The sequence below is a fragment of the Vanacampus margaritifer genome, chromosome 2, assembly GCF_051991255.1.
Source record: "Vanacampus margaritifer isolate UIUO_Vmar chromosome 2, RoL_Vmar_1.0, whole genome shotgun sequence".
In the NCBI taxonomy this organism is placed as follows: Eukaryota; Metazoa; Chordata; class Actinopteri; order Syngnathiformes; family Syngnathidae; genus Vanacampus; species Vanacampus margaritifer.
In genome coordinates, this window is record NC_135433.1 from 47,628,080 (window position 1) to 47,772,258 (window position 144,179).

Sequence of the window (144,179 nt, forward strand, 5' to 3'; positions counted from 1 at the left end):
CATGCTGCATTCGTGGATGGTCGGAAGTCGGATGTATCCCACTTGGCTTTTCCCATTTTCCAGAGGCAAAAGTAAAGAATCAAAATGGCGGACAGTGCGAAATTGTTTTTTTTTTAAATTTTGGTCCTCGAAACACATTTTGACCTCAAGCAAACTTGCCTTCTCTCAATTTTGCTTCATTTATTGTATTTATTTTATTTTGTAAGCATTCCATACAGTTCAGTTGTTCACCGTAGAATTTCATGCAGGAAGTGTCATGTTTGGGTTCTGTTTTTCCTTGTGTGTCTCCCTTGGTCTTGTTAAACGTAATCCTGCCCTTCCTCGTGTCAACCAATCAGTGCCCTCAGCCACTTGTGTCTTGCCCCAAGTGTGTCTTGTTGTGTCGTTAGAGTGTGTGTATTTTGTCTCCTGTTTCCCCTCTGTCTGTGTCGGTTCATTGTCATTTCCCTCCCACCATGCTACCAGTTTTTGCCTTGTTGTCCTCCCCACGTTTTGGAGTTCGCTTTTGTTTTGTAGTAATTAAAGTCCTTTTTTGTACATCACCTTCGCCTCCTTGCCCTGCTTTCCTGCGACTGGGTCTTCCACCAAACTTTGCCTTCCTGACAGGAAGATAGCGACGTCGGTCGGTGAAGTCGGGGTATTCCCCCGCCTCCGACTTCAAGGAGACGTTCCCGTACACACTTCCTGGTTTGAAGTCGGAAAAGTCCGACTTCCCACTTTCCTCGAATGCAGCATCAGTTAACAACTAATCTCCGCTCATCTGGCGAACATCACATGAACTAACTCAGAAAACAGGTGAGCCGTGATTGGCCGCTACCTTAGCAGTTGCGATGTCATTTTCAGTTGACAGAAGGTAGCAAAATGGCTGCCCCTTGAGATGAAAATAAACGTGTGGATTTTGCTGCTTAATTCATATTCCACAAACACAAAATTAATCAAAATGCTGTGTTTAGACTAGTGAGGGTGCATAAAACATATTATTATAATAAAGAACATTTTTGACCTGGCTTTCCCCCCACTAAAAAACGCTTATGTTTTAACTTTATGATAACAGCAATACAGTAATTAAATTAAATGTAAAGAATCTGAGTTTGTTCATCATTCAAGCGCCTGGTGTGCATCACTTGGCCACCAGGGGGCAGTATAATACAGTCAACAGACAACTTACCCGTTGTTGGGGCAACATGTGACATGTTCACTCCCTCTATTTGATGGCTGCACTGACACCAAGTATGAAAATGACATGAATACAAAAAATATACCTAACACTGGTCTTTCATCCGGTATCCATTTTGTTTATATATGATGTATTGATTCCAGTATAAAAAGTGATACAACTAGCCCCGATCTCCCCTATATGGTTGTTTTAAGCTTTTTCCTATTGAATTTTCCCAGATTCACTTACAGTAACACTACGATTCAGTCCAATTACAATATGATTCACTACGATCATAATACAATGTGAGGGTGAAGTGTATCATAACCCGAGTGTATCATGTTGTATCGTAATTGTACTGTCAACGGACGTACTGCTAATACAACCACTAATAATGATACTGCCAAGGTTATTGAAATCTTAATGCAAGCCACTTCACACTGCAGTGCAATGTACATTATATGCGGCATATCGGCTACACACCGGTTTCGAGAGCACACACAGTAAATGGATGCTTCTCTCCTCAGGCTGTGTTTGGACACAAGGGACGCCGGGGTACTTAAATGGACACTGCCGTTTCAATGACAAAGTATGATGCGAGCGCACATCAACCTAAAGACCTTGTGTGATGTAACACGGGGCTATTTTCAGGCTCCTGCTGCAGTCCACATAAGGAGGAGGAAGCCAAGGCACGCTCGCTACTCATTATTGCTCTTTGTGAAAATAACCTCCCAGCTAACTCTTTGACTGCCAGACGTTTTCAGAAAAGGGATGCCGTGGGTGCCAGCCGATTTAAGCATTTTTGACTGATCTTTCAAGGTCCACAGAAAATTATGTGTTTGGACTATGGAAACACACATACTACCAAATGAAAGATTGGACTCTCATCTTTCATCAGAAAAAAAGTTTGTTTCTACCTTATTCCGTTTTTCAGTAATCAACAATAGAAAATGGTTAGTTTCACCTCTGTTTTGAAAAAAAAACGTCTTTTAACGTCTTTGGCACTCCTCCATAGGATTTTACTAAACGTTATTTAACGTTTTTGGCAGTCAAAGAGTTTAACTGGCAAACCTTTTTTTTTTAAATGACTAACTGGAGAATTCTGAGGCTTCAATAATATTTGTGTTTTGTTAACTTTGCACTTGTTTTCTTATTTCAAAGAATAGTACAAACTTTAAAGGGAATGAACTATATTTTATTATCATTATTTTACCTATTTCACTTATATTTTATTTTAACATGCGTTAAAACGGACATTACACGATACTATAAAGGTTAGGAACAATTAGGGAGTGAAATTGGTTGGTTTTCATGTACATTTTAGTAAATGTATTGTTTTTGTTATGAAAATGTAATTTTAACATTTTATAGTATTTTTGTGAATGTAATATTATTGTTGTGCATTTTATTTTTATTTTACTAGGGTGACATTTACCATCTGTCTCGGGACTGCAGATGAAAAATAGCCTTTTGGTTTTTAATGTTTATTAATATGCACTGTTCTTGATACGAAAACAATACTTTATCATTTTTAAGGGGAAAATCATTGTTCTCTTTGTCATTATTCAAATTAAAATGTAAGAAATATTTTAATTATGATTTTTTGACAGGAAAAATAACACAAATACAAAAACATTTTACAATGTATGTTAATGTTAGGCAAATGCAGGAACAATTATTAGGGAGCAAAATTTATAGAAAGAAAAGAGTATTGAGATTTTTTTGGGGGGGGTTGCAAAAACAATACTTTATTACATTTACTTACATTAGTGGATAGATTCAAACATCTTGTCATGCCTCAGACACTGCTCTGTTTTAAGATAACTTTAAAGTAGAGCAAGAATTAACCAACATGGTAGTTTGGGGCAACTTGTCTCAGTCATTTTGGGGTTTGTTGTCACATATACAAAGGGGTGCAAAAACAATACTTTATCATTTTAAAGGCGAAAATCATTATTTGGATTGTCATATAATTATTAAACCATTGTAGAAAAAATGTTTCTACTGGAGATAAGGGGGAATGTCCTAATTAATTTTCCCATCATGCACTGCCTTCGGTGTCAATTGTGAGGAACTACCTCCAATATAAGAGAGACTGATATCTGGAATATAGGGAAAGGCAGCAGAAAGCAGACAAATGGATAGAGATTCTCGAACCGTTTATTAAACAGCTCATATTACACTCATCGTTGATCATGTGCATATACTAGTCAATACACGAGACACTTTTGTTTTCAATTCTTATTGCTGCACATTTTCATGGGACGGAAAATGACATTACAGAAGCACCTGGCATCTTATGGAGTGTTGTCATGCATTCCTTTATGGAAGTAGTAGCACAGATGTAGTGGGGTACTTTGGTGAATTAGTTTCACTGACAAAAAATAAATAAAGAGAAATGACTGTAGATGACCGCAACATATCGCACCTGGCATCTTAAGGAGTTTCGTCACAAATTCCTTCTATGAAAGTACAGATGGAGTATGGAGTGCAGCTGCTCTACCTAGCAGGGAAGTTGGGGGATTGCAGTTTAATTGATACAAAACAAAAGCGCATGGCTGTAGATAACCCCAACATATTGCACTTGGCATCTTAAGGAGTTTTGTCACAAATTAATTCTATCAAAGTCCAGTTGGAGCAGAGTATAGTTGTTCTACCTAGCGGGGAAGTTGGGAAATTGCAGTTTAATTGATGAACATGAACACATGACTGTGGATGACCACAACATATCACACCTGCCATCTTAAGGAGATTTCTCACACATTCCTTGTGTAGCACAGCATAGCTGTTGAGAAGTTATGGAATTGCAGTTTTACTGACGAAAAATAAATAAAATAGATGAATGGCTGTCGATGACCACAACATATCACGCCTGGCGTCTTAAGGAGATTTCTCACACATTCCTTCTACTAAAGTCTAGCTGGAGCAGAGTATAGCTACTCTACCAAGTGGTGAAATTGATGAATTGCAGTTTTTCCAATTAGTGGAAAATAAAAGCACATAGTTGTAGATAACCCCAACATATTGCACCTGGCATCTTAAGGAGTTTTGTCACAAATTCATTCTATCAAAGTCCAGTTGGCGCAAAGTATAGTTGTTCTACCTAGTGGGGAAGTTGGGAAATTGCAGTTTAATTGATGAACATGAACACATGACTGTGGATGACCACAACATATCACACCTGGAATCTTAAGGAATTTTGTCAAACAATCCTTCATGAAAATGGATGACACGACATCTGCATGTGGTGGTAAAGGTGTTTTGCCTAGTGGTGAAGTTGGAGAGTTACAGTTTCATTGACAAAAAAAATCATTAAATTAAATTGATGTTATTACATTATTTTTAATCGACTTCATATTTATATAACAAAAATAAAAAAGGATAAAAATCAGCAAATATTTTTAGAAATGTATCATATACAGTAAGTATTTACTTCATTTGACTGGCTTATTGGGCAATTTAATAAGTCTATTCAATATGGTATGTTTGAATTTGTAACATACTTTTTTTTTTAACCATCAAAACTTTCAGTGTGAAAAACACAATCAGTGTCTGAAACTCCATATATATATTTTTTTTCAATTATTTGCATGAATCTAATTGGTTAAAACACCAACTTTTTCAAACTAAATAAATAAACCAACATCTACATTTATGATTTACATTTTAAGACTCATGAAAACATGTTTTATTTTTTACTAATCAATGATAGACCAATTATCAGCTGAGCCAAGCCAAGTGCCGATATTCAACATTTTGGCATCAAATTCTAAAACAAAGATGTCTATTGTCTAAAAATCTAAATTTTGCAAATCAAAATACAATATATATATATATATATATATATATATATTACATAATACAAATATGAACTAGAATAAATGAATTTCCATTTCAATTTATTTTAGTATTTCTTTTAAAGTGACTATAGTTTTTTTTTTTTTTTTTACAGTGGCACAATAATAAAATGCATAAAAATCTGCATAAGTACATCAAAGTACACATTCGATGAATTTGTGCAAAGTTGCCAGCATGCATGGAAATGGAGTTAAGCTTTGTGTAGTCAGGGGAGGGGTGGGGGTGGGGGATGTTGGTTCGGGGGTGGGTGGGGGCAATCTCACTTGTGTTTTTAGCTTTCGCTTTGGGGAAAAAAATCCTAAAAAGGTCAAACTAGTCCCTTCAAAATAAAGCTGTGACTCTAAAATAATCCCCGGAGACAGACAAACAAACAACCAACCAACCAAACAAACAAATCCCTGAGGGCTAACATCCTACTGATGAATGCGTAAAGGACATATTGTCATGTTTAACATTGTTCTAAACATTTCCGCTTGTTTTCAATGCCACAATTGGAGGAATAAATCAATCAAATGACTGCAGCCAATAGGACGTGCCCTTTGAAACCACAACAATGTTGTTGTTGTTTTGCTTGTGGCGGGATAAAGAAATGGATGGATGGATGAGGAAGATAAAAAGCAGGTCGATGGAGGGATTGAAACGGACTGGAAGGATGGACGGAATGCAGCAAGGACGGAGGGGAGAGGACGAGGGGGCCCGTTTTAGGAGAGGTCTTTGAGTCGGCCGCCCTGCTCGATGACGGCGCGGGCGAACTGGTGGAAGACGCGGTCCATGTAGGTGCTCCGCCTCGGCCACAGGCCCTCCAGAAAACCAATATGGCCGCCGTGGCAGGTAATGAGCATGGCCAGGTTAGGGTTCTGCTTCACCGCCTCCACGGGAATGGCTGACAAACACAACAACAACAACAAAATCAATGAAATGAATTAAAATGGGTAACTGAATGAAAATGAGAATACATTTATTGAATGACAAATTAATTAATTAATTAATTGAAATAAAATAAATGTAATGTATTTTGGTCTACATTTGAAAATGCAATGTAATCATTTCAAAACTTTTGTCAACATTAATGTAGCCAACATCATGCAAAAAAACAAACAAACCTGAATTGTTTTTGAGAAGGGAAGTAAAAATAAAAATGTGGTTGTAAAAGTGTGCACACTCTCCGAAAATGCAAATGTGGCTGTTTTCACAATTAACTAATCACACTTAAACTTGTGGTAAATGGGAGTCAGCACACCTGTCACTTTTTAAAGTGCCTCTGATTCACTTCAAATAAATGTTCTGATGTTTTAGTATGCTTTTCCTGCCATTTTTGTATGTACAGTCACGCACAAAAATATATTATAAAAAAATAAATGTTAACTCTTTTACTGCCAAAGACGTTAAATGACGTTCTGCAAAAACCTATGGAGGAGCGCCAAGGACGTTAAAAGACGTTCTCCAATTATTTTTTTGGGGGGGGGGAAACGGGTGGAGTAAAGCCTTGCCCAGCTGTGGTGAAAGTTTCAAGCAGGTCTAGTGAGCCTAATGACTATTTTTGGCCCCTAGATGGCAGCAATGACTCTCTTTTGACAAGATTGGGTAGGCGTCAGTAGAAGACGTGAGGCGGAGCTAGAGGGGACAATGGCTGGGGAAGGGAAGAAAACATGGCGACCGGTTAAGCAGCTCACGGTCGAGCAGTTTTTTTCAAAGACGAAAAGCATCGACCAACGCTAAAGAGCACATTGATGACGACGATGATCATCATCGATGATGATGATGGTGACTCCGAGGTTGACGCTGAAGTTGCAAGCGTTGACGCGGCGGCTATGACGACGTCATAAAGGTTCACCGGCTAGCGATGCTAACACCGGAAAACGCGGAGCACAACCGAGCACGCTCAGGCGGACGTTCAATCGGACGACGAAGAGTGCCCCGAGTCCAATGCATATTCATCGGAGGAGTGTGTACAGTCTGCTACTTGCTATTCCCCGGAAAAAAAGGCCGTCAAGAAAGTGTAACGTCTGCACGCGAAAGGAGCCATCGCAAGTGAAACTAATCTGTTGTGCAAATCCTGCTGCGTCTCCTTGCACGCATGGGAGCGTTACAAAAAGAAAAACTGTATTTGAAACATCCAAATAATTTTAAATAGTACCACAGTTGCACACATTTGTAAATAGTTTGCGAAATTGTTTTGTCAAATTGTTACACTGTTGAATGGAAATAAACGTATTTTGCAACCAAAAAACACTTTTTCATTGTTGGTGATAGCGTTTTACAGAAGTAAAGCACCATTTAGGTGTTTGTGGCATCATTCATGGACAAAAAGAAGTGTAGAATTCACTAGAGTGCATGAAATAACATCGTTTCACAAAAAGCTCTTTTTCTCTGCTTTTTGTTTCAAAACAGAGCATTTCGGTGAAACTAACCATTTTCTATTGTTGATTACTGAAGAACGGAATAAGGTAGAAACAAACTTTTTTTCTGGAAAGATGAGAGTTCAAGCTTTCATTTGGTAGTATGTGTGTTTCCATAGTCCAAACACAACATTTTCTGTGGACCTTGAAAGATCAGTCAAAATGCTTAAATCGGCTGGCACTGGCGGCATCCCGTTTCTGAAAACGTCTGTCAGTCAAAGAGTTAAATATGTTTTAAATAATGATTATTACAAAAATTATTAATAATTTAACAATTTTGGTTATTTGACTCATTGAGTTAATTTTATTTTTTTTAAGCATTTCATTGATTGATTGATATGCACTATTCACAAAAAGTAAGTAGTAGTAGCAAATTGAAAAGCTCTTTTTACAAAATAAAAAAAACCTAAATGTTCAATGAAAATCAACTGTAATATTTTAAACTAATAGATAAAATCACACAGACCGCAGCATGAAAACACTTTGCCGCCTCTTACCGTGAGACGGGGAAAAGACGTCATCGGCAGCGTTGAGGCACAGCATGGGCACCTGCACGGACTTCAACCTGTGGACAGGACTGGCGTCGTGGTAGTAGTCGTCGTTGGTGGCGTAGCCGAACATGATGGACGTGAACCTCTCGTCGAACTCTCGGATGGTCCTTGCCTGTGATGGAAACGGGGTCGGTGAGCCTCTTTCATCATAACATACAGCCATAATCCAGCGTTTCACTGAATTTACTCCCACTGTGTGCACTTTAACCCAACAGTAAGGAAAGTTAGAGCCAAAACACCCTCATTGGACTGCCCCGAACACCCTGGCCAATTATGCAGAACAGCGACACGGGGACAAAATGTCAAAATGCCTTTTTCTTTCTTTTTTCTCTTTTTTGACAGTTAGTGTGAAAGTGTCTAAACTCGAGTGACAATAATCACCTACCTTCATCACGTGGTCGATGTCGTAACACTTTTCAAGCACAGGCCTGTGTCTGGTAGGCAGATAAACAGACACACATAATGTTCAACATTATTAATGAAATATGGAGTGTTTATAATATATGTAATTGATGTGACCATACCATTGATTGGGATTATTAATACATATGAGTATTAATATTAGAGCTGTCAAACGATTACATTTTTTAAAACAGATTAATCACATCTTAGAATTTTGATTAATCGTGATTAATCACTTAATAAAAAAGGCTTTTTTTATCAAGACATTTTCCCGCCAAATTTGAAGAGCGCCGGTTATGTGTTAATTCTTTTGACATTTAATGTTATGAGGACGTCTTCAACATTTTTTGATCCACTGCACATGCTCATCCTCCTCTTTTTCTAATCAGTTAATTGCTTGCATAATTTAAAATGGAGAAAAAAAAATGACCCCAATATTTTGACATGAACAAATATTCTAAATGTAATAAGCAAACATTCATTAAATGCTTTACTTTAATGCATGTAATTATGTTTATTGCTCCAACACAACCTGTGCTACCTTAAACGTAGCCATCCGCTGTCACGCTAAAGGATAATCTATGATCAAAAATAATTAATCTGCGTTAATTCATGGTTAATGTGATATTTTTTCGCGATTAATTAATCAGTTAATGGTTTAACTTTGACAGCACTAGTTAATATATGACTTAAAATTACAATATTCAAATAAAACACTGATGTATGTCAATAGTATTTATTTGGGAAACTATAGATATTAATATTACTATTAACAATTATATTAATAATATAATAAATTATTAACAAGTCACCCACGAACGAGAGTGAACGCTTTTAAATCAGGTTAAAAAGTTGCTTTACTCCCATAAAAAAAAACACCTATACGTTTGATGAAGGTCTTTTAAACAGTTTTATATATTTTTATTTTAAATTGTAATTTTAGAAGCCTTCTTTCATTTCTTTACTTTAAAATGTTTTTAAAATTTTCTGTTAATGTGTTAAAATGTTGTTTAATATACGTTAATATATGTTTTTTTGTTTGTTAGATTTTTTTTTAGCAATTTTGCTGTTGTGTTTTTCAATGCTTTTAGCATTTCTTTTCGTGAAGCACATTCAGTTTGTATGTGTATGAAATTTGCTAAATGAATAATGTAGTTCATTATTAATATATCAATAATTAAGCAATTATTAAAATATGACTCCTTCTGTCATGAATTCTAAGAAACGTCAAAAGCAAAAAAAATTAATATGATGATGATGAATGCATTTCCAATCTAATCTCCAGACTACTAAAGCCCCACAAACCTCCCTTATAGCATTAGCAGTGAGCTAGTGGCCGCGCTAATCCCACTTTGGCCCGGCGGCTGACCTGTGCACCGAGGCTTGCAGGCAGCTGGTGAGGTAGGAGTTGAAGAGGAAGCGGTCCAGCGGCTTTTCCAGCGACGCCGTGCACTCGAACACGTCCCAGCCGGCCGAGAACACCACCACCCCTCTCAGGCACGTCTCCTGGCCCTTGCGCCCCAAGTAGTTAGCCAGCATCATCCTGAAGGAACAAAGAAAACATTGAAAAAAAGTACACAAATAAAACTAAAATAATGTAAAATTAAAATTAGATAGTGACAAATATCTGTTGTCAAGCTTCTCTGGCACCTTTTTATACTAGCCATTAGCTATATGCTATTTATGTTAGCATCTGCTTGGTAAAATGAATTTGTCTATGCAATTAAAACATGCTCTATACTGTACTTTGGAGGTTCCACTGTACTTGATGGAACCTTAACTTAACTACTTAGCATGGTTAGCCCAAAAGCTCCGTTCTTGATGATTTGCAGGAAGGTTGGCAGTTAGCATCATGCTAGCAGAAATAAACGGTCAACTTGCAATACGATGACGAAACTGTTTCAGCTCTAAATGTGCTGAATGTGTTTTTTTTTCCTTTCTTATCCTCAGCAGGGAAAGATCTAGTGACCATTCCTAAAACCATCTACTTGTAACAAAACTGAGAAGGCGTTAGTGTAGCCTACATCAAAATGACCAAGTCCGCTGTATATTAGCGAGTAGCAAAGTCAAACTTGACAAAGGGTCATTTTGGTAAAAAGTGAGTAACCATAGACAGGGAAGGTGGCTATTCGGCAAGGAGGAATTTATTTTTCCATTAACTCATTTGCTCCCAAAAACGTATAAATACGTTCTATTTTAAATATTACCGGTGTCCCAAAGACGTATTTATACTTTTTTTAAAATGTTTTTTTTTATGCTAGAGCATACAGAAGGCTTTGATGCAGCCTCTGAACTGAAAAGAACGGCTGAAGCAATGGTACTTATTACAAAAACGGCCAGCAGGTGGCAGCAGAGTATAAGAAATCACCCAGGGCCATGTTGAAAACAAGCAATTTTAAAAAGATTTGTGAATAATGATGAAACTTAACTATATTCTAATGCTAATTGCTGCAAAACGGAAACAGATAGAAATATACTTTTTTTCCCTGATTAATGAAGAGACTCTAGGTAGGTCCATATTTCTGTAGCAATAAAACACAATATTCTGTGGGCCTGGCAAAATCAGTCAAAATCCAGTAAAACAGCTTGGAGCGGAGGGGGTTGCTTCAGTGAAAATGGCTGGGAATGAATTAAAAAGTTAATTAACTAATAAACAACGAAAATGCATTTGAAAAACTAAAACTAATTGAAGCTTAAGTTTTTTTAAACTAACAAAAAGTTTGTATGATTATAGCATAAATGTCATTCGCTTTCATCTATGTAAGTTAATATCATACTGTATATGAGCTTTTAGGCTTTATTTTAATTATTTTTGTTATGTACATGTAGCTACAGAAGAAGGAAAGTCAGTTGTTAAGGAACTGTAGTTTTCTTTATTACACAATACCTAGTTTTCTTGATTGCACAATACCTAGTGACCTTTTTTTCAATCATCTTGGACTCGAACACATACTAAAAAATAAATATTTTTAACTAAAACTAATAAAAACGAAATAAATTTAAAAAAAAAAACAGCAAACTTGCTCTAAAAATGAAACAAACTTAATTTAAAAGTAAAAAATAATAATAACTAGTGTCATGAGTCGACAGGATTTTTTCTGTGTGAGTGGAGGGAAAATCCACTCCCGTGTCACCCTCTAATCAGCACAGAACAAAAATGTCACTGTCGACTGAAATAAAAAAAAAAATAATGATCTGTCTCAATTTGTTCAGTGTCAACACTTAAGTATTATTCTGTTGTATGAATGGCAACAAGTTGATTAATTGTAGTTCTTGCTATTAAGTCATTCACTCCCAGCCATTTTCACCGAAGCAACCCCCTTCGCTTCTGTTTTACTGGATTTTGACTCATTTTGCAAGGCCTACAGAATATTGTAGTCTCTTCTTTCATCGGGGAAAAAAAAAGTATGTGTGTATCTGTTTCCATTTTTCAGCAAATAGCATTAGAATATAACTAAGTATCATCGATATTCACATTCCTAATGAAAACACTGTCAAAAAGAGCTTTTTGCAACATGGCCCTGGTTGAGCTCTTATACTCTGCTGCCACCTGCTGGTCGTTTTTTGTAATAACTACCTTTGCTTTAAATCACTTCTTCATGTCGTAAGCTGCATCAAAGCCATCTGTAAACGTATAAATAAGTTTTTGGGAGTGAAGGACAAAGTATTTTTTTTAAAAACAACGTTTTGGGGTTTGAATGAGTCTATATACGTTCCTGGTTTGGATAGAAAACCATTTGTAGTAAATCAATAATACTGAAGTCAGTGTATTTTTCAGTAAAATGTGATTCTTACGGCACACCTTATTTCTCACAGGACAATGGTCAGGAATCACTCAAATAAGGGCCCCTATTTTTGTACCTAGTTGGATTTCCTTCTCATGTCTCGGATTTAGCCAAAGCGGATGACGAGCTGGACAAAATTAATAAACGTGAGTGATCCGTGTGTACTGGATTTCTGTTGTGTCAAGGTATTAATGTTAATCTCTTTATAATCCCCACCCCATCCGATCGCCACTTTCAGTGGCGTTTGTCAACATTTGTCAGCAAATACAGCAAGTGGCTTCATTACCCGCCCATGGACACTCCCGCCGCCATGATAGGCGCCGTATGGAAGCTGGTGTTTATGTGCTCGATGACGGTCTCCAGGTCCTCTGTGTTGGCGGCGCAGTAGGTCCGGGGCGTCTAGGACAGAGTGGCACGACAATTTCAACATCTCTTGTATGACAATAACATTGCAGAAAATAAAAAATTATTTTCCAAAACATAGTAAGTAGTTTTCTCTTTAATAAACCGTTGAAGAGTGCATTGGTGACTGCAACTGTCCTTTCCAACATGTAAGGGGCATAAAAGTAAAAGTGTCTGACTTGATGATTCTCTGTTTTAAACCTCATGTCAATTATCTTTACAAAATGATATTTTAGAAGTCTTGCTTGTGGTATCTGCTCAATTTGTAACCGTATCTGATTATGGTGACCTTTTATTTGCAAATGCATCAGCACATTAGACTCACTATATCACAGTGCCCTTTGGTTTATCACAAATTCTAAAAACATGACCAATCGGTGAATCGCTAATATATATATTTTAATAATAATTATATACCAAGGCTGTCTGTCCATTTCTTGCTGTGCAAAGGCTAAATCACTGGTGCCTATTAATCTACAAGGCTATCCTATGATTCCATCTTACAAATGCTTTATTTTTTTTTATTTTTTTATTTTTTTTTTCTTCTGGAGAGCTCAGTATTGATCATTCGGTAATTTTACCGATTTAACATGTCATCATCATTGCTCTCCTTTTTTTTTTTTTTATATATATATATTTTTTTGTATTTGTATATTTTTTTTGCTTTCTGATTGCACAAAGATCTATTCGTTATTGTTGGCTAAGATTTCAAGTGGTGATGCTGTCCAAGTTTTAGGACTGAGCATAGGAAAAAAAACGCCTTTGTCATGCTCCGCTCTCCCTTAGAATAGCTTTCTTTATTTTATTTACCTTATATGTAATGTTTTTATGTTATTTTAATGTTGTTCTTGTCTTTTATAAAGGAGGCTTCTGATTTCATAGATGTGATGGCGTATTAGGGACACGTTTTGTTTTTTCACGGGGGTGGGGGTTGGTTTATTATTCTGAGAAAAAAAACTCGTAAATTTGCAAGTGGAAAATTTATAAAATGGAAATTTGCAAGAAAAAAACGGACGACGAAAACATGCAGCGTAGCTTTAGTCTAATGTAAGTATTCGTTGGTGGTTAATGGGACACTGTATAAAATGAAAAGGCAGGATGGAGACGGATTCATTATTAATTTAAACTTTACTTACTTTATACAGTGCAGCTAGAGCGACAACACTTCCTGATCCTCTATCAGCTGACTAAACACTAACCAATCAGAAGCTATCAAACTTGAGGTAAATGCAAGTGAATGACGGAGAGCAGCAGATTCGACACATCAACTTAGCTACTTGTACAAAAAAATTCATGAATGTGTAAATAATAATTCTGGAAATATAAAAGTACAAGTAAATATTTATTTTAAGAAATTAACTTAAATGCTTGATCCTCAGGATGTGGACCTTCGGAAAGCGTTTGCTTTAAATGGCTATAACCTTATCATGTTGAGCATTCACACTTTAAATGCTTCAAAGTGTGAATGCTTAACATGATATGGTTAAAGCCATTACTATCTCATTATTTGAAAACCCGACCGAAAAGTATTGGCACAAACATCCAAATAGTACACCACGTGTATTTTTCATAAGTTTCTGAATTTTTTTCTCGCAAATCTGCCACTTTAGAAAGTTGGCAAATTTGTCATTTTATAAAGTCGCATATTTTCCACTTTATAAAGATGCTATTTTTTTCCCCTCAAAATATTGCCCCCACCCTCTAAAGAAATATATATATATACGTGGCCCTAATACGCCGTCAAGGTTAAATAAAGGTTAAACAAAAATAATGAGTAATATAGCGGGGCTATGGTAGGCTACACTGCACTCATAAACTTGTCGAACCTCCTATTCCTGACGAGTGAAGAGGGTCTTCTGCCCAGATTTAGTCGTAACTGTTTTAATTTATTTATTTCCTCAGTAGAACTTTTATCTGTGGATGTGTCTTTGTGAGTGATGTCGCAATTTCTGCCAAGTGTCTGTAATCAATGATGTTTTTAAAGTCTTATCGTCATGACTGGGACCTAATCTATTCCCACAACAATGGGCCATTGTCTGTGGTTGAAGTGTCTGTAATCAATGATGTTTTTAAAGTCTTATCTCATTGGTGGGGGCTTTGTGGTACCGCCCCTTCAAGATAGTATAAGAATGTTGTGAGTCCGCTGTAACTTCGCACTTGCGAGAGGCTGCCACCATTGCTGGGAGCTCGCTTGTGCCCGGAATATTCTGTAGAAATAAAACCTTCGAAGGAACTGTTCACCGATCTCCAGCCTGTATTCAGATAACCAACATTCTCACTACCCGAAAGAAAACGAACACGCGAAGAAAAAGATTCATTTCTTCAACACGAGTCACAGTCATTCAAGTGAATTTCTTTGGCCTATAATGTATAGGGCAGGTATGACTTTGCCCTATGAATGCTGCCTGGCTACAAAATGAAAAGGCAAACGCGACTAACCTGGTCTTCTCCTGGGTCATAGTGCTTTCAGCTACTAAGTAGTCAGTCAGAAAGTCTAACAGGCGTGCCTAGAATGTGCCAATATTTTACTTGGCCAGTTGTGCAACTTTAACTGAGCCCTATGAATTTTGCCCGTCAACCAGTGGGAACCCAAACTCATAATGTGCAGAATCATTTTGTGTTTTTTTGCGCACATGATCAAGTGAAAGGATGGTTAAAAAGAAACATATGTCACATAACTGAAACAGTTTTATCGTGTTCCCTAAAACCTACAGACTACCTGACCCATTGAGCCATTTTCAGCAGTAAAAAGTTAATATTCAAGAATTTATTTGATAACTTCATTATTTTTCATGTACAATTAATAAAAAACAAACAAATTTTGTGACATCACTTGTGGTGAAGAAATAGGTAACGACCAATCACGGCTCAACAGTTTTCTGTGTTTGCCATGATTAGTCGTTACTCATTTCCTCAGCACAGGTGATGTCATCTTCAGTTGACAGCAGGTGGCAAAATGTATTTTTAAAGGTATTAATTCTCCATTAAAAACAATGAAAAAAATTAATAATAATAAAATTAAAATAAAAACTATAGACAAAATATTATCTTCTTACTGTTGGACATAGCTCAATGAGTCAAGTATCCCTTTAATGCAGAGTGAGTTTGATTATAATGCCAGCAGAGTCGATGCAGGGGTTGTTCGCTTTGTCAAGACAGCGCAGGTTACGTTACATTGTAAAACATTCATTCTTTCCCTTCTGCAGGCAGGACGCTTATGTGTTCCATTTCTTCTGATGCTGCTGACTCGCCAGGTTCTCAGGGCCCGTCAGTAAAATTCAAGTAGAAACTCCGGCTAACCACGAAATTCATGTTTACTTCTCCCCTTGTGTGCTTCCTCCACAAGTCTGAAGAAGTATATTTGTTTGGTAATATTGGAGTGAAAAGGCACAACTGGCTATGTTGTTTTGGTACACACTCTCTTCAATATTGTAGAAAGCTCCCATTTTCCATCAAGGGAAAAAATGGGTCATTACTGCAATTCAGTTCATACAGCAAACACTGTTGTTCACATACTGACAGAGTTAACCGCTGAACTCATTTGAACTCTGTTGCTAGGCAAAATCAGCATCACCTACCGAGACACTTAAGCATAACAGGCAGTCTAAGAACAACAACATGACATCAACTATGGGAAGCTGAGCTACATACGATAAAAATTCAATCTGCAAACTTCCGGTGGAACTCTCAAAATAAAAAATAAAAAACCTTTATGTGAATTAACTCCCTAGTGGTTCGTCAAAGGTACAAGCGCTCAAAATGGCTAACTGGAACCAAAATGGCAGAAGTCCTGTTTAATTTTGTCATGTTTGGGTTCTGTTTTTCCTTGTGTCTCCCCCTTGGTCCTGTTAAGCGTAATCCTGCCCTTCCTCGTGTCAACCAATCAGTGCCCTCAGCCACTTGTGTCTTGCCCCAAGTGTGTCTTGTTGTGTCATTAGCGTGTGTGTGTTTAGTCTCCTGTCTCCCCTCTGTCTGTGTCGATTCGTTGTCATTTCTCTCCCGTCATGCTACCAGTTTTTGCCTTGTTGTCCTCCCCACGTTTTGTTTTCTCTTGCCATTTGGAGTTCGCTTTTGTTTTATAGTAATTAAAGTCCTTTTTTGTACATCACCTTCACCTCCTTGCCCTGCTTCCCTGCGACTGGGTCCTCCACCAAACTTTGCCTTCTTGACAAATTTTGGGGTTCTTGAGACTTTTTTTTCCCCCCGTGTATCCTGTTATGATGATAGACATGTCCACCCAATTTCGTTTCAGTTGGAGATACTGCTATCGGGGGCTAGTTTTGTCATGGTAAACACGCACTCCCAATTTCGCGTTGTCCAGTGAAACTGTTATTAGGGGTTAATTGGTTCTAACTACCACTAGTTCATTGCAATGCAAAGGCTTAAAAGGTCTTGAAATAGGCCCCGTTGGCACACAGTGGGGTCATTCTAAAAGCTGGCCCATTGAAACAATGCACAATGGCGCTTACACTAGCACAGAAAACAAACACAAGAGCGGATAAATGCAAAATCATGTGCGCAGAACGTGGCACAATTCCCAATTGATACGAGGGACAAAGACCCCCACTCTGGCCGACTGACACAGTGCCAAGCAAGGCTACACACAATAAAATGGACTGAACTTCATGAACCCTGGCTTCAATGTGACTTTTCAAGCAGTACTGGCTGGTAATTGCTCGTGTAGTCAAAAAGAACAGCAATGTACCACCACAGACTGTGATGTTATGCTAAATATACGGTAGTATGAGAGAATTAAGCCACGTGTCAGGACGGCTCAAGCTCACATATTTTTGGGGAATAGTGTTTAAAAAAATAAATAAAAAATCTGGAATAGTCCTTGCCAGTTGCCAGTTGTAACAACAACAGTACAATCCATATGAGCTCACAGTGCTACCAAATTTAACATAATTGAAAATATTATCATTATTTTTTATTTAAAAATCATAAATCTATATTAAAAGAAGCTACTCCCTCAACTAACTGTGTGCCATGTGAATACTTTTCTAGTGATGGTCAACTGACTTTAGTGAGCAAAACTGGGACTGCCGCAAATGCTAATGCTAGTTCAAGTTCGTATGTGAAAAGAGCAACGCAGAGGAGGAAGGGAATATGGCTCCTTCGACCTAACCTTGAAAATATGGACCCTACAAACTCATTAGCTCACTGTTATGTAATAAAATTAAAGTAAAATTAGTCAAAGAACACACGCAGATTTTCAGTATAGTCATGCTAGTTAGGGATAGCTGACCATATTTTTGGCTACATGCTATTGCATTGATTTGTTTACGTAATTGATGCTTAATTACTCAGAACAGCCAGATTATCATTAAACTTTGTCTCCTTTGCTCCATCTATATTACTGTGAGTGAGGTTAATCCCACAAATGCTCACAGAGTGGAAGTCTCTTGACATTTGCTAACATGATGATGGTTTGAGATTTCACATTTGTTTGACTTGTTTTTAAAATAGAAAATGTTTGTTTTGACCTGCTTGGTTTTCAATGTAAACTGTGACCCAGATTTGGATTCTTACCAGAAGAGTTTCCCCCGACACCCCCCTGTTGTTGAAAACCACGGCTCTGAAACACACAAAACAGACACATGTACAATTGTTAATTCACCAATGTCATGTCGCAGTGAGGTGGTCTTGGGTTTTTCGTCATTTCTGGTTTTATTTTGAAAGTCAAACTCTCCTCTCGTTTCAGGTCACTTGCCCTTCCTCATGTGGTGTCTGTCTGCCCCATTCCTTGATTGTGTCCACCTGTTCCCAACCACCCTCATGTGGCTCAGCTCAGTGGCCTTGTGGTAGAGTGTCTGCTCTGAGACTGGGAGGTTGTGGGTTCAATCCCTGGCCGGGTCATACCAAAGACTATAAAAATGGGACCCATGTCACTCCCTGCTTGACACATTAAGGGTTGGAATTGGAGGGTTAGATCAGCAAATGATTCCCAAGAGCGGCATGTGCTGCTGATCACCGCTCCCTCAGGGGATGGGTCAAATGCGGAAAATGAATTTTGCCCGTCTTAGTTGGGTGTGCCAATCAGTGGTATTTTAACTTAACTTAATGTGTTTTTCCCTCAGTCAAGAGGTGACTTGTGTTGATTAAACTGCAGCCATTGAGGCCAACCAAATCCCTGCGCTTGTGTCCTCCCTGCCTCGCCTTGTCAGTACACTTCGGCCAGCATGGACCCAGCAGGGAAATTGGAAGCCACGCTGCAGGCGGTCGTCGCCTGTCACATCAAGAAGAGTTCCAGCGCGCCATCGCCACCCAGCTAGACGAGATCTCCGGACAGGTACAGGAGCTGGTGAGCCATCTGCGTAGCTCCATCGCACCTCCTGCACGGCCGGACCCCATCATTTGCCGGGCTGGGCATGAAACTGGCCGCCCTTGAACGCTACTCGGGAGATCCTGGACAGTGTAAGGCCTTCCTCGCTGACTGTGATATCCATTTTGAACATTCTCCACAGGCCTTCCTAACCGACCGATCCCGGGTAGCATTTATTATCTCACACCCGACTGGGCCAGAGCCTGAACCACCGCTGATTGGCCACGGGATTCCCCAAGAGCTGTTGACGCTCATAGACTTGACGCCCAATCTGGACTTTCTTATTGTTCTTGCCATCCGCACCAACCATCGGTGGTGGGAGCTCGTCCCGGCTGGTGGGGATCCTCCTGCGACCACAATCAACGGAGGCGCCACCGTCTCCTCCTTCCCCAGCACCTAACTTGCATGCTTTTCGAGGACAAACCCATGCAGCTGGGCAGAGTCCGACTTTCTCCCGAGGAATGACAGTGCTGCTTCCAGGACGGCCGGTGTTACTACTGCGGAGAACCCGGACATCTCGCTGCCTCATGCCTTGCTAAGCAAGCTACCCCGGTGAGTCCACGCTCTGCTTCGGGAACCGAAGCACGCAAACTCACACCTGTTATCATCAACCACAACGTCACCACCACTGCATTGCGGGTACTCATAGACTCAAAGGCTGATGAAAGTTTAATGGACTGGGGACTAGTGAGATGTTTAAAGGCACAAACCACACCACTGAACACTCATTAAAGCCAGGGTATTCAATGGCAGGGAACTGTTTGTGGTATCTCATGTCACAAAACCACTCGAAATGTCCATAGGGAGGCATAAAGAATACCTTCGATTCCACGTGTTCCAGTCACCATCTCACAACCTGGTTTTGGGTCATCCCTGGTTGTGCAAGCACAACCTGCATATAGACTGGCACTCAGGAGAGACTATGAACCGCATTGACCACGGGGTGGGCCAGCCGGCTGACAGTATGAACTCTGCTGCTATTAACCTTGTGTCCATCCATCTCTTCACAGACAATGAATACCTGGACTTGTACTCGGTTCCATCATGCTATCATTACTTCCGCGAGGTCTTCAGCAAAACCAAAGCCCTGTCTCTTCCACCACATCGGGACTATGATTGTGGCATTGACCTGATCCCAGGGTCCACTATTCCCAAAGGTCAGTTGTACTCTGTTAAGGAGACCGAACACAAAGCTCTGAATGACTATATAGACACATCCTTGAAGGCCGGAATTATTCGGACCTCCTCGTCTCTGACTGCGGCTGGATTTTTCTTTGTTGACAAGAAGGACGGATCACTAAGACCATGAGTGGACTACTGGCATCACAGTAAAAAAACATTACCCCCTTCCCTTGATGTCATCCGTGTTCGATCAGCTGCAACAAGCAAAAGTATTCACCAAACTAGACCTTCAAAGCGCTTACCACCTAGTCAAGATCAGGGAAGGGGACGAGTGGAAAACAGGCTTCAACACTCCTCGTGGACACTATGAATACCTGGTTATGCCCTTCGGTCTCACCAATCCACCCACAGTTTTTCATGATCAACGACATGCTAAAAGACTTCATTGACTATTTCGTGCATGAATATCTAGATGACATCCTGATATACTCACCTGATTTAGCCACTCACCAGAATCATGTCACTCAAGTACTCCAACGGCTAATAGACCACCAGCTGAATGTCAAGGCCGAAAAAAGTCTTTTTTTTCCGCTAACACCATCTCCTTTCTGGGGTTCGTGGCTGTGAAGGTGGCCTTGGAGGAGTGAAGACACTGGCTCGAGAGAGCAGAGCAACCCTTCGTGGTCTGGACTGATCATCAGAATTTGGAATACCTACGCAAAGCTAAAAGACTCAACTCATGATAGGCCAGATGGTTTTCTTTTACTCTCACCTACAGGCCGTGGTGCCATAACACCAAGGCGGACTCCCTATCTTGTCTCTACGACCCCGAGCCTGCAAAGGAGACAGAGCCCATTCTGCCACGGAACAGACACAACGTGTGGTGGGAGCTGTCAGATGGCAGATCGAGGATGATGTTAAAAAGTCCAACAAAGTCTCTTCTCATCCGGATGAATGCCCACCACGTCGCCTCTATGCTACTGAGTCTCTGCGCCCTCAGGTGATCCATTGGGCACAATGTCATGTCGCAGTGAGGTGGTCTTGTTTTTTTTTGTCATGTCTTGTCATTTTCAGTTTTATTTTGAAAGTCTAACTCTCCTCTCGTTTCAGGTCACTTGCCCTTCCTCATGTGGTGTCTGCGTCCGTCCCATTCCTTGATTGTGTCCATCTGTGCCCAATCACCCTCATATGTTAAATAGTCTGCATCTCCCTTGTCTTGTTGCCGAAGTGTCACGTCCTGTGCATGGAAGCGTTCCCACAGTTAAAATCCACAGACCTTGTCTAGTCTCGCTCTCGTGCTTTTTTTTGCATCCTGGTTGGAGCGCCCTTTGTTACCCTTTTCCTCCAGTTTGGAGCATTTTTTTTTGTTCAGCATTTTTTCCTTAAGTCAAGAGGTGATTTGTGTTGATTAAACTGCAGCCGTTGAGGCTAACCAAATCCCTGCGCCTGAGCCCGCCGGGCCTCGCCTTGTCAACCAATTATTTTTACTGTATGAATGGCAGGTACAACCAGCACAGAAACAATCATATCTGAGCTTCACGGAATTATTGGAGAGTACATTTAATGTCATCTTCAATTTCATGTAATCCATCCTTCCCTTTTCTATAATGCGTATCCAGTTCATTCTTCATGCTTATCGTATATGTGACAATGAAGGCTTGGCAGGCAATTTGACATACCGGTAATATATTCTTTTTAAGATGTGCAGACCAGTTAGGTTAGGTTTGGGTATACCTTTTTTTTCTTGAATACATTTTTATCAAATTGAATTTTCTTACAATCAAGACATTTGTTCCACAAACACGAACATTTGATATACTTATTAATCGAAATGTTTCTTGTTTGCTTGGCTGGTGCATATGCAGCATCAGCATCGTCCCTGGCTTGTCTTCTATTATGTGAAGGACCTGTGTAAAAGTAACTCAGCAGCAGGGGTGGGGCTTGTAGACTAGAGCAAAGAGGTGGGGGCAGTGGGGGGGCGGGGTTTGCTTTAAAAAAAAAAACTTACTGCAGCATGCACTCTGAAGCTGCGCCGGGCTTAGCTGCAAAGCTTGTGGCAGGATAAGCTGCAAGTCATTAAGTGAAACACACACACACACACACATGCGTACACACAGGGGTGAGGGGCGCAAGATGCTGAGATCACCAAGCTTCCCAAATGTGGCAAAATCAGCTCTTAATTTGTGCCTGTCACCAAAAATAACCCAAGGCCGTTTCATATCGTGACACTACAAAATAGCTGTAACAGGGTCTTGCAAAAACTTGCCTTTGCTTTTTACAAAGAATCTACTGAGGTGAGATATTGTGATAGTCACACAAAAAAGTTAGAAACAAATCCTCTTCATTCAAATAACCCCAAATCCCGAGTCTCATCTGGAGAACCTGCAAAATAGCTGTATCCAAGGCCCCTGCAATAAGATACTTTTACACAGAGCCCGGTGAGGCAGGACATTGTTTACGTTTGCACAATAATGTAGAATCATTTTGTACCTCACACAGACGCTGGAACTGATGTCATCAAATTATCTGATCAACATCGCACTTCGTTGGGTTCTGTGTGAAAGGCGAAGGTTATTCTGAAATTTTGTGGGATGTCTTTGTGAAAAGAACTTATGGTCATTCAAAGTTTTCTGTGTCACAGTGTGGAATCTCACACACTTTATCTTCTGTTAAGGCTTCAATATGGTTATTTTGCACACTCTAAAAACAGTTGGGGCAAAACTAACCCAATTATGGATCAAAAATGGACCGATCCACGTTATGGGTCAATTGGACCCAACTTTCTGGGTTGTTTTATACAAAAGGACCAATTATTTTGACCCAAGTAAAGGACATGACCAATATTTATAAGTTACACTAAAAGACCCATTTATTGACTCATAGTTGGGTCAAATAGACCCAAGTGGTCCATTTTTGACCGAGGGTTGGGTTATTTTTGACCCAACTGTTTTTAGAGTGCAGGCTTTCTATATGAAAGACACTAGAGATTAAAGGTTATTTCAATAACTGCAAGTGACAAAATGGCATATCCTCTGCTATGGCAATTCTGTAGGGTCCGTGTGAAGGTCAAACGTGGATTAATGCCATCTTAACTGTCAATTACAACTCCAATATGCCAATTTTACTGGATGTCCGTGTAAAAGAGACTATTTGAATAACCAGGTCTTTTTCATGTCACTCTCTGACATCTCACAGTATGCGGCAAAATCTGTTGTGGCTCTGATGTGGTAATTTAACAGGGTTTCTATGTGAAAAGGGTTACTGAAAGATTCATTCAGGTGTACTCTGGACAGAACATCTGCATCCTAAATAAATAAAAAGAAGCCTAGCATGTCTCCTTTTTGCCATTAAGTGCACTTCCCTCTTGCAAATTAGGCCAAGATCACCCACCTATAGCCCAGATCCCGGCTCTGCTCGACCATGTGCAGGATGTAGGACTCTCGGCTGGTGCCGGTCAGCCCGGGGAGGAGGAGGATGGTGGGTCTGGAGGCGGGGTCAGGATGAGCTAGGCTGTCATCGTTGTCGAACCAATCCAAGGAGATCTGTCCTCCATCTGCCGCCTTAATAAGCTCACTGCGGAGAGAAGCGGCGCAGCAGTCAGCATTGCGCATCTTTATGCTCTTTACCTTGATCGCCTTCAGATTCCACACTGTGAAAAATTACCAGCATTTCACAATACACTGTAAAGAATTGACTGTAGAATTTACAGTAAATTATTGGCAAAAAGTTGCCAGCTAATCATTGTAAAATTTCAGTTAATTACTGTAAAAAAATCTATTACAGTATAGTTTACTGTAAATTTGTCACAATAGTTTTTTACTGTATATAAATTAGTTGCTTACTGTATTCTATTATACAGTACACAGTAAATTTTGTAGAATAAATTTTACTCTAAAAAGACTATATTAGCTCCCAGTTTAAAAAGTGTAAAGTTTACACTTGGAAGAGAGTAAAATACTAAAAAAAAAATCACTCAAGGGTTGAGGAACGATTCTGCAACCTTCAGGTTGGTAAACGGCCAATCTACCCGTGAGCCATGCCACTCCCACTTTGGGGCACACTGGTGTCAGGTGGAATCCTCGTACATCCAAGACCATTTTTGGTCTCCTTTTGGACAGCAGCAATTTATTAACAAAGCGTGTAAGCGTAGCATATCTCACGTGGTAGAGTGTAATTAACAGTATTATTTTACAGTAATTATTTGTAATGAAGTTGTCATTGCAATATCTCAATGAATACCTGTACAAATTACAGCACTCTTTGATGTTACAGCATTTACCTGTTATTTTACAGGAAAATCATGCAATAAAAAAAAAAAAAAATAATAATTAATTAATTAATAAAATATAAATCAACGACAAAGCCACTTCTGGAAATCCAATCAATGAAATACAAATATTTCCTTAATGAATTTAAAACATGTTTTTTTTAGTTGAAGAAAGTCATACTTTGTGGTAAAAGTGTTGAGTTAAAAGGTTATGCAAAAAAACGTCATTAGTAAAACTGTGTGACATCATGTCTTTTGCTTGCTTCCTGCAGCTTGGAGAGACTGCAACCTGGCGCAAAGAACGGCACGGCTCAGTGGTAGAGTGTTCGGCTCCCAAATGGGAGGTTGTGGGTTTGATCCTCACCCCTTGTGACCATGTTGAAGTGTCCTTGAGCAGGACAGTGAACCCTAATTTGATCCCAGTGGACCTGGCAGCACCCTGCATGACAGCAGCCGGCCACTGAAGAGTTCTTCATTATGATGGGCACTGTTAGATATTATTAACATTTAAATTCTTTATTTCCATATATTAACCATTGTTATACATTATTAACAATTTAATTCTTTATATTAACCATGTTAAAATGTTTTGTAGATGTGAGGTAGTGTTGAACTCAGTATAATTTGACCTTAACCTAAGCTGGTATATTGTTTAGTCTAAAAAAGTTCCTTCTCAGCGTTCTGTGTGAAAACACATTTGGTCCTTGAGAACAGAATCTGCTTCGAACACACACACCCCTGCTCATGGAAAAGTACCCAGAGAGTATGTTTTGTCTACAAATTAAAGAGAGGCGGTCGGTTTAACTATAAGAAGCCATTTTACACGTGGAAGAGACACATTTGGCACTCTGAAATTCCACCTGTTATGTGATGTTTGGAGCCTGTCACGATGTCCAGAGATCTCTATTAGATTAAATCATTTTTGCAAAGGTGTTTTTTCTTACATTAAATCTGTCTTGATATTTTTGGAACACGCAAAGAGGACAAAATATATTTTATTCCTCTTCAAATGGTGACCCCGACTAAGAGCGACGTTTTACAGCGGGGCGTTCACAGACGAATAGAATTTCCCGGCCACATTAATCACGGTAAGTGGACACTTTATCCACGTTTTAGGAATTCTGTCTGTTTGAGAACGCTGCGGCTGGTAAATTCGTCTTGCAAAATTATATTGAAGATGGAATTTATGTAAGAAAAATAGTGATAAATTTTGAAGTCGTTTGGTTGGACGCGAAGTCCCAGATTTCGGATTTTACCACGGTATTTGAAGTATACACATGTGGTGATGTAGCATTATTTATAAAATGCTGTCACGTTGAATTGTACGCGATTGTTTTGTAGTCAGTTTTGAGAAACATTTCTATGTTTTTACAAGACGAGAGATACTTGGATGATTGACATAAATTCCTTGTATAAAATAGAAGCTGAAGAGGAAAACAGTCTTGTTCACGCAGACGAGAGGCACTTAGATAATTTGTTCTTAAAGGTCTTTGTGCAAGGAAGCAGTTTGTTAAACGCAAACGAGAGGTTCTTGGATAAAATTTCGGAAATACTACGACTAACACAGAGATAGTACTGCTCTGTAGGGACATCGTTAAGATCCTTGAACATTTATTCAGCTTTGGTAGTCAGGTTGACATAAAATGGATTTAATACGCCGCTTTAAGATCAATCGGGAGGTCCTTGGATGATTGGATATGGATATTCATGGACAAGTCTGTTCAGCTGAAAGACAACAGAAATACGAATGCGCAGATGAGGATATATTACCAGAGATTGGTACGTAACGTTACGAGGGATTTCTGCACAATTGAATCGAATAATTGTGAACAGACAGGCTATATTAGTCGAGAGACTGATTCGTAATTGACTTAAAGCAGTATTTATTATTTTAAAGAGGAGATCATGATATTTGTTTGTGTGTATTCTATGTTTTGTCTTGTGATACAAAAATCTGACGTCACTGTTATTCTTAAAGGGACCGCGATGAGATATGTTTTTGACTAATTCTGTTATAAGTGAGACGTCACTTCATTTATAAATGTTAATACGACTTAACTACAATATAATATAATATAATATAATAAGTTATAAGATACGGGAGTCAATAATTAATAGAAATTAAGGACGCTCTTTTTGAACGCGAAACAGAATTGTTTGACCCAAATGAGCTTCCGTTAAGCGAGAACATGATGACGCTATGAAAAAGTTGAGAGCGCATGCGCAGTTGCTATCGGAGTTTTGCCCACTAAAACAGACCCGTGAATTGAAAGACTAAATAAAAATGGATGCACGATTGCAGTGGAATAAATCTTTTGGCGCCGTTATAATCTACGGTAAATTAATTAAATTGATGAAAAACGTTAAAACTTGCATCGCCAGGCGTTCGACGTAAAATACGAGATAGAACCGGTAATTTCTTCGAGTGAAACAAAAGCGAGGCATAATCGTGGATTGTGTATGAAATGATGAATAATGCTAGAATGCTAGCTTTAGGTATTTTTGTGAAGTTATAACCATTTATATAACTTTAATAAAGTAATAATGTTAAATATTCTGAAGGACTGAATGGCTTGACCTAATAGTACTTCCGCTAGACGGAACTAAACCTTCCGGGTTAGATATTACCGTTAAATAATGATATAAAATGTATTTAATATTGAACGACGGGACTTGAATTTATTGTGAAAAAGGTTAGTTTATTCTAATAAGATATGTCATTTGTTCGATGGTTTTAAAGGCGGCAGTTTAACTTTGAATGTGCGTAGATGACGACCGCTCGTTAAAAATGTTATAAATATATGTATTTTTATATAAAAGAAAATCCCGGACGTAACTTTAAGGAAAGTGTATTAAATAATGATTAATGCTGAAATGTTGCTTTGCAAATAAAACAGCTATATAATACAAATTTACGTAATAAAATAAATGAAACCGTATAATAAACGCTGAACGGGATAAATTGATTGAGAAATTACTAATAACATTTTTAATGCTAAAACCGCGAGCATCAGGGTCTGCGTTAAATAATTAAACGACGTTACATAAATTATTAACGTAGCTAAATTTCTAAGTCCTTATATAAATCTCCTAACCACTAATGGTGAATACTTAATCTGGCTTCACGAGTACAAATACGTCATATTTAAAATTATGTTTAATACAAAACAAATGAATATTAATACGCAAATAACATAGATATAACATATAGTGTTAAAATATTGTAAAATTTCGATGCATATCTTACGCTTATTGAACATAAATAACTGTAAGACTGATTGTAGTTGCTATGACTCTAGCTGACCGCCAGGTGTCACCCTTTTATAAATTAATGACGCGAGACAGTTGGAAATTATAGTTGTTGTGACTAATTCTGACCGCCAGATGTCACCATTTTTCCAAATTAAAATTGATAACAGCCTTAAAACCTTTACAAATAGAGAATACAATTGTTTCTATAAAAGACAAGTTGTTAAATGTGTCATTGTTGCTTTTGTATGTGTGTTAATTAAATTTGCTTTTGAAGTTTAATGAGAAAATATATATTTACCTTTTTTGGATTGTTTTTAGATGAAATAGTTTAGTCTCTACTCTCCGTATTTTAATAATAATAATAACTAAAAACGAATAATTTGGATAGCAACTAATGTGGAATATTTTGTTATAAGATGATTGTTTTTCCCTTATAATTATTCTTGTGCGCGAGAACATTATTTAACCTTGAAATATCTTTTCAGAAGCGGCTGTCAGCCATTATGAGGAGGAGACGACAAGTTCCTTATCTCCCATCCTGGGGATGAAGTAATGTGTTAATTATAATTTAAAAAGGTTTTTTTTCCCCATGCTTATAAGTAGAAAATAATTTTAATCTCTCCTGAATATATTTAACCTTTGAATTCGACATTTGAAGTCCCATTTCAGAGTTTGGAGCAGGCCTTGCGAGTCCTGGAAGACTGGATTCCATGGGAGAAGCCGTCTGAGAGGATCACATTTTGACATAATTTGAGGTGCTATGTAATTAAAAAATCATTTCTGCTTTGATGTTTGACCAAAAGCTGACTAGGCGTTTCTTGAAACATATTAATTGAAAACTACACACTTATTAATTGATTATTTATGAAGGTATGCAAAACATATTAAATTAAATATTGTAAACCTTAACAAATATTGAAATATAATTAGCAATTATTTAAAATTGTAAACTTTCATTGTTTTAGTCATTTTTATTTTTATTTTTAATTAATAAATTATTTTTATTTTTATATTTTTTATTTTTTAATTTAAAAAAAAATATATATATTTTTTTTAATTTTTTGAAATAAAGGAGGATTTTGTTCTGATTATTTACTGACATGTTATAACCTAATACTGTTGGGGCAGATTTTAACTCTTTCACTGCCAGACGTTTTCAGAAACGGGTTGTCCCCACTGCCAGCCGATTTAAGCATTTTGAGTGATCTTTCAAGGTCCAAAGAAAATGTTGTGTTTGGACTATGGAAACACACATACTACCAAATGAAAGATTGGACTCTCAGCTTTCATCTACCTCATTCTGTTCTTCAGTAATCAACAATAGAAAATGGTTACTTTCACCGAAATTCTCTGTTTTGAAACAAAAAATGGAGAAAAAGAGCTTTTTGTGAAACGATGTTATTTCATGCACTCTAGTGAATTGTACACTTCTTTTTGTCCATGAATGATGCCACAAACACCTAAATAGTGCTTTACTTCTGTAAAACGCTTTCACCAACAATGAAAAAGTGTTTTTTGATTGCAAAATACGTTTATTTCCATTCAACAGTGTAACAATTTGACAAAACAATTTCGCAAACTATTTACAAATGTGTGCAACTGTGGTACTACTTACAATTATGTGGATGTTTCAAATACAGTTTTTCCTTTTGTAACGCTCTCCTGCGTGCAAGGAGACGCCAGGACTCGCACAACAGTTTACTTTCACTTTCGCATTGGTCCGTTTTGCGTGCAAACGTTACACTTTCTTGACGGTCTTTTTTTCCGGGGAATAAAAAGCAAGTAGCAGACTGTACACACTTCCTCCGATGAATATGCATTGGACTCGGGGCACTCTCCGTCGTCCGATCGAACGTCCGCCTGTGCGTGCTCGGTTGCGCTCCGCGTTACGACACCGTCATAGCCGCCGCGTCAGCGGTTCCAATTTCGCCGTCAAGCTCGGATTCACCTTCATCATCATCGATGATGATCATCGTCGTCATCAATGTACTATTTTAGCGTTGGTCGATGCCTTTCGTCTTGTAAGTGTAGAGCTGCTTGCAAACGCTCGCCATTGCCCGTTCCCTCCTCCATCTAGCTCCATCTAACGTCTTCTACTGCCGCGTCAATGCTTCCCAACCACGGAGTCACCACCCTCATCTTCATCATCGATGATGATCATCGTCGTCAACAATGTGCTCTTTCAGCGATGCTTTTGGTCTTTGAAAAAAACGTCTCGGGCGTGAGCTCCTCGCGACCGGCCGCCATTTTTCCTTTGTCTTCCATTCTCATCTCCTGCTCGACGCTCTAGCTCCGCCTCTACTGACGCCCACCCGATCTTGTCAAAAGAGAGTCATCGCTGCCCTCTAGGGGCCAAAAATAGTCATTAGGCACAACAGACAGGCTGGAAACTTTCACCAGACATGCGGAAGGGTTTCCTCTACCCGTTTCAAAAAAAAAATAAAAATCATTGGATGACGTCTTTTGACGTCATTGGCAGTGCTCGGTAGGTTTTTACTTGACGTCTTTAAACGTCAGTGGCAGTGAAAGAGTTAATGTTTTCAGTCGAGTGAGGGTCATTTGTCGGGGTCATTATTTCAAAATAAGGTCAACTGGACCGATGCAAGCAAAGAGACCACAGCTGCTACCACCTGCAGAGGGGCATGGTGTGGCCATCCCCTGATCAGCACTCCACCTGCTGTGCCTGCCACCAACTGATGGACAGCAGAGGTTCCTGGCGCCACCTGGTGGAAAGTTTCCACAATGACTGCACCCTGAACTCACATGCAAAAGTCTTAAATGAAAAACTGCTTCAATGCACACAATGCTCTGCACAAGCTTCCTTAAAGCATTCCTACGTCCCGAACTGTTCTGTGAAAAAACTGCTCCACTACGCTGGTGACTCCGCCCCCACCAACAATGTTTCCTTGAGTTAGTGATACCAGACCATATGATGTGATACTGACTGTTTACACTGCACTCTATATTTTTGACAGATATAAGGTGATAACATTTACAGTAAAACATTTCGTAAATATAACGAACTGATTGACAACACTCTATACACACAGATTTATTATATTTTAAAACTTTTGATGTTTATTTTGATTTGATCTGATTTGTTTATCTCTGTCTATTTTAAAACAGTCAGCTTTTTGGACAAATATCAACAAAAGGGGGACTAGCAAGCTTAATAATGACATGTTAAAACTAAGGGTAACTTTATGTATTAATAATAATTGCTACAATATTTCCATTTCTATAGTACAAAATATAATACTGGTAGATTTTGTGTGGTTGTGGAAATTAAAAATTCACTTATATGAATAAGGACAGGATCAAATTTATTTCAATCTTAATTATATTTTCCGTTATTTGACGCTTGTTAAATTTGGTCTTCTAATATTTTCCGAAATTCTCTTTTGAAATTTAAATAAATTGCTTGGGGCACATCGAATTTACTGGTTAAATGTAAAATTTTCCCCTCTTTTTAAACAAAAAAACAAGCAAAATTGATTTACTGCTGTAGTTCTACTATCAGTCTGAAAAATTCTCTAAGTCGATTTTTTTCAGATGGGGGAATTATTGGTCGGTCTGGGTATGTCGTCGCGAAGGACACAAACAGTCCATGTTGAATTAAATAAATATAAAATTAAAAGTTAGTCTTAATGTGATAATTATAGATAGTCTGTGAGAATGAATGAAATTTGCAGGACGACAATTGGGGATTTCCTTGACCATGGAGAAGGAGTAAGTTTTGGCAGGGACGGCGAAAATAAGGTGAATATATTCCATTTCTATTTTTCCCTGGGGCCCTGGGGTCAGATGTTATTTTTTGATTTTATTTGTTGGCGAAAGTTGCATTTATTTAATGGCTGGAAGCACATTATATCATACCATATCTATAACAGTAAATATTATAATAAAACATTCCAATAATCATTACACTCTGTAAACAAAATTGGCCTCGTCAGATTTGAATTGGCTAAGATTTGCATTTTTGCATTAATGAATGTGCTTAGGTCATTAAAGTCAGCCAAAGGCTGGATTCTAATTGAATGTCACAACAAACAGAATTTTTTCCCACAGGACAGGCCTACAGAACTTTACTAATATTTACTAACTCCAAACTAATAAAACTACCAGATGCTCTTTCAAAAATAAGGGATGTGAATATGTATATTATTAGTGACTAATTGAAAATATTCTGCACCCAGATGAGGTGATGAAAAGGTCAATATGGTCCAGTCCACGGGGGGCACCTGGTTCCACATCTTGCCTATCAGACCTGCCGGGTCCGCCTTCTACTCAACCCCCACCTTCAGGAGCGAGCCACCAGACGAACCAACCGAGAAACCATTCAACTGTTTCTCGGAGCCACCTGACGAGCTGAAGACATCACTCAATGGAGATTGAGTTTCGCTGAGGACATCCCTCACTGGAGATAGGAGGAACGTATCCCTTTTCCGGGGCGTTCCACAAAGAATGAGTCACACCTTGGGAAAACAAACCCCGGTGATCAATCCCTGCATCTATGGCAGTTGATGTGGGTTCTAAAAGAGCTGAAGGATCCATCAATCCATTTTCTTGACCGCTTGTCCTCACAAGGATTGTGAGGGTACTGGAGCCTATCCCAACTGGCTTCGGGCAGTAGGCGGGGTGCAACCTGAACAGGTTGCCAGCCAATCGCAGAGCTGAAGGACTCTGTTTGAAAAAAAAAAAAACGCAAGAACGAAAACGGAACTGACAAACGTTAACAAAAATTTCCATAGCCCAAACGACAACAAGTCTTCAATTGCGTACATAATGACACTCTTTCTCATACTGACTGTCATGCCAATTTGCTATTTCTGGGATCCCCCACCACAATTTTGAACATAATCACAACACATTGTCTTCATATATGATATGCTTATTTTACTGAAAAAATCTTTTAATGAATCACATTGTTTTTGACATATGACTGACCTCCTCTCCTGCTAAAAAGAATGTTTTCATTTTTTCCTTTCTTGCACCTGCCATTGCGATGATGAAGATCCCGCTGGAATCTTTGTGTAAAGATGTTTAAATGTTTAGTTATTGGGCTGTATTTTAAATAAGCCCAAAGGGCGGACTGTTAGATATTATTAACATTTAAATTCTTTATTTCCATATATTAACCATTGTTATACATTATTAACAATTTAATTCTTTATATTAACCATGTCGAAATGTTTTGTAGATGTGAGGTAGTGTTGAACTCAGTATAATTTGACCTTAACCTAAGCTGGCATATTGTTTATGTCATGTTTTACTTTCAGTCTTGTTTACTCCCTGTCATGTTTTCCCCTTGTCTTGTCATTTCCTGTTTTAGTGTGAAAAGTCTGACTCCTCTCGTTTCTGGTCACTTGCCCTTCCTCGTGTGGTGTCTGTGTCAACCTTGATTGTGTCCACCTTTCCCCATTCCCCTCATGTGTCATCCAATCAGTGCCCTCAGCCAGGTGTGTCTTGTCATGTCATTAGTGTTGGTGTATTTAGTCGGTTGTCTCCCCCCTGTCTGTGTCGGTTCATTTTTTGCTGTTGCCACGTTCGTAAGTCTTTCGCCACGTCACGCTGACCTCTTTGCCTTATCCGGATCCATGTCATGTTGTTAGTCTCGCCTTAGTTGTTTTTTCATGTTTTGCTTCAGGTTTTGTTAGTTCCATTTGTTTTGTACTTTGAAGTTAGCTTTTTTTGATTTGAAATTAAAACCTCTTTTGGACTGCACCTCTGCCTCCTTGCTCTGCCTTCCCGCATCTGGGTCCTAAAGCCCCACCTTATTGACAGAATGAACCGACACAGACAGACCCAGCGGGAAGCTTCCGTAAGCGACCGGCTCGTCGTCGGTCGACACGGAAGCACCATCAGCCTGCCATCCAATCCCATTCCATCCAAGTAAGCTCCTTTTCACGGTATTTGTCTTCTCTTCCCCTTTCACACGATCAGCAAAACGCACTCAAGTCTCTGCCCTACGACACCATTTTGTCGCCTCAATGTTTTTTAGACTCTGACATCTCCGATGATGAAGATGAAGGTCCCTTTCCCATTAATGCACTTACGGATTACAGTTCCGAATCTGACTCCGAATTGGACTTTTTCACCAGCTTAGTTCCCCACATGTTTTCTTCACAGTTTTCATTTAGGGATTATTTTGACACCGGGTCATGTCACCCCTCCTCACCTGGGTCTCCGCCGTGTTCACCACACCGGTCCCCATCGCGTGCACCTCATAGCCCACCGTTACCGCCACGTCATGACATAGTTTCCCCTTTACCTGGTTCCTTACCCACTCCCATTAGTTTACGTCACGATCCTTCACTCTCGGTATCCTCGGGTTATAGTCTCCCTATTGCTCCTCACTCCCCATGGTGGCAGGCTGATGAGGCTCCGGCTCCGCAGCCTCAAGTCCCTATCGTACCACGTCGGCCGAAGTCCAAAGTCCCCGAACCACGTCGGCCGAAGTCCAAAGTCCCCGAACCACGTCGGCCGAAGTCCAAAGTCCCCGAACCACGTCGGCCGAAGTCCAAAGTCCCCGAACCACGTCGGCCGAAGTCCAAAGTCCCCGAACCACGTCGGCCGAAGTCCAAAGTCCCCGAGCCACGTCGGCCGAAGTCCAAAGTCCCCGAGCCACGTCGGCCGAAGTCCAAAGTCCCCGAGCCACGTCGTCCGAAGTCCCCGAGCCACGTCGTCCAAAGTCCCCGAGCCACGTCGTCCAAAGTCCCCGAGCCACGTCGTCCAAAGTCCCCGAGCCACGTCGTCCAAAGTCCCCGAGCCACGTCGTCCAAAGTCCCCGAGCCACGTCGTCCAAAGTCCCCGAGCCACGTCGTCCAAAGTCCCCGAGCCACGTCGGCCGAAGTCCAAAGTCCCCGAGCCACGTCGGCCGAAGTCCAAAGTCCCCGAGCCACGTCGGCCGTCGGGGCCCCAGGTCCCCGAGCCACGTCGGCCGTCGGGGCCCCAGGTCCCCGAGCCACGTCGGCCGTCGGGGCCCCAGGTCCCCGAGCCGGCTTCGCGGCAGCCCCCGGACTCCGTGCCGGCTCCGCGTCAGCTCCAGGTTCCCGTGACGTTTTCACTTCAGCCCCAAGATCCCGTATCAGCTCCGCGTCAGGCCCAGGTTTCCGTCCCGGTTTCGCGGCAGCCCCAAGATCCCGTATCAGCTCCGCGTCAGGCCCAGGTTTCCGTCCCGTTTTCGCGGCAGCCCCAAGATCCCGTATCAGCTCCGCGTCAGGCCCAGGTTTCCGTCCCGTTTTCGCGGCAGCCCCAAGATCCCGTATCAGCTCCGCGTCAGGCCCAGGTTTCCGTCCCGTTTTCGCGGCAGCCCCAAGATCCCGTATCAGCTCCGCGTCAGGCCCAGGTTTCCGTCCCGTTTTCGCGGCAGCCCCAAGATCCCGTATCAGCTCCACAGCAGGCCCCGGACTCCGCGTCAGCTCAAAGTTCCCATATCAGCTCCACAGCAGGCCCCGGACTCCGCGTCAGCTCAAAGTTCCCATATCAGCTCCACAGCAGGCCCCGGACTCCGCGTCAGCTCAAAGTTCCCATATCAGCTCCACAGCAGGCCCCGGACTCCGCGTCAGCTCAAAGTTCCCATATCAGCTCCACAGCAGGCCCCGGACTCCGCGTCAGCTCAAAGTTCCCATATCAGCTCCACAGCAGCCCCCGGACTCCGTGCCGGCTCCGCGACAGCCCCCGGACTCCGTGCCGGCTCCGCGACAGCCCCCGGACTCCGTGCCGCCTCCACGGCAGCCTCAAGTCTTCGCGCCTCGTCGGCCGCCTCCACGGCAGCCTCAAGTCTTCGCGCCTCGTCGGCCGCCTCCACGGCAGCCTCAAGTCTTCGCGCCTCCACGGCAGCCTCAAGTCTTCGCGCCTCGTCGGCCGCCTCCACGGCAGCCTCAAGTCTTCGCGCCTCGTCGGCCGCCTCCACGGCAGCCTCAAGTCTTCGCGCCTCGTCGGCCGCCTCCACGGCAGCCTCAAGTCTTCGCGCCTCGTCGGCCGCCTCCACGGCAGCCTCAAGTCTTCGCGCCTCGTCGGCCGCCTCCACGGCAGCCTCAAGTCTTCGCGCCTCGTCGGCCGCCTCCACGGCAGCCTCAAGTCATCGCGCCTCGTCGGCCGCCTCCACGGCAGCCTCAAGTCATCGCGCCTCGTCGGCCGCCTCCACGGCAGCCTCAAGTCATCGCGCCTCGTCGGCCGCCTCCACGGCAGCCTCAAGTCATCGCGCCTCGTCGGCCGCCTCCACGGCAGCCTCAAGTCATCGCGCCTCGTCGGCCGCCTCCACGGCAGCCTCAAGTCATCGCGCCTCGTCGGCCGCCTCCACGGCAGCCTCAAGTCATCGCGCCTCGTCGGCCGCCTCCACGGCAGCCTCAAGTCATCGCGCCTCGTCGGCCGCCTCCACGGCAGCCTCAAGTCATCGCGCCTCGTCGGCCGCCTCCACGGCAGCCTCAAGTCATCGCGCCTCGTCGGCCGCCTCAAGTCTTCGCGCCTCGTCGGCCGCCTCAAGTCTTCGCGCCTCGTCGGCCGCCTCAAGTCTTCGCGCCTCGTCGGCCGCCTCAAGTCTTCGCGCCTCGTCGGCCGCCTCAAGTCTTCGCGCCTCGTCGGCCGCCTCAAGTCTTCGCGCCTCGTCGGCCGCCTCAAGTCTTCGCGCCTCGTCGGCCGCCTCAAGTCTTCGCGCCTCGTCGGCCGCCTCAAGTCCTCGCGCCTCCACAGCAGCTTCAGGATCCCGGGCGTCCTCACCCTCTGCAGCCCCGGGCCTCCTGGCTTCGGCCGCTCTCGAGCGGGGTCTCTTCGCTTCTTCCATGGCGGTGTCAGGCCCATGGGGAAGGACAGGAGATGTTCATCCCACGGCCGTCCTATTCCGGTGTGGCGTCCGGGGCGCCCTCCAGATCGGCGCCGCCGGGCTCCCCTCGTCTGGCGTCCGGGACGTCCCACGGACTAGACTGGAGGGATGTGTCAGGTTCCCGCCTCCGCGCCCCCTCCGCCCGCCCTGTTTTTGAACTTTTTAAGGGACGTCTGGAAGCCGTCCCTCGACGGAGGGGTTCTGTCATGTTTTCCCCTTGTCTTGTCATTTCCTGTTTTAGTGTGAAAAGTCTGACTCCTCTCGTTTCTGGTCACTTGCCCTTCCTCGTGTGGTGTCTGTGTCAACCTTGATTGTGTCCACCTTTCCCCATTCCCCTCATGTGTCATCCAATCAGTGCCCTCAGCCAGGTGTGTCTTGTCATGTCATTAGTGTTGGTGTATTTAGTCGGTTGTCTCCCCCCTGTCTGTGTCGGTTCATTTTTTGCTGTTGCCACGTCACGCTGACCTCTTTGCCTTATCCGGATCCATGTCCTGTTGTTAGTCTCGCCTTAGTTGTTTTTTCATGTTTTGCTTCAGGTTTTGTTAGTTCCATTTGTTTTGTACTTTGAAGTTAGCTTTTTTTGATTTGAAATTAAAACCTCTTTTGGACTGCACCTCTGCCTTCCCGCATCTGGGTCCTAAAGCCCCACCTTATTGACAGTTTAGTCTAAGAAAGTTCCTTCTCAGCGTTCTGTGTGAAAACACATTTGGTCCTTGAGAACAGAATCTGCTTCGAACACACACACCCCTGCTCATGGAAAAGTACTCAGAGTATGTTTTGTCTACAAATGAAAGAGAGGCGGTCGATTTAACTATAAGAAGCCATTTTACACGCGGAAGAGACACATTCGGCACTCTGAAATTCCACCTGTTATGTGATGTTTGGAGCCTGTCACGATGTCCAGAGATCTCTGTTAGATTAAATCATTTTTGCAAAGGTGTTTTTTCTTACATTAAATCTGTCTTGATATTTTTGGAACATGCAAAGAGGACAAAATATATTTTATTCCTCTTCAGCACCAATTATTATATGCAGATTTTCACTATTCACGGGCTGGCCCGGTCCCCATGAATATCAATTGGTCTAAAGGAAGTATAGTGGTACCTTGTTTCGAATACGCCGGCACTATGTGTAAAGGAAAAAGGAGTATTTTAAGGGGGAATTTACTACTCCTACCACCCCCACCCCACCCCCCTAAATGTTTTTTTTCTTTCATCATTTTGGACAAAACCGTCATTATGACTTGACTGTAATACGCAAGGAAAATGATGATGGGCCCATCATGTACCTCTATTTTAATTTTTAAGAAACCATTGCGACTGAGGAGAAACTACCAATCAGACTGTTAGAGTAGGCCTCTTTGGGACATAAATAGATGAGTTGAGCAAGGAGCTACAAATTGTCACATGGGCTTGGCACTGTGTGGGGGGTGGCCAAGACAGAATAAGAGTACAAACCGTTTTGGACAGATTAGACCTTCTTCCGCATCTGGAAGAAAAAGGGCTCCGCGGCCGTGTGTCAAACTTTCTGGAATCCATTAAATACTATAACTGAGACTATAAAGTCTTCTGGTAGCTGCTATTAGCGGGCATACAAGAAGTGGAACCTTTCAATTGGTGCTGTGACCTGGACAGAAGGCGTGAGTGACTATAATATATACCACCAGGTCGTTGTGTGAATTTCTATAAGGCAACAATGAGGCGCTCTAAAGCAGCCATGCCAGCAAAAAGCCCTAATCTTGGGGTTGAGTTTTTGTTTAATTTTGGGTGTTCATGTTCTTTGTTGCCAGTGTTCAGTGTTTTTGTTGTGCGTTCCTAGTCTCTCCCCTTGTCTCGTTATGTCTGACCTTGTCCACCTGTGTGTTTCTTTACTTCCCAGTGTGTGTGACCAATCAGTGCCCTCAGCCTCTTGTGTTTCCCCAGCTGTGTCTCATTAGTGTTGGTGTATATTGTCTGTTGTGTTTGTCCAGTCGGTGTGGAAGCATTTCCTCTGTTACGTGTGAAAGTTTGTGCGTCTAGTCTTTGTATTAGCCAAGTCTTCTTCGTCCTCACCGCCAAAAAGCCTTCGTCTTCACCGCCAACCAGCCTTCGTCATCACCGCTAAGTAGCCTTCGTCACCTCCAAATCACCATATCGTCACAGTCAAGTTGACCTCGTCACAGTCAATTCGTCCTCGTTACAGTCAAGTCGCCCTCGTTACAGTCAAGTCTCCCTCGTCACTGCCAAGTCGCCCACGTTCTGCCAGTCTTCTTACATCCTGCCTAGTCATGGCGACCACTCAACTCTCGTTCTGTCCAGTCATGGCGACCACTCGACACTCGTCCAGTCTCGTCATGGCGACCACTCTACTCATCCCGTCCAGTCATGGCGACCACTCTACTCTCGTGATGTCCAGTCATGGTGACCACTCTACTCTCGTCCAGTCTAGTCATGGCGACCACTCTACTCTCATCCAGTCTAGTCATGGTGACCACTCTACTTTGGTCCCGTCCAGTCATGGCGACCACTCTACTCTTGTCGCGTCATCATGGTGACCACTATACTCTCGTCCCGTCCAGTCATGGCGACCACTCTACTCTTGTCCTGTCCCATCATGGCGACCACTTTACTCTCCTCCAGTTATGGCGACCACTCTACTATCATCCCGTCCAGTCATGGCGACCACTCTACTCTCGTCCCGTCCAGTCATGGCGACCACTCTACTCTCGTAACGTCCAGTCATGGCGACCACTCTACTCTCATCCAGTCTAGTCATGGTGACCACTCTACTTTGGTCCCGTCCAGTCATGGCGACCACTCTACTCTCGTCCAGTCATGGCGACCACTCTACTCTTGTCGCGTCCAGTCATGGTGACCACTCTACTCTCGTCCCGTCCAGTCATGGTGCCCACTCTACTCTCGTAACGTCCAGTCATGGCGACCACTCTACTCTTGTCCTGTCCAGTCATGGCGATCACTCTACTCTCCTCCAATTATGGCGACCACTCTACTATCGTCCCGTCCAGTCATGGCGACCACTCTACTCTCGTCCCGTCCAGTCATGGCGACCACTCTACACTCATCCCGTCCAGTCATGGCGACCACTCTACTCTCCTCCAGTTATGGCGACCACTCTACTACCGTACCGTCCAGTCATGGCGACCACTCTACACTCGTCCCGTCCAGTCATGGCGACCACTCTACTCTCCTCCAGTTATGGCGACCACTCTACTCTCGTCCCGTCCAGTCATGGTGACCACTCCACTCACTGTCTACTTACCCTGCTCTCTATGTTTCAATACAGATCCTCACATTGCCCTTCTTTCCTGTCTCCCTGCCGTGTTTCCCCGCATTTGGGTCCACCATCCTTCTACCAGTCACGTACAATATGACAGATCTACAGTACATGGTCTCAAGGCTGACTTCTTAAATTTTAAAAAATCTCTTAAATTGTACTTCCGCATCTGCATGCCATGCACACACTCGCAGCCAAGAACGAGGCGCTCTTAACCAGCCACACTATGGCAAAGCCCAATCTACACACTGGCTGTGAATTCATGCCACAAACATGTTAGTAATGAACCTGAGAGGTGTTTTAAATTATCTACAATCTGTTTTGTCTTTAAAAGCAGTTCTGGTGGATGGAAAGTGATTACTCGGGCGTATTGATCGCGGCGCAGCCAAATGGAGGAATTGGATGAGGGAGCAGAACCTTTGCTGACAGCTGGCTCATTTCCCCAGTGATCATACAGTCACTAGTGTGCTTTGTAAAGTATAAAAGGGGGACAGAAAGCACTATGCTAGCAGCCGATGCTTATATGCACCATCAATTCCCACTCTGGTCCACCTTGGCCCGAGTACATTACACCTTTAGCACAAGGAGCATGAAATTACAGAAGCTTTGTGAAATATGCACCTGGCCAAACAGAGGAAGTGGGAGGGTGCTCATCCCCAGCTCAGCCGAAGACAAAACACTTTGGTCACCATCTTTGTCCTCGGGTTAACCCTTAACAACTTCATTATGTTGGGGGGGTTCAATGTGTGGGTGTCCTGTGCCATTCCTAGACATAGCTCTAGCAAATGTGGCTGTCACTTTTAATAACAGCACTGGGATGGAAACAATGTACATTACCGCCGCAAATATCCTTGTAATATGACCAATGATGATACTAAGAGGACAATTTGTACATGGATCACTATAAAAACCTTTAGCTGAGGTTACTCTATATTGTCTTTTTACAAGGTTCATTTAATTCTAACATTATGAATTTATGATGCTACATTAGTCTCATGATTACAATTATTACATTTTGTTAAAACTATTTGTGGGATAGAGGCAATTTTGGTTTTCTCCCTACAAGGGTAAGCATTTTTTGCAGCGGTACAAATGGCCTCTTTTGTCCTTTGAGCTTTGCAGTGTTGCTTAAGAACAACACTCAGATTAGTTGTGAAACAGAATAAAGGAAGAATGTGTGAGTATAACACAACTCGACTCTGTTCAGTCTTAAAAGAAATCTGTGAACCATTTCTTGTGTTCGATTCACCGTTCGGTTAGGACTCACTTCCTGTAGGCCACCCCGGGCTTGGCCGTGACAAAGGGTCTGAGCAGCGTCTGGATGCGACTCTCCCAGCACCAAAAGGTGGGGTAGTAGGTCTCCGACACGATGGGGCATTGCTCGCGCAGGAACTGGTAGAACTTCTTGCCTCCGGAAATGAGCTGCGGCTTCTGGAAAAAGACACAAGCAAAAATGTTCAATATACATGTTTAATGTGGTGAAGCCCGTAACATTTTGGCTACTTCCTGTAAGCCTTCCGGGTGCAATGAAAATAGTTTAAACTGAAGTACATGATAAATACAAGCACAATAGATTGGTAGTGCTAAATCCTAAACAAAAACTGATGTGAAGTCTTTTAAAACAATGTGGTTTATTTTTTTATTTTTACATCTTATAATGACTTTACATGTCTCATTTTATTATTACTTTTTTAGACAAATATATAATATAAATGCTAGAGACGTTTGATACCACTTTTTTTTTCAAAACATGACCAGTGTGAGTATTCAAGTCACCAATATCAACACCAAGTACCAATACCACTAGTACTTTTTATAAATAAAATTTCCCCCAAAAAAACAATGACATATCATTCTAATTCTAAGACTTGTACATCCCAATATAGCATTTTCCTTTAAAATTATATGAAATTAATGGCAATTTTCAATTATTCTAATTTATATTGATCAAAAATGTGATATTTCCGATTCATTATAAAATATCACTAAATATTTTATTATTATTATTATTATTATTAAAACCTGATGTGCTACAGAAAAACGAGAGCAGATTGTGAATCAGCACAAGGAATTTTTTTTTACTTGCATCTCTGATTTTTTTTTTTTTTTAAAGTTGTATTTTGTTGACCAGTGTAATGGTTGGAATTGTGAAACACTACATAATGGATTAATAATAATTACATAATAACACCAATGATAATAATAAAATAAAAGTTAAAGAAGACGTAGGGGGCGCACTCGAGCACCTCTCGGTTTACAGCATTGAGACATCCGGTGAACTGTAACTGCCTTGACATTGATTGCATGAATGTGTGCGCGCGCCTGTGTGTGTTATATGTGTGCGCGTGTTTCACACGTGAGTGTATATATCATGTATTTTCGGAATAGGATCATCAAATGTATGTGTGCAATAATGTCGTTAAAAAATGCAGACGCTCGTTTTACCGGCAGACAGCTCGTCGAGCGTCATTCCGACCACACGGAGGTGGTGGTGGGGATGCTGCTGCTGCTGCTCGCCGGTGAAACCAAACATCACATTCACGTGTGAATAAACCATAATCATCCACAAGAATATACACACAGCGCGGTTTTACCTTGGCCACCGAGATGAGGTAGTAGCAGGTGTACGCCGCGCTGAAGCCGAGCACCAGAGACAATCCCACTCCCGAGCCTAGCAGACCAACTTTCACTTGGTTTTCCAGATAATGAGACAGGTCCCGCGTCAAAACGTCCAAATTGAGCGGCGGCGAGATCATTGCAAGGCGCCTCGATTCTTGTAACGTTGGGCTGCGAGGGGCCGGCTCGCTAGTCAGACACAGTCAGTGTGCGCGTGTGCGTGTGTGTGTGTGTGTGCTGCCTGCACTAAAGGAGACAGTCAAGGGGACCTGATGTGGGTGGAGGGGAGGGCATGAAATGCCGGGTGCACGTGCAAAGCTCACCGGGGGATGGCGCTGTTTGGCCGGATAAGGTTGACCCGTTGATGCCCCTGCTACTGTGTTGAGTTCGCATGAGAGGGAACTCCTCTCCTCTGCAGTCTTGTATTCATTTTGGTTTGGTTGGTTTATTGAACATATAAACATAGAAAAACATAAAACACATTACAAGTACAAAATATAAATTGAAGTAAAATAAGAAAAAGAAAGAAAAGAGTTTACATGTTCAAAAGGGAGTAGGAAGACGTTAAAAACTCTAAAAAAAAATCTAGTCCTACCCCTTATGTTTTGACTTATTTCAATAGATACAATAAGAGGTTAATATATTTCAATGAAAAAAATGTATAAATATGTTCGTCTGACTTAAATAGTTTTCCTGAACTTTGGTTTTAAACAGTTTTTTAAAACTCAGCAAGTGTTTTGTATCTTTTCAGGTCAGTACAAAAATTACTCCACAAACTGACACCTCTTACAGAAACACACTTTGCTCAATATTTGTTTTTGTTTTGATTTTTTTTGTAGACACTTGTGTCATAAGAACTCGTTCTAATTTCATGTAGCTTCTGAGTGCTATGGCGGACTAGACTGTTGTATACTTTATACATTATTTGTGTTATTTTAAACTCAACTAAGTCATAAAATGTTATTGTATTTAATTTAATAAATAGCGAATGTGTTGGTTCTGCATATTTTGATCGATTAACAATTCTTATGGCTCTTTTTTGTAGTTTGAAAACCAGGTCAGGATTTGTTTTATATGCGTTTCCCCAGATTTCCACACAATAAGTTAGTTATGGTAATAATAATGAACAATATAATGTGTATAATGATTTCTTATTCAGGACATCCTTTGTTTCAGAGACTATCCCTATGATTTTTGACATTTTCCTTTTGACATTTGCTATGTGTGACTTCCAACATAATTTATTGTCAATAACTACTCCAAGAAATTTATTTTCATGCACCCTTTCTATTTCAAGCTTCGAGTGTGTAATTTTGATTTGATGAGCGTTTTGTCTAGTGCCAAAAAATATTAACTTGGTTTTGTTTAAGTTTAATGTTTAAGTTTAATAATTTATTTAAGTCAAACCAGTTTTTTGATGTGTTCAATTTGCTCTCCACAGTAGTCAGAATCTGCTTCAGGTTCTCTCCTGAACAGTAGAAAGTTGTGTCATTAACAAATAAGACACTTTTGAATATTCTTGAGACACAACAGATATCATTTATATACAATATCAATAGCCTCGGGCCTAGCACAGACCCTTGGTGAACTCCATGAGTGCTCTTCAAGTGTTTTGATTGTATATTGTTTAACTGTAAGTACTGATATACATTGTCCAAATAACTTTTCATCCATTTATATGCTAAACCTCTTATGTCATGTCTCTCTAATTTATTATAATACAGAATGATGTATGGTATCAAATGCTTTTTGCTTTTCAGATCTATAAAAATCCCAACAGTATTTTTTTTTATTATCTATTTTATCTATTTTTCTTTTGCACTTGTCCTTATTAGGGTAGCGAAAGCATTTTGGGTTGTGGTTAGTTGTGTTTTTGTGCAATATGAACAAAGCTGCAACATCCACCTGTTATTAGCCATCTTATTTTGCCACGTGCTGTTGATTGAAATTACATCACAATTGCTTAGGAGGTAACGACCAATCACGGCCCAGCTCGCACACGTCACATGACCAAACTCAGAAAACAACTCAACAATCGATAAATATCAATTACGTGGACAGTAGACACAACGAGGAGTCGGAGATGTTAAAATGAAAGCATGTTTGAAAGCGTTATTACCTGTCTGTCTCAGTTTACTTTATTATTTTTTATAAGAAAGTAATTAAGATGTCTTTACACCTGTATGACAAGGAGGAATGCTTTAATGTTACTTCAAACACATAAGCTTACATATAAATATACTTTATGTGTTGCTTGAAACTGATTAGGCACCATGTGTGTCATGTAAAAACAACCTCAAGGGGGGCGAGCTATGGAACCAACACATTACCCAAGGGCTGTACCAACCAACACGTGGCAATTAGTGTGTGTTAATTAAATTAACAGGCATACTGTACACACCAGGGCAGGGGTCAACAACCTTTTTGAAAGTAAGAGCTACATCTTGGGGACAGATTCATGCGAAAGGCTACCAGTTTGATACACACTAAGACAATTATATCGATAGCCTACATACATTTAAAAATAATACACAGGTAGCGTACACATTACAAATTTACATTTTATAAATGCACTTTTTTTTTTAAATATATATTTCAAATAATAGTGCATACAGTGAATAAAAATAGGAAATTATTATTTGACTATGGCACAGTGGTTGACTGGTTAGCATGTCCGCCTCCCAGCGCAGAGGATGTGGGATTGAGTCCGGGCTTCAGCCTTCCTAGTTAGGTGGAGTTTGCATGTTCTCCCCGTGCCTGCATGGATTTCCTCCCACATTCCAAAGACATGCACGGCAGGTTAATTGAACACTAAATTGTCACTGGGTGTGATTGTGAGTGTGAATGGTTGTTTGTCCATGTGTGGTCTGGATTAGGTGGCAACCAGTTCAGGGTGTACCCCGCCTACTGCCCAAAGCCAGCTGGGATGGGCTCCAGCACCCCGCGACCCTTGTGAGGTAAGCGGTTCCGAAAATTGATGGATGGATGGATGTTGGACTATGGTAGATTCTACAGGATGTCCTTATGAACAAATCTGATCTTTTTATACCGTGGGAAAAAACAGAATAACTAGTTTAGGCTAGTCGACAGGAGTTTACATTGAACATTTGCATGACTCAGGATTCTTGCCAGTCAACATTCTAATTGAACAAAGACTTTAAAATAATGTGTACCATTTTTCTATAGAAAGTAGTGTAAAGTCAACGACATCATCATAAAAACTTTAAAGATTTTTTTTTGTCATTCAAATGTAAAATTAAGTTAACCACTGCATAAAAACTTAGCTTGCTCATGTCATATTGTGCAGTTAGACCCTTTCCTATATGCGGCAGTCAGGCTACTTTTTGTTGTTGTTGTTTTTTTTAAAACATTTGGCACACCTTTAAATAATAATCTAAATCTATGTGTGACGTCACGTCGCATGCTGCTGGACGGTACCAATGCGGCTGCACGAGTACGCTGTGCGTGCTCGTGGTCGTGCACGAAACGCTCGTGTCTCCTTCGTGTTTTTCCGTGCATCTCCGTCAAGCTAGTTGTTGTTGCTCGTCTGGCCACTCGGAGGGAGCGATGATGATTGACAATAATGGCGGCGGGTTTATTCTGACTTGACTCCAGCAGGGGGGGTAGGGAGAGGAGAAGAGAAGACGGAGAACCATCTCCGGGCCGACAAAGCGAACACCTCTAGGTGAATGTTATGCGACCGCACTGTGCAACTGGGATCCCCGAAAGGAGCGAGTATAACCGCAAAGACTTGGCTTGAGCAAGGAGGGGTTTGTCCATGCTAGCTTAGCTTAGCATTGAGGCTCGCTTAGCTTGCTAAGTTTGAGAGGTTAGCATTCTTGAGGCGACGAGGGTCAGCAAAGCAAACAATGTCGCCGCTTCGCCAGCTTTTCGCGTAATTGCTTTCCCAATTTCCAGTGGCTCGACGAATGCAGCGTTTGTTTGCCAAAGAAGACCCGATCTCCTCAAGCGACTAGCTTTCGCGGGGCTGTGCGCCTTCTGTTGCGGACTTGCATTCAAAGACTGCCCGCCGCCTTGTTGCTAGCTCGCTAACTTAAAAAGATCCGTTGGTGGATCTTTCTTCGTTTCGTAAATGACCACCGGCAGGAACAACCGGGCCATGATGGAAGGAGTCGGCGCGAGAGTGGTTCGCGGACCCGACTGGAAGTGGGGCAAGCAGGACGGCGGAGAGGGACATGTCGGCACCGTCAGGAGTTTTGAAAGTCCGGAGGAGGTGGTGGTCGTCTGGGATAACGGCACCGCTGCGAACTACCGTTGCTCTGGAGCATACGACGTGAGAATATTAGACAGTGCTCCGACAGGTATGTTTCTCTTAACTGCAGAAAACATCCACCATTTTCAATGACGTTGGATACAATAAAAACAAATTGTGCGAGGGGTTGTTTTGTTTACCGGGCCTAGATGGATGCAGACGGTCGACTGGCTGCCACACAATAAACTCAATGGAATGTTTTCACTTTTGTTTTGTAGTTGGACAATTTTCTTTGTGTATTCAGCACACAGGCAAATGAAACTCAGATTAATTTTCGTTACTTTTTGTTCAAACTCATAAACGCAAGTGTAACACATTTAAAATAGTTTACAAAATATATATATATATTTTTTAAATCATCACTTTTTATGAAATATTACTAACAACCAATGAGCTGAGTGGAACAAATCTGAACAGGTGTTTCATCCATGAATCAACTAATAAATTCCCAACACCATCCACGCCTTTCTGTGACTCTATCAGTCTCTGTTGCAACCTGCTGATAACAGTCAGTAAGATCAGAAGGCACTTCGTTCTGAGAACATCCTGTTTGATGCTTGGCATTAGCGGGGTTTGTTGATCAAGGTGGTGACTTGATCCCAGAGATTTTGGGTTCAAACCCATGCCATTGTGACCACATTGAAGTATCTTTGAGCAAAATACTGAACCCCCAATTGCCCCTAATGCTGCGTCATCAGTAGATGAATAAAAGTCAAATGTAAAGCGCTTTGAATGCCTTATAAGGTGGAAAAGCGCTATATAAATGACATAATATTTACCCTTACCAATTTTTATTAAAGCAGCAAATTTATTGGTCGATTTATTTATTAAACACCTGTTGTGAATTTTGTTGTTCAGCTTGTTTGATTACATAAAAATACAGAAAGATTTGGACAAGTGAATTCAAAATATTAGAGAAGATAAAATAAAGTTAACCATTAAAGATTGTAGTACATTTTAGGTTCAGCATTTCCCTCTGAGGTCCATTTAATTTTGGTTCATTAGTTTCAGGGTACAAACTGTTGCTTTAATGATGAAACCTTTATTAACTGTCAAGACAGGTCTACATCATTATTCAGTTCTTGTCAAATACGGTCCAAATACATGATACAGAAGAAGATCCAAATCAAAGTCCTTTGCTCACATAAAGCTGATCAAACTGGCTACACTAACAGGCAATAACAAATGTACAAAGTAAAATCAACATGCAATAAAGCACCACACTAATGATTAAACAAAAAGCTTTACCTTTTAATTCTGGCTGACCTTTGATCTAGTGAGTAAGGCTGCAGCTATCAATTTTTATTATTAATATATTTTTTATTGAATACTTGAGTATTTGGATAACATTTTTTTGCTTGATTAAAGAATAATTATGATTACACAAGATATATATATTTTTTAACTTAATGAACGTCCGTTGTTTTTTATTTGGAGATAATTCTTTTTTTCTTTTTATTTAAATTTAAAGTTTGCTTAGCAGCAAACCTCACCGCAATTCTTTCTTTTCTTTTTTCTTTTTTTTTTTTAAAGCATCCTTACTTAGTTATTGAACATGATTTCTGGTTGATATTTGTGGTAGCAGTCACAATATAAACTGGCACTAACTTACATCAGGAAGACGAGTCAAGGCAACCGTCATGCCATCACGCACTGCCGGGAACAATTTCAAAATAAAAGCCTACCAAGGCATTGATGTCCATTTATTTTTTGGTTAGCTATTTGGAAGGTGGCCTTCTCGCCGCATAACATGAGCAAGTGTTACTGCTGCTGGCATGACTGTCTTCCTAACATGCACACATAAATGGGTACTTGAGGCAGAAACATTTCCTTGAGCATTTCTTTTAATATCGAGGTAATCAATGACTCACATCATCCCTACTAGTAAAATGCCCTGCTAATTTGACATCCTGAGATTTGTCATCTTTTTTTTGGGGGTGTGAAAGGTATTTTCCGGGATATTCATGTGCAGCGACTTGCACCCACTTAACTCACCAACACTCCTCCTTGCCCCACAGGCATCAAGCATGATGGAACAATGTGTGACACTTGCCGTCAGCAGCCCATCATCGGCATTCGCTGGAAATGCGCTGAGTGCACCAATTATGACCTCTGCACAACTTGTTACCATGGCGACAAACATCACCTGAGACACCGCTTCTACAGGATCACCACCCCAGGCAGCGAGAGGTTAGTTCAGCTGACTGCGCTTAAAAAAACACACACAGACACTTAAGACTGGGTTACAATGCAATGTCTTTGGTCTGTCCCTTCCATTCTTCCTTCTCTTATTGGTGCGTCTGTGTTTATGTGATATTTGAGAATCTTTTGAGTGCGCCGCAGACACAATCTATCTGGGTGCTCCCAGCCCCTAGTTGCCAGGCAACAAACTCGCCTCGCTGCAATCTTTTTGGACGTAATATTAAGGTGGCAATTCCCATATATGGTGCATATGCCATAGCGGAAATAGTGACGTTGGATGACTTCCAAGTCCTTCTAATTTCAAAACAATGTTTTCCATGGGAAGTAATTGAAATGCAACGTTTTCCCCCCACAATTTTTAATTGTAAGATTACTTCACTGAAATGAGCCTGTTTTGAGGGGCCACACCCTGTGCGATGCTTCTAAGTGACCACATACCGCTGGGCCAATGAAGAGTCTAGCTTCTGTTACCATGACAACTTGGAGCAAAGCCCTAACTACAGCAACATCTACTTGCCATGAGCACAGTCAAGAATGTGTGTGTGTGTGTGGGGGGGGGGGGGAGTGAGCGGCCATAAAACAACAAAAGCATTTGAACTTGCGAAGGTAGCACTACATCATGTGTAACACAAATCCGCCACCTCCGAGTGGTCACTTTCCCAATCAGTTATTTGCTGTTTATCAGAAAGCTAAACTGTGCTACAACTCAGTGCAGCTCTGCTTTCCGTTTAGATTTGATGTAATGGGTCTTATATGTTAGGCTTACGGTAAAATATTGGCAAATGAACCATGAACTAAAGACCATTCATTTATCTACTTCAATTTGTTGTTAGCGTACTACTAAACACTTTGAATCACCACTACAACTCCACAAAATACTAAATTCTGGGTCAGTAAGCCGTAAATCAGATTACAACAGCAATGCAAACAAATCTGTGTCTTTATCATTTCAATCAGTAGACATCTGGGATAGGCTCCAGCACGCCCGTGACCCTCGTGAGGATAAGCGGTTTGCAAATTGGATGGATGGGTGATATGCACAGTAAATATGTGGACAGTACTTCTTAAATGGGAAGTCAAGTCAAAAATTGTCGTTACAATAATATTTTCTATACTTCTCCACTAGTTTAAATGTGGCATTGTGATTTAATGCTGCGTTTATGGAATACAAATTACGGTACTGGGCAAAATCCACCCATTTTTATTCATCTCAGGGTGGCCATTTTGCCCCTTGCTGTCGACTGAAATTGACATCACAGTGTCAAATGCTGCATTCGAGGATGGTCGGAAGTTGTATGTATCAGAGTTGTTTTTTCCCAGTTCCGACCTGAAGGCGTTTGAGGCGAAAGTAAACAACCAAAATGGCGGATAGTGATAAATTGTTTTATTTATTTTAGTCCTCAAAACTCATTTTGACCTCCAGCAAACTTGCCTTCTCACAATTTTGCTTCATTTCTTGTCTTTATCTTATTTTTATAAGCATTCCATACAGTTCAGTAGTTCACCGTATAATTTTATGCAGGGAGATAGCGGCATACTGTCACGAACGTTGTGCTACATCAAGTTATGTCGAATATTTATGAATAAAGAAAGCTATCTAGTTTTATACTCGAGTAAATTGTGTTGTACCATTCACGTTGTGTGTCTCCAAAGGGGTCGCCATTGTAGAGTGACGTCACTTGTAGTCTGTCGGTGAAGTCGGGGTCCTTTTTTGCCCCGCGACTTCGCAAGTGGAATTTCCGAGTTCAAGGGGGCGTTCCCGCATACACTTTCTGGTTTGAACTCTCAAAAGTCCGACATTCGACCATCCTCAAATGCAGCACACGGGCTCAGGTAACGAGCAATGACGATTCACTTGTTTTCTGAGTTTGGTCATGTGATGTTCCTTGTGAGACCTTCGACACTCAGATCTGATGCCATTTTCAGTCGACAGTAAGTAGCAGTATAAAGCAAAATGAGCACCCTGAGATGGATAAAAACAAGTGGATTTTGCTGCTTAATTCAAATTCTACAAACACAATTGTGGTTAGTGGGGCCACATAGAAAATATTGTTAAGGAAAGTTTTGACCTGACTTCCCCTTTAAGTACTGAACTTGACTGGATGCTACATAGATACATGTATAAAATATATACTACATACAATGGATGGATGAGCATACTGTATATATAAAACAAACAAAAAACATTTTTTTAATCCAAATTGCTGCTGTTGACACTTGAAATTGTGTTCACTACATTGCTATGTGAATTTGATTAGCTGAGCCTTTTTTCTGCAGGATAGCGTTTCAGTGGTTATCATTACATTTTCCCTCTTTGCCATTATCTTTGGTACTCATCTGTTGTGAAATCACAGAATACACAGTATGATGCACAAGATATGCTGACATCTAACATGTTTATTCCTGGAAATAGTATGCTCCTTCTATTTTATTTATTATTTTTAAAGACGATTGGTACTCTCTGTGGTTGAGTAGGTTTACTTGCCTGAGATTATGTTTTAAGCACACCAAGGCCTTTTTTAAAAATTTTTATCTCAAGCCAGCATCCCAACACAGAGGAACACATGGCCCAACAGACGGCGGTCTTTTCAAGCGAATACAACTTCATTTCCCCCTCGAGACAGACGGTGCACAGCACAATGGCTGCAGCGGTCGCACCCCCCCCCCCCCCCCCAGATCACACTAGTCTGCCAACGAGATGGGGTGGTGGGCCGTGGAGGGTTGTTCCACCATATTAGATTCTTTCAGTTCATTCTGAGGAGGGAGTGGTTCACGGTGGTGGATTGCCACTGTCCAGCTGCCATACAATGTTTGAAGTTGTATTGCTTTACTTTTTGAAAAATGCGCTGTGGCTACTTTTCACTTTTGTTTCCTTGATTATTCCTTCAAAATTATTTCATATATTGACCAACATCATGTTGCCATAAATGAGCATTTTGCGAGTCGTCTAGTAACCAATTTCAGTTCCAATTTCGGATTGTATGGAAATTGCAGCACATCACACCAGCAAGCAGCTTCTCTTATATAAAAATCATAAACATCATACAGCTTGAATTATTTGAGGTATGTGCAAAATAAAGATGACGACGATGGTACGTTCAACAGTGGTTATATTAGCCGCCTTTACCAGCAATCCCGACATTTTTATAAATGATTATTTGTACAACATATTGCAACATAAAGGAAATACTGTGGCCTAAACTTTTTTTTGTTTGTTAGCTATACATGTTTATTTTAAAATATAAAAACTATACAAAATGTATACTATAATAAATACCAAAATGAGGGGAAAAAAATGCTTAAAGATTAGTCGGAACATACCAGTACTTTCTTTTAGCACTCTGCTGATACTCAAAAGCAATGACTTGACTTGTATTCAGGTGCAAAAAAAAAAAGTGATTGGTACATTCCTAGTGAAGTCTAGTTTAGTACACTGATATTTCCACATATTGGCATACTATGATATGAATTTTAAAATCTGTCCTACTCGGGACAAACTTCATAAGAAACCCAAGTGACTCAATGGGCTGTTTTTTTTGGTGTGGGCAGAGTGCTCCTGGAGTCGAGACGCAAATCAAAGAAAATCACCGCCAGAGGCATCTTTACTGGAGGCCGGGTGGTGCGTGGCGTGGACTGGCAGTGGGAAGATCAGGATGGAGGCAACGGAAGGCGAGGAAAGGTAATGGCCAATTATACACCTCCAAAACACACGTGACGCTACGTAGCTTTTATTATATCAGTTTAAAGTGTGCACATACCTAAAGTATGACTTTGTATTTTTCAAATGTGGAAGGCTACGAATACACGTTGAAAGGAAGCCATCCTTTTATATTATGTTTTGGTGTTCGATAACAATGCCTTTCCTCTTGCTGATTGATATTAATCCTGACTAATGCTGCGCATAAAAGTCATTATGAAGTAATTCCGTTGACAGATGGGGTTGCACTTGTTGTCCACTATCTGTACTACACACTGACATTGACTCGGCTCCAGTCCCGAGCATATTTTAAGAGCCCCTCACGGCAATTTGAGACTTCATTTTGCTATGTTATTTAATGGCATTTCTCATCACTATTTTATGATGCCGGCAGCAGTTATCGCGCCCCACCCAAAAAAACATTATCGTGTGTCCTAATGCTTCGATGTACTTTTAGTGTAGCCCAAATATGAACTAAACCCATTAATCAATTACCTCTGCGAGGGGCTGAAAATAAATAGGCTACTGCATTTACTTAGGGCACATGTTTTAATGAATAAATTAATTTACTCCGGTGCTCTTCATCTCATGGCACTTTATTTACCTTATCATAGGTCTAGTGCCACAATCCATCCACATCCATCCATGACCTTGGATTTGGTCAACTTTCAATAACAAAAATTTACCATTGACATCATTCATCACATATTTAAACTAATGGCTATCGGCATTCTAAAACTTGTTTTAGCTGTAGGTAATATTGAACCTTTTTGTTTCTTTGTAAAACCAAAATCCTTTATAAGTCAAAAAATTATTAAGACATGCAAAATAATACTCTCATAAATAAGTAGGATGAAAACTATCAAAGAAAAAAAAAAGACCAACAGAAGAAATGTATCCTAATTTAAGTATTTTTCCCAAATGTCTTTTTAAAATTGAATTAAAACTGGTCAAACTTATAAAGGTGTTTTCAGTAGCATTAATTAATGCCCAACAAGTCAACCACCATTGTTGGAAGCTAAAACATAATGCTTGACTTTTTGATGACAAATAACAAGCATACCCGTTGTGTTTTCGTACCCCAAAAATCTTCATATATGTTCTGTCGTTAAGAAAAATGATTCATAATAAAATACAAACACAAAAATTAGGAAAGTACACAAATACGCATTTCTATTTGCATTATGCTGGCATCAGGCAGAATTCTCGTACCTCCACAATCATTTATAAAAAATGTACCTGTTTTTTTAACCATTAACATTGCATCGTCAAAGAGAGCAAGTCATTGTCAATACTTTAGATTGGTTAATAATTTGTAATAATAGCACACTTGTGTAGCATAGATTTAAGAAATATATAAAATGTATGAAATTGTAACACATGGGTTTTGGCCTAATTACAAAAAAATATTTTCTATATTTTTAAACTTTAAAATGGGTCAGTTAGACCCACAACTTAACTATAGGGTACAATTACTCCCGACCCAAAAAACAAAACAACAAACAATGACACTATTTGAATGCAAATTGTTAAAAGGTAATACCAAGTAGACCATTTAAGTATGTGGCCCCTAGTCTCTGAACTAAGCGTTCAACCCCTACCTCAGTACGTGTGTATCCCATAAACACTGAGTCATCTTTAAATGAGTTTGCCTCCTTCCTGCCAACACCATTCCTAAGCACTCACGTCGAGTTAATCCTTTGATGTTGGCATAGGTGAAATTATTTGTGGTGCACATTACAAACGTACAAAAATGAGTGCATCCAATAGTTACAGTTCTTCTTTTTCCTTAACAGGTGACTGAGATTCAAGACTGGAGCGCAGCCAGCCCTCATAGTGCCGCCTACGTTTTATGGGACAATGGGGCCAAGAACTTGTACCGTGTCGGTTTTGAGGGAATGGTGAGCACACAGACTGATACACACGCACAGACACACACACAGTGTCCTTCATACATCAGCTGTCAGGTGGCTTTTGTATTTGGCCGCAGGGTGGAGGCTCGTTTTTTTTTTCTCCCTCAGAGGCCTTTGTGAGAGCCACGCTGGGCTTAGCCACCATTGTATGTACAAGCAGCTGGAGGTGGAATCCATCTGCATGATAAAGGCAATCTGCTTTTTGAGGGTGGGGGGGGGAGTGAACATGGAGGTCAACCTTCAGGTGGGGAGGGGTATTGCGTGTGCATCTACACACGCGTCTCTGATTAAAAGCACGCGTCTTCTCATTGGTGGAGTTTGACTTCGTTTAGTGAAAGAAGGCGACCGGGTTTTCTGGTTGCATAACCGATTTGTTTTGTTATTCTAATGCAGTGGAACCTCTGAGACTGACCACTATCTATTCTAATTAGTAATACGGGGAATATAAATAATGTTTTTCAGGGCCATACTCCCTCCATTGTTAAGCCTTTATTAAAAACAATTGGAATAAATGCCCCCAAAAAGCCAAAGAAAAAGCAAAACACACACTTATTCCTTGCTTCCTGAACTGCTGTTCTAAACTAATGCTGCTTGTGACTTAGTCTTGTTTTGACAATATAGCTAACGTCTCTGTTGTTCACACAATCAAAAGATAAAATGTGTGCTATTGACTTGATACAGTAGAACATTCTCATGAGAGGAATGCGTCTTCTTCCCTTGAACTCCACACATCCATCCACACAGTGCCGCAACATAGCGCTTGCTGTCTCACCTCGTCGCCATGTTTGCTGATATTGTTGCACTGAGCAAGCAAACTCTCGCAGGCAGCAGCAGCTTTAGTGTCTGCGTTCCGTGTTTTTATTATTCATGCTTATGCCCTTGTGCGAGCTCCCACGGGCCACTGACTTACAGAGCCTTTGCTTCCTGTCTCTCGCAGTCGGACCTGAAATGTGTTCAGGACGCCAAAGGAGGTTCCTTTTACAGAGACCACTGTCCTGTGTTGGGTAAGTAAGCCAGCTGGCCTTGTTCTTTGGCATTATCAGGCCAATTCTCGCCTATTGCTGTGCCGCAGCAATCCAAGGGCAGCAGAGGTTCTGATGTAGTTAAGCATGTATGGCCACTAGGTGGTAGCACCACATTGTTGCTTGGTGTAAGTGCTGTTTCCCAAGGATTGATTTTTTTCCCCTCCCTCATGTCATACTAGCCTAAATTATATGACCTTAAAGTTAAATGGTGCCATTAATGCGTGTAATGTTTCTGTTCATGCAGTAAATATTACATTTATTATTTTTGGCCCCAGGTAGTTTATGGTTTATAACTACATTTCACACCAAGTTGTGTATGAATTGTTATTCTGATGGCTGGAAATATATATTTTTTGTTTCTTTTAGGTGAACAAAATGGCAACAGGAACCCCGGCGGTCTTCAGATCGGAGACCTGGTCAACATCGACTTGGACCTGGAGATTGTCCAATCACTGCAGCACGGCCACGGCGGCTGGACCGACGGCATGTTCGAGACGCTCACCACCACCGGCACGGTGTGCGGCATCGACGAAGACCACGACATCGTTGTGCAGTATCCCAGTGGGAACAGGTACGTTTTCCGATTCTGGTATTGAAAGTGAAATCAAATGGGATGTGTCAATGAAGCAAGTACATTTCACTGTCCACAGGTGGACGTTCAACCCCGCTGTGCTAACTAAAGCCAACGTGGTGCGCAGCGGTGAAGTGGCGGCTGGGGCGGAGGGAGGCACTTCACAGTTCCTGGTGGGCGACCTGGTTCAGATTTGCTACGACATCGACCGCATCAAGCTGCTACAAAAAGGCCACGGCGAGTGGGCTGAGGCCATGCTGCCTGTAAGTCTTTTGGGGGGATATGCATAGCGATTTTATTTGAACCTATTTCTGTCAAAATTAAGAGGCCCCGCCAAAAATCACCGTGTGTGGGGTACTTGAGATGACCACCATAACACAACACGACACCACACGCATAGCGACATCTGTCGCCATGAGAAGAAGACTAATCTGTTAAGTGCTGCATGGGAAATATAAAGAGAAAGTAGTAGAAGAACAAGTAATAGAAGAAGCTAGGCTAACTGTTAGCTGTCTGGGAACCGCATTGCGGTAACAAACTCATCTCCTTGTTGTTTTTGTTATGATTGCAAATTGCCCCATTTGTGGGACATTTAGAAGATGGTCAATTAAAAAGACTATTATTAAGATATTTTTGGCAAGTTTTGACATTAAGCAGCTCAAATGACGTTGGACATGTTATACAAACCATCAACTGTAATTGTACTTTTGTCCACCAACAGCGCAAGTTCCTAATTAGTTATTAATCTGCGTAATGTCACAATCTTGGAGTCTGTAGCTCGGCTAAATCATACAAGTTTTTTTGTGATCAGAAAAAAAATCACTCTCAAGTCTTAACATAACATAACACAAACCACAAGATAATCATACTAGATAATATTTTAGAGACGGCACCAATGTTATAGTATTTCTAAAAACCTAGAGATGGTGCTGTGCTTTTTCTCTCTCTCGCTATTTAAAGGTTTTATGGTGTCTTAATAAAATGTCTGACCTTCTTCTGTCAGAATACACAAAGGGTAAAGAATAAAAAAAACTTGTATATCCACTTGGTTCTTGAAATTGCTAATTTGTATGTAATGTACTAACCAGCTGAATCTGTTTTGATGTGTTTATTTTTTATTTTTTTTTAAATGTATTTTGGTTTGGCCGCAATGGAAATGACAATTTTTGAGGAATACAATTACCATTTGCCCCTTGGCACTGTCGCTCATTAGATAGCCTCTCATCAAAACAGACCTTTTTTTTTTGTTAAACTAATATATTTTTCCTTTAACGATCAGTCACGTCCTTTATCGCAAAGCATCATTGCCATCCAGAATCTTTGATGCAGCTTAATAGCAATTTATCTACTCCAAGATGCCACCTGTCTCTACCTAATGAGCCAGAGCAGTCTTTGTTATTGATGACCAGCACACACAAAGCTTGACAAACTCCACAAAGTGTCTCTTGTAATCTGGATTGAGACATTGTAAAACAATGTCTCTGTCGTGGCTTTGCTACACAAATGATGAATAGCTACCAACGTTTTGAGATGTATCGCGCTTTCTTTATATCCTTGACTAAAATGCATTGTCATCTTAATAATATAATGAGGTGATGTTTTATTGTGTTATTTGTCGTGTTTTATTTGCTGTGAGCTTTGTTTCATTTTCACGCCTCCCTCCCTTATTTTTACCTTATCTCACCATTCTTTTATTCACCCCCCCCCCCCCCCTGTGAATGTGTATATATCACATAGCCCTAAGACAACTATTTTAATGAGTTTTGTCGCAACATTCATCAACAGACCCTGGGGAAGGTGGGCCGTGTGCAGCAGATCTACTCTGACAGCGACCTGAAGGTGGAGGTGTGCGGGACATCGTGGACATACAATCCCGCCGCCGTCACCAAAATCGCGCCCTCGGGCTCCGCCGTTAGCAACGCCTCCGGAGGTTTGTGTCAACGGCACCTGTGTGCCATGACTTTGACACAGAAACTCTTTATGATGTTTTTTTTTTCACCTTCACTTTTTGTTTGTCCAGAGCGTCTCTCCCAGCTGCTGAAGAAACTGTTTGAGACACAGGAGTCCGGCGACATCAACGAGGAGCTGGTTAAGGCGGCAGCCAATGGAGATCTGGCCAAGGTGGAAGACATTTTGAAGAGACCCGATGTTGACGTAAGTGCCATTTTGCAACCACCCGGGGGCGCATATCGTCTTGGACCAGCCTAAACAGGCTGCTATAGAAATTAAACGTTGGCATTTTGGGACCCATTTTTTTACTCATCTCCAGCTGTACATGCTCATATTATATTTCTCAATAATAACCACGAGGCATTTCATTTTGTTACAGCTGGCTTGTGCATTTTAATGTGTCGAGGTTTAACCCGCAGCTTCGGGCTTTAGATATAATTTCTTCTTGAAATGACGATTTAATTGTGGAAAAATACAATTGTTTTGGTTTTTCGGAAATATTACTCATTCCGCTCGTTGGCCTTTGGATTGAGGTTGGCGAGCACGCGGGAGGCGCAGCTGGCTGCTGAAGGGCAAAAGTTTATGGTCTCCAAATTCAAGGCTGTATTTTTTTAGCACTCAGAGGTGCAGGAAATGAATAAGACAAGGACCCAGCTGGATTTTGGATGCTGTTTTTTTATTGTCACTTTTGACGTTGAGGACGCCACAAATACAGCGTAAACACTAGACTATATAATAGTGTTGCACCGAATATTTGGCCACCGAAAATGGCTATTTTTTGCCATTTTCGGCATTTGGCCGAAAGAATATAGCCGAAATAGGTTGTGATGACGCAAGCAAAAAAACGCTGCAAGTAAGCGTCTGTTTAAAGTAAACAGCGAACGCGGGGGTGATTGTCCGCCTCGGTATTCGCTGGCTTTTCACCGTGTGAGTTTGCACCGGTGTTTTTTTTTAAAATATATATATATAAGAGCCCCTCGAACGCTTCCACCAGCATCCCGGTGGCCGTGCTAAATACTTTAGCTAATGCTGGCACTATTGTTACAGTTTTAAACGGAAACACTTACCGCTATCTCCTGGTGGCGACAGACCTGTACAGGACGCTGTGTGTGACTTTGCAGTCCGTTCCCAAAGCCGATTAGCTGGTGTGAACAAATGTATTTATTTATTTTCAAAAGTTGGTGAATATGTGAATGTGACGATTTTAAGTGCGCCGCACCTTGTCTCACCGCACGCATCCGTGCTTGCCTGTGCGAACTACACTGACTATAAAGTGCAATCGCACCGACAGAAAATGCTCAACCCTCGTTTGGTGTTTAATATACCATTAGCCAACATGTCTGCGGTGTGGGCACATTTCAATTTATGTTGTGTGTGGGCACATTTCAATTTATGTTGTGATTTGTTAAAATGCCAGTGCTAAATAAATATTTAATAATAATATTATAATTTAATTAATTATAATAAATGCAGTGATAGTAAAAATTGGCATACATTTTTTTCGGGTTTTCGGACAAACATTCTAATTTCGGTGCATCCCTACTATATAATGCACGTCAGCAATATTTCATCTCCTGAGGTAGTATCGGAGCTAGGATGAAATGGTCATTGTGAGTGACTTCGCAATAGCCTTCCTCCTGGCTCCTTTCTTGTCGTACGGAAAATTGAAAAAGTCTGAACTAGAGTTAAACACGCTTAGGGCTTTATCAAATACTTGATAAGAGAGGTCATAAAAGTCACTAACATGGTCACACTAACTGTGCTTTTGTAAAGTAGCTCTGTGTTTGCAGCCATTTTTTTATGCATGCAGTGCATGTCAGCACGGCCGCTCTTTGAACTTAGACCTGGCAGTTTTTCACATTCGGTTGTCGTACCTCAGGTGGGATGTTTTGACACATGAATGCTCACTGCTCACATCTTGTTGGGTTGAAAGTAAAGAGCCATAACAATAAAATATGTAATTTATTCATAATTTATTTATTATTGTTATCATTGTTATTGTTTTTTATTTATGTATGTATTTATTTATTTATTTCGTCAACTAAACAAAGTAAAGCACCATCGTACAGCATCCAAAAATTAAATTTTTTGCATAACCATAGCTCTCTTTTATACTGCCTGTAAAAGCCAGCATTTTTCCGTTTTACACAAAAGCGGAGTGTTGCAACAATTGCATGAAAGCCTGGGGACGAACCTGAGGAGTGTCTAACGCCCATTTAATTATTTGATTCAAAGAGGATTCTGTCTCCGTGTGAAAGTGCACACAGCGTTGTGGCAATATCCTGTTTTAAAGATGCTTGTGATTGGCACGCGAATGCTCCCGACTGCGTCACGCCGTTACTGCCGCGTATTGGGGCTGAGCGTCTCTGAGGAGAACACTGAGATCCTCCTATCTGTGCGTCCTTCTCAATCTGAGAAGCATTACTGCAGGGTTCCAAGGAGGCATGATGCGCACTGGTGTGCACTGCAGCACAAACCTGATGCGTAGACACGTGCGTGTGTGTCGTTTCAAGCCTGGCTCAGCCCGCAACCCAGAGGAAACTTCTCTTTGACGCACAGAAGAAGCCTACGTAGACTGTTACTAGTTACATTTAGTTTGCGCTGTTGACTTTATTCAAATAGTCATAACTAACATAACTCGAGTTATGTTAGTTAAAAATTGGTCGTATGCTCTACTGCCGCTCATTGGAATTATTTGTTTAAAGCTGAGCACACAAAGCCTGACCGTGATCTGCCTGCCAGGACAAGCAAGGGGTGTCCCGAGACTCTCAAATGAGTCCACATGAATATTTATTTATACTTGTTCAGTTTTTAGTTGTGTGCTCATGAAGCATGGCTGCAAGTGCAGTCTCTAGCACCTCTCACGCAGCTTGTAAAATATGACGTTTTTCCCGTGTTCCCGTTCTGTATAAACATCACTGACATGGAATAGAGACGACACCCATGTGTAAGGGAATTCCGTAGATGGGTTTGAAGTTTACCTAGTACAGGGGATCGTCGCATAATAAAAACTGAGGTTTTGAGGTTGCATGCAATGAACTAGTTGTTGGGGGGGCTCAGAAGGAGTCGAAGAGTTACCAGCACACTTACTAGTTTGCATTTGTTTTTTTTAATATTTATGACCATATACAATTGATTGTCATTGCTACTGTCACCATAGTTTATTATTGGGCTACTGTATCTTCCGACATACAAATTCGGGTTAGGTTGCCACCCTAGAAACTACTTTTTCGTAAACCGAGGACTCCTATATTCAGGCTTTTTTTTTTTTTTTTTACACATAATAGAACATGATGCATCATTAATTATTGAGCATTCGGCTCAAATATATTTTTGCCTGGTTAAAGAGCAATTACGAATACTCTACACGAGAAAATTGACATTTCACTTAATGTTGAACATTCAATTGGTTTTCATTTAAGATAACGTTTTTTCCCCCTTAAATTCATATTGTTCATACCAGCAAACTTCTTTTCTAGAAACATTTCCTGTGAGGCAATTTTACACCCAAACAAAATAAAATAAAACAAAAATGTGAATGCATTTCAGTTAAAGCTTAGCATTTCTTGTATCAAAAACCATATACAGACGCTCCCCACCTTACGAACGAGTTACGTTCCGGACGATCGTTCGTGAGGTGAATTTGTTCGTAAGTTGCTTCAGTGCTATATTTTGTATTATAATTTATGTTTAAAGCCTATATAAGTATATTGAAGGTTTATATAAGTATGTTTAAGGCTTGTACAAGTAACCTGCATTGGTTTGTACTGAAAAAAACTTAATAAAATGGAGAGAATACGTACAGTACTGTACTGTACTACGTATGTTAGAGAGAGAGAGCGAGACACATACACACAGTATGTACATGTACGTAATTAGATAAATAAAATGAAGTTTAACTTACTTTTGGAAGATGTACTCGATGCTTAATGAGATGATGGAGGAGGAGGAAGAGGAGGATTTTATATCATGAGAGATTCTTCGTCGTCGCTGGAATCGGCTTCAAAAGTTATTTCCTGCTTCATGGGGACAGGCGTTTCTTCCTCCTCCTCGCCACGTTGCTCAGCCTCCAATGAGCTCTCACAGCGCCAATCGTCGGTATTAGCGGCGGAAAGAAGCACTACGCGCAATACAAAATCTAACTTACAGCATTTCTTTCCGAACATTTTTCGACATACTGTACGCGCAGAAATGTTCGTATGTACCGTTGTTCGCAACTCGAATGTTCGTAAGTAGGGGAGCGTCTGTATTCAGTGTTTCCCACACCATGTTAATACTTGGGCCGGCCACCCAAGTAAACTGGCCACCACCCAAGTAGATTTCAAGACATTTTTTATAAAAAATATATATATATAAAATAACAAAAAAATGTGTCACGACCAGATATACCGAATATAACATTTGTTCGCCGTCACTTACTTGTGAATCATGAGGTTCAAGGAGACGCAAGTAGCAGGATTAACACAAGCATCCCCCCTTCCTTTCCCCAAGTAGATTTCAGATCTGTGGGGAACAACAACAACAAAAGGAATAAACAACCTTTCATTTTCATCTACTTAACGCCACAGTACAGCGCAGCACTCAAATTACTGGATGACTCGTTTCAGTCCTTATGATTGTGCTTGTTTGTTACAGGTGAACGGGCAGTGTGCTGGACACACTGCGATGCAGGCAGCGAGTCAGAATGGTCACGTGGACGTTCTCAAACTTCTGCTTAAACACAACGTTGATCTCGAGGCAGAGGTTGGGATCACTGAAGATTTTTTCCCCCCCTTTCCCACCTCAAGCTGCACTCCATCTTACCACTGGTGTTTTACTGTACTCAGGACAAAGACGGGGATCGGGCGGTGCACCATGCAGCCTTCGGTGACGAGGGCTCAGTCATTGAGGTGTTGCAGAGGGGCGGCGCCGACTTGAACGCCAGGAACAAACGCAGGCAGACACCATTGCACATAGCTGTCAACAAGGGACACCTGCAGGTGGTCAAAACGCTGCTGGACTTTGGCTGCCACCCCAGCCTCCAGGTATCCATCCACACTTTTTATTTGCGTTCATAATTCAAATTACATCAATCATCTTATAGCGGACCTAATAGGAACTTTTTCACAATTTAAAACATTTCCCAGGTGTTTTAATAACATGTCTGTAACACAGTAAACGGCTGCTATTCGCCAGGGATGTTGATTGACCCCAGCCCCATGAATAGTAGAAAACCTGTTGTTGATGTTCCACAAATGTTCATATCTGCCCATTTCAATGGTTTACTTCAAACATTAATAATGCCACAAACTATGATCCCAAAACTTTAATGAAACTTGAAACTCATTCTAAAATATTTACCTTAAAATAAAAGGCTTACAGGTGATTGATCATGATTGATTTTTAATAGCCCCTTAGTAGACCCAAAACACACTAATCTGGCAAAGACTTCCCATGACCTAACTCCTCTCCAGCATACAAAAATATCTTCTCTCAGTGGACGTATCACCTCTTCAACATTCCTGCTTGACTCAAATGACCGCTTTCCTCTAGAGTCAAGGCTTTGGCACCATCTTATGACAGCATAGGGCATTACAGATGTGAATAGACAGTTTTTCACTGTACATTCTACAACCCATTGTTTAAGTCTCCCTGAACTTAGCCTCTTTTTGAGGGGTTGATCCTGTCTCATAAAATTGAGCAGCTGATCACCCCTGCCCCTTTGCTACCAAATACAGATCGACCATACAGATTGAGGCCGATTTGGAGCAGCATTTTGAGTAAAAGGGAAAAAAAACATTGCATCAACAGTTTTATCTTAGACCATAGACATCTTTGTTTTAATATTCTAACAGAAAGTTTAGGGTCATCAGCATGGCTTAAAATATTATAAAACGAAAACTCACAACTAAATACCATAACTCCCTATAGTTTTCTACTGTAAAAACTTTCCCCCAAATTTCTAAATAACTGAAATGTTAAACTTTCACATATCAAATCAAACCAAAACAAAAGATAAGAAAGTTCCCAGGGTCAGCAGCATCTCTTTTAAACTTAACCGAATAGTTCTCCTGAGGTTAACACAGTTTTAAATTAATATTTTATTGGGTGATCGGATTTAATTAAATAAAAATGCTGATACCAAAATTTGTCAAAATACCGAATATTGTCACAGATGATCGGTCTATCCCTATTACTATTTTCAGCTTTTTGCTTCCATGATGAGTAGGCACGTCAGTTACCCCAGAGACCAAAGCCTTTGTATCCAAGTTATTCAAAAAGTCAATATTCCCTATATCCCCTTTCACACAACGCTTCCAATCTGTCCAGGACTCTGAGGGTGACACACCCCTGCACGATGCCATCAGCAAGAAGCGGGATGATATGCTGTCCGTGCTGCTAGAGGCGGGCGCTGACGTCACCATCACCAACAACAACGGCTTCAACGCTTTGCACCACGCCGCTCTGCGAGGAAACCCCAGGTACGAGACCCACATGCGCCGCCAACCTTCACTTGTCGTCTGCAAGGGGGTGCGAGCAAATCTTCCCACGTCACATTCTCTCTTTAATTTGAACTTTTTTCTTTTCTTTTCTTTTTTTTTTTACTAAGGCACAAATTACACGAAGCGTGAAGCCTTGTACATTTATTGTGTTTACAAACCAAACGCTTAGATAAATAACAGAGGTGGGAAAAGTAATTACCTCTGGGATCCTTTATGATTTGATTCAGTATTGCTGACAAAGTCTTTAATTGGAATTGAACGCCAACTGCTCAGTGTGCATTTCACATCGCAACGTGTTTGATTTTAGAGCACACTCTTTTATGGTTGAACGCTGGTTTTTTTGTCCTCATTTTAAAACACCATAGGAGATAAACTGTCACCACCAAAACACCTTTATTAACTCTAGAGGCAGTGTTTTAATTCTTAACTGTCTACGGGTTAATCACCATAAAATATACCTAAATTGCATAAAAAACACTCACGCTTTGCAGACAATGGACTACTTTTGAAACATATTTTCACTGCAGTGTTTGGTTGATATCCAAATTATACCACTTGCACTTTGGAGGTTCCACCATTTTCTTCTGCTACTCAATTTTTTTGGGCTTTCTTCTGACCTCAATGTCATTCCTCAATGGTGTATACTCTTGCTCCATCTCGCTAACAGACTGTGAAAAAGCATTTGCTCTATTGTTGTGTACTCAGTGGTGCTCAAGGCCTAAAGCGTCTATCCTAGGCATTAGCAGGTGTCCTTGACCGTGGTTATTTCTGTGCATTGCCCCCCCTCCAAACCCACGAGTACATTAAGGGACCCCCGTCGTTATCAGATTTATCATCTGGAGTTCTTGATGTCCAGTATAGGTTGAAGTTCTTGCTGCATGTATGAGTGTGTTTGCAGCCTCACCCTGAACAGCGTTTCCCTCTTCCTTCCTTGGCATCATTTTAATTGGCGCGAGGAGCTGCAGAACGTCTGCCTCAAGCCAACCGAATAGATTGTCAACACTCGCTTCTCCCTCTGCGTCGGACTCATCAACCGGGCACATAAAAATATCTAAAAAGACATTGCACATTAAAGTTAAAAGTATGGAGAGTTTAATCCTGATTGTAAAAAAGCTGTTTAAAGACAATTGCTTCGTTTTTCTGTCCTAAAAAGAAAATGACTAATAAAAGAATAGGTACATAAATGGCGGTTGGAGAACTAGGAGGCTATCGTGTCGCTTTTATTTGCAGTCTTTTCCGTCATGTATATATTCTAACTTTTAACTCTGTGTACTTTTCAACTAGCCTGTCCAGAAGTGTTGTGATGAGGTGCTGATAAATCGCTCTCTGCCCCTTGACTCCCTTGGAAAGCAATTCAATGAACATACCTTGCAGCCTTAAAAAAAAGTGTACTGTATTTATTTAAAGAAGGTCTAAGGCTGGCAGTGGTGCACTTGAAATTGCTTGCTTGCATAAAGCGTAAACAGTTTGTTGTGGTTTATGTTTGTACAGCAGGATTCTGATTGTAAAGGAGGGAGAGCGAGATTGGGGGGTGGAGGTGGGGGCGGCTCCAGTGGAGGACTCTCTGGACTTGGAAATGAAAAATGCTGGAGTGCAGCACGACTGTCAGGGCCCCTCTTGTGTGAGCGTGTGTATGTGTGTGAGCGTGTAGATTTGTGTGTGTGTGTGTGTTGTCCACTTGCTTTAATACACTTTCTGTACCCCGCTCACCTCACAGACAAGAAGATATACGTCCCCTTCTATAGTTTGCCCATTTACTTTTATTTCACGCTCCAGCTCCTCCAATATCAGTGAGCCTGGCCGGCCACAAGTCCTAAAGCCCTCTAAAATCTCTCCCCTCAGGCTGAGGCTAAACTACCCACCTGGTGTGCTTTTTAGTGGCAAAAGCGGTTGTTTCAATTGAATGCTTATTTTTTTTAAAAAGCACGTTTGATGTGTTTTGGGTGGAAAAAGTGCTTGGAGATTGCTGGGTGATATGAGGCCCTTCAGATTATGGATATGATAAAGAACCCCGGTGTGCGCAGATTAAACAAGTGTAATTTATCCCCTCTGCAGAAATACTTCAAAATAGCTGCATCAGAGCATTTTATACAGTACCCAGTGAAACAACTGGGACATTTATAAGCTGGTGGAAAATTGACGTGTTGATTTCATCCCCCGGCGCCATCCGTGTCGTTTATGCGCACCAGTGACTTGCTTATCATCGAATTTGCCTTGCCCACCAATGTTTCTCTTAGAAAGTCATTTAAAAGAAAAAATAATTAGTTCCAGAGTCAAACTGTTAATCATAAAACCTTTATTAACTGAACAGACAGCATTTTAAGTCATTTTTTTGGCATTCTTAACTGACAAGTGTAAGATTATGTTCACACTGCAGGGCATGATGCGCCATTCAGATTTTTAAGTCAGATCTTTTTATTTGCAGTTTGCATGACAAAAACTACTACTACTACTACTAATAATAATACATCAACTTTGCGACTTCTAATGTGAATGGAATGTGTCCGTGACACGCATGTGCTCAAAACACGACAGCATGTGGCGCAATGTTTACAGAAGTAAATATGGCTCCGCCTCTCTTTCTCGTCACTGACACACTATTGGTGATTTCAATGAGTTTGTGCTTGAAGTGATGGTCCCTCTCCCATTTACATTTACTGTATTTATCAGTCTAAAGCATCTTCTTTTTGCCGCTGACTGTTGTCTGCTGCTTCATCTGCAAATTATTTTTGTGTCGTCTCTTTTGTTGAACAATAGTGATATTTGTCACCTTTTATTGACATATAGGTTGCATCGAGTGCGACCTGAGTGTCCAGACTGAAGTTGCATCATATAGCTAAACAATGTATTGATTATCACAAAAAAAAAAGCTGTCCATTGTTGCACCTCCACTTTTGTGTGTGACATTTAAAGCCCTTTTGGTTCAATTAATGATTGTAGAACCGACTTTTTTTGTCTGTCTAGTTATGTAGGTCACATGCTTTGATTTTATTTGACAAATTCACAGTGACCATGTAGTTTCATCTTGTTCCATACTGACACACCTCCTCTCAGTGTCTCGATGCACGGCGCTGTCTTGTTTTACAGTTGCCAGTAACCATATGGGAACTTTATACTGTATACGTTGCAGCAGTGTGTTTTTGGACGGGAGATTTCTCTCCACCTTGTATGTTTACTGCCATCTCAGCCTGGCTCATCTCTGTGTCTTTTCCCTCGGGCTGCTGGAAGCCAGTACCTGCTCGAAAACTGTAAACAGTTTACAGATTAATAGCCCATGACTCATAAACGTTGGGATGAGCGGGGGATCCAAACAAGCCCGGCAGTGGTCGCTCTGTACCATTTGAACGCGTCACCTCCCTGTAATGTTTGTGCTCGCACTGCAATGTTCGCCATTTCTTTTAATATGGCGACTCGCATGCGGTAGGCCCGACCACATATGGCAATTACTCTGCTCCCTCTGTGGGAGCTAATGGCTGTCAAGTTAGTGCCGTGATGGTCGTGTAATAACAAGGATCACAAACTGAAACAGGTGTTGTGATACTATTCATTGATGGTGTTTGGATTTGTCAGGTTCCCTCTTGTACATTTTATAATAGGCCAGTCTGATGATGGTGATGCCCAATGGGAGAAGCATTTAAACTCATGTTACAATCACACATAGTGATGCTAATTGCCGTAATTCGGGGCGTGGAGGAATCATAGGAAGTATTGTAAATTGAATCAATTTGTTCAGGTTCTATCTTCCCATCCCATTTTTATTTTTGCATTTTTTTGGAGGGGTGTGGTTGAATTCCAAATTGTTACTTACTATGTTTGCATTGTGGGGTATGTTTTAGTTTCCTTTGACAACTTTTGCGAACTCTTAACTAGTAACATTTTATTATTCTTTACTGCCATGCGAGTACAAAGAGAAGTGAACCACTACAAGTAAAACTGCTCACCCTTGGATAGGCACGTCGTGGGGAGAGAACAGGAAATGTGTTTGCAGAGTGATACTGTCACCTACCGGTAGATTTATCGGCATTGCTGGAAGGAGTGTGCGGAGCAGACCCAGACCCCTTTACCGTCCTGCAATTTTTTCCATTTCTGGTCCTATGGTTGTCTTGACACTAGTTCTCTTTAAACTGAAGATCGAGATTTGTAGTTGACACCTCATACATGTATAACATTTAAGAATAATAATAAAGTCACGGTTCAAATACGTACCTTAGTGTTAAGGTCATGGTTTTGTTCATATTTGATACCACAATAGAAAACAAACTGTTTATTAATTGTGTAAGCACAAAAAGATATTATGACATTTAAAATGACCATAAACATCAATCTTTTCTTATTAAGAAAGTGCGACATGGAAATGACATCTGCAGCCGAGTACAAAAGTAACATTTTGAGGAGCCTGAATTATCCCATAAATCGGTAGTGAGTTTAAATGCTGTTGGAAATTGTTTGTACTGTGCTTCCAAAGAGGAAAAAAAGGCTAGTCAGAAGCTTAGCTGGGCTGTGCTTATGTGCTGGGCTTGTGGCTGGAGCGTGAAGTAGTTGCTGTACACTTCTTGTCTCTTATCTACTATGTTCTGTGAGGGACGACATATTACGTATCGCTCCTACATTTTTTTTATTTATAGCTTTTTGTAGGCTATGCAAAATTACTGTACATGGGGGGCTGAATACCCTGTGGGCCTTTAGTTTGCTTTAGATGCTCACTGAGCTCAAGTCTCATGACAAAGATTTTGCTCTCATTCAAAATTGTACCACTTTTTGTGTGTTTGTCATAAGACGTTATCTTATTATGGATATGCATTTGTAGATACGTGTCTATTTTCTTCTCGGCTCAGCACACGTTCCAGCATCTCTACGCTTCAGACACATTTGCAGGGCCGTTTAGCTTGTTTTACATTACCGTCACACCCCTGCTGAGTCGTATTAACTGCCAGCTCCCCGCCCAGCGCGTAATCGGCCGTTAGCGTCCGGCGACAGTCATTTAAGGAGGCGTCTCAGCCGTCCATCCGCACAGTGCCAGTGAGAGTGGCGGGCTCCTGAAATAGCCCAGGCTGCACGTCTGGCCCTGCTATTTTTGAGAACTGACCACCGATGGCGTGCTCGGAATACCAAAAAAGGGGACCAGGGCAAAAAGTTTGATGCAGTGACTTTATTGTTCTTTTCAAATGAGACATTCAGTATTGAACATAGCAATCACAGCGGGGTCGTTTCAAGAGCAACACCTCAGTCGTCCCCGCAGTCATCAAAGCATAGCTACAGCTGGTTGAAGGGGACCAAATCCATTCAAGAGCTGATTTGGTTCCATTTTACCAGCTTTAGCAAAGCATTGTGGGATATCTCTCTCTTCAGACCTTCAAAGTGATTTCCTTGTCAAACCAGCCTTTTCCCCCTAAAACACTCGTAACACATTCAGTCCATCAGCGCAACCACTGCTTTGTCATTCAGCCTCTATATCTTTCTATACTTGTCCTGACACACAGATTGTAACTGCTTTCTGGGGGTGAAAAAAAGGATAATAATAATCTGTAGCACTCGAGTCAAATGTCCTGCAGTCATGAAGCAATTACAACCCGTGACAGATGGGCCCTGCTGCAAGTGTGCGGCCGCTCTGGTCACTCAGACGGACACGTCCACGTGTGTCAAGCCACAACATTAATTTAAGTCGCTCGGTTGTCTATGTCCCGCAGAATGATTTGCAGTGCGGAATATATGGTTTGAATGGCAGCAGTACGGTTTTCCGAGCTTTACACTCGTACCGTATTACATTCACATTACGCCTCCCACAACTTCATTTTGTTGATTTTTCTCGGAGTCTTTACCCCTGCCAGTCAATTATCCCGCTGCGGCTTAAAGTTATATATATATATATATATATATATATATATATATATATATATATATAAACGTGGGGGGAACTTTCCTTTAGAAGTTACACAAATGATCGATTATTTAATTAAGTCTTTTATTAGATTTAATTTAGTTTTTTAGAACACTCAGCCTTCTTTTAAAGGTCCCTTTGGAGCTTGAACCTTCCACTTGTATGTTAGCAAATGCTTTTAATAGTTTATATTTCCCTGTCTTTAGTTTATGAAGGGAAAAAAATCATTTAATCATAATTTGTGCCTACAAAAACAATAAAAAATATGTTCAACCTCTAAAAGGTTATTGCACAGGCATGCATTCATATATTGGCAGGTGCTTTTTAGTAGTAATTTTTAAGGTCCCCATCTTCCGTGTTAAACATAATAAATATTTCCCTGACATTATTGTGTCGGCTGGAAATGTCAGGAGCACAGTTGGCCGTTTATAATTATTGACGTTCGTTCCCTCTGCCAAAGCACGAGCCAGCGTCTCAAAGTGGGCGCGCGACAGCTGAGGCGTACGCAGCGTGCCGCGTGGAGACAAGATGGAGGTCAGCGTCAGGCCGGCTTGACAGCACACGCAGTTCTATTTGTAACATACACATGCACAACCGACGGTGGTAAAGAGTCAGGTGGCCGGGCCGCCCACCTCGGCGAAGGGCCCATAACAGGGCAAAAAAAGCAGGGCGAGGGCGAGGGCCGCCAGGCCTACTGGGCTTTTGATAATGTCAGCATCTGCTGTGTGTGTCACTCAGACAGCAGGTCGTTGGTGATGAAGGCCTTGGACAAAGGCGTAGTGCTCAGAAACTGGGCAGTAGTGTGTTCAAGTTGAATTTATCTTGGCATACCTGTGAAGACGTTGTTCTCATCAGGCTATTTTTTAGTTACTTCAGTGCTCATACAAAATGAATAAACATATTGAACAAATTGTTATTACATTTTGTGAGCACTTGTGGGTTTATTGTCGCTCTTCTTAGAATTGCATCTCGCCGTAGATTGTCCACCCTTTCATTCATTCATTTTAATTATTCGCCTGTTGGTTTTCAAATGATGCATTCACTTTTGAAGCCTCTGAAATTTGACATTACTGAAATGACCTTCTGAAAACATTGCATTTACTTTTAAAGGTTAATTAGTTTGCCTAATTGGAATTTGTATTTATTTATTTATTTTTAATTTCATTCATTCATTTTAATTATTCAACTGTTGGTTTTCAAATGATGCATTCATTTTAGGAAAACAGTTGCATTCACTTTTGAAGCCTCTGAAATTAGACATTATTACTGAAATGACCTTCTGAAAACATTGCATTTACTTTTAAAGGTTAATTAGTTTGCCCCATTGGAATTTGTATTTATTTATTTATTTATTTTTAAAGCTTTGCATTTCCAATTTATTTATTGCTCTCAAATTTTAGACTTAACTTTAGAATTCATTAAAGTTTTAATATCAGTGAATGTTAACGAATAGCTTGCTGAACTAACTCTGTGTCCGTATTGTGTTTTGCCCGAGTCCACCCACAGTTTAGAAACAGCTGACAGGCCAGAGTTGATCCTGCATTGTCACTTTTTTTCTCCCTGATGCTCTAATCTGACTGCCACGCGGCCCGGCAAAAGCATTTGGCAAGCGTTGCAAACATGAACAATGAGAGTGGAAGGGAGTTTAGGGGGGGGTGGGTTAGCTACGTCGGCGTGTGTTTGGGGGGCCTACGGATAAAGGGAGGCCGGTCATGGTTAAACACAAACGAACGCGGAAGCTGTACCATACAAGCGTTGCGTACTGCTTCCTCAGCAACTATTATTGCACAATGGCAGCGTTTTGGCGCACTTAACCACATATTTCCTCACGAAAAGATTGCGGTATTAAGGCCCTCGGTGAAGTGTTGGAAGGTAACTGATTTTTTGGCTGCGGCATGAAACATTGTCACTATATTTTAACAGTATTCTCCATAATTGCCCAATGAACTGTCGTCATATCTTGGATGAGAGATTTTTATTGGCCAAGTCAGCCAGTTTGCTGGAGCTGTGAGCTCCCCTACAGCGCTGAGTGCTGCAGTGAGACTGCCCAGAGACAGTATAGCTAATGCATGAGCCTTACATCCCACTCTCTCTCTCTCTCTCTCTCTCTCTCTCTGTGCTCTCACACAATTATCACAGGGACATTAAGACAGAACACATTTCTTCCTAGAGCGAAGACTGGCACCTCACCCAGAATACATACTTCTTTACATTCCATAGCTGTCATATGTTCATATGGGTACATAAAGAAGTATGTGCACCGAGGAGGTTATGTTGAGATATGAAATTCTTACTCTCTCTCTGGTTCTCTCACCTTTCGGGCCAAGATGGAGAAGTTACGAGCGGAACAATTTCCTCCGCTGCTTTCCCTCCCAAGTATGGTAGTCTGCACCGTAAGGTGACTTTGAGTGTAAATTCACTTCAACGCTCGAGGCTTTCCTCTGGTTGCCATGTAAGGCTGAACGGGATGCCCCCTCCCTCCGCTTCGCCGCCCCTGAATGTAACTCTCACAGTCCATACCATAGTCGAACATCCCAGTGACCCGCTTACTGTCCTCCAGACGAGTACCTCCCATTTGTACGGCAATAAAAAAAGAAGAAAAGAAAAAAAGAAGTCCTCTTGATGAATTGGTTCAAGGTGGTTTCCTCCTGTTCTGCTGGAAGGTTCCTCCGTGTGCACCTTGTCTTATATGACGGCCTGCGCTGCGTCCACGGTGCTGGGTTTCAATGACCATACTTAACATTTTCACTTCTGCCCTCCCACTTTGCTCGCCCCCCACCCCCTCTATACGGGCACCCCTGCTTCTCTTGTGTCAGCGACACCCCCAGTGGCTGGCCGCGTTTGCTGATGTTTGAAAACAAGGGTGATCCAAGTGGAACAGGAAGCTATTGTGAGGAGGATTTGGGCTTTAGGCGCACCAAGGCAGGGCATAGGTCACATGAAGGCGCTAATGCCCACTCAGCACTTGTGGATCGGTGGCCCCTCTCCCCTTTTCACTGCTGATCTCTTGCCACGCGTACAGCCCCCACTAGCCCCTTTCACACGGAGATGCCGCCATAGATTTAGTGATGTATCATGTCAATTTCCATGCAGAGGCTGTGACAAGATACTTAGCCGCGTCTTTCACACGCCGATCCTGCAAAAATACCTCATCAGAGAGCCATAACAGAAAGTATGGCTTTTTATCTGTCTTTTCCTTTCACACAGTGCGCAGCCTAGAGCGGTATTGCCATGTGCTTGAAAGCAGACTTTTTTTTCTGTGTGAAAGCTTGAGGATTGAAAGAAAGGTAGAATCTGATGCAGGTGTGAAAGGAAATTGGGGAAATCCGTGGATGTGCTATTACGTTTAACATTCAAGAGTAATTTCTCCCACCCTGTTGTGTTGAAAGCGATTACCAATACTCTCTGGTCACATGTTCAATTATGTTGAATTCTCTTCCAATTCTGCACAAACTGTGTGTAAAGGGGCTAGGTTAAAAGATGACGTCAGCGCCAGCCAGCGTCGAGTGTGATGTATAAAAAAAAAAATGTCGGCAGTTGCTTTTAATACAACAGGACGGGAGAGGTGACTGTCAGGCGTTAAACTTTACACCCCTGTCCTGGCATTGTGGAACTCCCTTGCAGAAAGGCGTCATCCCAACTTCGATACAATCAGAAAATTGCCGGCTGGGGGGGAAATGACGTCTTTTAAAGACAGTGTTTAAGGGGCTTGTGTATTTATGGGCAAAGCAGCTGCTGGTCTGCAGGAGGGGGTGGCGCAGATCAGCAGATCAATAACCATTTGCACCACAGTGAGAAATGTTCAGTAGGCCTCTAATGAATATTTGCCCCTGACCAACACATTCCACAAGTTGACACTAATCTCACTGGCAGGCTTGAACGCTCAGGCGGGCAAAAATGAAACTATTGTTTTTTTCCCTCCACCCTAAATAAACAGTAGGAAGTGGTGCAACGTGGTTAGCAAGAAGAATAGCAATGAGGCAGAGGTGACAAAGGCATGTGCATGAGTCCTGAAGGTGTGACGTGTCCTCGGACGGAGGTGGCGGGGAGCGGTGGATTAACCTCCACTGTCTGTTCCGGTTCGGGCCGTTGCACTGCAGCACTGTGCCTTGCCCTGCCTTTGCCCCATAACAGCAGCCCGTTCACTTAGATGGCGATTATACTGGGTTAGCAGTCTTTAGTGATGAGGCGGGTTCAGCCGGTGACACACATCCATCCCGTCATCCGTCCTCACCCCACCACATCTGTGTTAATACACTTCTCACAGCTGCGTGTGCCGTCAATCCTCTCTCCCTACCCCCTCGTTCATAACTCCTGACCTGCGTGCTTGTCATTATTCCGATGCCTCATCATGCCAGTTCCGTTCCGTGTCCTCCAACTTACCGTGACCTCTCGCTTTAATGAAAAAAGTGGGGGGAGAAATGTTTGCCCAAAAAAAAAAAAGCTGATTCAAAGTCCCGGTAATTTGAGTATCCATGGATGATCTACCAGACGAATTGAAGCAGGTGCAAGTTAACAAGTCCGTCGCTAAGATAGCGGGCGAGAACAATACTTAATGAGCCAGAGGAGCCGTGCTGCGGCGGCAGCAGCAGCATGTCCGGTCAGTACCAGAACAGACAGAGCGAGGGGGGAGAGCGAGCAAGGCTATGGAGCGAGGGAGGGAGGGAGGGAGGGGAGTGAGTGAAGGAGAAAGATGAGAGAGATAGTGTGGACAGTGCAGAAAAGGGCTTAAATCCATGTGGACTGGAGCAAGTCCCTGTTCCAGCGCATCCTGCATCCTCTCTGTACTGCTCTTTATGGCTTCTAAGAAAGGGAGAAACAAGGTGGAAAACGTGTGTGGTTAAGTTGCTGCAGAACAGTAGATGCCACCCCCACTTTCCCGATCACCACTCCAGCACGCACCTTCCTTTTGACGATGCGGGTTCTAACCTGTCAGGGTTCAACTCCATCCAAATATGACCTGTCAGATCAGTTTCTCACCCCCCCCCCGCGCCCTACTCCTCCCCACCAGTGAAAAGAGCCGTAATGACCTCGAGAGCGCTCCAGCTGCTGCAGCCACGGTTGTGTGTGTGCGTGTGTATCTGACTCGCTGAATCAGCTTCTATGATTGGGGTGGAGGACGAGGAGGGAGGCAGGCAGGCAGGCAGGCAGGCAGGCAGATGAGTGCCAGAGTCGGTGAAAGGCGGGGTGGGAGTTGGGTGGCGGACATTCCCACACACACACGCCCACAAAAAAAAAAAGTGGTACACCTTTTTCTGAGATTCGCTGAGGGGTGGTTTGAAGAAAAAAAAAAAAATCTGCCGCACTCTCCTCTCCATCACGTGCAGGCTTAAAAAAGAGAAGTGGGGAGGATGCCCTCGACGATTGAACGGGCTTAAAAGTGTACAGAGCAACCTCCCACTCTACCTTTTTCATATTCCACACACACACACGCACAAACACTCGGCACTACAGCTTTATCTGGTTCGTAAAATGCACTTTTGTCAACTCGAGCGAGGGAGTTTGTTGAATATTTGACAAGCAAATTTTTAGAGCGATATTTAAAACGGATGTCATAGGAGGCGGTTTCTTTGTGCAAATCTTATATCAAAACATTTGCTTGATTTTAGGTTACCTTTTTATTGCTCTTTGTGTATAGTAGCATACAAAAATACTTTCATTTACTCATTTCTCATTTTCTTGTAACTCTGAAGTGTATGAACCAAGGAAAAACCCATTGCTACCTATAATTTGTTGCTGATCCATCCATATTATATTTGGGAATCTAGTCCTTTAGTGTTCTATTCCAAAATCACTATTGTTCAGCCATGCTTGAGCATCTTAAAAGGAAACGTGTTTTGGATATTTTTCCTCCCTACATTTAATATAGATGATTGGCGAGTACCGATACAAGGCATAGTTCTCAGACCGATACCAGCCTTATTTCCAGGTATCGGTACTCACGACGGCAGTTGATACCAGTATCGGCCCCTCCTCTTATGGCCGTTTTACAATCAGGAACTAAAATTTAGAAGAATATAACATTTTATGGGAATTTAGGGATATATATATATATATATATAGGTAGGGCTGCTCGGTTATGAAGAAAATATTAATCACAATTAATTTGGTAATAATTGCAATCATGATTAGGACAATCATTTGTTTTTTGGTACTAAACAAAGAAAATCTTTAAACATGTAAAATATATTAAGACTAATTTATTTGAAACGGTACAATTATGCAAGTTCCTTTTGGACCAAACACAAATTATTAAATTAAGCCATTTTAAAATAAAAAAGATTGCACAACGATACATTTAAACAACTCAATATTAGTATTAACAATCTTTTATTTTTTACGATTATGCCGATTTGGTAATATTGGAGTGTAATAATTGAAATTGTGATAGAATTTCAATTAATTGCACAGCCCTATACATAGGCCTTTTTTTTTATTGTCATTGTTTAGTTTTCGTTCTCTTTGTAATTATATGTATCTAAAGTACTCGTATCGGTACTTGGTGTTAGTTTTGGTGTTAGTTTTGGTGTCTACTCGAGTTGCATACTTGTACTTGCACTTAAACATTATTTTGTCCACATTGAGATGAGGCTGTTTTGAACAGCTGGTCCTGTCTCGTGCAAATGAGCCACTTCTCACCCAGTCAGGACCATTGCGCAATGCTTTTCTTGCTGTGATGACGAGGTGCGGAGCTCGGGAAAGCATTCACCCAGCTATGAAATTACTGTGCGGATCCCTGTATGTGGCACATGCAGAGGGCACATCGCAAACTTAAATTTCGACTTCTTACGAGCCCAGTTGGGCCATCGTGCGGAGCTAGGTATTGGCCCAACACAGTATTGCACTGGCCACGGGCCACTGTTAATGTCGAACCCTGTAATTAAAACTTGAAACGATCTGCAATGTTTATCACATTAAAGCATTTCATCCCTACAAGACAAACTAATTAACTAATTACAACAAATATAAATCTGCCAAGAAAATGTTTGCCTGCTCCATGATCAATAAAAGAGCTTTCAGCATTTTACTCTGACAATTGGCAAGGCGCATGTTGGGCCCTGAACCCAAAGTTTGTGAAAGCTATTCTAGTTGAAGAGCCGAGTCTCTGCAGTGGTCCAGACAGGGCATGTAGAAGACAGTGGCAGCTAATAAGGGCCAAGGGGCCAACATGGCATAGCAGCTTGAGCGTTTAGCACATTGTGTGAAGCCAAGCAGTGGAAGCATGCCTGAGTGCTTGTTGCCGGGCTGCTCCTGTGTCTTGTCCCGCCACCCTCCCTGACCATATTTAGTCACGCCGTGCAAAAAATAGTTCCCGCTTTGCTCCACGCCGCACACCTTCTCCCCCCCATATCCCTCACTTTTCCATATCCCGTCCTCCCCCTCCTCTGCAACTGTTGGCTGCAGACTCCGGGAAGCGTCGCTCCGGCTGCCTGCCTATCGATTCCAGCGGCCTGGAAGCAGAGAGGAGCGTCGGACCGGTTTAGCCTCTGCTACCATTTGCTGCTCTATTTTTAGCGGCCGCCAAATAAAGTGGTCTCTCATGCCTCCACTTGTGTGTTCTTGAATTTGTACCCCCTCCCCTGTTTTACATCCTTCACCACCACCTCCGCTGATATAAGCGCCCCTCACTCTCCGTGTCCTCTTGACCTCCCCCCCCCCCACCTGCAGTCGCCACCATTCTCCTTTTAAAATAGTCCAGGACACTCTCCTTATGGTTGTCTTACGCTCACCCCTATATTTAGAATAAAGGCGTGTTGGCGTAACGGACCTGAGAGTGAGGTTCAATGGAGGCCAACACTGAGCATTGAAAGACAGTCAGAGAAACAAATAATGCGGTTTTCCCATTCATTTAGTGTATGGTCAGTAGACTTTGAACCGAAAGGTCAACAGGACGTCAACTTTTCCACTCCACAATTGCGTGTTTTGGCATGAACAACATGGATGCTTCACTTAAATCAACTGATGTTGGGTTTACGCAGCAGACTAGCAGTGGGACTTTTGGAAATATTTCACTACACATTTTATTTATTTTGTAGCATGGTCATTTGCAAAATACAGTTTTGGTGTCAGCTGTCAGTGAATGCACCCACGCTGTAACAGTAAAAAACATCTGCTTAGATGATAAGACATAAGACTAGCACTGGCTGATCAATAACCTCTTTAGTGTAAACCTGAACGTTTGGTGTTGCAAAAAAATGAAATAAATAAACTTCTTGGGTTTCTCTCAACTGTCTTCATCCGACAGACACTCTGCAGCCGCAGTCCTTCTAATGGAACCCCCCCCCCCCCCCCACTCACTCATCACTCGTCACAAATCAAAGACACCTTCATGGTCTCCAACCACCAGTCCATGGCCTGGTATCTGTCGAATTTAGCATTGCCTAGCTGTCTTGTTTTCCTGTTTTCAAACTAGAAGTGTGATCATACATAATTTGCAGAGAAACTTTATCTTTACAAACCTAAAATGACAGATAAACAACACAATGGTAGGCTTCCTGTGTCTTTTCAGGCATGGACTCTTGAGCTTTTTCGTCGCTCTTCTCCTGACGTACATGTCTACCAAACTTCAATGTTGTAGGCATGTTGTCTTAATTAGTTTTGGCAGTTAAGAGTTTAAAACACGATACTGAAATCCAAGACTTGCTGTAAGTGGAATAGCAATGACCCTATTGTACAGTGTGAGAACTTTTTTATACATTCTGAGTTGAGCACTTGATATTATACCTCCATGACAGCATATGTTACGTACTTATTTCACTCGTTCATTGTGGAATACTTGATAATACACTGTGATCATATGGAAGCCAATTCTCGTAAATGATATCATGCGATCAATTAGCAATGTGTGTTTTTATGACGGAAAATACCATTAAATCATCAATGCATAAGTTGATAAGAGTCCCTGGCAAGCTTTTTTTTTTTCAGAATGGCGATCATTTGCCATAGATTTAACTGTGCAATTTAATTAATGTTTCCTCGTCACAATTTATAGGCTTTCAATTACTGTATCTTCACGGCCGTTGCATAATTGAACGTTCAAACGGGGGAAATTGATTCTGAGCTAATGTATCTTCTTAAAACACGACCTTACTCAGCCAACCAAAGCATTCCAGTAGCGCAAGTGGCAAATGTGAATGTTGCACCTGTTTGCACCCTGCTGTAGCATCCATTTTGTCATCTAATTTTAGACAATACGTAAGATATGAGCTAGAGTTAAAATTGTGTGGGAAGAGAAAGGTTAGCTGCTTGTTGAGCTTTTATCCCAGCTGCATTGTGTACCAAGAGGCTCCAAAAATGTTTGTCAATTAGTTTAAATTTAAACTAGGTTCCATCTAGTGGACATTGATGGGTATAAAACAATTGTTTTATTTTTTTTATTTCAAATTCATGGGAACCTTACAGTTTTTGATGGCTCCTAGTTGTTGTGTAATTACGTCTCGAAGCCATAATTTAGGCTCCTCTAGTAGAGATTGACACAGGGAGTAAAACAGGAAGTTTGTTGTGTCTTCTGTATTACAATTCTGTAAACAGATTGGAAAGTGCATTGAGGTACGCTACATATGCACCACCTTTCTGATCAAAGTCAGTAAAGACCCGATTATCAACAGAAATGGGCGCGTCAATGGATTTTGAGCGTTCGTCATCCGGCAATTGTCAACAGTCGGACACACTTTGATCAACGTCATTCCGTCAATATTTCAAGCCGGACTGTCAATCTGTCATTTGTCGATTGCGCAGCAAAATGAGCGTCAATGTTTCCGTCATTGGAGGTGGGCATCCGTTAATTTTCCAACACTCGTCATTCTTCAATCCGTCACCAAAATGGGACAGCCGTCATTGACGGATTGCTGAATCTATTGACTGACTGATGATTACATTGACGGATGAAAATCCACTTCTTCTGTCCATGATAAATTCAATTTTTTTTTAGAACTTTTCCATTAATCGTCAACGAAATGGGCGTCTGTTGTTGACGGATCGTCGGACCTTCTGTCGGATCTGTCAATAGTGACGGAATGCCCACCTCTGATTATCAAATGTCTCAAAGATTATTCTGTGTTTTTGTGATCTGCACGGAAAATGGTAAGGGCCAGCAATCAGAAACATTGTGTGTGTGTGGTCAAAGGCATGGTTGGCGGAGCCATGGACTACGTGTTTGAGACGTGGAACGGAACAGCTAGCCACTTATAAAACATCTTGAATCTTGCACTGTTTGTCTCTCATTCAAGTGAACGGGACCTAGCAAGCGGTGCGTGCACTCGAGAAGATTTTTGGCCTGGCGGTTTCTAATAAGTGTGGTGTCATTTTCTTCCAATATCAGGTTGATTATTATCAGTCCAATAATTACTGTGCAATGTGCATCCCTAATGTCAATTCTTATTTTGTATGTCACACTAGCATGTACTCGACCTCCAACTAGTTCAATCTGTTTTACGTTCACCCCCTTTACATGCCCTACGTCATTCCCACTATAATCAATGTTCTCTTCGTGAATGTTGCGCTGAGCAGTTCATCGATCCGTAGGAATAAGACAAGGGTCATCTAATTGATGGGCTTTGTCAGAATAAAGGGCCGGGCCAGGTTGTTCTTCCTCCGTCTCATTGAAATGGAGAAAAAAATAGCACAAGTGTTTTTGCAAAGCAACGTTTAATTAGCTGATTCATTTTCTCTGTGCAACAAAGCATCGTGGATGGATGTAATTAGTATTTTAAATTAGGTGAGAACACAACACATTGTTTAAAAAGGCGTTTGGTCTTTAAAACAGTTGTTAATTAAATTGGAGGCATTCCCAAGATTTTAGATCGCTGCTTTGTATTACAGTATACTGATTTTTTCCCCCCCCTTCCATCATTCCACTTTAATTGCCATTCTTTGGTGCAGTCTACTTCCAACTCCCCGGAAGTCTTTCTGCTGCTTTTACCCTGCCCACCTGTCAACATCACCCGTGCTCCTATGGAGTGCGATTTGTGCTTCATGTATGCATCTTCATCCTCCCTCCATCAGCCTTCTTATCCTTCCCAGCTCACCCACGCCCCTCCTCCCCACTCTGTCGCCCGTCCCTCCTCATCCCTTTCCACCGTGCATCATTTGAAGAGGCAAGGCTGCTGAGCGCCGGGGAGGAATAAAAGTGATTTATGAATGGGCCACCCTTTACCTGGGAAAGCCAGTGGCAGCAGAGCGCTCTCTCTCTCTCTCTCTCTCTCTCTCTGATCTAGCATTCCATTGTTCCCCGCAGCCACACTGCAGGAGAAGCTCCTCTGCTTCCGCTCCTGCGTCTGATCTTTTTATCGTGCTTTATGGCCACCACGTTGCCGTTAAGTGACTGGCCGACTGCACGGATGCCTAACGGTGTGTAGTGCCGGGCTGCTGATGTTTGCAAAGCTGTATAATGCCAGTTCATTTAAATGCAGTTAGCAATTGTGTGGGTTTTTATTTTCTGGAAAATCTGATTTAGAGCTGTTTGTAGCAAAGGAGAATGTATCTACAAAAAGTGCAGTAAAATTAATGAATGGGAATGGTCAGTCAACTCTATTTTAACTATTTTTCAGATAAATTTCGGAAAAAAAATGTTGCAATCAATTAATAATTTTTTTTAATCAAATTATGCGGTAGTATGTGTTGCACAAATAAAGATTTTTTTTTTTGTTAACACTATTTTGATAGTCCTAAGTAGTTGATTAGTTGAAGACATGATTTAATTTTTGTCAGCACAGTACAGTGGCCCCAGATTCTCCAACCAATTTTGCATCACAGACTGGTTTCATGTAAAGGTATATATTTTGATGGACCGGCATAGAAACAAAATTAGAAAAGATAATTAAAAATACTAAGCGTTACACTGAATGTAGTTGTTATATTTAGTGGGAGTCTTGTGCATGTTTCTTTTCAAGTTGGTCTTAATCTTGTTTTCCAACATTGTAGCTAGGTTAAAAAAAATAAAAAAAAATAAAAAAAACTTGCACTTTATTGTATTTGAGGACATACTTGCGTATTTTTGTAAGTGATCGTGTCACCGGTCTCATTACTGGTATTATATTTCTCCATGCTAGTTGCATAGTGTGACCATATACCATAATGCACAAATGTTATGACAGTGTCTTGAAGTGACACAAGTCTCATGATGTTGCAGCCTGTTCTATCGTACCACTTCGGTGATGAATGAAGTTCTCGTTAACACAGGGTCGTCGTGCACGCATAATTGGACATAAAATTTTGGCAACAAAAATGGCACCACTTTGTGGCGTCGTTCTCGTTTCTGCAATGAACCTTTTAAGAGTAACGGCAGACTTGCTGAAGCTAGTGACGTGAGGTCACCGCAATGCTCATACGCAGATGTATGGCAGATGTATGGCTGTACTTGTTGCACCAGAGAGCATCGTAGTCCAGCGATTGAGGCAAAAGTCCTCTGTAAATTGACCAAATTTTGCTATCATTTGACTTCAAACTTAAAGTTGGCTAAAGTTGACAAGTCGGTTCAACCCCTTCTGTAGTCTTATCACGAACCTACACTAATTCAAAGTTATTATTACAGTAAGTATGTGAATGAAAAACACTTTTAGACCATACATATAAAACAAAAAAAATCCCCAAAATAGTAAGCACAAGTGGGTTTTGGGGGTGGGGGGGGGGTTGTGGGTGATGATATTTTTAAAAAAATGTAAAAAAAAAAAATAATAATAATAATAATGTTTTTACTAGAATGAAATTGCAACCTCTGTCACTTGCTGAAGTTTATTCATCCAGTGATATAAGAGATCTTCCTCAAAAACTTAATACATCATGTATTGGCTTACTACTGCTCGTAAAGAATACAGATATTTGATTATTACACTAAACACGACCCTAATGAGGTTTAACAGTACGGATGGATGAATGAACCAAACAGCGTTTCTCCACAGGACACTTTTGCCTCCGTTCCTAAATTTCACAAACATTGTTCGAGCCATATGCAGGTAAATCCATGTCATTAAAAATGTACAGTGCAGAGACTCATTCAGTCTGGTTACCCCCCGCGTGCATGCATTGTGACTTAATTGCAAACCTCCGCCCACCCCAATTGCTCAAAGTACCGTAGGTGTCCATCTATCTACGTGAGCGGCCAGATAGATTGAGCCTAAGGACAGGCCAACACAAGCGCCATTCCCCGTGTGACCTATAGGAACACCCACACATCCGGCCAAGACTGGGCTGACGGTGGCCCTGAGCCAATAGATTAGCTCAGCGGTGCTATAGCGCTCTGTCCTGTGGCGTGTTGAAGTCACTGACAGCTACGTTGCTGTAGCTTTTGTGGGCAGAGGGAGTGGTCTGTACAGTACATTACAGAGGGTACTCAAGGACGTATGTAGCTACTGGGAAAGCGACTGTAGCACGTATAGAAAGGCGCTGCCATTGTGCTTTGGTATTTATTTGTGCCATTTAAAGGGCCTCAGCCAATGCAGCTAATAAATACTATAGAGCAAAGTGATATACTCCTGACCGCAAAGCTGTCAGACATCTTTAATACTTCTTAGCCTAGTTAAAAACAAATGCACTTCATATATTCATTTTATGCACTGGAATAAGTAATTGGATTTATTCGTGCATATGCTTTGCCTTTTAACCATGTGCTTCGCAGTCCATCAGGAGGTGATAAACATCCATAAAATCATAGCAGTATGTCTATTATATGGTTAACACAACAACCAAGCATAAATCTTTCTTTTTGTATACCTTTCTGGGTGTTACTTTGATACTATACATTTTATTGCACAATTTTGACAGAAAAATGTCATCTGTATTGATATTAAAACACTTGGAAATTCAAAATTTCAAACATTAAGTTTTATATTTTCATTACCTTTTTTTGCTGATTGGCTGAGAAAAGTCACACGGTTCTACTGCACAGCTTCCATTTCTACTCAAGATCTAGTAACCGCATATTGATGGGACAAAATATCAATAGCGTTTTCTCTGAAGTGTACAGTATCCATAGACCAGCATTAAATATTGATACCTAACCTCAGTGTGTTCAGTTCAAAAAATAATGAAGCTAAATTCTCATCCAAGCACTTTTTTTTGTCACACCTGAATTTTTTTCTTTTTTATTCAGCTGTTTAAATTATGAGAGAAACTTTTAATTTTTTTTTTTTACAATTATGTATTTGGATGGTTAAATTTCAAGAACGCTGTTTTCTGTACAAATTTCTCTTTTCGTTATATATCCTAATGTCATCAGGCTGTTACAACACATGTATTGTAATGTGGCGTGAAGAGAACATTTTTATTTATTTTTTAACTCATTCACTCCCAGCCATTTTCACTAAAACAATCCCCTTCACTGCCGGCTGTTCTACTGGATTTTGACAGATTTTGGAAGGCTGTTTCCGTTTTGCAGCAATTAGCATTAGAATATAGCTAAGTTTCATCATTATTCACAAATCTATTTAGAATTCTGATTAATCGAGGGTTTTTTCAACATGGTCCTGGTTCATTTTGTATGCTCTGCTGCCACCTGCTGGCCGTTTGTGTAATAACTACAATTTCTTCAACCATTCTTGGCAGTTGAAAGGCTGCTTCAAAGCCTTCTGTATACTCTAGCATAAAAAACTAACCAAAAACGTATAAATACGTCTTTGGGACACTCAAAACATTTAAAATAGAACGTATTAATACGTTTTTTGGGAGCAAATGAGTTAACGGTCTTGGCCAATGTGCAACAACCCATGTGGTGATATTTCCAACGCCTGACAGCCATGTAAGGTTTTAGTAATCCTAATGTACACAGAGGGACACGTACAGTCTGATGTTCCTATCGCAAACAAAAGCTAAACTGATGAATAATGCAGGCCGTGTTACCTCGGTAACTCATATGGACGCCAAAGTCAGCGCGGGTCCCATCTAAATGCAGTCTGACAGGTCAGACAGGCTGAGAATATTTGCATGATTTGTCCCAGTCAGACAGGTATTAATGTAGAATTTGTTAGAGAAAAACTTTCATCACGCCCTCTGTAGGTCATGCGTATTTGTGGAATGCGTTTAAATTTCTTTGGCGGCTTATCTACACAATGCATTTATTCTGCTTCCATTTCACTCTCACAGTTAACAAGTCAGCTGCTTGGCATTTTGTGCGTGAGACCCGCCGCCGCTTCAGTGTTTTTCTTTTTTTTGGGGTGAGGGGTTTCTGATAGAAGACCCTTTGATCCCTATTATTTCCCAGTGGGAACAAAATATTTTAATTACTAAGCTGCTTCTGCCACAGTGTCTTCCTCTGCATATACAGAAGCAGCCTTATTTTTCCTGCCAACTTAAATTTAGCACCTTGTCGTGTCACTTTAGATATCTACTTTTAATTTAGTACCTCCCACCTCAACAATTTCGGGTTGGCTTCCCGCTCGCAAAGAAAAAAATTCAACATGCGTGAAATCATTTCATAGGGAGTCTAATTTTCATCAACGTTTCATAGGGAGTCCAACAAATTTTTAGGGGCATAGCTGTCTGCCCATGTGGTGACATCGTGAGGGGCTGTCGATGGAAGGACCTTGAGGGCGACCGAATGCACCGTTGCAATGCAAAGTTCACTCACAGCTATTTAGCACACAGGTACACACACACACACTCACACACATTGATTTTTAACATCAGAATTTTTTTGTAATTAATTAATTATATTATTATTTATTAAATGGTTTTATATTATTTCTTTATTTTAAATAAAAATCTGAGACACCCCACACATACACTTACTGCTCTTACAAGATGACCAACAAGCACAGCACAACCATATACTGTAGATGGCTTCACCAACAATCGTTTGTCTCCTCCCTCAAACTAGAAGTCTGTAATATTAACACGACTGACCTGAGAGAGGCAGCATCGTACCGTGGGGCGTCCATGCTGGATAATTCAAAGATGAAGAAAAAGTAGTATAAGAGGAAAGTGAAGAAGCTAAGATAAATGTTATCTTATCTTATCTGGATTTCCCCCTTATCCCTTTCTGAGCAGGTGCCAGGTGGAGAGAAAAAAATAAATCACCCTTACATTTCCCACACCACATGATAATAGCTCAGAATAATCTTTCAGAGACATCCAAAAGTCAGTCTTTTTTTCTTTTTTTTTTAAGTTATGTAAAATTTCACCGGGATGGACAGTTGTGTGGAAAAGACCTCAAAATTTGATTTATCTGGCCAAAGAATAATAACAATAAAGAAGCTTGAAACTTTCACACCACATGCCCAGGACCTAATTACGTGCTGGCACACCACAAAGAATGCTGACGACCGCCTCCACTAGATGCTGGCTGGACAAAATGGGGATTAGTGTTGAAATTTCAGTATTTTCCATCAGTCATCCCGAGGCTAAGGAAGTACAGCTTTCACCAAAAGCATGTTTTCACCTCTTAATTAAGATTAATTAAGAGAGAGGAATGCAAATGCATAGAATTTGCCACGCTGCCCAAGAAGCTTGCGTTTGAGCTCTCATTGCCATGTTCACATCCGCTAAGGCTGTAACATCCGACTCTTCAGTTTCATTCCCGTATAGTAATGAGCTCAGGTTTCTAAGCAGAACTAGGAACGTGGAATACCCACCAATAGCACACTATTCTGTCGACACACTCCCCATCTGAGAGGCATCAGAGATACTCTAACATAACAGAGCACAATGTGTGCATATTGACCAGAGAGACTCGGTTTCATGAATGCAAATGCTTTTTATTGCAGCAAGAGTTGAAAGCAGCTTTCTTGAGCATGCTGTGTTGTAGTATGTCATGGAGGGCTCCTTGTGTAATAGTCAAGGGAGAGTATTGCTTGATCTTTTGTCAAATATATTTCGTTCACTCTATCCCCATGTCAGGAATATGAAACAGAAATAAATGTATATTTCATGACAATGATTGATGAAATTGAGCATCACTGTCCTATGATAACCTTGTATCGCCACCGTATGACTGACTGTTTTTATGTTGCCTTGCGTTCGATCCCTAAAGTGAAAGAAAATGAGGAAAACTGAACAAAAATTGTGGAAAGTAGTTATATATATCCAATATATCTAAAAAATAAGTTTTCATCAAGCTTTCATCGATATCTTCTTTTACTTCTTATATAATGTATTTAGAAACAAATCTTTAAAATGACACACCCTGAAATGACACAATCAAAACATGTTTACTATATTTATTTTGGTAAACTGACACTTTTGCAATTAAGACGCCATATAACAAATGTCCACACTGTGTATATATACAGTACCTGTATGTGTAAAAAATAACGGTGATGTTATGAACCGTATTGCCAACTGTAGTCTTGGCGGTGGAAAGATCTTTGTAAATTAAATGGAAGCAGGATACTACACTTAGAAAAAAGCTTAAATTTGGCAACCATAAACCACTTTTTAACAATTAGTTCATTCTTATGTTCTCCTTCATCTGCTGTTTAAATGTACTCAAGAACCAATGAAAATATAGAACTTCATAATGTCATGTTTATAATCTCCATAATAAATTTCCCCAGCGAAACTATGAATTGTATCACAAATATTTGTTCGTAACGTACTTTACACATTTAGAAATTAATGCTGGTGCAGAAATGAAATTGAAGCTGTGGAGTGTAAAGTGAACTAAGACAAGTACGCGGTAGCATGAGAAAGTAATTGGGCCATCCTGAACCAATGGGATATTAACACGCCATTGGGCCTCTCTGACTTCCCACCTCCGCCTTCATAAATGAATCAGGACGTCCCATAGCACCAGGTGATTTAAGGCTAATTAAAGCTTAGCCTTTCCATACCCCCACCTACTTGTACCAGGGATGTCAGGCCATTTTATTTGGCCGCTTGCAAACAACCTTCAAGGTACGGACAATAGAGTGATAACCAAGACGTCACAAGAACGCACCCGTCACATCTCCTCCCTCCCGCTTCTTAGGTTTATGCAAATAATCCCTAATAAAAGCACACCAACCCGGAGCCTCAGGTACAAGCGGCAGGGGAAGGTCACATTGTAGGGGGAAATTATTCTCTTCACAGCATGGCAATGAAAAGTCTTTTACAGAGCAGAGCCCGTCAAGTTCTTGTCTCCCAGCTCCTGTGCTGCACCGGTGACTCGAATGCGACCCGCCTTGATTTACTCCATCCAAAGCGGTGCAGACAATGGCTATGTGGGATGGCCCTGATGAAGTGAGGCGCTATATCTAATTGGCTGCATGGGATGGGGGTCATGGTCAAGGTGCATTTTAAGTGTTTGAATTAGAACCGGCCATATTAGCACTTGTCGTATGTTTTGAAAAATGCATGGATTACACAAACACTTTGGACATTCAGGGGCCATATTGGCAAGGGCGTATTTTTTAGAGCTTAAAAGTGCTGAAGTTTTTAAAAATAATAGCGATGCCTTTAACATCTAAATGCCAAAACAGATAATTTGTCAAAACGTATGTGGATGTGTAAATGATCAAAATTAGGGATATTCGATACCACTTTTTTCAGACCAATACCGATACTCAACTCTTGAGTAGTCACCTATACCATTACTACATAAAATTCCCCCCAAAATGACAATAATGTATCACCAGGAAAAAGTGAGGGGACAATGTACTGTTTTTCATCTCAATATTATTTTCATGGCCTGGAAATGTACTTAGCAAAGTCTAAAGCGCCAAAATCTAGGTTCTTTATTCTGACCTTTTTGAGCATGTTTCCATCTGAATGCTGAAAACGTTAGTCTGCTAAAACAGAAATATCTCACGATCAAAACAGTAGTGGCAGATCATATAAAATCCAGCAGTACTTAATTATTTACCAAACAATCTTCATTCACGTATCCCACACACCAAGACAAAGAATAAAAAGAAAAAGTTTTGCCATCCCCTTCTACTGGTTGGGCATACGTATTGAAGTGTTTTCTGTTGTTTTTGCAGGTTTGTGTGATTGGCTATTGTTCTGAAATGTTATTTTCCCACAAAAAAAGTGAATAGTTTTATCCTTGTTCTGTAAACATACTCCTCTACAACTCATTGAAAGCTTATCCAAAACAGCAATTTTCATTTGAGGGATCTCTGGAAGAATTATATTGACAGTCCAACTTGGCGCGCTAAGGCAGTCCCAATTAAGCTCAGCAAATGTAAATATTTCCGACATAACAATCTCCCAAAGTCCACTTCACAGCTCAGTGAAGGATGTCAACTTGTCTTGGATATTATTTACTACCAGCAAGGTCAACTATAAACTTGGCGTTCCATTTATTTCCGTTTGATTAAGGTTTTGATAGATCTGATCCCCTGTAATCGCAAGATTGCATTTATTTAAATGTAATTATACACTTTATCACCCATTTTGCTTTGCCTAAGCAGGTGGCAGTGAGCTGCAAGTAATTTTCTGACGTTGCTCCTGAGCGTGAGGACATAGCTAATGACTGAAAGTATGCCAAACACGTCTCTTACATCAGAGCAGCCATATGTTTTCACGCCGACATTAATCTCCGTCGTGGATGTTGACTGTGCCCGTCCTGCCCACATTGTCACTCTTCACTTCCTTTTCTAATACCCGGCCACTGACCAGCACACAGATGGGCTGTCAACCCGGCCCAGGGCGGCGGACAGAGCCCCAGTCCACAAAGCCGCCTCACTTGTCTGGCATGTGGTGACAAACAGCGGCGTCCTGGTCAATGACAAATTACAGACCCGAGACGGCAGTCCTCAGTGGCACTCTCCTGAGGGAATTGTGGAGATCGCTCGCAGGGTGACCCACTTGCATATAGCATTTTCCATTTCACTTTTTCTTCTACCCTTACAAACAAACGTGGCCTCCTGCTGTTACAGAGACCATTCACGATGGTCTGCAACGGACAGCTCATGGATTAATATCGTAACCTGTAGATATGCCATTAACCGACCAACCACTTAATGGCTACTTAACCTGAATTCTTTATCATATAAAGACGGTTTGGGATAACCGCTTCTAACTGACTGGTGACCAGTCTAGGATGTAACCCGCTTCTTGGTCAGTCAACTGTCAACTGTAATATATTCAGCTAAACCGCAACCCTAATGTGGACAAGCACTTTAGAAAATGAATCAACGGATGGATACTTGTAATTCTAAGAACCGTTTCATTTCAGGAAGGCCCTTTTCTTTATCAGCGTACAAGGCAAGTCATTTTCGGACATGTTGGTTGTCAAAGAACTTAAGAACCCTGACCTCAACCCCATGAAAACATTTTGGGCCCCCTTGTTCCAACACATGAACAAGACTTTAAATAAGCGATTTCGCATTGCAGTTTGCGTTTCAGAATTTGGTCCAATTTTTTAAAACACATTGAATAGCAAAATTGAGACACAGATTTTGATGGTTCTCAAAACTGCAGAGACCAAAGTCATTAACTCATTTTCTCTCCAAAACGTATACATACGTTCTATTTTAAATGTTTTAATTGTCCCATAGACGTATTTATATGTTTAAAAAAAAAAAAAAAGTTTTCTCATGCTAGATTCGAGCATTACTGGTCGGAGGGGGGCAATCAGGCTTCAGTACGATACGGAAGAAATGGCCCTAGTGTGAGTGCGCTGTGTGCGGTGGGCCTAGGACGCCATGCCTTTCAAAATAAAATGATTTAAAGATTAAAAAGTCTACTATTTGTACTTCACTGTCCTGGATTTACAGTATTTTCAGACTAAGCTACCGCACTAGGAACGGCTTTCATGTTATAGCTTCAGGCAAGACTCTAACGTGACAAGGTCTTTTCTTGCATAATTTGCTTGTCTAAGTCCCAGAGTAAGAAGCTCCTTCCCGGTGGGAGCGCAACGTATTGAATTAGTCTAAAGTGCCCCCCCCTCCCTCCTCACAACCCCCCATGAGAGGTTAAATCTACAGTAGGCGAGCAAATAGTTTGCTCCGTAACAAAGGCGATGCGCCGTGAATGCGTGATGAGGCGGGAGGGGCGCGGTTGCCATCGCGTTTAAGCGGCGCGCCTCTGCATTAAGTAGTGGAAGATGGCTGCAAGCAATGCAGGTGCAATCGGAGTGAGAGGGAGCGAGAGAGAAAGAGCTATGCTGCACTGTTCATCACTGCAGCAGCACAGCACCGAGATGCCTCGTGCCGGCCCCTCGAGTGGCGGTGCTGATGAGGCAAAAGCCCGCCATCCTGATTACCTCGGCAAACAAGTCATCCTTGAATTTCTTTTATTTTTCATTGATTATCCTGAGTGCGCCACCCCCTCATCATCGCCTGTGCGTCCCCTCCGTACGGACCCCCGATTATAAGCCCTCCACATAAGGGCTGCTTGGCCATATTGAAGAGTAAAGGAATAAAGAAGAGATGCCTCCCCTTGTCGCAGTTCAAAGATGTGCCCTGCGTGATTCTTGGGTACTAATCAAGGTCGAAAGTGTTCCTCCTGTCTTGGCCGCTTTAATGCTTATAGCAGGTACAGCGTGTCCCTAACCACAAATGAGATCAGTGAGATCAGACCAGTCTTTTACTTACTTTTTATATTTCCAATCTCATACATTCTTTGGGAAAAATACGCAGCTCTTCAATTTGCGCACTCACACCCTCCCCTCTACATTAAGGATGAGTTCCATTTAATTTAGTGCCCATTCATTTGTTTGCAGATTCCAACACAACACAAAAAAAAGTCTGGTAGTATACAGATAATGACTTCAAGCTGCAATTTATTGTAATACAATTGTTGTAATTATATATTTACTGTCAATGTTTTTATTTTATAACAGTGTGACATTGAAGCATCCTCGGACTCTTCCTTCGTTTTACTCTGTTTTGCAGTGTGCACGCACCCTCTAAATGACCTTCAGTCGAGCAGAAACAACTGGCTCCCTTTTATACCACATCAGGGCACTTAAGTTAAACAACAGGGTGTAAACAATATTGTTTTTGCCTCCAGATGAGAGACACTTTGGTGGGTCACAAAGGGACAAATGGCTTTCCCCTTTTTATCCTGAAGTGAGTGGGGGGTTGCTGGCCGGATCGCCATTTAGGTAAAAAACAAACAAAACAACCAATAGAAAGAAGTTTTACAATGTCATGTAAAACAAGTACCGGCAGGCCCAGCCTGTATCACCAGGTTAATCTGAAGCAGAAGTGGACTACCACAGTTTTCTGGCCTCAATTTTGATTTCGATCACCGATCTTTAAAAAATCTGACCTGCCGATCCCAATTTAAAAAATAAAATAAAATTCCCATAACAACCAGCATACACCTTCAATATTACGATTTTGTTTTATGATAAAACACTGAACAATACACGTGAAATAATCCAAATGGGTTGTTTTAACTACACATGAAATAATTCTATCAAATAAAAATGAAAAACCTATTAGTCATCTCAGGAGAAGAAGACCAGTGGCAGACTTTTTCAGACCGCTCAGGAGGGAGATGATATCGGTGGAAAAGATCGGTTTTATATTAAGAGATCGGCCGATCACCGATTTCCCTCAAAATGAAGACAATCGGAGCCGATATCGATCCCAGCCAAGTGATCCGTTTTAATTAAAGTAAATATTTGTACACAAAACACTTTAAAGATCAAGTTTTTTTTAATCAAATAAAATGTAAGTACGAGTGGAACCAAGTGTGCCATCTTGTCCCACGTTGACTACATATTCTTACGCCACTGTGCTGACTAGTTTATTGTGCAGTGTTTGTAACCTCAAACATTCAAAGGTTTTGAGTTCCTTTTTATAACACTTTCTAAGAGGTTTTAATCATTTGAAGAATTGAATGGACTGGATCCATGGCTGTGGTGGGTGCATGTCCCACCTGCTGTAGCTTTCCCCCCTCTTTTATGTATGGAGCGAACCAAAAAAAAAGTCATTCATTAAGCCGTATGCAATCAAAACGTCCATCCATCCATACTGTATCATAAAATCAAATAGAAAAACATTTTAAGTTTGGCAGATGCTGAACGTGCCTTCTTATGTCGCATAACGTGTTCTTAGCTGCTGTGCAAACTATTTCATTTCCCCCCACTCCTACTTGAAATGTATTTATTACAATCAATATTTGTATAAACGACATTTAGAGAATGAAAGACACTTCTCGACCGTAGATATTAAAGAAGCAGTTATAACAATAAATTCCATTGGCTACTCGGACTGTCTTTTAAAACACATATTCTACTTTTGCCTCAGACCACGTCTCCCCCATTCATTTCATTTAAGACTAAAGCTGATCACCATTATTTGTTTTAATAATAAACGGACTGCAACAATAAACCGACTGCCGACAACCTTGATTACTAGTGGCAGTAAAAGTACATTTTTCGCTGAACCAGGATCCAAATCGAGCCATTAAACCGTGACTTATGACGATTTCAGTGTAAAATATCAATGCAATACTTTGATGACATTGCGAGCTGTCGTTTTCAACTGAGGGGAACACAAGCAGCTCATAAATATGTGTTCATCGTAGGAAGCGGAGAACACAATCCGCTGAAACATTAAACATACACATAGAGCATCCAGTGATGGCTGTGAAAACATAGATTTATGTTTCCTGTGCTAAATCTGTCATTTTGCGGCACATTTTTATGAAATGCTTCGCCCGGAAAACTGTTTTTTTATTATGGAAATGTGACAGTTGTCGTCAGACGGCCGTGATTAATCGCCGCGCGAGTTGTAAATAACGGTGCTTTTGGGGGAGCCACTCGTCCTTTAAGTTGATTAAATGCGCTTATAGCCATGTATGAAAATGGGATGTGGTGTAAATGGATCATGCTGTGTATGAGATGCTCTAACCTTGTAAACTTTGTTTGCTTACAGCACCTCACCCGATCCCCGCCGTGTGATGTTTAGACGCAGCTGGATTAATTTTGGCATTTCATGTCACTAATTTAGACCTTTTACCCAATTGATTTTATCTCCTTACTCTCGCTTGTCTCCTCACCGCTCTTTTTTTTTTTTTTTTCCCTCCTCTGCAGTGCCATGCGTGTGTTACTTTCCAAACTGCCCAGGCCCTGGATTGTAGACGAGAAGAAGGATGACGGCTACACCGCACTGCACCTGGCGGCCCTCAACAACCACGTGGAGGTGGCAGAGCTGTTGGTTCATCAGGTAACGACAAGCGAGCGAGTGAGCGAGCGGGGCACCTTGCTCATTTAAATGCCTGGCGACAAATGCGGCAACTGCGCTCCCTGCAGCCAGCCAAGCTGTACTAGGCCACTCAATGCTGCTGCTTTTTTTTTTTTTTATTGAATCCATACGGTTCGTGGGGCCTCCAGGGTGTGTTCTTTAAGGCCGTGTACACTCCTCCTCATGCAATCATAGCTTCACCCCCCCCCCCTTTTTTTTTTTTAATTCCCCCAAGAATTACATGAGTTTGCCGCAAAAGTCACCTGACTAAGCAGCAACTAGGTTATTTAGGTTAAGGTGCGCGGCAGAAATATAGCTGCAATGTTCCCCACATGCGCTTGGAAACCCCCCCCCCCCCATAATTCTCTGCAACGGGCTGTTTCGCAGCGATGCTTCAGCCTTCTGTTTAGCGCTCATGCGGGGCGCACTGCAGATTCCCCCAGCCAGCCACCCAGCCAGTCTTATTTCTTGCAGAATTAATTAGCAAACTGATCGCAATCATTAGCTTCCCTGCACATCTTCTCAGCTGAGGAGTTTGCAATTTTGGGAGTAATAATCACACGTTGTGCTGTAAATTTTATTTTGATTTTTTTTCCTAACCCAGCTCGCTTGCCCTTCTCTTGACAGATAAGGTTAAAGAAACATAAGGTTGTGTTATGGTACACGGAGCATGAGTGTTTTGACCATTTTACATCATTCAGAAAATTATTTTTGAATCTTGTAGTGCAACCTCCAAACATTTTGGGGAAAATATGCCTCAATAATCAAATGACAAACTTGGGAGGCTGAACAGCCATCTGGCATGACATCACACAAAAACATAAGGCTAACCTAACAAGTATAATGATAACAATAGAACCTAAAATTGCACTGGAGTGTGACTTCTCAGTACTATGAGAGAAAAATCCTTCCATCCATCTATCAATCTTCTAAAGCACTTCCTCATTTGGGTTGTGGGTGAGCTGGAGCATATCCTTTCTGACTTTGAGGTGCACTCTGCACTGGTCACCAGCAGGTCGGATGCATATTAGGGCTGTCTCGAATATTTTTAGAATCGATTATTCTATCAATTATTTTATTGATTAATTGAATGATGGGTTATAATTTTATTTACCGTTAAATTCTCTTTTATTTATTTATTTTATTTTCATCCCTTTCATGAAGGGCTACAAAAGCAGAATAATTACTGTTGAGAGGCTGAAATGTGAGGATTTGGGCAATAATAACTTAAACAATCGTTCTAAACAAAAGGTCCTCAAGAGTTCCATTCCTACACTGGCGACGTAGCCCGAATTTTCGCTCAAGTCGGATTTCACCTCTAATGTTGAAATTTACGTGAAAATACTGTACAGTAAATTAAAAAAAAACATTTGTGGCACCCAGAAGTTGCCGGTACCAATATTTCATGTTTCTGCACGGACATTTATTGCTGACGGACAGCGCTTGGGCTTGGAAACTTAAACACGGAAATGTGACCGTGGCCGTTGCTGGAGGTAACAACACAACTTTAAAATAAAAAATTAACAAAAAAGAAGGCGCAAGGCATGGCCGTCGTAAAGTCAAAACGTCATACGTCGAATACGTTGTAATTTGAAGACTTCCTGTACTTGATTATTAAAATAGTTGTTGGTTAAGTTGATAATCGATTAGTCGTTGATTAATTTTGACACCTTTAGTGTATATACTGTAGACATTTGAACTTAAATTCACACTTATGGGCAATTTGAATGAATGGGTTAGATGCCACGGACTTCCGCGTTTCACACATCAGCGGCGTTTACGGCCACTGCTGGCCGTGTTCCAACACTCACCCCCCCCCCCCCCCCCCAACCGCAACACCAACCAACACTACACACTCGCACCCATTGACGGGAACGCACAACCAAGGGGCACAATGGCAAAAGCGCAAGTAACGGGACGCGGCCCACACGTCCCAAACCCGAACCGGAAACAAAGCTGATGTGTGAAACCTGGAAGTCAGAAGTCCCGCCTCCTCCGTGGCATATACCCACCCCATTTACCTAATGTGCATGTTTCCGAACGTGGGAATACACAAATTAATTTTAGATGACAAATGTGACTATGTGAAGGTGGAGCATGTTTGGGAGAGGTTGAGAGTTCTAATTTGGCCAAGGCCTTCCTGCTTACAGCTTCCTCTAACATTGCATAAAACCGCGTGTTAGGTTCATTTAAGACTCTTAATTGTCTATAAGTGTGAATATGAGTGTGAATGATTGTCTATCTGTATGTGAGCAATGCAATTAAATAGCAGTAAAACTATGGAAAAATTTAATTTTACCAAACTGTTGCTACTGCTACTATTGCATATAGCCAAAGCGTATTGGCCAATATCTAGCATGAATTAACTTGTACCTGCGTTTGGATTTTGGCCCAGCCACTTTACATAAAAAAACAAAGGCGTTGTGTTTATGGCTATCTGGCATATCTGCCTCTTTCATGTGTATGTAAATGTATTCATCCGTTTGCTTAATTTTTTTGTTCATTTTGTCTGGTTCTCAGGGCAACGCCAGCTTGGATATCCAGAACGTCAACCAGCAGACAGCCTTACATCTGGCTGTAGAGCGTCAGCACACCCAGATTGTCAGAGTAAGACTGTGCACTTGTTCTTCTTCATCATGCGTTATTATGTCGAACACTGTAAGTCACACTACAGTAATGCAGTGCCAGGACAATCTGTCTTTTTGCATTGAGTTTACAACGCTGCCATCTTGTGGACTCAATAAAAAAAGGAAATTTTGAAGTACAATCCTCACAACAGTGAAACTCAACGGTGCCTGGAGCGACGTGTAAACCCGCTTTATGGCATTTACGATGTACCGTAAAAAAAGAAAGAAAGAAAGAAAAAATGATCGCCACTGAAAGAGGTTTTTTTTGTTCCGCGCCACGTTTGCGCGGCAGCTCCTTGTACGAGCCGAGGCCAAGCTGGACGTGCAGGACAAGGACGGGGACACGCCGCTCCATGAGGCACTGCGGCACCACACGCTGTCCCAGTTGCGGCAACTCCAGGATATGCAGGACGTCAGCAAAGTGGAGCCCTGGGAGCCTTCCAAGAACACGGTAGACATTCACATTTTTCCATGACAGCTGCACCTCACCCACCTTTGTTATATACAAAAAGTCAAACTCATTACAAGGAAAAAAAAAAATCTGATTATATTGTAGTTTACAGCTAATAAAACTCTTGATTCAACAATCAAAATGATCTAAATTAGGTAGGAATTGACCTTCTGAAATGTTGTTCCCCATGTCAAATTTCAAATATCCAATTGAAAGCAATATCATTTAAATAAACGGTAACATCCCCTGGTTACAGGTATAGGTCCACCTTTAAAATTGAATGAGAACTGTGCGAAAAATTAGACCTTTAAATGAAAGTGATGGTCTTTTTTTTTTTTTATATAGTTATTGTTTTACTTATACAAATGCCCCGCCCGCAATGTCATACAGTTTTTCAGCAAATTTCGTGACACTTGAGCTAAAGGAGCATCTTCAGGATGGCACAAATGAATTTTTTGTCATTTTCTTTATTAATGCAGTAATCAAAATATACTAACTTGTAATCTTAAAATTAGGGCTGCTGTTCGATACCACTTTTTTTCAGACTGATACCAGTGCAAGTACTCAACTCTTGAGTAGATACCAATACCAAACACCGATACCACTAGTCCTTTTGATACATAAACTTTCCCCCCAAATTTTTCCTTAAAATTGCATGAAATGAATGGCCATTTTTTATTTATCTAATTTCTAGATTTTGAGATGCTCTGGCCTGGTAAAATATGACTTATTTAATACAATGAATTTTACAATTAGTTACCATGCACAAATAATTCCATAGTGTTACTAACAAAAGTTAAGACTTAACACATATTGTATTATTGACTACACAGCACTTATTTCCAGCAACATCTTTAAAGCTCAACTATACAATAGCATTGTTCTACCAACCCCTTGTTCCCTCTCTTTTATGTAGTTCCAAAGGATGAGCAGTTTTATTTTTTTGTAGTTTTATTCTGATGTGTTAGACAGTCGTTAGCCTCTAATTGTATGTTAGTGACATTTTGAGAACGTTAAAATGTTACTTAAAAATCATATGCTATGGTGAACCTAATGTCTTTACAAAAGCCGCAAACTGGACAATTTTCAAAACCTTCAATCATGTGTAGCAAGTTTTCAACAAATACGTTCTCTTCTCTTTAAATAGCACCGCCAATTACAGTGAATAGACACTGTCGACTCATACAGTTATGATTCTTACTGGCTGTATTTAGATTTGCCTTGTCAGCATTTTGCCATGGTCCTTTTCACTCCTTTATGAAGATGAGACGCAGTGGACGTCGTGTGAAAAATGCCGAAAGCTCCCATTTGGACTGAGAGCTCCCCCTGGTCTTGCACTACTGCCTGCACACTACTTAGCCCATCACTCAAGACTGTAGCTTGACACTTGTAGGGAGGTAGCCAAGCGGATCGTACCGTAGCTTGAACAAGTTTATCCCGGAGAGAGAGAGGCCACCATGTTGTGCCTGATTGCCTTGTTGTGTCTCCCTACATGGATGGCTTGAAGCCCTACCTATGGGGATACAACATGGCGGCCGCGTCTCTGTCTTTAAGGCCTGTTATTTAGATGTCTTCGAAAGGTTCGCCTTAAAGTGGAAGTCAACTTTAAACATTTCGCAACAATAATATGTTATATTTGACCTTACTTGTCTAAACATGACATTTTGATTAATATTACATTTGTGGAATATAATTTATGAAGCAAAATCCACCCATTTTTATCCATCTCAGGGGGCGGCCATTTTGCCACTTGCTGTCGACTGAAGATGACATCACAGTTGCTCAGTGCTCAGGCAACGACCAACGACCAGCAGGTCTCAGGTAACAACCAATCACAGCTCACCTTCAGAAAACAGGTGAGCTGTGATTGGTCGTTGCCTGAGCACTGAGCAACTGTGATGTCATCTTCAGTGGTTGTTTTGTCATGATTTAGTGGTGAAGTTTCGATTCTCGGATGTCTGTAAAAGAATATCCTGAGAAGATTTTTCTCCTGTGGCCTGCTAAAAAAAAAAAAAAAATGTGGTCGACGGTGGTGTTCAATATTGATGCAAATTCTTGTGTGTGGTCTACACAGCTTGATCGCATAGCCAATCAGGTAGTGACCTGAAACTCGCGCTGTTCCCGGCACGAATAGAGGAGCAGCTGGTTGTGTTGACTGTTTTTGTCTGATATTTTTCTCAAGTCAGTCAACACAATAAAAAGGACCAGGAGAATAGTTTGCCACCACGATGTAGTTATCAGGCAAGTTAGAAATTTGCCTAGTTTCTTCTATTTGTTTTTCTACTTCAGTTTTTTTTCTTTTTTTCATTTTGTGGCCACATGGCACCATGCTACCTCTCATAGGTCATTCTTGGTACTACATACATTGTTGTGTGCTCAAGATCCCATTTAAAAAATGGGTAAAGATGTTAAAAATCTCTGTGTGTAGTGTTTATACCCCGCTTTACTTCTATCTCTTCGTCTGTCATGCCCCATGGCTCCTTCCCAGTATCCTTGGTCAAAGACGACGGGGGCCTAATGGAGGCGTGTGCACTGGGTTGCTCTCACGTTGCGCTCCCTTCCTCGAGATGAGAATTGAATTGGCTACATTGGCTACATGCTGACGACTGTCACACTCTGACTGAGATGGGGATGTTGAGATAATGAGATTTTTGATGTGGCTACGCTGCCAGAGAGTCTTCTTAAAACATGTCTCAGATTGGATAATTGCTTGTGATCTGATCACACACTGACATGGATCATCTGGTGCTGTCTACAATGGCTCACCGCCCGTTTGTTTGTTTGTCTGGCTCTCTGCAGTTAATCATGGGCTTAGGCACCCAGGGGGCGGAGAAGAAGAGCGCGGCATCCATCGCCTGCTTCCTGGCCGCCAACGGAGCCGACCTGTCCATTCGTAACAAGAAGGGCCAGTCGCCTCTGGACCTGTGTCCTGACCCCAGCCTCTGCAAGGCTCTGGCCAAATGCCACAAAGAGAAGAGCAGGTAAACGGCCGCAGTTTGACTCTAACGAGAGTAAAAATGGTCTCAATCATCAAGTGTTTCATGAGTTTGTTCTTATTGGATTCAAGCAAATTGAACAAATGTCACGCACAATAATTAATTTTGACTGAAATATTGAAGTGAAATTAAATCACCCTTTAGCGATCAATATATTATTGTATAATGTGTAAAGATATTAATAATGTTTTAAAATGCTATCTATAATTGTATTACCTTTGAACATTTATGTATTAGTAATTGGTTATTAATTTTAAAAGATACAATCAAATAAATACAATCAAAAGTATCGTGCATGTATTGATTAACGATTTTAGGGCTTAAGAATTAAATTTAATTTAAATTTCTAATCATTTAATGATTATCATTGAAAGTGACAATTGATCCTGTATAACAAAAACATATCGCTGGTGTCGGGTCATATTTAATATTTTTCAAAAATCTATACTTTTAGTCAGTCTACACGTGTGGGTGTCTTTTAATTGTTTTTTTAACAAATTATTATTATATATGTGTTATAAATTGCTTGCTCTTTTTGATGATGAACAAACCAAGACATTTTGGGGTTTCCTAAAAAGTAGCAATTTTGGGGATACAATGTTCTGGCCCGATGCCAATGATATTTTATTGCTATTTATTAATCTTTTATTTTTTTCAATGAGGATACAGGTTACAATTTAATTATTACAAAATAATTTCTACCAATTACTATAGTCAACATTTAAAACAAAGGAATGTTTGTTAAAATAGGTCTTTTTAGAGTTATTAATACTTTGAAACTATTACAATTGTAAATTTACATCCAATGATTTGCAAACTATATTAATGCCTAATTCTTTTTGCAAAGATAAATTATCATTATTATTATTTTAATTAATAACAATTAAGTAGAAAAATTGCAATAATGAAGGTAACATTTAAATTTAAATCCAAGAATATACAAGTGGATAAATCAAGAAGATGCTTTAAATGATTTCTTTGCTTAACCATGTTTGGACTCAAGTGTTTGTGTATGCTTTTGATTAATTGTCAGTAAGAAATGTTTAGAAAAAGTGTAATAACAATTTAAGAAGTCATTTGTTTTGGGGATTGAGTTCCAAGTTGGCAGCACGGTGGCTGACTGGTTAGCACGTCCGCCTCCCAGTGCAGAGGACGTGAGATCGAGTCCGGGCTTCGGCCTTCCTGGGTGGAGTTTGCATGTTCTCCCCGTGCTTGCGTGGGTTTTCACCGGGTACTCCGGTTTCCTCCCACATTCCAAAAACATGCATGGCAGGTTAATTGAACACTCCAAATTGTCCCTAGGTGTGAATGTGAGTGTGGTTGTTCGTCTCTGTGTGCCCTGCGATTGGCTGGCAACCAGTTCAGGGTGTACCCCGCCTACTGCCCGAAGCCAGCTGGGATAGGCTCCAGCACCCCCGCGACCCTAGTGAGGAAAAAGCGGCCAAGGAAATGGATGGATGGATGGAGTTCCAAGTTCCCAGTCTCATTAAATGAAAACGAGCAAGGGAGGTGCCAAGGACATTTATCCACAGAAATTACAGTACTACTACTATGCCAAAATGTGACAAAATAGAAAACTAAACGAAAAGCATACGGACACTCATATAGTTGAATGATTTCATTCTTCTCTCTGGTTTCTTCATCAACTGTTCACTGTGTGATTTGACAGCGGTCAGGTGGGCGGCACGCGCAGCCCGTCTCTGAACAGCAACATGGAGTCCCTGGAGGAGTGCATGGTGTGCTCGGACATGAAGAGAGACACTCTCTTCGGGCCTTGCGGACACATCGCCACATGCTCCCTCTGCTCACCGCGTGTCAAGAAGTGTCTCATCTGCAAAGATCAGGTCCAGTCACGCACCAAGGTATCTCAAACATAAACACAAATCCATATTTTATTCATCTCTTTCACTTTCTACACATAAAGCACACATGTCACTTTACTTTTGCCCCTCCAACCTTTAATCTAGATGTCTCGTAGAGAACATTTTCTTATTTGGAGGCAGGCATTTATTTAGGGAGAGGTATTTATTTATTTGTTTATTCCCCTTTGTGTGTCACTTGCAGATTGAGGAGTGCGTAGTGTGCTCCGACAAAAAGGCGGCTGTGTTGTTCCAGCCCTGCGGCCACATGTGCGCTTGTGAGAGTAAGTTGCGCATGTCAAAATGTCGACGCGGTAGACGCGAACGCCGGATCGAAGGGAGATGTTAACCGTTTTGCTGTCTGTCCGTCCAGACTGTGCCAGCCTCATGAAGAAGTGCGTACAGTGTCGCGCTGTGGTGGAGCGCCGTACCCCCTTTGTGCTTTGTTGTGGGGGTAAAGGTATGGAGGATGATGATGATGATGCCGCAGATGATGATGATGTGGATGATGATGATGATGATGACATTAGTGAGTGAATCTTCCACACGTTCCCTTTTAATTCCTTTAACGTTCCTTTCTTGACTTCTTTTTTTCCCTCCTGCTGCCGCCTTGTTTTAAGCATGTCCTCTCTCTGATGTTTGCATCACTATTGCCATCAATTTTAAATCATCAATGTTTATGATTTGCTATGTTAATCTCTTATTAAATCAATGTACTTTTGGTTAACGGGGAAAGTCATTTTCAAATAGAGCTATATCTTCCATAATACAAGCTAATGTGAATACTATACCATAGTACAGACAGTGAATATGAATGTGAGGTCCGTTTTAGCAAACCGTGTAAATATTTTTATCAGGTTGCATTCACACGCCCATCTTGTCTCAGAGCCACAAAGCCTTTTATTGTTTTTATGGTCCACATCTCTGGTTCAGTTGTACATCTCACATATTCTGTTTTGTGTTGAGTTAAAAGGGAAACTGTTGCAAGTTCACTGATGTATTTATTTGTATTCATTATGTCTCCGCATGGGGTGCGGTTGGCTTGGGGGTTAGCAGGCATACACCCATGCAAGGGGCAGCATTAAAATTTGACCCCCCTCTCTAATCCCAGCAACACCAGCTTGTAATAATCAGATGCATGAGATGCTAGCGAGTCAATCAAAGGTTCTGTTTCCCCCTCTTATTTCCTGCTGGCTTCTTCTTCAAATCTCTCTTTGAACCTCACTTTAGAGGCTTGTAGCGAGTAGTTCCGCTGGTCCTACAGGCCAGCCTCTAGCTATATAGCTGCTGTAACAATGTGACTGGTTATTCCCAGCAGGAAGCTCTAATTCTATGGCAGGGGGATCGCAGGATCTTCTCCAGCCCAACAATCTGGCACTAAGTTGGTGTAAGTATGCCTCCACGATCCCCTCTCCCTTATCAGCGCTCTGACTACACTGCTGCCCTGGCCCCCCTTATGCCCCCCTCCCCCTTTTTTCTTCTTAGCTATACACATGCACACACACTATAGCGGTAAGTGCTGATGCATACAGACTCACTTGCACAACCATCTGAAACAAAAGCTGTATAAAAATATTTGAGATGTGGCTGCAATAATCATAGTGTGAAAAAAACGATTGTTTTATATGTGGTGTTTTTTTTAAGTGCACTTGATGCTTATGTGCAGAGACCACAATTTGAGTATATATGGCATATGTATTGTACACTGGAGATGAAACGGTATGAAAATTTCTAATTACGATATATCACAATGTTACAAAAAGTAACGTGAACACAAAAAAACATTGCTGTAAGAATTACAAACTTGTTGCTTGAACACAAGGTGTACACAGCAGCTGCACTTCAAATGATGAAGCCGTTTAATTAGCCAGCGGTGGCTTAACTTACAGTTCGACTCTGGACACGGAGGGGTGAACTACATGTGGGCTCCAATAGCACCAGAAAAAGTCACTGGTCACTTTTAGGTTGCCAACACCATCAGCATTAATTCATTTGCTCCCAAAAATGTATGAAAATGTGCTATTTTAAATATTGCCATTGTCCCCAAAACGTATTTATACGTTTTTTTATGCTAGAACATACAGAAGGCTTTGATGCAGGCTCTAAAGGTCGCTTAAAGCAATGGTAGTTATTACAAAAAAAATGGCCAGAAGGTGGCAGCAGATTATAATAGATCAGCCAAAGCCATGTTGCATAAAAGCTCTTTTCCCCAGTGTTTTAAACAGGTTTGTGAATAATGATGAAACTTATAAATATTCTAATGCTAATTGCTGCAAAACGGAAACAGATAGAAATATACTTTTTTTCCCTGATGAAAAAAGAGACTCCAATCTTTCTTTTGGTCAGTTCCATGTTTTATAGCAATAGAACACAATATTCTGTGGGCCTTGCAAAATCAGTCAAAATCCAGTATAACAGCCGGGAGCAAAGGGGAGTTACTTCAGTTAAAATGGGTGGGAGTGAATGAGTTAATAAATATGGAATTATCCATAGTAAAAATTGTAAACAGTGATACTAAGTGTTTAGATCATCATTTATGGGCCGAGGGCCATTTGCGGCCCACCATCTATTTTTCAGCGGCCATCGTCATATACTAAAAATGACATTCGACACAGCCCACAAGGCTACTTTTTTTTTTATAAAAAAAAAAAGGAGAAAGGGTGTAAAAAAATTTGGGGGAAAGTGTCACGACTACTAATAATTTGTAAAGCTTTTCTGAATGTGCAAAGAAAATAAAGAAATTACTTATGACTAAAATAATACAATTTATTTTCAAAACACAGTGGTGAATAAACATAATTAAATTTTACAATAGAAAATAGTTTCTTCCACTTTCTGCACCTCAAGTAACTGTTTTAATAATGGTCCTCTTACTGCAATTTGCTCTTGTTTTGGTGATGAATGTGGAGATGGGATTCAGCTACTGTTCAGTGCAGGGGCGGTTCTAGTCTAGTAAGTTACCCATTAGGGCCAAGTGGTGGCCACCCCAAAATCTTGAAAATTCCTCAACTACTTATTGAAAGCTGTTATAAAGCAGTTTGTACTGGAATATTTATACTAGAAAAAACATAAACAATATACAGCACAGCTGATTGCTTGATTTATTTTAGCTCGTTTAATAAATTAAAGTCAAATAATTTAAAAGTGGCCCGTGCATCCATCCATTTTTATGTATGCAGCCCTCAAACGAAACATTTTTAGATCTTTATCACACTTTATCGGTATATCATTACATCCCTAATGTACACCACTGCAAACTACAACTACATTATTAAACTTGTTTAATGAATACCAATAACACTGATTGTTATTACCTTTAGTGCATCTCTTGTATTACATTAATGACCTCACCAGTGAGGCTATATGTCTCTCTCTTAATTATCTCCTCATCGAGAGCACAGATGAGCCATTATGGCAGCATTCTACTCGTGTTTTTACAGTTGCTGCAGACTTGAACATGCCTAATGTATTTGCCTGTGCTAGATGATACCTCTTAAACAGCAACACGAGGCTGAAGGATTGCTCTGCCAAATGTGCTCCTTATGCTTTCTCCTTATGCTTGTAATATAATGGCACTCGCTCGCAGAGTAAGTCGTAAAAAAAAAAAAAGGGCAGACTGGGATGTTCCCTCTCAACGTCACTGTGTGTGCTTTTGATGTGTCCAAACAGCTAGCGGCAACATCCCCGCCCTGCAGCGGGACAAGGACAACACCAATGTCAACGCTGATGTTCAGAAGCTCCAGCAGCAGCTGCAGGACATTAAGGAGCAGGTGAGCCAGTGTTCAGGCTAGAGATAAAGCAATATGAACATTTTATGTCTTGTCTATCATAAACAAAATTATCACGAATATTGGTATTATTGTATGCACACTTCGGCGATTGTGGTGGTACTCATAAAACAATTTGAGTACACGGTTTATGAAGAATTGTTCAAATTTCATTCAAATATTCAAACAAGAAAAAAATTGTTGACACTTAAGTTTGATTTTGTTGTAGAAATAGACAAATGTGTGAACAAGAACACAATTCAATCAGAAATGATTATGCTGAAGTCAAGCTAGCTATATTCGAGTTTTGAAAGGATTTTGTCATCTCAAGCACTTTATCCATGAGTTTGCCATCCCTTCTTGAGTCTCCAAAACTGAGCTTTGCTGGTCGAGAATACTTGCACTTCACTGATAATTGCCCATTTTCCCTCCAGCATACAAATGAGCGGACACACACTCTAGTTTGTGGTTTTGCGGTTTTCGCCATGGAGTCGCCGTCTCTGTTGTTTCACAAAATTCTATTATATTGCTACTGAATAGATATAACTTGCAAACACAATACATTATTATTGTCAATACTTTATCATTCCTGGGCTATTGGGCTGCCACAATTGATTATTTTGCTAGTCGACTAACACCAACAGTAGTCGCAATTTTCTTAAATGTTTTTGGGAAGTCTGCATTCTATTTCATCTCATAAACATAAACATTTAAAAAATGGACAAGAGTAAATAGCACTATATTGCGCCAACAAGAAGCTGCTCTTTTTAAAACCATCCAGGCTTGGGGAGTAACGGAATACATGAACCGGCTTTACGTAATCAGAATACAAAAAAATATGTAACTGTATTCCGTTACAGTACAGGAAAAAACATGTAATCAGATTAGAGGTGCATTTATAAAATGAGAGAGAGAGAGGCAGAGAGAGGCCGCGTGTAGGTGAAATGAGCTACCATGGGAAATGTTGCTTTCACCATTTCACCTTACAGCAACAGCAGCTTTGTTAGCAAGCAAAGCTTTACTTTACCTCATTGGATGTCTGTCTGTCTGTCTGTCTGTCTGTGAGGTGTGGTTGCTTTCAGTGACAGTTCGAAATAGCATATGGCCTTCAATCAATCAACCAACCCATCTATTCATACATTTTAATGTGTGTCAATAATGCAAAGATTTTTGTTATTAGCAGGCTGGCTGAATCCCTATCACCCGCAAATAGCAGGGGCGCACTGTATAGAAATGTATTTTGTGGTGATATTTATTTTTATTTTGTCTTCATGAGCATACTTGGTATTGGAGAAATCCAAAAGTAATGCAAAGTAATCAAGTTACATTACTTTAATATCATGGTACCTGTACTTGGATTACATTACTAACTACATTATTTAGCAGGTAACATTTTAAATTCTTTAAAAGTATGTACAAATTAATAATAAATACATTTAAGATTATTATAGTACACTCGTGGCCCAAAGTTTTGAGAATGACACAAATATCAATTTTCGCAAAATCTCTACTGCTTCATTTTTGATGATGGCAATTTGAATGTACTCCAGAATGTCACAGTGATCAGATGAATTGAAATTATTTTCTAAGCCCCTAGTTGCCATTTATCGGATCATCAAGAACTTCAAGGAGAGAGGTTCAATTGCTGTGAAGAAGGCTTCCGGACGCCCAAGAAAGTCCAGCAAACGCCAGGACCGCTTCCTAAAGTAGATTCAGTTGCAGGATCGGGCCTCCATCAGTGCGGAGCTTGCTCGGGAATGGCAGCAAGCAAGTATGAGTGCATCTGCACGCACAGTCAGGCGAAGACTTTTGGTGGATGGCCTGGTGTCAAGAAGGGAAGCAAAGAAGCCACTTCTCTCCCAAGAAAAACATCAGGGACAGACTGATATTCTGCAAAAGGCACAGGGATTGGACTGCTGAGGACTGGGGTCAAGTCATTTTCTCTGATGAATCCCCTTTCCGATTATTTGGGGCATCTGGAAAAAAAGCTTGTCCGGAGAAGAAAAGGCGAGCGCTACCATCCATCTTGTGTCATGCCAACAGTAAAGCATCCTGAGACCTTTCATGTGTTGGGTTGCTTCTCAGCCAAGGGAATGGGCTCGCTCACAATTTTGCCTAAAAACACAGCCATGAATAAAGACTGGTACCAAAACATCCTCCCAGGGCAACTTCTCCCAACCATCCATAAACAGTTTGGTGACGATCAATTCCTTTTCCAGCATGATGGAGCACCTTGCCATAAGGCAAAAGTGATAACTACGTGGTTCAGAGAGAACAACACCAACATTTTGGGTCCATGGCCAGGAAACTCCCCAAACCTTAATCCCATTGAGAATTTGTGGTCAATCGTCACGAGGCGGGTAGACAAACAAAGACTTACAAATTCTGACAAACTCCAAGCATTACATCCAGAAGTTAATTGACAGCATGCCAGGGCAAATTGCAGAGGTATTGAGAAAAAGGGTCGACACTGCAGATATTGCCAATTTGCATACATTTAATTTAACTGTCAATAAAATCGTTGGACACTTGTGAAATTGTTGTAATTATACTTCAGTATATCATAATAACATCTAACAAAAAGATCTAAAAACATTGAATTTGATTCCCCCAATGTCCCAGTTGTTTACGGGAATTATATTTTACTCACACATTAGTGTTTCGAGCACTCGTATTCATTTTATGGCACAAATTAGTATTTTGTGTGCACTTTATGCCTATTCTTAGCACACCAATTAGAATATCGTTGTCATTACTGATTAGTTTGTGGCTACAAATTAGCCCTTTCGTTCACGCTGTATTTATCTTGTGGCCACAATTTATGCCATTTTCTAATGTCATGTCTGGGGCTCAATAACTGGCATACACCTTCAATTATCTCTCTCTCACTCGCTCTCTCTCTATATATGTATATATGTATATATGTATTCGCTTGCTCACCTTTAAAAGAGGCAGTGCAAAGCACATTATGCAATATTTACAATTATAATTTTAAATGGTATTATTCAAGCTGCTCTCTGTAACAATTTGGCCCAAAATATCTTTACAATAGCCTTTTATTTTTTATTTTTTTACCATTAATAACTGAAACATCTTCTAATTAGTAGATTAACACTTAAGCTGTTCACAATGGCTACTCCTGTACTCTGGCCAATAGTTTTCAGACTGGATTCAGGTTCAAGTTTCCCGCCCTCTGTCTGCCGATTTGACATCGTGTGCATTGTGTACATCAGGGGTGCTCAAGTTCGGTCCTCGAGAGCCCCTATCCAGCCTGTTTTCTATGTTTCTCTCTACTAACACACGTGATTCATGATCAGGATCGTTATCAGGCTTCTGCAAAGCTTGCTGATTAGCTGATCATTAGATTCAGCTGTGCTGCATGAGGGAAACATGGACCGAACTTGAGCGCCCCGGTGTACATGAAGTGTGTGTGCAGTTTCATTTTCCATCAACAGGTGGCAGTAGCGATTCGAAATGAAATTTTCTACCTTCAGTAGCTTTAACCATTTGATTTTTTTTTTTTTTATCAAGCTCTATCAGCACACCTGTAAACTGTGCAGACCTAGGAAGTGGCTACAAGTCTTCGGTTCCTTCACCAACATGTGCTCTCTGTTCTGTCCCCAGACCATGTGCCCCGTGTGTCTAGACCGGCTCAAGAACATGATCTTCATGTGCGGCCACGGGACCTGCCAGCTGTGCGGCGACCGCATGAGCGAGTGCCCCATCTGCCGCAAGGCCATCGAGCGCCGCATTCTCCTCTATTAGACTGGTCTAACGTCAGACTTTTTCCCTCCCCCACGTCCACGAACGCACCACCAGCCACCAAAGCGTAACCCCCACCTTGTCTTACGGTGTCACACAACATGGAGAAAGTATTGAATGGACACCCTCACCATGAGAATCACTGGATGTGATGAAGTACAAGTGCAGGACGTTGGATCGCTCTCTGCAGGCACCCCCTTTTTTCTGTGGATTTTAATTTTTTTGCTTCGTGGCAGTACGGCAACTTTCATGGTTCTATGAGTATTTTTTAGGAGGAGGAGGAGAGGCCGGCTGGTTCTGAAACGGCAACATGAGCGGGTCAGTCTTCAGTTCTGTGAGGAGACAGGTAGAAACACCACCTTGTTGACTAGACAGCCAAACATTTAATCATTTACACTTTTGTGCAATGAGCGTTGCTGCCATTTGCTTCCAAAAATCGACTTGTCCGGGGGGGTGGGGGTTGGATAAGGTGCTCTTTGTCTTGTGTTACTTTAATTTAAGTGTATTTCTGCTCACAAAGTCAGCATTTAATGAGAGAGACTACAATTCTACCGGTATCAGAACTCCTAGGTGGGACTGTAGATAAATTATTTTGTATTGCTGCCCAAAAAGAAAAATAGGATTTGTAGGTGTCACTGCCTTTCTAATATGTAGCCTCAAAAAAAATCTGCTTTCAGTTCCACTTTTTTCTTCTTCTTTTTTTTTTTTTTTACTTGTGTTTTTTGTTGAAAGTGGAAAAACAGTTTAATTGTTCACTGTTTCAAGTATCCTCTCATCAGTGTTTTCTTTTTGTCGGAGACTAATGATTTTTGGGACAAAATTTGCCTTACTTCAATGACAAGGCCGCAAACATACAAACAAGCATCGTTTGTTTGCAAGACTGAACGTTTTTATTACGATTTCATGTTTTTTCACCGATGATGCCAAATGATGGCAGTGTTGTCTTGTTTTGTTGTTTAAAAAGTCAATTTTCTGTTTGAGTCGCTCCGTGTCGGAATTCATCTCATTTGGCATGAATGTTTTGACATACGCAGTATGACGTGTATCATGAAAAAAACCTCTTAACCGGTCTGTATCGCAAACAAGTGCTTTTAAAACAAAACCACATAGATGAAATAAAATTCGCCAATGAATGGTCGCTACATTTTGTTTTTTCTCGCTTGTTTGTTTAACACCATTTTTGTTTTATTTTTTTAAGTCGAGCTCAGATGTGTAAAGAGGGATTGAGGGAGGGGGGGACAAATTACCCTGTTGTTGCTTTTCCCCCGCTGTGCGGCGTCTGCCTGACAGAGGAGCCAGCAGAGTGTAGGTGGGGAGATGCGAGCTAATTGAAAATGCTAACGCCTCGATAATGACTCCACACCAGAGTGCGATGGGTCAGCTATGCTAATAAAAGAGAGATGAGAGGAGCCTTGCATCTTGTAAAAAATATATGAGTCAACGTTATTACATGCGGTAGGCCATATACAGTAGGGCATACAGTGCTTAATGAAAATGCTCTTAAACAAAAATTTGGTTTTTAATGTTGAAGCCCCTCATTCTTGTTCAAAATATGGCAAGTTGCACTAACTATGAATTTTACAAATGCGCTTTCATCTGTATAGCGCTTTTTTACCTCCGGTACAGAAAGCGCTTCAAGACTGTTTGCCCATTTTACCTCCTGATGACACAGCATCAAGCACATTGAGTTTCAGTATCTTGCTCAAGGACACGTCGACGTGGTCACAAGGTTTGAGGATCGAACCCACAACCTTCCGGTTGGGAGACGACCACGCCACTGTTGAGCCATGCCCGCCCCCTTTAGCACAATTTATTTTGAGGTATACATTTTCATTTGCCGACACATTCCAATAAGATCATCTAATACAGTAAATCTGCATTTAACCATCCATTTTCTGAACCTCTTATCCTCATAGGGTTGTGAGCACGTTGGAACCTAGTCCAGATGTCGCCGGGCAAGAGGCAGTGCACACCCTGAACTGATTGTCATGACGATAATACGTTTTTGTGCACTGTGAGAGGTATTGATTGGTGTAACTGTTGATTATTGTGATTGGTGTCTACATGCAGGATGCTTGTATTATATGAAGGTCAACGACAGGTTGTAAATGGCATCAAAAGCACTTTTAAAATATTTCTCAACATGAGCTCAAAAATGGTTTCCATTTCTTTTAAGTTATCGTAGCATATTATTTATTTATTTGAGCTGACCTGATTATTGGTACCTCCAATTTTTAATGTGCAATACATAGGAATATACAATATCATCACCATTTAATTGTACGTGTATAATCACATTATCTATTCACTTGTGGATGTAGGCAATTTTTAGCAGCGGTGGCCAGCATCAAGACAAAAATATTTTTTGTTCTCAAAGTGACTTATTTTAGAAAAGTGACATTTTTTATGGAGCAGTACTAGATACAATAATTATATTAAGTTCTTTAAGCTACATAATAAAAAAAAATGAATTCCTCATAGCCACATAAAAGATGTTAATAAAAGGTGCGCATAAAAAGCAAACGTCATTAAAGCTCCCTCATAAAAAGCACCTCTGTCTAGTGGACCCACAGAGATGAATTAAAAAGAGTAACCAATATTCTGTATCAGTGAATTATCACTATTTTGCTATTTAAAACACACGTTAAGTTCTCCAAATCTAGGGACAGAATTGGAAACCACTACATGATGGGCATAATTATTGGTACTTTTTTTTTTAAGGCACAATTTTTAATACAGATTAAATATCTGTGTAAAGCTCATTTAAAACTGTAAAATTACTCAGATGCGACAAAATCATTGATAGCACAAAATAGCATCAGGAAGCTCTGACAGTCCATCACTCTCACTGACTTGGGGGCGGTGAGACTAGTGGGTTGGGGGGGGGTTACGAGGGCATAGTCCTACGCAACCTGCCAGGGACGACCTCACGCTGTCAGGGTGTCGGAGACGCCACTATCTCCTCCCCAGGACGTTGCCTGATCCTGGGGAGGATCCCCAGACGGCCAGGCCTGCCGCTTAGACACTGCATGCTCGCTGACCAGGGGTTGTCACTCCCACGCTGGGGGGGGGGGGGTCAACTAATCCACGGCCTGCAATGCAGCGGGTGAGCGAGCGGCAGTCGAATGGCCCACCGTCTATAACAAATTGAACCCCTGAGAGGAGGTGCAGGGATTTTGTAAAGTGTGCGCGAAGTTATTATTGAATTTCATGATATTATAGTGTCTTCAACTTTTTTTAAATCCTTTATACAGTACATTTAACTCATTCACTGCCATTGATGGCTATAGACGTCAAAAAATTATTTCACTTTCAATTAGTTTAGCATTATTTCCCATTTTTGTTTGCAAAAGAATGAAAACCTAGAAAAAAATATTGTACATTTAGAACAGATATATAAAATTTGTGAATAATTGGGAGTTAACTAGAGAAATCATGCGATTATTTATGAAAAAAATGATGCCCCTAATTTTTAATAATCTTTTCTTCTTTAAAAAAAAAGAAAAGATTATTAAAAAATTAGGAGCGTCAGGTGATTACATTTTTTAATCATAATTAATTGCATGACTTCACCAGTTATCTTAATGAATCACAAATTTTATATCTGTTCTAAATGAACAATAAAAAAAATGTCTAGGTTTTCATACTCTTGTTAACAAAAGTGGGAAAAAATGTCAAACTAATAGAAATAGTTCAAATGAATTTTTTACGTCTATAGCCGTCAATGGCAGTGAATGAGTTGATTTTATAAATTGCCTTATCACCATTTTTTTTTTATACAGAACCAAGGGAAATGGACAATTTCTGCAACTAAATGCCCTTTACTGCAACGCCACCACATCACACAGACATGTAATTAGATGACAACAGCACTAGCATCTGTTGCCATGTATAAAATACTCTGCCCCTTTCACACAGTCCCCACAAAATTGTCATATTAAAGCTGTAAAACTACCTCACTGCATCCCCCTTTGCTCAAATTGCAAGGTTTATCCTCCCCCCCCCCCCACACACACACACAGTATTACGATTTAATGCGAGATTATTTTGTCAAGGTCCTCTTCCCATATAATTTTAACAAGCAATAAATGAATCTGTATTACATAAACAACATTGAATTCATAATACATGAATGTTTTGGCCTTACAAGTTAGGTTTATGCTAAATTAAAGGGAAATGAACCATGAATTATTAATGTTAAAGACTTAACTGTTTTGCTATTAACAATTTGACGGCAGATTCACGAAACGTATCCAAAGTGTGGCGTCGAAATAAGTCATAAATCAGATCACAATAATCCAATCAAATCTGATTTATCACTTCAACTTGTTAAGTTTCACATAAATGTGGACTGCACTTTTTTTAAGCACCGACTATATCTAGACACTATATGAAAAAAATAAAAATTTATTCTTTAAAAAAAAAAAAAGAAGCCTGTTGACCGGATGAAGCAGCGTTTTTTTTTCTCTCAAAATTGCACGCTTTAAAAAGCTACATTCTGCTATACTATGAAATTAAATTGAATGTGATTAATTGTTCAGTTCTAGTACTGTCCAAATAGGAAAGGGGGACAAAGTGCTGATGGGATTGAAGTTATTGGTGCCGTTTTTACAGAAGAGACGGTATTTTTTTTTTAAGGCAACCTAAAGAGGGCCTGCTATCACACTTGTAATTATCTTTGTTGCAGGATGCTTCTGATCGATTCTGATTGCATGGCAAATTATCAGATCATCTGTTACGGCTTCGATACTTCGCTTTTGCAGGATTGCTGTGCGAAGAGAAGCTTGCCTGTCACCTGAGAAGACACAAAAGGTGCGTAAAAAAGGCTGATAGTTACCGGTACATGCACTTCCAGACTTGTTCACAAGGTGGCAGTATATCCACTGAATAGCGGTAATGACCTGAACATGGAGGTGTTAACTTTCTTTCCACCTTGTCCTAACTTGCTGAAATTCTGATCAAGTTCTCTTCCAGGCCAGTAAAGGCTGAATATTTTTTTATTTATTTTTTTGCTAAATGGATTGTCAAGCTGTGTTTCAGCCATGAATCAATATTTCTCTCCATTCATCTTTACCAAAGCATTTTTTATTTTTATTTTTTACTCCCCCACCTCTTGTCCACTGGGTGCCATGTTGGAAGAATTGATCGTTGACTGTCTGAAGGTCCCTTTTGCTTTGTCTCTCATGTCATGCAGTTCACGACTGCTCACATTTATTGTCTGCCTTTTTTTTTTTTTATGGCCGAGCTGAACAAAGTTCAAGCTCTCTCTAAGGAGCCTTCTGGATTCGTGTGCTCCTCCTCAAATGGGGACTTTTTGGACTTTGTTGTCAGTTGTTTGTCCAAGTTGCTGAAAAAGAACCCAGCTTCTCTCTCTTTTTTACTGCATTAAAAAAAGGACTCACTATTGTCAACAAGTTGCGTTTATGGGTGGTTGGTGGGTAGTTGGAGCTGAAAGCAGCAAAACTCCACCTATGGCTGTAAAGCCATAAAAAGTCCTCCAAAACACGCTGGCCCCCTGACGTTGCTGATTGCTTTATTGTATTGATCAGGGCAAAGTGTTAAAAGACGTTCTCCTCCTATTAGTGTTATTATTCGCAAGCTTGTTTTTGCATCTCCCAATGTAGTCGGGACGGGCTGACAGAGCATTTGTTACGGCAATTCTGAAAACAAGTGAAACCTTATAGGAACTTATAAAAATCCCTCAAAACTGGTCACATATAATGTACATGTGGTCCTCGATTAATAACAGTACCAATACACGACTTTTTGTTAGAATACGTTGTGCGGTTAGTGCCAGGAACTGACTTGTCATTAGGCAAATACAATCAATTGCCTGGGGTCCCCGTTGTCTCATCAAGACTGATTAACTCATTCACTGCCATTGACAGCTATAGACGTCAAAAATTCATTTGAGCTATTTTTATTAGTTGAACTTTTTTTTTTAATTTTTGTTAACAAGAGTATGAAAACCTACATTTTTTTTGTACATTTAGAACAGATATCAAATTTGTGATTAATCGTGAGTTAACTAGTGAAGTCATGCGATTAATTATAATTACAAATTCTGATGCCCCTAATTTTTAATAACCTTTTCTTTAAAAAAAAATATATATATATATTTTAAATTTTTAATAATGTTTTTTTTTTTTTAGAATACATTTAAAATTAGGGGCGTCGGTCGATTACAATTTTTAAACGTAATTAATCGCATGACTTCACTAGTTAACTCATGATTAATCCCAAAAATTATATCTGTTCTAAATGTACCAAAAAAACTAGGTTTTCATACTTTTGTTAAAAAAAGTGGGGGGAAAATGTTTAACTAGAAATAGTTAAAAAGATTTTTTGACGTCTATAGCCGTCAATGGCAGTGAATGAGTTAATAAATTTGTCTTTGATAAAAAAAAAAAAAAATCAATTATCTTGATATACACACTTGAAAACTACCGGTAATTGAAATGCTTCTTCTATCGTGGTCAATTCTCATGCAACGGACTACACCATCTGTGAGCGTTGATTCAGGACGACAGTAGCAAAACAAGCCAGTGGTTGCTTTGTGAGGAAAATGTGGAGCAGAGAACAGGAAAGCAGTTTTTCATCAAAACGACCAAAGGTTTCAACCTTGACACTGAATGAGACATGAAGCGGGAGACACGAGTAAGGCTTCTCATTACAAATATGTAATTAAGCCGTTAAAATGGTTAATAATGTTAAATATTGATTAACGTACTTAACAATTAGTCAAAATGTGGATGTGGAAATTGGAGAATTTTCTCAAATTCACACTTTTATTTGATGATAAATATGAAAGTATTAAAGAGGGCCCCGCAATTGACTAAATATGCCCCTGGTTAGTACCATACTTAGTTTTTTTTATGGTTAATATAGTAAAAAAGACTTTGGTGTGTACTGACTTGCAAAATTTGGCTTGCGTCCCTGCCACAGGAATGGAATTCAGTCATAAACCAAGGTTTCCAATAGTCCCACCATCAGCTTTGATTCTTTAATGAAATGAAAATATAATCAATCTTGACACTGTAATTAGTACAATAGACGGGGTGTACATCTCCAATAAACGACGATTCCGATTACTGCTGCATGTCTCGACAATTCAAAGAGTGATCGATTTTTGATTGGAACGATTCAATATGGTTGAAATCAATGGGATTACCGGTATTATTGAATTCAATATGGTACGGCTCAGTTTCAGAGGGTGCCATGAGTTTTTTGTTGTCATTTTGCATGCATATGAATGAACTTGCCAGTTAACTACGCTAAGTGGCATTTACTTCAAAAAATGCCTCTCGACCAATAATAATGCATCAGATTTATATAGCGCTTTTCTACACACTCAAAGACTCTTTACAATGGAATGGATACATGATTCATGCATTCACACATTCACACTGTGGTGGCGGTAAGCTACTTAAGTAGCCACAGCTGCCCTGTGGCAGGCTGACGGAAGCGAGTCTGCCAGTGTGCGCCTATGGCCCCTCCCGCCGCCACCAAACATTTGCACCCTTGTGAGTAGCACTGGAGGCAATGTGTGTGAAGTGCCTTGCCCAAGGACACTACGACACAAGACTTAGGGAGAGCGGGGATCAAACAGCCGACCTTCTGGTTACTGAACGACTGTCTCGACACCCTGACACACGGCCGCCAAAATTGCCTGGGTTTTCTGTGAAAGAGAGCAAAAGTATTGGGTCACCTACAGAAAATTTTGCTGCACCACTTCTTTTTTTTTTCAGCTTTATTCTAACATTGATTAAATCCTTTTCCCACTTTAAATTCCAAATTTTCAATCTTTTTTTTTTAGATTATTAATTTTTATTTATTTATATATTTTTAAGAAAAACGTCAACAGTATATGACCCATTCAATTGGACAGTCCCCAAGTTGGAATCGCTTCACATCATACCCATTTATCAATCGACCGCATGGTATATTTATGTTGGAGTGGCTTTTGACCCGTGGAGTGGGTGCCGTCCTTATCATGGCCATGCGATTGGGAGGCTGGCGCTTTGCAAGCCACATTTACAGTGCAAATGTTATCGTTCCGATGACACTTTAAAGAGCCTTTATCAATATATAGTCATTCAAGGTTTATGAGCTTTGATAAAAAAAAATGTCACAAAGGGTCATTCATATGTGTTGCTATGACATTCATTTTTTGGTTTCTGATATATTTTCCACACAACATTTTTGCAATGTGTATATATTTGCAAAAATAAGTGTCCTAAGTACAAAAGGTATTGATTTTCCCCCGGCAGAGCGGTCCAGTTTCAATTTGAGCTTGGCAGAACCTTATCATGCTATTATCTTTAAAACAGTTGGTTATCATAATTGCTTACTTAATAATTCTATGAAATGGCAGAGGCGCAACCTTTGCCTGGGCAGTAAAGTGTCAAGTGTGTGTTTGATGCTGAGATTTGAACGGATAGCTTTTTACACTGCTTTAAATGTTGTCACCTATTATTTGCATTGCACATTTGAATTCAAGAAGATCATGTGCTGATTCATTCAGCGCACGAGCTAACTGAATGGTGACCATATCACCACCAATTTGTACGTCATAGATACCCAGCCTGTGCACTTGCAGGAATTATGTCATTAATATCATAATACGACACCAAAAATTCTTTCTTGGTCTATACCTCACTTGCACAAGTTTTTAGGAAATTGTCTCGAATTTAACCATTGCTAGAAAATAAACAGCATTTGCTTAACCACTTACTTGAAAGTGTATTTTTTTTCTATAAGAATACTGTACGACAGGGATGGTCAACTTGCTGGAGGGGGTCACAATCTATAGTCCTGCATATTATTTCATATATCTAAGATATGTCTGCCATCTAGTGGTGAATGGTGTTATTACAACTTAAAACCACAATTGACCCCCTTGCTTGCGGTTCGGCACCCATGGATTTTCATATTCACATATTTTTTTCTGTATGTTTTAAAATATTTTTGGATATTTTAGGTATTTAAATTTTTTACCCATTTGCCGTGGGTAAGGTATAATGAATTTTTAGCTGCGTTTTTGTTTTTTTTTTGTTTTTTGGGGGGGGGCTGTTAAAAAAATTATACATTTTTTTTATTTGTTAATTTTTATATGCAACTTATTTTTTAAGTATTTTTGGAAGGGTGGGGGATGGGGTGGGTGACTTAATCAAGGGGCCGAATGGGGCCACTTTTCCATATCTGCTGTACAAGGTGTACCATAAGCTTTCACACACAAGAAAATATTTTTTTGTTTAAATGTCAAAACCGGTTTTTAATAGTGTTTTTTTGTTTTTTGCACAATCCCTAAAACTGCAGTATTAATGAACAGCGTGAGTCTCCATTTTGAGTTTCAAAAGGACATCCATGCTTTTCATTGGGCATTGATATTATATACGTTTTTCTTTTTTAGATATAAGTTAACATACTTCTTCACTATTGAACATTTTCTTCTCCATGCTTTTGACACCAAATATTCCACATTCAGTACTAACATTGCCTTAAGAAGCTCTCTCCAAAGAATCAAACTCGTGGGAGTCGCTCTTCTCTATTCAGACGTGATGAGTTTCACAGCGCTGCCAGCATGCGGAACAATGGTGTAGACGTACTTAATCAACAAGTGCAAACTCTTGTCGCGTTTGAAGCCTCGGCTAAGCAAACAAGCTGATGACACACTGTCCTCCTGCCTCTGAGCATCTGCTGGTTTGAGTGAACGTTTTTGTCGACTTTTTAGAACCGTAACGGAAAGGGCCTCTTGAAATTCTTCATTATTCTTCGGCACAATAAATCACCATTTTGAATGTTTTCCTCCCATTCTCAGAAAATCCTAAATTTTTGTATATATGTTTATATTGATAAAAATATACCCTAAGCAGCCATTTTAAGCCATTTTCAAGGAGTCCTTCAAAATTGAGAAGAAAAAAAAAAAAGCGGAATTGAGTGGACATGACGATGACGCAGAAAAAAAGTCTGAAGAACCCATGCTTGAAATAAAACAGGAAGTCTGCCATTTTGGTTTGAATATACCATTGAGGATAATTTTGAACATTTCCAGCTGTTTTTATCTATTGGTTTTGCCGTATTGCCACCCATTATAGACCACATATACTAGACAGTTTGGCGACGCGAGGTTGCCAGACATTTGCATTTTCGTCATTGCGAGTCAGGGAAGTCTGATGACGCAGCTCCTCGAGGTCAGTTCCCGTACAAACGTAATGTGCCCGATGAAGGCCACACCTTGACGGGTTTCATCGTCGCCCCTAACATTGCGTTTTTTCTTTCCACCGTTGTAAGAAACACAGTGTATCTGAAAACAAGCGTCCCATCTGCCAGGTGTTGGCCTCTACTGCTGAGCTGGCAGTAACCTTGGAGGGAGTAGACGGGAATGCTAGCCGCCCTATCTGAGCTCACAGGGGAATACTTTTTTTCTTTTTTTTCCCCCAGTGTTCCGAGAGAGAGAGAGCAAGATCAATACTCCAGAGTCCATCACACGCTCAGGCATTTTTTGCATGGCTTTTTTTTTTCTTCTCCTGTTTGCAACTCAACAAGCTCAGAGTGACCTCTGGAAAAAAAAGAAGTTAATAGCTAACTTTATCTTTTTTTTTTTTCTCTTTTTTTTTTTTTTACAGCCAAGTGCTGTACCTCAAAATCAATACATGATACACAAATCTCCCACAGCTCCATGTTCTTTCTCCTCTGCGCCTGAGAGCGAGGCCCTTTCGGAGCACCTGCTCACCTTTTTTGAAGGCCAGAACCTGTCAAAAACAAGTGTGGCTCAATGATTTTCCTCTTTTTTTTTTAATCAACACTGTAGTTTCATGATAGGATAATTATATAAATGTCAAATTTGTACTTCTTTAGCTAAAATTTATTTTTTACTGAACTATAGCTGTATGGCAACACTACCGCTAGCTGTCTGTTAGCATAGCTAACCTCTGAAGAAGAAACACTATGTAAGCCATGTTGTGTTAATTATCTGATTCACTGCCATTGACGCTATAGACGTCAAAAAATCATTTGAACTATTTATATTAGTTATCCACTTCTGTTAACAAAAGTTAGAAAACAATGTATTGTACATTTAGAACAGATATAAAATGTGTGATTAATCTTGAGTTAACTAGTGAAAACATGATTAATTACAATTAAAAAATGTAATCGCCTGATGCCCCTAATTTAAAAAAAAAAGAAGAAAAGATTATAAAAAAAACAAAAAAAAAGATTATTAGAAATTGGAGGCATCTGACGATTACATTATTTTTTGTAATTAATCGCATGACTTCAATAGTTAACTCACGATTAATAACAAATTTTATATCTGTTATAAATGTACAATAAAAAAAATTCTAGGCTTTCATACTAAAAAGTGTGGGGGGATGTGAAATTAATAGAAATAGTTCAAATTAATTTTTGCACGTCTATAGCTGTCAACGGCAATGAATGAGTTAAAAAAGATTCACCGTCTTATCACTTTTTCTCTCTTATCATTGTTTATGCTAATAGGCTAAGCTAGCACATCGCTCACTGAATGGTCACATTTATCAATGTTGGCATTTTGCCACTAAAGTTCAAGTAAATTTGTCATCTACTTGCATGTATGTGACCAGCAAATGCACTGAATTTTTTCAAATCATTATTGAATATTTTATGTTACTGACAAACTCTTGATCCACACTTAAGCCCATTTATCAGTAAAATAGCAAAAACTAGTGCAAATGTGAAAATTTAGTCCATTTGCAGTGTAGAAGAATCAATAATAAGTGCAACTACGGATTGCAAAATGGGATATTTTTCTCTTATCTGTCAAATTGTGTAGCATGGCACACAAGTTGAAGGCCTCATCCTGGGAAAGAAGCATCTGGACGCACCGTGTTGTTGCTCCCCTTGCAACGGACGGTGGAAAAATCAGCGGAATGTTTGCTTTCAGTTCTCCTCTGTGCATCCAAGACACTGGCTTGATATCTGGCTGATAGCGCGAGACCTTGTAGCAAAGAAACACATCAGCCACTGTTCCGCAGATAAAACAGCCACAGCTGACTTTAGGAGAGGAGCATCCATTTAGGTGGAAAACACCCCCTCGCGCCCTCCATCATCAGATAGTCGCCGCTAATCTGCCGAGGTCGACCCGTCCGTCGGGTCCCGGAGACGGATGACGTGAGGCCCGTGATAGGCTGACTCCGGAGACGGGATAGGGAACCAGGGCGACGGACGCACTAGGGGGGGGAGGTTGGGTGGGGATCGGGGGTCAGGTCAGAGATGTGCTTGGAGGTGGGAAAGGTCTCCTGATCAGCATAGAGACACCTCTCTGCTGGAGATTGTTGCACGGCTGACAATGTTTGCTTAACACCAACCTCACGCAAATCCCCCGCGGGGGTGGGGGTGGTCTTGTTGCCCTTGAGGTGTTGGAGATGTTTAATATAGAAAACTGACTTTTTGCCATGAAAAGATCATATTAACTCATTCACTGCCATTGACGGCTATATACGTCAAAAATTCATTTGCACTATTTCTATTAGTTTAACATTTTTTTCCACTTTTGCTAGATTTTTTTATTGTACATTCAGAAAAGACAAAATTTGTGATTAATCGTTAACTAGTGAAGTCATGTGATCTATTACAATTTAAAAAAATGAATAGCTTGATGCCCCTAATTTTTGAAAAAAATATTTTAAAACATGTGTATTTGTAATTAATCTCATGACTTCTATAGTTGACTCACGATTAATAACACATTTTATATCTGTTATAAATGTACACTAATTTTTTTTCTAGGTTTTCATAAAAAATTAAATGAAAAAAATGTTAAACTAAGAGAAATAGTTCACATGAATTTTTTATGTCTATAGTCGTCAATGGCAGTGAATGTGTTAATCATAAACACTTTTTACTACTCCACAATGATGTTTAGAGTTTGGCATTTACTAGTCAGTCACTAATGACATGTTTCTGTCCTGCTTGCAGAACGCGCCGTCGTGGTGGACCCGGAACCAGGACAGGTGTCTTCCCCGTTCGGCCAAGTTGTGCAAACGTATACCTGGCTGTGGGCTGCAGCAGGCAAAACTGAGTGAGATGATTTTTTTTCTTTGGATGGAAATACCTTCCCTTTTTATTTGATTGAAAAAATATATATTATACTACTGTACTGAAAAAGTATCAATGGCGTCATCTGCGACTAGTCGACCCAACTAAAATCATAGAAGTCCACAGAAACTTTAAAACACAACTGTATGTTCACCCATGCTATAATATAGAAAGCACTATATTGTGGCTTACAATTATTTATTCATCCATTATCCATGTTGAAATGTACATGTTATATTTTCACAAGAAATTGCTATTATTTTTACTTGAAACACTATATTAATCCATAAAAATACATTTTCTGTCATGAAAACCAGGGGTGTCAGGCGATTAAAATGTTTAATCGTAATTAATCGCATGACTTCAATAGTTAATAATAATAATAGTTAATTTTTCTGCCACTTGACGGCATAATTGTATTTGTGAGACGTTGGTGACAGCTCAGCACATTTTTCTTTTCATATTAAGCGCTATCTAATCTTTAACATGAAGGAACGTGTGAAATTCTTTACAGTTTTAAAATTGTCAAATACAACTTGACCCCAATCTCCACAAATATATACATTAGTATCAAATTGATTACTGCTCAATTTTGACTTGGACGTGAACTTTAAATTAACTCAAAATGAACGCATTAATTTTGATCAATTTTAATCACTATAACTGTAAATGGGAACAACTGCTACTTGGGTCAATTTGACACAATTTATTTTTCTCTTTTTTTGCTTGTAAAAAGTGATCCAATTTTTGGGTGGTTGTCTGCCCCCAAAGGAAAAAAAAAAAGTTGGGTCAAATTGATTTGCAGTCTGTCCATAATTGGATTATTTCTGACCCAACTGATTTGATAGAGTTGATATTTAAAAATCTGCCATTTAACTAACTATTTCTATATTGTTAGCACCCTTGTAGGCGTTTGTCGCCTTTCCTGGAGTGCTGTACCCACAATGCACCTGCCCTTCCGCCTGTTTACACACATTATAGTTTCGCTTGCACTGCGCCGTGCACCTGAACGAGCTGGCCTATCAGTATTACTCCCAAGTGTCAACAAATGGCCAGTGGATAGTCGCTTGTTTAATGTAAGCAGCTTATCAATTTTTACAAGATGACTGGCCTCGGTGCGACTGGAGTGTTTCCCCTCCACGCCGGCTACCGCGCATCCTACTCCAGCGCAGATTTATCAAGCTGGCATCCGCTTCGGCAGATAGGATAGTGACAACACTTATCTCCTCATATTCTCTTATCAAAAAACTATTAAAGTGCAGAAAGACACATTAGCACACTTTTTTTTTCCCTCACTGGCCAAGTGCTCTCGTCCCTCGGTCTGCTCAGATTTATTTGCACTGCACACACAGTCATACACACGCGCACACGTCTGGAAATGTCCGTCCTGAAGTGCCGTTGGACTTTCGTACTTCCTGTAAAACAAAAACAGGCAAAAGGCGCAAGGGAGGGTTTTGAGCTAACATGGCAACCCCAATTTCACCATCCAGGTCGTCATTAAGGTTATCCTGACCTGCACATGTAGGATTTTGTACTCCCCGTATTTATTTATTGGTGCAAATTTTAGCTCTACCCTGCATTGATTTGTCTTTTTGCCTTTTTACATGGAACGGGGAATGAACAAAAAAAAATCTAATTCAAATCGACATCACACTGTAGTGGAATGCAGTTTTCAAACCACAAAGGCTGCCATTTTGACAAAAATTGCTCCAAGTTGACCTTGGAAAAAATAATCGCTTATTAGATCGCAAATGCAATATTGAGGATAAAAAACATTGCAATTAATTTATTCACTGCCATTGACGACTATAAACGTCAAAAATTAATTTGAACTATTTCTATTAGTTCAAATTTTTTTCCCACTTTTGCTAACAAGAGTATGAAAACCTAGAATTTTTTTAATTGTACATTTTGAACAAATATAAAATTTGTCATTAATCGTGAGTTAACTAGTAAAGTCATGCGATTAATTATGATTAAAAATTGTAATCGCCTGACGCCCCGAATTTAATTATTATTATTATTTATTTATTTTTATTCACTGCCATTGACGGCTATAAACGTAAAAAAATCATTTGAACTATTTCTATTGGTTCAAAAAAAATTTCCACTTTTGCTAACAAGAGTATGAAAATCTAGAATTTTTTTTATTGTACATTTAGAAACCGAAATAAAATTTGTGATGAATCGTGAGTTAACTAGAGAAGTCATACAATAATTACGATTACAAATTTTTATCGCCTATCACCCCAATTTTTTTAATAATCTTTTTTTTAATGAATTTATGGCAGTGAATGAGTTAATTGGTCGGCAGAGTGGCGTATAACGCAATCGGATAATGATCGTCAGCGAGCTATTTGATGTACAAGTGATCTTCAAATGCGTTGCCGCTCAAGTGAGGCAAATAATAAAAACAACTTTAATGCCCTTGAATGTGGGCAAGGAAAAACACCTTCATCGATGCACTTTCATCCATTTATAAACAGGACAAACAGTGAAACAAGGAACTGTTGTTTGCCACAACTCGCATCAAGCCGCTCACACGCTGACAAGCCTGTCAACATGACTCCAGTTTCTAATGTGCCACACCCCTTAAAGGCACACCCCCATCGCTCGAAGACTCAGATTCAGGGAATAATGAATTGCATGTATTGAGATTCTGTAATCTAATTACAAAATGTATATAACTGTAATATGTTATATCACTGAAAGAAAATATGTAATTAAGTTGTAATTGCTTTTGGGATGTTTTTGTTTTTTTTACAATTTTAGTTGTATTTTTTTTCAAAGTATGGTAAAGATAGTGCTTTAATTATTTCAATTTGCTTTAACTCAGTCTGGAAGTTAAAAGAAAGGTTAAAGCAATGAAAATTACAACAGTAACAGAAAAAAAGTTAAATTGTGTGTAAACTGTTTATTATATTTTATGTTATGTTATATACGGCTATTATAGTATTTTTATTTTATTTTTTGAGAGAGCTCAGTATTGTTCATTCGGTAACTTTACCGATTCGACATGTCATCATCTTATACATATAACATATAACAATAATTAAATTTCTAAAAGCAGTATATATATATATATATGTATATATATATATATATATATATATATATACATATATATATATATATATATATACATATATATATATATACATATATATATATATATATATATACATATACATATATATATATATATATACATATACATATATATATATATATATATATATATATATATATATATAGCTTTACATTCTCTTTTATTACGTTTTGTGTTATTCGTATATATTACACCTTTTTTTGTTGGTGAAACAAAAATGGTAAAAATGTATTAGGTTTATTGAGTAAATTTTGTTAAAAGTTTGGTTATAGAGCTAAATTCAGCTTGTGTATCAACGTACCGCTGTGCTCTGTTGCTTTGTGCTCTGTTGCTTCCCACCCCTGCAGGTCTTAAGCGGAACTGCGCTCAATAAACATAACCTTAGCTTCATTGTTCGCTTTGAATTTCCGTTCATAAAAAAAGTTGTACATATTTTTGGACATTCCGCTCTGCTGACACGGTGAGCTGCGGTGGGGTCATGTGACCGCAGCGTGCCCGACGAGCACTGCGAGTGTTTGCTGTGCAGAAAAAAAAATGGAGCTGGGGAAGGGGTGGGCTTGCAGTTGCTCGGGGGGCCGGGGGCCCAGAGTCTCGGGGCCACGTTAACCATTAACGCGCCATATAACGCTGTTACTCATTACCGCCTGCTGCTCTTGAGACTCCCTCTGACCTTAGTCACAGGTAGGAATCCTGCCAGGTGTGTGCGTGTGTGTGGCACTCCTATAATGAGCCTAGTTGTAACATAGCCTTCTATAGATCATAACTTCCTCCTCCTCCTCCTCCTCCTCCTCCTCCTCCTCCTCCCATGCAGACTTTTCGACATCCTTCGTGATGACCTTCATCCTCCAGGCCGTAAAATGCTGAGGATGCCTGCCACACATGCACTTGTATTTGCTTACAGTCCAGCCGAGCTCAAAGGTGAGGAGTTGCACGCAATGTTATTCATTCGAGGCTCGCGCCACTGTAACAGTTTCAGTGTAATGTGGAACCTCAAAAAGTATAGCGAGGGCCGACCCATGAATAACGAAAATCCGCCCAGTGACACTCATTACAATTACAATTGTGTTGTTTTTTCACCCCAAAAATTATTGGAAAAAATAGGATGAACCTCCAATTGGAGTTGGTTCCCCCTAAAATAAAAACTAATGTTTTTTTTTGTTTGTTTAAAAAAATAATAATAATAATTAAAAAAAAAATTATGTAATTAAAAAATATATATATTTTTCAATCCTCAGGTGCCAAACCATGATTATGCGATGGTCCACTTTATAAGGAAATCAGGTCAAATCAAAGTACAAGTCTTGGAACTAGCCAAAAGGCATTTGTCAAACCAAAATGGCTGACTTCCTGTTCAATTTCAGGCGTGTCGGCCGGTCAAAATGGGGTCAGGAGCTAATTTTTGGTCACTTTCTTGGGAGCTTGTTATATATTTTATTTTTTATTTTATTTCTTTACACTTGGATGATGGCTAAGATGAGTTATAATGCTGAGCTGCGTATCACAACAGGCTATCAGGTTGCGACAATCGGGTTCTCACCATGATTTGCCGCCGCCGCCATTATCGGTCGCGTGGAAAACAGCAGACAATTGAGGCCGGTTATGCTACATCTACACACACACAAGATTGTGTTTGAGCAGATCTGTAAACATGGAGCCCAGTGGAGACCAAAGCTTCTGACAGACGTCCACCAAAACAAAAAGGATGAGGATCGTCAGGATTGGATGAGAAAAGAGTCAAGTTGGGAGGGTTACTTTAAAAATGTGCTACGATACAGTTACCAGTTACCTATTGATTTGAATAATGTAGTGAGTAATGTAATCCAAGTACCATAATAGTAGTGTTGGGCTGTTACTAGTAACACTTTTTACTATAACTAAACACATTTTTTTTTAAATACAGTAACTCAGTTATGCGTTAGTCAGTTACTTGATAAGTTATTTAATCATTTAAATTGTGCGACACTCGTGAGGATAAGCGGTTCAGAATCAAATAAAGAATGAATGGCTGCTGTGTACTTTACTACTTCCTGTTTTTAATGGATTGTCGCTGTCGTACCAGCGTAGAAGACGCATTGTGGAATTCAGCAGACATAGAAATACGCTCATTACTTAACTTTAACTGAGCATAAAGGAACAGTGTATGTTCTTTAAAAAAAGTAACAAGAGTTACTGTCAATAGTAACGCATTACTTTTTTGTTTTAAGTAATCATTAGAGTAATTGAGTTACTTTTATAATGAAGTAACTAGTTACTATTTTTTAGTAACGAGCACAACACTTATAATAGTAACTTGATTACTTTTAGATTACTCCAATACCAAATATATGCCACTCTCATATTTTGACCCCAGTGCCTTAAAAGGAACCCCGACTGTAATGACAAGTTTGCTCTATATTACTTATTTGGTTGTTACTAACATAACTATGAGATTCATTTTTCAAAAATCATTTCCAGTTAAATACATTTTATAGAAACTTTATTTGGACATGCGCCAGCTTACCAGGCTTACCTTGCTTTCTTTATATCCACTTCACATTGCTCGGCAGAGAGCTTGCCGCTATTCTACTTCAGTACGCACTGAATGCGTTGCCACGTAAACACCAATGGCGGCGCACGTCCAAATAAAGTTTCTACAAAATGTATTAAACTGGAAAAGATTTTTGAAAAATAAATCTCATAGTTATGTTGGTAACAACCAAATGAGTAATATAGAGCAAATTTGTCATTACAGTCGGGGTTCCTTTTAAACATTATGTCAGAATGCTAATCCAGATCCTTCAATTCGTCGTGAGGATATGCTAACAAATCAAACAATAAAAAATCTATACAATATATATGTTGATGTATTTACTGTATGGTCTTTTTGTTGTATGGGTGTTTAATATGCATTATTTTGGAATGCGTGAGGAAGCCTGAGCACTCGCAATTCAGATCTAAAGTACAACAACTGCGACTTATGCGCTATGCTATACGATGGATGGAAGGATGGATGGTCCATTTGAAAACAATTGCATAAGGTAGACTGTTTTCAAACTGTCCCTGAAAGCAACGCCTCTTTGAGATACATATATATTTGCTATCGCACATGCCCATTGTTTGTTATAACGAGTGAAAAGTAAAAAGGAGTTAGCTTCAATCCGCCTGTCTCTCACACACCACGTTTGTAATTTTGATATAGTGACTTATAAGTGATGTCAACAGCTAAAATATATAGTTGTTTTTTTATTCTTAGTGACAAGTAAGCTATAGAAGATAATATTGGTAATATGCTGTTTAAATAGTAAAGATGTGAGTGATTTGTGATGGGAAGCACTAAAGTATTTTTTTTAAAGTAGCAGTGTGCGGCTAGCATGCTAGCTCCATGGTAATCAGCAGTCAGGAGGAGTTTGACAGCTCACACGTAACTTTGTAAATGTTTAAAATGAATGAATAAAATACTGTACATCCTCTAGTGAATAATACGACCCAAAACAGTCACCGTCCAATCCCTTCGAGTCACTTTTGAAACTAGCCGCGCTATAACCAACACGTATCCAGCTAGTGTCGTTTACTTGCCAGCCAACTAAAACCTTACGTGGGACGACCAATGACATTATAATATTGTTCATATTTTTATGATTATAAATTTAATATGTAAATCATATTATATTACATAAATGTGTTAAAAAATAGAAATCCCAAATCACGACAGTAGGTTTGATTTGTATCGTTTCAGCCCAACTGAGCGCTAAAGCCGTCATTTCCCGACCGCCTCGAATGCAGCATCCTCGTGCTTATTCAGTTAACACCATTTTTTTTTTCATTCTTGCCAAATAATCAGCATGTACGTGACTTTGCCTCACTGACGGAAGTGGACAAAAATGGCGCCTTTTGTATCAGTCACAATAAAAGTAAAAAAAAAAGTTAATGTAGTGCTACGTGCTGCTGATGGTGCTGATATGTCCGCTCCTTTACATCACCACACAAAGTCAACACAGGCTGCTTCTGGGACATATTTTGAGTCCAAGTCAGTCTATTCTATTCCCTGCGTGGGCAACATGGCGTCAAGTGAGTGGTACAATACACACAGCGAGAGGGGAGACACGAGGACAAGCATCAGTGGAGCAAGTGCAATGCATGAAAATGGATACAATACTTATATATATTTTCATGCTATTTTTAAACAAGAGCCATAGAAAGTGCACTTTTTGTTGTGTATGTGTGTTGCTAGACCTCCATTCATTCATCCATTGAGAGTGGAAAATCTTAGCACATCACACAAGTGATATTTGAACACCTGAAAAAAACGTGATTGACATAAACGCCATCAAGGCCCACAAAAACCAAAGGCAACCTTTCTTTTGCATTTCACTCACAAAAAAAGTTTTTTAATTCTACGAGAATATAAGTTGTCATTTGTACAAGACTAAGCTGTTATTATTTTATTTGTATATTATTTTATGACTAAAAAGAGATTTATTGAGAACAAGACCCCAATTTTATGGAACTTTGACAACTAAAAGCAGGTCTAAGTTGTGGCGCAGGCGGTGTCCCGCATTTTTGGTGGATTTCGTTTCATTTTTGGTGCAGGCAGACAGATTGGGCGCGCCGCAGACGTGTAGTGGATGTCATCGTATTTCACTCAAAAATATGACAACAGCGACCAACTTCACATCATCCACAAGTGGAGATCTTCTTGCAGTTCCTTTTGAATGTACTTTACGCATGCTGATTTTCTGCATCTATATACCATGTAGAGAGTGCGCCTTCCCTGCGCTGAATTAAAAGGGAATGAGGGGAGCCACTTCCACTGGATGGCTAACAATTAAGTCGGCTGTGTTCACTCCCACAACGGCACCCAAAAAAAATTATAGATAATTTATTTCTGTCAAACCGCCGCTTTATGTTTGTTTATTTCAGTTTTAATCACCTCTAAAATCTGTTGCAAGTTCTAGCTGTAAAAATAATTGTTTAAAAAATAAAATAAATGAATATAATATTAAATTATAATAATAGATATATTATAATAATATATGTAATATACATTTTTTTTAATATCATTTTAATGTCAGCAAACAAGATGAACTTTTTCTACATTTGTCAATAATAAATGAATAATTGTGGACCTAATATTGACCCCTGTGGTACTCCGCATGTGATGTTACTGTAATCCGATTTATGGTCACCTATTTGCACAAACTTTTGCCAGATTTTTTTTAAATAGCTCTGCAAAAAATCCATATTTTATGTTCTATAGTATTGAAAGAAAATTCATTAATAATGTCCTAATATACTATAATAATACTAAGAAAAACATTTTCATTCTACTATAATAAGATTGGAATGTTACAAAAAAATTATATTATCAAATAAAATTGAGATGTAAGAGCAAAAAAATTAAGAATATTACAAGACAGAAAAGGATCATTTTATTAGAATGAATTTCTAATATTGCGAGAAAAATATTGGTGTTATATGTGAATAAGTTTTAGTATTACAACAACATGTATTGAGCATAAAGTTGTAATATTACAAGTTCAACATTGTAATTTTATTTGTAATATTTTGAACCCTCGTCAGATTGTGGATAATAAAGTAAGCCATGACGTCGCACTTCATCGTCATGTCGTACAACACTGCCGCAATTAATTCTTGAGCGCACATCCTCCTCTCACCTCTCACGCTGACCTTGGCAGGTCCTGCAAGGTCTAGCAGCTGCACACACACACACACACACACACACACACACACACACACACACACACACACACTACATCAGCCAAGTGTACCTCAGTGCACACCTCTCCCACGCACGCTCGCTGGCCGTCACCCCTGCCAAAGAGTGTGTGTGTGTGTCGTGCTATCTGTGCGCGTCGGTGGAGCCCAAGGCTGCTTTTTGTCAGCGTGCCGCTCGCCGGCAGCCGAGTGAGGGGAAAGTCACACGCCGTTCGCGACCTTCTATTCTCAGACAAAACACGCCGCACACCACGCAGGATGGAGACGCTGGCATGGAAACAATAACTCTCTCACACACTCATGCGCACACACATGAGTGTAAATATATGTATAGGTGTCAATACAGTGTGGGACACTTTTGCTTCTGAACAAATGGACAACTTGATCATCTTACTCCTTATCTTGTTTCCAGCATTGTCATTAGTAATATTCATATTACCGTACTCTGACTATGCTTTCTACGACCCCAATTCCTACTTTCCTTTGAGCTCTCCTCGTCTATAGTGTGAGAATTTCTCCTGTGATGTTGGCGTTGTGTAGAATTGTCCACGTCTGACTTATCTTCTTCTAATGTCTTTTTTTGGATCCCCCTGCTCCAAATAGGTGATGGATGGGGGGGCTCTTATCTGGCTGCTGCTTCTTCCCAGGTGGGGACTACCCCCCAAAAAATGGTGAATTGAGTTTGAAAATAGAAATTCTCCCATTGGAATGATGTTGTTAGCCAAAACAGCAGCACCTATACGAGTCATGTAAATCAGTCTCTCAGATGTTTTCAATGACTCCCACGCCATTTTAGATTAGTGTGCCAGCGGGCTCCACAGTGTTGTGAGTGATTTATTCTACACTTTGTGTTAAATTTATCTTTACTAATTTGTGAACCACATTTTGAATCATGATGTAAGAGCAGTGCCCGCCCCCAGCCCACCAATCTTCATATTTGAGTACTTATGTTTCTTAAAAGTTAACTTTTAAGAAGTATTTGAGTATATCTAGGGGAAATTTTGTCCACTTTAAGAGAGCATATTACTAGATATAAGAGAGTTTAGTTTAGTTTTTTAGGGAGCATTTCCGTAGATTTAAGAATATTTGTTTAACTCTTAAGTATTCGAGTATAGGTAGCAGTATTTGAGTACATTTTCGTTTTTTTTTTAATGTTGTTGTTTTTTATATGCTAGAGCATATAGAAGGCTTTGATGCAGCCTCTGATGTGAAGAGGTGGCTTAAAACAATGGTAGTTTTTACAAAAAAACAAAAAATCAGCCAGGGCCATGTTGCAACAAGCTCTTTTCCCCAATGTTTTCAACTGGTTTGTGAACAATGATGAAACTTAGCTATGTTCTGATGCTAATTGCTGCAAAACGGAAACAGGTGCAAATATACTTTTTTTCCTGATGAAAGAGGAGATTCTAATCTTTCTCTTGGTAGTTTCCATGTTTTTATATAGCAATATGACACAATATTCTGTGGGCCTTGCAAAATCAGTCAAAATCCAGTAAACCAGCCGGGAGCGAAGGGGGTTGCTTCAGTGAAAATAGCTGGGAGTAAATGAGTTAAGAGTATTTAGGTAACTACAAAAAAAGTATTTGAGTATATCTAGGAGTATTTGAGTAAGTTTTAGGGAGCATATCAGTAGACTTGATAGTATTTTGGTTATTTTTGAGCCCGTATTAAAGTAGATTTAAGAGTATTTAGGTAACTTTTAAGAAAGAATTCACTACATCCATGAGGTTTTTTTGTAACTTTTATGCAACATATTAGTAGGCTTAAGAGTGTTACTTTTACTAAGTATTTGTCCGTATTTAGTTATTGTTTTGTTGAATATTTCATTAAATTGTAAGAAGAAATAAAATATTTTGTTAACTTTTAGGGAGCGCCTCAGCAGTGTTGGGAATGTTACTTTATAATAAGGGTGTTAGAAAAAATCGATTGGGCAATATATCGCGATGTTGCAGCGCGCAATTCTCAAATCGATTCGATATGCGGCCGAATAGATTTTTAAACATCAATTTTTTATGGGAATAATCAACAAAACGTTTTACTTAGGGTTAGGATTCACACATTAAGCATGGAAGAATGTTATATTAATGCAACATTAAGCCTTAATATTTGATTTCAGAAACATGAAACAGACTGCAACCTGTTTGTTAAATACAGTTCACGGTTATAAGCCTGAAATTTCAGATAAATAAATACATTTTCATACAACTCTTACAGAGTACATGAACAAGTTTACTGATTAGTATTTTCTAAATTTGAGTTTAAAAAAAAAAATCGCAGTAATCAATTTAGAGATTCGTATCGGTATTGATTCGAATCGTGACTTATGAATCGCGATACGAATCAAATCGCCAGGTACTAGGCAATTCACACCTCTTCTTTATAAAAGTAATTAGTTATAGTTACTCATTACTTAAGTAACTGAGTGAGTAATTGATTTACTTAATAATGAAAGTAACTCATTACCAGGCAAAGTAACTATTTTTACTACTTAAACAAAATGTTTCAAATAATTTGGATTTTTAGTTTTTTTTTATATTATGATTTTATATTTATATGTTTTTTATATTTAAAATAAAAATAGTTAAATTACTCCATTTTTGAAAACAAAAAACTGAGTTATATAACACCGTTAGTTTAAATGGTGTTACTCCCAACACTGCATATCAGTAAGAGTGTTAAGGTTACTTTTAGGAAATGTTTCAGTAGATTTAAGAGTATTTAGGTACATTTTTAAAAAGTAATGGACATCCTGGAGTGTTGCGGTCATATGATGCACAAACAGTTGGGTCTACTACACAACTGTATTGTAATTTTGGTCTATATAGTGGTCCTTGGAAAGTTTTTTTGTTTAGTTTTTTTTAAGGGGGACTTGATGTCAAACGTTTAAGAACCAGTGGCCTACTAAAAGTTTGAACATCATTTTGAGGATTCCTCATGAGAGCGGTGGCGCAAAGGCCGATTTCATTGTTTTTCCAATGGCTTGACGACCTGGATCAGCGATTCGCCCACCTTGACAGCTCAGCCCAAGTTGAGAAGCACCAATCTTCGCGTGATGCTTCCAAGGAGCTTGTTTGGGCCTCCTTTAGCGCCCCTGATATGACCGACGCGATAATGCTAACTCATCGTAACAACATTAGCGCTTGGAGTTAAGCGAAAAGGTCAAAACGGGCTCGTGTCAGGCTGATATGACATCACGACACCATGTGAGAAGCGCCGCACGCATCTCCACGCGGCGGAACCGCGGGCAGGTGAGGCGGACGCCAGCGAGCAAGGCCGTCAACAACATGCCAAAGGTTGCGTTTACACCTGCCCTTTAATCATCTACCAGAGTGGGAACGCGGGCCAGCCGGCCACAGGCCTCCCACAATCCTTTGCTGCACGAAGGCCGAGAGGGCTCGGCGCCGCACCCACGTGGACGGCGTTGGCTGCTGGTGCTCATCGTGCTGTGCTCCCATAAAAATAAAGAACAAATAGTCCACTTGGCCATGAAAAGTGTGGGGGGGAAAGGGGGGGGGCACACAAACAGGAAATGGAAGACGCAGGTGAACAATTGTAACCGTCAACTGTTATGAGTTCACATGTATGGATCTGCGCTACAATCCTCTATATGCTATTACTACTATTATACATACTTACCCATATACATATTAGTGTTATTTGATACCACTTTTTCAAACCGACACCAGCACGAGTACTCAATTCTTGAGTACTCACCGATACAAAGTGCCCACACCACTCGTACTTTTGATACATACAATTTCCCAAAGAAAACAATGACAGATAATTGTAAAGAAAGATATTGAAATATTGCATTTTTCCTTAAAATTGCATTTCCTGTTCTTATCATTTCTAGTTATACTGGTATCGGTGACTGCCATGTGTACCGATACCTTGAAATAAGGCCTGGTATCGGCCCTTTTACCAATACCTGGTATTGATGCTCGCCTATCCCTAATACATATTTGTATTGATAGACTACTACAGTTTCTCCGCTATGGTCTACGTTACCCACATCAGTAGTAGAGTGTAAACTAATTGAGAATTTAATATTTCCACTATTGAAAACTTAACAATATAAATGTTAAAATTTGATCATGTACCAATTTTATTTATTTATCTTTAAATATTTCTATTTTTAGAATTTACCCAATTACATGTAGTTAAACTGGTGTTGTATAGGCTCTACTGATATGTAATGTATAAAAGTAAAAAAAAATTTTAAATCATTTTTTCCTGATTTATTTTTGCTTTGTTTTAAAATAGTTTTTAATATATTTAAGTAATATAATATATTTCAGTAATAAAATCGATTAATGAAAAATATATACTGTATGTTTATCTAATGTTCAGATTTTGTAATGTACATATATAAATAATAATAATAATAATATATATAAATAAATAATACATATTTTTTTTCACAAATCATTTTGTGGAGAATGTTTAGCCAATATGTGTCTTTTTTTTAATATATATATATTTTAATGAATTTATAATGCACAAGATAAATTAAATGACAAAAATAATAAATAATGACAGTATATGTTCAAATGAATAATGATTTTAATAAGGGGAAAGTATATAGTATATATGTATATAAATACAAATCTACCTTTTAAATTTTAAATTGAAGGTTTATTTTCTTTTTTTAATAAAAAACTTTAAAGAGAAGACTCAACATTTTACAGCTCGCCATATATGCATAACTTTTTTTTATCATAACATAATGCATTCTTGAACTAATAAATGCGAGGTAGACACTTTGTACAACAGTAGTATGAACATTTATTATACAGGATTATAGTTTTTAGAAAAATGCGGCACAAATTGAGGATTCTACAGTGACGTGTAAAAGTGTGCGTATCGCTCGTTAATCTTTATAATGTGGAGATTACGAATATACAATCTCACATTGAAGAGGAGACAAAACACTCGCTAGCATCCATAACAATAAGATAAAGGTGTGATAATCATAACAATCATCCTTTTTAAGGATCTCACACACACATAGAGAGGAGATAATTATTATCGTGTCAGTACGCTCACTTGAAGTAGTTCAACTTTTAGCAGCAGGAAAAAGACTGGAAATGTCAATAAATGCACAATTCTGATTATATAAAAAAAAATAAACACGTTTCCGAGTCGGGGTACAGACAGACCCTGGGAAGATGGAACCAGTGAGAAATAGAACAATGTACAGTATCTATACACACACACTTAGGCCTATATATAATAATTATTGATGTGTTTGATTGATTTGGTGACGTAGAGGGGGGGAGAGGCGCCGTCGGGTCGCCCCCCCCCCCCCCCCCCCCCACGTCTCGGGCACCACGTGTCACACGGCAGCTTGAAAAAAAACAACACCTCATTCATCAAGTCTGCTGCTGTTTTTAACACACGCGCGCGCACACACACACGTATAAATAAAGCGCTTGCATGTTGGGTCAACATGATACCAGGTTGAGTGTGACGTCATAGGACAAACTTGAGATTTTTGGGGGGGACTAGAAATAAACATGATTGTTATGACGTAATGCTGTTTTTTTTGAATATATAAAATGTTCTAACGTAATACTATTTTACTCGTTTTTAATATTCCTCATCAAAGCAATATATATTGTGACTACTTTAGTGTGTGTTGGCTTGCGTGTGTGTCGTTTGTGCATAAATAGGAACACGCGTGCAGGCACACATTGTTATCACTTGAGGTCTACTTATTAAATCATCTGTCAAATACAAATTGGCGATAAAGTAATTCGTGTGGCATACGCTACGATGGTTTATATTCATTAATATTATTACTCTGTCCGCTTGAACAAGAGCAATATCCGGTGACCATATTAGGTATCCTATTAGGTGGGTGGTCAAAATGTTAGGAACAGCTCGTTCTTAAGATTTCTGGCATTTTTGTGACTTCTTCGTGGTCATATTATGGAGGCCATCGCGTGCGAGAGTGTTAACACAATTACAACGGTTGAATAAACAACACGCGCGCACACACACACACACACTGCTTAATGAGTGGAGTGATTCACGTTGACGCTTTTGTGCGTGGGTGTCGTTTGATCATCTTTGTTGATTGGCATTTGTGCGCATGTGTGAAGCAGCCTTTCACTCGCTGGTTAAATAAACCAATTAGAGTGGGGGGATTTATTGATCAGCTTACAGGCAATCAACAACAACAACAAAAAAAGACACGAGTCAGCACCTTGAGTCCTGACCACCGGAAAAGTACTCCTTTCTTAGCAAATGTTGAATGCGTGTGACCTTTGTGCTTATTTGTATTTTTTTTTTCCTTTTTGCATACAATCAAATTCAACATCAACTAAGAATGGGCCTAGAGGGAAGAAAAATGACTTGTCTGTAAATTTTCCACGAATAATGAGATTCCTTTTTATTCTGAGCTATTGGGCCATTGTGATCACGTCACATAAACAGCATTTTTATTTATTTATTTATTTTTGGTCAATTGAAGTTGCTTAAAAATGACATAAAAGCTGTGAATTTATGTCTAAAAAATGCTCTTGACTTGCATGATTACGGTACATTTAAAAATGTGAGATCTTAGTTTAAGGCTATTTTTTTAAATGTGCCTAATTGTGTCGTAGTCAATGTAAAATAATAATCAATTATCAACATTAGGCCTGTATTTAAAATAGTCTTGTTGCAAATATACAAAGATAAAACTAATTAGTGTTACTATAAATGGAGCATAATGCTAAAATTTAATTAAAACTAATAAAATAATGTAACAAATGAAATAGGCTTGTATAAAATAAAAACAATAATAAGATTGTCAAAATACAAAATGCACTTTTTAGAAAATGCAAATTAAAATACATATTAAATTAAATATAGAATAATAGGGAAAAAAATAACAAGTCAAACCTTTCCATTTTTTTAACTTCTAAAGCGCTTTTGTTGTTTTGAAGGCTATATATAAAAAGTCTCTATTATTTTCCTTTATATAATTGTTGTAATATTACTGTTATTATTAGTCTTGTAAATATTATTATATACACATACGCACAAGAACTTTGCACACTAATACAAAAGCAAGTATATAAATATAGATTATTAACACTGCCAATTCAAACGAATTTTCATTTTCAAAGCGTTTAAGTGAGTCAAAAAGTGTGAATTAAGTATCGCTGTGTGGAGGTTGAGCGTGATTGGATGACACCGATTTATGAGGTGACGCCCCCCTACTCCGAGACCACGCCTCTTGTGACGTTTGGCCACGCCCCCTGCTGAACCAGGACCTGACTCGTCGACTGCGCGCTGCATTTGTGCCGCTCACTGACCAGGCAAGCAAGCAGCGCGACGCTCGCTCTTCACCCGACCAACTCTGCGCGTGAGCGTGCGTGCGCGCGCGACACCTATGGCACACCATTGAGCAGGTACGTGGACCCCCGCCGCCCCCCCACTCACCCCACCCCTTTAAAAAAAAAAAAAAAAGGATCCTCGTTCGCTTATCTGCTTCTTATCAAACTTTTATCAAACTTTTTTTGTGGGCGTATATATGCGTGTGGAGGACATACCGTGTTGTTGCGTGGTTTGCGCGTGCGAGTCGATTTCTCGTCTTGTTCTTTTCGAGAAGAAATGACAGCCGATATACTGATCAGGTGTGTATGTATTTGTGGTAGGAAGATGAAGCATGTGCGATTTAAGATGCTGACGTAAAACACGGGTCAAGGTATAAAGAGAGGACATTTTGGTGAGGGTTTGGTTAGAGATTTTTTTTCACGCTTTTTTTGTTTGTTTTTGCGCGCGTTAACTTCACTGCGAGTGACGCTCGCCTCTTTTTATTCTCTATGTATTGGATATTTCAAATTTGACAGAACAAATGAGCATTTTTGTCCTTTCGGATTAGCCGACGCGCCATTAAATGCGATGTGTGTAATCCAAGTTCTTCCTCATTTGTCGCAGGGCCGACGACTCCCTGGCTACTTTTCCTCCTTTTGACCCCCCAAGGGTGTATGGGAAGTGCTCCTGGATGGACCTGGGCGAAAGCGGCTGGTCCATGGTCAAGCGAGAAGCCTCCAGCAGCCCAGGGTCACCGGCCGAGCCGAGCTACCTGCAGCCCGGCGACAGCCGGCGGAGCGGCGGCGCCCACACCCCGGACGAGCTGAGGACTCCCCCGGGCGAGCTGGACGCGCTGCAGGGCGCCCGAACACTCCACCCGTACGCCCACTTCGGACACCACGGCAACCTGTTGCACGGCAGCGGCACCGGCGGCGAAGACGTCCCGCTCTTTACGGATCTAGACCAGGGCGGCAAGCTGGTCCTGTCCGGCGGGGCGCACAAGGCCGCCGCGGCGGGCCTGCTGGTGGACCCGTCGGACATGTACCAGAGCCTGGCCATCGCCGCGGCCCAGAGCCAGACCGGATACGATTCCTCCTCGGGCGCTTACATGCACTCCAACCCCAACTCGCCCGTGTACGTGCCCAGCTCGCGGGTGGGCTCCATGATCCCCAGCCTGTCGTACCTGCAAGCCGGCGGCTCGGCCCAGCCCGGCCACGCCGTTTCCAGCCACTCGGTGTGGTCGCAGGCGGCCCCGGAGAGCCCGTCGTACGGCACCGGGAGTCCGCACGCGGCGTCTGCTGCAGGCCGCTTCCACTACCCGCCCAGCCCGCCCATGAATAACGGCGCCGGCCGGGACATCGGCTACGGGAACTCGCTGAACGTGGCCAACCGGGCCGCGGAGCAGTACGGGCTGTCGCGGCCGCTCGGCGGGGCCTACCCGGCGGCCTACTCGCCCTACGTGGGACCGCAGCTCTCCCAGCTGCCGTCGCCGTGGACGGGCGGGCCCTTCGACAACAGCATGCTGCACACCTTGCAGAGCAGGGCCGCGCCCTTGATTCGGGGACCCAACGGAGGTAAACGTCCAGAGAGCACCAAGATGGACGCGTTAAATGTCAACTTGCATACAAATGGCAGCCCCCTCCCATGAGTTTTTCCTGAAAACGAAATAATCAAATTCGAGTGGCAACATCACCAAAACATTATTCAATTCTAGTTAAGACCAGATCACGAGAGCAAAATACTGAGATGATATATTTTTGTACGGTTTTTATGTCACTGATTTTGACATTTCGCGTGCGTAAAAACACACTGAATTGATCTTACTTCACATTAATTGAACTTTCGTATGTTCATTTTGGCTTGGAAATGTTTATTCAAAGCTAAATTAATTAATCAATTAAATTATAATAATTTTAGAATAGGGATTTGTCATTTTGTGAGCACAAAAAATATTCTTAACAACTGCACCTAAACAACAAAAATAATTCGTTGTTCACCACGAATTAACACTTAATTGTTACCAAGTTTCTGTTAAAGTTGACTTGAAAATCGCCTTTTCAAGCAAACATGTTAAACATAATATAACGGCACACTGATTTTGTCTCTCTTTTTTTGTTGTATATGACACTCTGTAGCTATACTTGATTGTACTAAGCCCCTAAACATTCATCATTAATTGGACAAGTTTATTTTGAGGTTGACCTTAAAATGTACTCTTTACGCAAAAACAAATCTATAATCTATTTTTGCTTATTTGAATCAAACATCACAAACATTTTGTCATTAATTTAACATGTTTTTTTTTAGGTTGAACTGAAGTATTTTTATTTATTTATTTATTTACTATTGCATATAAAAAAAGTACTATTTTTGTGCTTAAAAACACACTTTTTAAAACTATGCTTTATTAAATAATCCTTCAGAATTTAGTTAAGGCTCTATTGTTAAGGTTGAACTCAAACGTTTGATTACATTCTTGTAATTTTACTCTTTTTTTCTATAACCAGACTTAAAAAATATAAATAATCCTCTATATTTTTATATGACCTCAATTCTGCCATTATTTTGTGTAAGAACAAGAGATGATGACAAATAATTAAATGAAAAATCTCAAATCATTCATTCTAGCCTTAAAAAAAACATTTAGCTTAAGTATACATTAAAGCTCAACTCAATTATGACTTCACTGCAAAAGGCTAAAATAAATTTTGCAATATAATCCAAAAGTAGGCCCATTATTCTGCCATTTTGTGTGCGTAAAAGCAAAAGTAAATTTTTGTGCTAAGCTTGTATAATGGCAACAATGTTTGCCTATCACAACTACAAGACTTTTCTGTTGAGTCTTACCTAAAAATAAAAATATTTCAATCTATATGACACGATGGGACGCTGTAGCCTATATTTGGTGTGTAAAAATGAACACTTGTAAATCTTAATTACAGCATAAATCATTCTTGCTCGACACAAAATTTAAAAAAAAAAAAAACTTTTGTCGACTTTGAGGTTTGATCCAAAATAACAAAATGGGAAGCGCCTAATTGTTATTTTTAGTCTCTATTTTTGTGCGTAAAAACAAACTTGCCTGACTGTAACTAAACCATAACAAATAATCACAAATAACAAAAAGTCGGCTATAAGATGACATTTTTGTTACCAAAACGGAATTTTAGTTAACTCTATAATATTGTATATATGTAATATTATTTTGGTCATTTGACGTGCGTAAAAGCACCGGGCATATTAATAACAATAGAAATGACGTCATCTTCACCACAGTATATGTATCTGTGTGTGTCAACCCGCAGTTTCGGACCTCCTGGACGACATGTCCGAGAGCAGGGAGTGCGTCAACTGCGGCTCCATCTCCACGCCGCTGTGGAGGCGCGACGGCACCGGCCACTTCCTGTGCAACGCCTGCGGCCTCTACAGCAAGATGAACGGACTCAGCAGGCCGCTCATCAAGCCGCAGAAGCGCACCGTAAGTTCTCCTCACGTGCACCGGGACACTCCATTAGGCACACGTGAGCAATATTTTCACCCCGTCGTGTTTGATCCCTCGATAAAATGAGAGTGATGGTGCTCCTAAATAAAATGGGCCGCACGTGTCGATGTAAACAACAAACACGTGTGTGTTTTCCGTGTGTGTGTGTGTGTGGCCTAATTCTGCGGGTGTACCTAATAAAGCGGCCTTGCAAGGGTAGTTTTTGTAGCGTTATAATTTGTTTGTACAAAAAAAAAAGTAATAATAAAAGTGAATCAAGGTTACTAGTAGAAGTGCTTTTGGGTACCATTTGGTCCTATCAATGTAAAGAAAAAAAAAAGGGAAATTATATTTACTTTATATTTTTTTATTTTCATTCAGAAATTCTAAGTAAATTTTAGAAGGAGAGCATTGAGTACATTTTACCAGTTAATTTTTATTTTTTTAAAGGAAAAAAAAGCTACTGAAGAATTGAGGAACAAACTCATGCCCTTGGGAGACAGCCATTCTACCACCTGAGCCATGCCACTCTTGTTTGCCACTATACTGCATTGGTGCTGTGTCCAAAATTAGGCCAAAAATAATAATAAACTGGTAAAATGTACTCAAAAGTCTCCTTGTAAAATTGACTCTGAATTTACTTTACTAGCCCATCCCCCCCCAAGTATTTATTTATGTATTTATTTATTACAGTGGAACCAACCGTTATTAAATTTCAAATAACTCTATAATATATACAGTATTTTTTTTAAGTGAACGTGTGGGCATATTTTTGCCATTTCCACTTCTTCCATATTTGTTATTGTCATGGCACTGTTGTGTATGTAGGATGTCACCAAACACACACAGCGATGTAACGTCATTTATCAATTCCAACCGAAGAAAACATAAAAAAAAAAAATCCTCCAGTAATGTAATCTAATAAGTAAAATCAAAACTTGTTATTGAATTAGTTTCATTTTTGACATTTTGGTGCCATTACGCACAAGTTTTACGCACCTCGAAAGTCACATTTGGATGAAATGGAACAATCGTTAGTGGCTGAAGGAAACGACTTGTGTCAAGAACGGGTGATTAAATCAGGGAAGGGGGGGTCACGTGCACTTTGAGAGCACGTGACAAGCAGGAGATCAATCAGCGTGTTAAAAAGGAATTAAAGGCGCCCCCACCTCCCCTTTTTCTTTCCCCTCTCCTCCCCCCGGTTGCAGTCGACGTCCCGCAGGATCGGCCTGTCGTGCGCCAACTGTCAGACGAGCACCACCACGTTGTGGCGCAGGAACGCCGAAGGGGAGCCGGTGTGCAACGCATGTGGCCTCTACACAAAATTGCACGGGGTCAGTCCACAATCACCTTTTAATCATCATTATTATCATTATTGTTATGATCATATTTCTGATGACTATGCGTTTCTGTGTGCAGGTACCTCGGCCACTGGCCATGAAAAAAGAAGGTATCCAGACTAGAAAAAGAAAACCAAAAACACTGAATAAAACCAAAGGGGGTTCAGGTGAGTGATACGGATTGTTTGTTTATTTATTTATTATCAGGCCCATGTTAACAAAATAATAACAAATCAGAACATGTGACTCACTTTTGAGTCAAACAAAATTTTCTCATAAAATTATTTTATTCTTGTAAATCCAAATTTTTTAATCTCATGAAATTTCGACTCTATTCTTGTTTAGTTGTTTGACTGATTTTATTTTATTTTGAATGATTTTGGTCTACATCCAACTTGTGACTTCATTCTT

General features: G+C 40.3%; 3 protein-coding genes across 8 annotated transcripts in view; 2 read left to right on the plus strand and 1 right to left on the minus strand.

The window, feature by feature from the left end:
* Positions 1 to 3,177: 3,177 nt before the first annotated feature.
* Positions 3,178 to 42,457, minus strand: abhd3 (abhydrolase domain containing 3, phospholipase). The gene is made up of 9 exons (XM_077559417.1): positions 42,211 to 42,457; positions 40,884 to 41,047; positions 23,391 to 23,573; positions 18,086 to 18,131; positions 12,438 to 12,550; positions 9,736 to 9,909; positions 8,350 to 8,398; positions 7,911 to 8,076; positions 3,178 to 5,897 (listed from the first exon to the last, which is right to left on the minus strand). The coding sequence occupies exons 1-9, from the start codon at positions 42,370 to 42,372 to the stop codon at positions 5,716 to 5,718; spliced, it is 1,239 nt and encodes a 412-aa protein (XP_077415543.1). The 5' UTR covers positions 42,373 to 42,457; the 3' UTR covers positions 3,178 to 5,715.
* Positions 42,458 to 45,669: 3,212 nt separating this feature from the next.
* On the plus strand, positions 45,670 to 110,882 carry mib1 (MIB E3 ubiquitin protein ligase 1). Of its 5 annotated transcripts, none has more exons than XM_077557219.1 (22): positions 45,671 to 46,554; positions 48,524 to 48,695; positions 52,257 to 52,386; positions 54,201 to 54,305; positions 55,255 to 55,321; positions 55,709 to 55,913; positions 55,993 to 56,176; positions 57,699 to 57,843; positions 57,934 to 58,067; positions 62,499 to 62,606; positions 62,690 to 62,887; positions 64,173 to 64,324; positions 94,126 to 94,258; positions 96,797 to 96,883; positions 97,196 to 97,354; positions 100,154 to 100,335; positions 102,020 to 102,212; positions 102,415 to 102,493; positions 102,583 to 102,738; positions 103,528 to 103,596; positions 105,879 to 105,979; positions 109,601 to 110,882. In XM_077557219.1, exons 1-22 carry the CDS (start codon positions 46,326 to 46,328, stop codon positions 109,739 to 109,741), a joined length of 3,129 nt encoding a protein of 1,042 aa, XP_077413345.1. In that variant the 5' UTR covers positions 45,671 to 46,325; the 3' UTR covers positions 109,742 to 110,882. The 5 variants fall into 5 exon arrangements, with proteins under 5 accessions (XP_077413343.1, XP_077413345.1, XP_077413346.1 ...); XM_077557220.1 differs by having other exon boundaries at positions 102,583 to 102,669; positions 103,525 to 103,596; XM_077557221.1 differs by having other exon boundaries at positions 102,583 to 102,669.
* Positions 110,883 to 138,934: 28,052 nt separating this feature from the next.
* gata6 (GATA binding protein 6) overlaps positions 138,935 to 144,179 on the plus strand; it is an 8,866-nt gene continuing 3,621 nt past the window's right edge. The window contains exons 1-5 of one of the 2 annotated variants that reach the window (XM_077558380.1): positions 138,935 to 139,042; positions 139,572 to 140,521; positions 142,253 to 142,425; positions 143,637 to 143,762; positions 143,848 to 143,935. In XM_077558380.1, coding sequence (XP_077414506.1) covers positions 139,639 to 140,521; positions 142,253 to 142,425; positions 143,637 to 143,762; positions 143,848 to 143,935 — 1,270 coding nt within the window. In that variant the 5' untranslated portion in view covers positions 138,935 to 139,042; positions 139,572 to 139,638. Of the gene's footprint in view, positions 139,043 to 139,150; positions 139,268 to 139,571; positions 140,522 to 142,252; positions 142,426 to 143,636; positions 143,763 to 143,847; positions 143,936 to 144,179 lie in introns of those variants that run through there. The other variant, XM_077558379.1, reaches the window with a different exon arrangement.

Coding starts and splice junctions, on each gene's coding strand:
- abhd3 (XM_077559417.1), bottom strand. CDS start 42,372: ATGATCTCGCCGCCGCTCAATTTGGACGTTTTGACGCGGGACCTGTCT. Junction 12,551..18,085: donor TGTCGGGGGAAACTCTTCTG/GTAAGAATCCAA, acceptor ACTCTGTCCTAG/ACGCCCCGGACCTACTGCGC. Junction 5,898..7,910: donor CGTCTTTTCCCCGTCTCACG/GTAAGAGGCGGC, acceptor TGTGTTTGTCAG/CCATTCCCGTGGAGGCGGTG.
- mib1 (XM_077557217.1), top strand. CDS start 46,326: ATGACCACCGGCAGGAACAACCGGGCCATGATGGAAGGAGTCGGCGCG. Junction 46,555..48,523: donor ATTAGACAGTGCTCCGACAG/GTATGTTTCTCT, acceptor CTTGCCCCACAG/GCATCAAGCATGATGGAACA. Junction 103,597..105,878: donor CAATCTGGCACTAAGTTGGT/GTAAGTATGCCT, acceptor GTGTCCAAACAG/CTAGCGGCAACATCCCCGCC.